The sequence below is a fragment of the Trachypithecus francoisi genome, unplaced genomic scaffold (assembly GCF_009764315.1).
Source record: "Trachypithecus francoisi isolate TF-2019V2 unplaced genomic scaffold, Tfra_2.0 Lachesis_group20, whole genome shotgun sequence".
NCBI classification, from domain to species: Eukaryota; Metazoa; Chordata; class Mammalia; order Primates; family Cercopithecidae; genus Trachypithecus; species Trachypithecus francoisi.
The window spans coordinates 16,785,484-16,927,130 of record NW_022681466.1 but is presented as its reverse complement, the minus strand read 5'-3'; the positions used below and the strand labels follow the sequence as shown (position 1 = coordinate 16,927,130).

The 141,647-nt window shown below is 46.7% G+C and overlaps 2 protein-coding genes, 1 long non-coding RNA gene, 3 other non-coding genes and 1 pseudogene across 12 annotated transcripts; 5 read left to right on the top strand and 2 right to left on the bottom strand.

The window, feature by feature from the left end:
* The first annotated feature begins 15,435 nt into the window (after positions 1–15,435).
* On the top strand, positions 15,436–15,542 carry LOC117068161. Its single transcript, XR_004431012.1, has one exon. It is a non-coding gene; the product is annotated as a U6 spliceosomal RNA (small nuclear RNA).
* Positions 15,543–41,016: 25,474 nt separating this feature from the next.
* LOC117068163 lies at positions 41,017–41,118 on the top strand. Its single transcript, XR_004431014.1, has one exon. It is a non-coding gene; the product is annotated as a U6 spliceosomal RNA (small nuclear RNA).
* Positions 41,119–44,268: 3,150 nt separating this feature from the next.
* LOC117066581 lies at positions 44,269–44,754 on the top strand (annotated as a pseudogene).
* Positions 44,755–52,543: 7,789 nt separating this feature from the next.
* Positions 52,544–96,179, top strand: DHX8 (DEAH-box helicase 8). 3 transcript variants are annotated; one of them, XM_033182841.1, is made up of 23 exons: positions 52,563–52,864; positions 58,958–59,043; positions 59,903–59,975; positions 60,674–60,759; positions 62,014–62,123; positions 62,512–62,871; positions 63,585–63,729; positions 63,823–64,026; positions 67,227–67,314; positions 69,808–69,905; positions 70,901–71,048; positions 75,946–76,127; positions 78,294–78,488; positions 78,793–78,978; positions 79,099–79,309; positions 79,995–80,176; positions 85,001–85,141; positions 88,795–88,950; positions 92,039–92,176; positions 92,662–92,790; positions 93,268–93,464; positions 93,943–94,122; positions 95,479–96,179. In XM_033182841.1, exons 1-23 carry the CDS (start codon positions 52,717–52,719, stop codon positions 95,696–95,698), a joined length of 3,663 nt encoding a protein of 1,220 aa, XP_033038732.1. In that variant the 5' UTR covers positions 52,563–52,716; the 3' UTR covers positions 95,699–96,179. The 3 variants fall into 3 exon arrangements, with proteins under 3 accessions (XP_033038734.1, XP_033038732.1, XP_033038733.1); XM_033182842.1 differs by having other exon boundaries at positions 52,747–52,878; positions 95,479–95,698; XM_033182843.1 differs by lacking the exon at positions 58,958–59,043 and having other exon boundaries at positions 52,544–52,864; positions 95,479–96,173.
* LOC117068070 lies at positions 55,084–55,144 on the bottom strand. The gene has a single exon (XR_004430939.1). It is a non-coding gene; the product is annotated as a U7 small nuclear RNA (small nuclear RNA).
* A 3,545-nt stretch (positions 96,180–99,724) lies between the features above and the next one.
* ETV4 (ETS variant transcription factor 4) lies at positions 99,725–119,452 on the bottom strand. 5 transcript variants are annotated; one of them, XM_033182844.1, is made up of 13 exons: positions 119,217–119,452; positions 118,596–118,706; positions 118,312–118,405; positions 118,028–118,075; positions 108,956–109,009; positions 106,339–106,465; positions 105,346–105,507; positions 104,836–105,098; positions 101,979–102,053; positions 101,756–101,824; positions 101,376–101,548; positions 101,008–101,109; positions 99,728–100,631 (listed from the first exon to the last, which is right to left on the bottom strand). In XM_033182844.1, exons 2-13 carry the CDS (start codon positions 118,653–118,655, stop codon positions 100,407–100,409), a joined length of 1,452 nt encoding a protein of 483 aa, XP_033038735.1. In that variant the 5' UTR covers positions 118,656–118,706; positions 119,217–119,452; the 3' UTR covers positions 99,728–100,406. The 5 variants fall into 5 exon arrangements, with proteins under 5 accessions (XP_033038736.1, XP_033038740.1, XP_033038735.1 ...); XM_033182845.1 differs by lacking the exon at positions 101,756–101,824 and having other exon boundaries at positions 99,725–100,631; XM_033182846.1 differs by lacking the exons at positions 118,028–118,075; positions 118,312–118,405; positions 118,596–118,706; positions 119,217–119,452 and adding an exon at positions 116,062–116,221 and having other exon boundaries at positions 100,387–100,631.
* On the top strand, positions 107,032–110,373 carry LOC117066915. Its single transcript, XR_004430545.1, has 2 exons — positions 107,032–107,216; positions 110,315–110,373. It is a non-coding gene; the product is annotated as an uncharacterized LOC117066915 (long non-coding RNA).
* Positions 119,453–141,647: the final 22,195 nt, after the last annotated feature.

Here is a 141,647-nt window from a genome sequence, read left to right as displayed (position 1 = left end):
CTGAGCTTTAATGTAGTTAAGCCAGTAAGTGAATCAATCCTGGACTGAACTTGCTATTCTCATTTTTAAGTTGCTATAAGTTGGGTTTTCTGCTACCTGCAACTGAAAGCATTCCCAATGGTACATGGGGAGATACTACCATCTCCCATAACTTTGACTACCAGCTCTGCACTGTTGCTGCCAAAGTTTATGAGTTTAATTCAGATCTCTTACTTGCAGCATCACAAATGTCTTCACATGAATATCCCTCACACTTAAGATCTAAACAAAACCCCATCTGTACATCCTCTTATTCTCAGGCCAAGTCAACTGGCTTTCTATCATCCTGCAGTATTTTGTTCGTACCTCTGTTAGAGCACTTGTCCCGTGAGTTTGTTTGTTTAACTGTGTCTATCTTCCCCTTTAGAATTTTTTTTTTTTTTTTTTTTTGGGGACGGAGTCTCGCTCTGTCCCCCAGGCTGGAGTGCAGTGACCAGATCTCAGCTCACTGCAAGCTCCACCTCCCGGGTTGACACCATTCTCCTGCCTCAGCCTCCCGAGTAGCTGGGACTACAGGCACCCACCACCTCGCCCGGCTAGTTTTTTGTACTTTTTAGTAGAGACAGGGTTTCACCGTGTTAGCCAGGATGGTCTCGATCTCCTGACCTCGTGATCCACCCGTCTCGGCCTCCCAAAGTGCTGGGATTACAGGCTTGAGCCACCGTGCCCGGCCCCCCTTTAGAATTTAAATTCTCCTTTAGAACCTTATCACATCTTTTTTTTTTTTTTTTTTTTTTGACAGAGTCTTACTCTTGATCTGTCTCCAGGCTGGAGTGCAGTGGCACGATCTCGGCTCACTGCAACCTCCGCCTCCCAGGTTCAAGCGATTCTCCCACCTCAGCCTCCCGAGTAGCTGGGACTACAAGCGCCGGGCACCATGCCCAGCTAATTTTTGTGTTTTTAGTAGAGATGGGGTTTCAATATGTTGGCCAGGCTGGTCTCGATCTCCTGACCTCGTGATCTGCCTGCCTCAGCCTCCCAAAGTGCTGGGATTACAAGCATAAGCCACTGTGCCCGGCCCAGAACCTTATCACATCTTTAAATCCCTAGTATTAAGTAGGAGCTATTACATTCTTGTTGAACAAATTAATTGGCAAATGTTCAGAATATTCAGAGGTCTTCAACTGCAAGTAATACAATATCTAAAGACTAGTGACTTAAATTATAAAGATGTTTAGCTCTCTCACAAAATGTGAACTTTGGAGTTACATGGTTCCAGGGTTAGTTAAGCAGCTCAGCAAAGTCAGGAAACTGAGTCAGAATATCTGAGATCCTCTTGGCTTAGAATCTCTGAGATTCTTCATTGTTGCAAAGTTAGCTGCCACAGCTCCAACATTACATCTTTGCACAACAGTCTTCCAAACAGAACAAGGGAAGCAGGTCTTGGTGGCAGGAAAAAAGGGCTTCTACTTCACATACCTCTCTCTTTTTAGGGGAGCAAATCCTTCCAGAAACACCTCTCTGCATTGTTAACTGGAACTGTGTTATGTATCCCCTTGGATCAATATCTGGCAAAAGGAACAACAATAACCAAGATCGGCTTAGAACGATTTTGAGTCATTCCTGGTGTTGGGCATGTTGCTGTCTGACCAAAGGAGGATTCTGAATCAAGGTTGGGAGTATCTACCAGATAGATGATTAATGATACTTGCCCTTGATGTAGTGTCCTGAGTCCAAGCTCTTCCAGAACGCTCACTGTTTCTTGGGCACTTCTAAGATACACATAGCTCTGTGGTCAGCCTGTTCCTTTGTAGAACAATCCCTATATTCTCCACGTTTAGTGTTCCATAGCAGAGGCTGATTATGTGCAGTTGTATAACTCTGTGAATGTGCTCTTTAGCAGGGGTAGTGCACACAGGAGTCAGTGTCAGGGCAGGTGGATGGCGGCAACTTTGCTTGCCAAGTCTTGCACTATGGCATGGGGTTGTGTCTGTTTGGAGGTAGGAGTATCTTGTTGCAATTCTCACAAAGGCACTCTAATGACTGTGGCTGCTATGTCTTCCAGAAAGGCTGTACCAGCATGGTGAGTGTATAATGGACATGAGCATGAACATGGGATGGACATGAGAATGTTCATCTTTCTATACCCTCTCCATTACTAGGTATAATCACTCTAGAAAATCTTTAATAATCTTTTATCTGGTCCCCTTGGCTCTAGCCTTTCCCTATGCACTTGATATCTACTCCCAGATTTACCTTCCCCCAAATCTCAAATCTCAAAGCAGTTGCTTCCTTGCTTAAAATCTTCTGTGACTGTCTTTTTTTTTTTTTTTTTTTGAGACAGAATCTTGCTCTGTCACCCAGGCTGGAGAGCAGTGGTGCGATCTCAGCTCACTGCAACTTCCACCTCCCAGGTTCAAGTGATTCTCCTGCCTCAGCCTCTCGAGTAGCTGAGATTACAGGCACGCACCACCATGCCTGGCTAATTTTTTGTATTTTTAGTAAAGACAGGGTTTCACCATTTTGGCTGGTCTTGAACACCTGACCTCAAGTGATCTGCCCACCTCAGCCTTCAAAAGTGCTGAGATTACAGACGTGAGCCACTGCACCAGATCTGTGTCTTATTAGGTAAACATTAAACTCCTTACTTGACATTATGGGCCCCTCAAGATCTGGCCCCACCCTATGATCCCAGCCTTATTTCTCATTATGAATCTTTCACTGAAGCCAAAAATTTTTTATGCTGTTCTCCACCCTCAAATTCCTTTCTTCTTCTTTTCTGCTTATTTTTGAAGACATGGCTCAGATCCAGTCTCCTGCGGAAACATTCCTTGGCTGCTCTAGCCTACCCTCTTATCACCTCTGAATTCCTTCATTTCAGTGGTTCTCAAGTTTGGCTGCATGTTGGGATTACCTGGCGAGCTTTAGAAAATACCATTGTCTGGGTCTGGCCATAGGCATTTTGATTTAATCAATCTTGATGCCAGATTGGACTCTGGGATATTTAAATACTCCCTAGGTGATTCTAGTGTGCAGCCAAATTTCTGGACTCATTTGGAGTTTTTGTGTTGCATTTGGGAGCTTTAAAAATCAGATTCCTGAGCTGCACCTCCAGAGATTCTGACATCTATATAAAAGCTCCCCAGGTGATTCTAAAGTGAAGCTTGATTGAGGGCCACTGTTCTGTGCTTACATATTTTTATTAATATTTTGTTTTTTTGTTGTGTTGTGTTTTTTTGAGAGTTTCCCTCCGTTGCCCAGGCTGGAGTACAATGGCTCCATCTCAGCTCACTACAACCTCCACCTCCCAATTTCAAGTGATTCTCTTGCCTCAGCCTCCCAAGTAGCTGGGATTACAGGCATGTCCCACTATGTCCAGCTAATATTTTTTATTTTTATTAGAGATGGGGTTTCACCATGTTGGTGATTTTTAGAATCTCTGACACCAGACTGGTCTCGAACTCCTGGCCTCAAGTGATCTTCCTGCCTCAGCCTCCCAAATTCCTGGGATTACAGGTGTGATCCATTGCACCTGGCCTCTTAAATATTTTTATACTTCCCACGGTATCATGCACACAGTAGGGGCTTAATTATGGCTAATTGTTTATTCACTGACTGATTAAGGAGAACTAGAATGACATAAGTGTGTAAAAGATATTTGACAACTGTAATGTGTTGTGCAAGTATAAGAGTTTATTATTGCTATTTAAATTTCCAAACTTGTCTTTGTAATTTCTGAGGTAAGGCCATGTTTTATTATTTATTTATTTATTATTTATTATTTATTTATTTATTTTTGAGATGGAATCTTGCTCTGTCACCCAGGCAGTGGCGCGATCTCGGCTCACTGCAAGCTCCGCCTCCCGGATTCACGCCATTCTCCTGCCTCAGCCTCCCCAACAGCTGGGACTACAGGCGCACGCAGCCTCGGCCGGCTAATTTTTTTGTATTTTTAGTAGAGATGGGGTTTCACCGTGTTTGCCAGGATGGTCTCCATCTCCTGACCTCGTGATCCACCTGCCTCGGCCTCCCAAAGGGCTGGGATTACAGTGAGCCACTGCACCCAGCCAGTAAGGCCATGTTTTGTACCAGTGAGTGTTTGGGAAAGTTTGTTGAGTGGGTACATAAAGGGGGTCCCATTACAATACTGTAATGCTGTACAGTACTCAGATTTCAGCCTTGGCGCACGTACTTACCAGTGCCCAGTGTCCTAGGCTGCGGCAACACTTGGGAATTCTTGGTTTGGAGAAGAGGCTAGGGCCTTGAATTCATATGCTATTAAGGCTTGTCTTTGTATCTTTTTAATTCAGAGGCAAAACCAGTAAAAATGCTTCTTTCCGAATCTCTTTTTATTCTCACCTGCACGTATCCTCAGGTGCAAATGTTGACGTGTGGCCCCTGCCCCAAAAGGGATTCATCCTCTCTTTTTTTCTTTAGAGCACATATTTTGCAAATCTGGAGCAAGACTGAGGTGGGGGTGGGAGCAAGGAGGTGCTTTGGAGGGGGAATGTGATAGGGTAAGGGGGTAGAAGGGGAGGGTTGAAAGTAGCACTGAAGCCAGACCCATGTATAAAGAGACACAGTTATTCTTTTTTTTTTTTTTTTTTTTTTTTTTGAGACGGAGTCTCGCTCTGTCGCCCAGGCTGGAGTGCAGTGGCCGGATCTCAGCTCACTGCAAGCTCCGCCTCCCAGGTTTACGCCATTCTCCTGCCTCAGCCTCCCGAGTAGCTGGGACTACAGGCGCCCGCCACCTTGCCCAGCTAGTTTTTTGTAGTTTTTAGTAGAGACGGGGTTTCACCGTGTTAGCCAGGATGGTCTCGATCTCCTGACCTCGTGATCCGCCCATCTCGGCCTCCCAAAGTGCTGGGATTACAGGCTTGAGCCACCGCGCCCGGCCCACAGTTATTCTTTATACATGGCTTTATACATATATATTCCTCCTCCCCCTGGTTAACTATAGAAATAATATATGTTCAGTGTATATGTTCAGACAATATGAAATACAAAAAGCTTGTTGTGTGCGGTGGCTCCCGCCTGTAATCCCAGCATTTTGGGAAGCTGAGGTGGGTGAATCACTTGAGGCCAGGAGTTCGAGGCCAGCTTGGCCAACATGGTGAAACCCTGTCTCTACTAAATAATACAAAAATTGTGGTGGTGGTGTAGCAGGATGAGCCGGAGACGAAACTCCTCAGACACCGAGTTAAAGAAGGAAGGGGTTTATTCGACCGGGGGCATCAGTAAGACTCCTGTCTCAAGAGCTGAGCTCTCCGAGTGAGCAATTCCTGTCCATTTTAAGAGCTCACAACTCTAAGGGGGTGCACGTGAGAGGGTCGTGATCGATTGAGCGAGCAGGGGGTACGTGACTGGGGGCTGCATGCACCAGTAGTTAGATTGGAACAAAATAGGATAGGGATTTTCACAGTGCTTTTCTATACAATGTCTGTAATCTATAGATAACATAACCGATTAGGTCAGGGGTTGATCTTTAATTACCAGGCCCAGGGTGTGGTGCCGGGCTGTCTGCTTGTGGATTTCATTTCTGCCTTTTGGTTTTCACTTTTTCTTTCTTTGGAGGCAGAAATTGGGCATAAGACAATATGAGGGGTGGTCTCCTCCCTTAGTGGGTGCCTGTAATCCCAGCTACTCAGGAGGCTGAGGCAAGAGAATCGCTTGAATCTGGGAGGTGGAGATTGCAGCAAGCCACGATTGTGCCACTGCACTCCAGCCTGGTGACACAGCGAGACTCCATCTCAAAAAAAAAAAAAAAAAACCTCTCAGAAACATACATATACATGTGACTACCCATAATATCTCACCACCCAGAAAGCACCATTGTTATTGGAATTTTTTTCACTTTTTCTTTCTTTCTTTCTTTTCTTTCTTTCTTTTTTTTTTTTTTGAGATGGAGTTTTGCTCTTGTTGCCCAGGCTGGAGTGTAATGGCGTGATCTTGGCTCACCGCAACCTCTGTCTCCTGGGTTCAAGCGATTCTCCTGCCTCAGCTTCTCGAGTAGCTGGGATTACAGGTATGTGCCACCACACCCAGCTGATTTTGTATCTTTAATAGACACAGGGCTTCTCCATGTTGGTCAGGCTGGTCTCGAATTCCTGACCTCAGATCATCCGCCCTCCTTGCCTCCGACAGTGTTGGTATTACAGGTGTTAGCCACCTTGTCCAGCCTCTTTCAGTTTTATTTCTATGCATGACAAAATGGTATTATGTCATGGCCTGATTTTTTTTTTTTTTTTTTTTTTGAGACAGGGTCTGGCTCTGTCATCCAGGCTGGAGTGCAGTGGTGCGATCTTGGCTCACTGCAACCTCCACCACCTGGGGTCAAGCCATCCTCCCACCTCAGCCTCCTAAGTAGCACAGGCCACCACACCCAGCTAATTTTTTTATTTTTTGGAGAGATGGAGTGGTCTCAAACTCCTGGGCTCAAGCAATCTTCTCTTCTCGGCCTCCCAAAGTGCTGGGATTACAGGTGTGAGCCACTGTGCCCAGCCCTGATTTTTTACCTTCACTTAGCAATATATCATGAATATTTGTCTTTGTCAGTAAATATTCTTCTGTAGCAAGAACACTGAATATTAGTTGGCAAGCTTTTTCTATGAAGGTCTAGATAGCAAATGTTTCAGGCTTTGTGGGTCATACGGTTTGTTGCAACTCTGTTGTTCTAGCATGAAAACAGCCATAGACAACACATAAACAAATGAGTGTGGCTGTGTTTCAATAAAACTTTATTCACAAAAACAGGATGGAGATTTATTTGGCTTGTGGGTGTGTTTCCTGACTCCTGTCTTATAGCACTATTTCTTTTTTAGAGCTCACTAAGATCCCGTTGCATGTGTACTCTGCAATTTTTATTCTCTTAACCTTGAATATTTAGTTCATTTCCATTTTTTAATATTACAGAGAATTGTTGCAAGTAGTATCTGTGCATCTTTGTTTCCCCCCCACAACCCCCAAGATAAATTTCTAGAAGTGTGTTGATGGGCCATGGGGTTTGCCTAATTTTTTTTTTTTTTTTGGAGACGGAGTCTCGCTCTGTCACCCAGGCTGGAATGCAGTGGCCGGATCTCAGCTCACTGCAAGCTCCGCCTCCCGGGTTTACGCCATTCTCCTGCCTCAGCCTCCCAAGTAGCTGGGACTACAGGCGCCCACCACCTTGCCCGGCTAGTTTTTTGTATTTTTTTTTTTTAATAGAGACGGGGTTTCACCGTGTTAGCCAGGATGGTCTAGATCTCCTGACCTTGTGATCCGCCGGTCTCGGCCTCCCAAAGTGCTGGGATTACAGGCTTGAGCCACCAGGCCCGGCCAGGTTTGCCTAATTTTTAGAGCTTGTGACTCAAATTGTCCAGTGGTCTTTCAGGAAGTACAGGAGAGGGTTCCCCACTTCTTGCATCCTTGCCAAAACTGGGTATTAAAATTCCTTTTAATCTTTGTCAATATACTTTTTTTTTTACACGGAATCTCACTTTGTCACCAGACTGGAGTGCAGTGGCACGATCTCGGCTCACTGCAACCTCTGTCTCCCGGGTTCAAGCAATTCTCCCGCCTCAGCCCCCCGAGCAGCTGGGACTACAGGCATGCACCACCATGCCCAGCTAATTTTTATATTTTTAGTAGAGGCAGGGTTTCACCATTTTGGCTAGGATAGTCTCGATCTCTTGACCTCGTAATTCACCTGCCTTGGCCTCCCCAAGTGCTGGAATTATAGGCACGAGCCACCCTGCCCAGCCGATATATACTTTAATATATTTTTAGCTGTAATTTTGATCCCGTGGCATCTTAATTCAATGGTTTTTGTTACCACAAAACCAGTGTTTGCAGATCATGAAGCAAAGATACATGTGTCCTTTGTCTCCAAGATGTTGGCTTTGACATGCTGTGAAACTGCCCTAAGGGACAGTTAGATAAAACAAATTACTTGCTTCAGAAGCAAACCCTGTCTGTCAAGTTATTGGATACAGGCTGAGACCCCAGAGCCCGGCTCACAGGTAAGTATGCAGTGGAGAAAGTAGGAAGATTACCGTAAGTCTGAAGTTAAATATCCTCTTTTCCCGACCTCCAATAAAGGGAAATGTATTTTGGAACTTATATAAAAATGTCTTTGTGATTTTTGCCCTAGAAAACAAACCTGACTCCTTTGTTATAAGTCCAGGGGCTGATGATCCACCCTCAGGGATGGGGGGTGTGTCCTGTCACACAGGAGGTGGCGCTTTGTGTGGCTTCCAGTCTCTGCTGGCTCTTTAGGAGTTCAATTTGGGAAAGGGAAAAATAAGGCAACTTAAGTTGCTGCCATCAGTTCCTGGGATGAATGGCTAAGGATGATGATGCTGATGAACAATTTGCATCTAAGAGGCTGTTTGGGAGTTGGAGAATAGCCCATGATTGCAGATAAACACCACCTGCCATGCTGTCCACCACAGCCCCCCTTCTACTTGGGAGGCAGAGGTTCTCCTTTTCCTTCTCTCTCCATTGTTTTTGTGCTAATGCTTTGGAACTGGTTGAGAAAACTGGATTTATAGAAAGTCTAGTTGGTTCCTCTGGAAAGAGCCATCTCCAATTGAGGCTTGTCTACATTTTAACTAAATCAGAAAAACGGTGGCTGGAGAGGCTCTTTAAAAAAAAAAATATTGGGCCGGGCGCGGTGGCTCAAGCCTGTAATCCCAGCACTTTGGGAGGCCGAGACGGGTGGATCACGAGGTCAGGAGATCGAGACCATCCTGGCTAACATGGTGAAACTCCGTCTCTACTAAAAATACAAAAACTAGCCGGGCGAGGTGGCGGGCGCCTGTAGTCCCAGCTACTCGGGAGGCTGAGGCAGGAGAATGGCGTAAACCCGGGAGGCAGAGCTTGCAGTGAGCTGAGATCCGGCCACTGCACTCCAGTCCGGGCGACAGAGCGAGACTCCGCCTCAAAAAAAAAAAAAAAAAAAAAAATATTGGCTGGGCATGGTGGCTCATGCCTGTAATCGCAGCACTTTGGGAGGCTGAGGTGGGCGGATCATGAGGTCAGGAGATCGAGACCATCCTGGCTAACAAGGTGAAACCCCGTCTCTACTAAAAATACAAAAAATTAGCCGGGAGTGGTGGCGGGCGCCTGTAGTCCCAGCTACTTGGGAGGCTGAGGCAGGAGAATGACATGAACCCAGGAGGCAGAGCTTGCAGTGAGCCAAGATTGAGCCACTGTACTCCAGCCTGGGCGACAGAGTGAGACTCCATCTCAAAAAAAAAAAAAAAAAATTATACTTACCCTACTTTCAAGCCAATTAGTTATTTTTTTGTTTATTATTATTATTTTATTTATTTATTTGCTTTTTGCAGAGGCTCTTTCCCAGTCCTCGATGGTCCCCTTTGTGTGGACTGCAGACATCATGGTTGTTGAAATGCAGATTCCATGGCCCTACACTGGATCCTTGGTAGGCTGGGAATCTGCATTTTGGCAAGCTTGCCTGGGTGATCTTATAAACCCTAAGGCAGTGGGTCCTAAACCTAGGTGAGCCTCATAATTAATTGGAGGGTGTTAAAAACTATAGATCTTCAAGCCCTGGTCCCTGGAGATCCTGATTCCACAGGCTGGAATCTGTACATGGGAAGAGTTCTCCCAAGGGACTCTGGAAGCAGCCAGGTCTAGGAATCACCACCTTAAGGAAATTACTGGAGGTGAAATACTCAGACTCTCTTATTCACTCTATAAGAGTTAGAGCAGAAGAGGCCAGGAGGGGGCCGGAGGTGCCAGGATCCTTTCTGGGGCTGCGTTTGTGTTCCTCTTTGGACCTGGGCTGATTGCTTGGAGCCAAGCAAGCATTAACTACAGAGATTAGAACACTTTGGATCAGCCTCTCATTTGCTCGTGGGAGGGAATTGCAACCCCAGAAACTGGTTTCATCACTGAGCATGTCTGAGCTGTGGGGAGGATATGGGGTGGGATGGCAAGGGTATTGGACTAAGCAGGCCTAAAATATTTTGGGTTTTTGTTTGTTGTTGTTGTTTGATATGGAGGTCTTGCTAGGTTGCCCAGGCTGGTCTCAAACTCCTGGGTTCAAATGATCTGGCCTCAGATACCTGAGTAGCTGAGACTGCAGGTGCACACCACTGTGCCCGGCTAGAAAATGTTTATTCTAAGTTTAGTCAATTCTGTCAACTTGAGCAACTTTACCTAATGTCTCTGATCTTCAGAGTTTTTATTCGTAAAATGAATATAACTCTCATTGTAAACTTATATACAGCCAGGCGTGGTGGCTCACGCCTGCAATCCCAGCACTGTGGGGGGCCGAGACGGGCGGATCACGAGGTCAGCAGATGGAGACCATCCTGGTTAACACGGTGAAACCCCATCTCTACTAAAAATACAAAAAAAATTAGCTGGGCGTGGTAGCGGGCACCTGTGGTCCCAGCTACTCAGGAGGCTGAGGCAGGAGATTGGCATGAACCCGGGAGGCGGAGCTTGCAGTGAGCCGAGATTGCGCCACTGTACTCCAGCCTAGGCAACAGAGCGAGACTCTGTCTCAAAAAAAAAAAAAAATTATATACAATTTATTAATATAAGAAGGAATGGAAATAATAAACAGCATTAGGACAATGCACTAAATCATAGAAATGCAAATTCAAACCAACCTGAAGTACAATTTCACATATATGTACAGTTTTTTGTTTTTGTTTTTGTTTTTTTTGAGATGGAGTCTCACTCTGTTGCCCAGACTGGAGTTCAGTGGCATGATCTCAGCTCACTGCAGCCTCTGCCTCCCAAGTTCCAGCAATTCTCCTGCCTCAGCCTCCCAACTAGCTAGGACTACGGGTGCCCACCACCACACCTGGCTAATTTTTGTATTTTTAGTAGAGACAGGGTTTCACCATGTTGGCCAGGCTGGTCTCTAACTCCTAACCTCAGTTGATACCCCCGCCTTGACCTTCCAAAGTGCTAGGATTACAGGCGTGAGACACCGCACAGGGCCAAAGTTTTTAATATTAAAGTAGTCTGGGTGTGGTTCATGCCACTGAATAGGTTACATTCTATACAAATGGAGGATTCTGCTCAGGACCAATCAGAGTCATCCCGCCTGTGACCTATGAGCAAATGAAGGTTTCAGAATGGACCATTTACAGAAATTCCTGTTTTTGACATAAGGGAGGGGAGGTTCAGAGAGGGAGGGGCCTACCCAGTGACTCATGCCTGAAATCCCAGCGTTTTGAGAGGCTGAGGTTGGAGGATGGCTTGAGGCCAGGAGTTTGAGGCTTCAATTGAGGTAGGAGAATAGTGTTTGGAGGCAGGAAACCTAAGGCCAACCCACGGCTGTCTTTTTTTTTTTTTTTTTTTTTTTTGAGACAGAGTCTCCTCTGTCGCCCAGGCTGGAGTGCAGTGGCCAGATCTCAGCTCACTGCAAGCTCCGCCTCCCGGGTTCATGCCATTCTCCTGCCTCAGCCTCCCGAGTAACTGGGACTACAGGTGCTGCCACCTCGCCCGGCTAGTTTTTTGTATTTTTAGTAGAGACGGGTTTCACCGTGTTAGCCAGGATGGTCTCGATCTCCTGACCTTGTGATCCGCCCGTCTCAGCCTCCCAAAGTGCTGGAATTACAGGCTTGAGCCACCTCTCCCAGCCACGGCTGTCTTCTTGGAATTGGACTGAAAGAAAAACCCCACCTTTCCATGATCAAGTAATGAGGGGCCAAAGGCCCCTCCCTCTCTGAACCTCCCCTCCCTTATGTCAAAAATGGGAATTTCTGTAAACGGTCCATTCTGAAACCTTCATTTGCTCATAGGTCACAAGTGGGATGCCTCTGATGGGTCCTGGGCAGAGTTCTGCCTCTTATTGGTCCTGAGCAGAATCCTTCATCTGTATAGGGTGTAACCTATCAGACACTGCTAAAGGCTACTTAGGGGTGTTACCATGCTCTTTTAATTTAATAAAAACCCCAAGAAACATTACAATCAGGGTTCTTGAGCCACTCTGTGGCGTGTACTTTCACTTCAATAAATGTATGCTTTCATGTTCTATTGTTTTGTCTGCGCATTTTGTTCAATTCTTTGTTCAATGTGCCAAAACTCTGGACAGCTCACAGTCAAGGCTTCCCATCCTATAACACAGTGAGCTATATTTATGCCACTGCACTCAGCCTGGGCGACAGAGTGAGACCCTGCCTCTACAAAAATAATAATAATAATAATACTAAAATAAAAGTAGATTTGTGCAATGGAACACTATGCAGACATTACAAAAAATCATTCATTATGAAGACCGTGTAGCAACAAGGAAAACATTTATAAATGTTAAGTGAAAGTAGCAGAACCCCAGATGGTACACTCTTTGACTATAACCATGCACACCAAGAGAGAGCATGTAAACAGGGCCAGGAGGTAACGTGCAAAACAGGATAATTGTGCAGAGGATAGGCTTATAGTTACTTCTTTCTTTGCCAAAATTAAAAACAATTTTACTGTTACATTCTTTTTTCGTAATAGGAATGACTAATTCCTGCCCTTCCTACCATGCTGGCTTGTTCGGGGGACCAAATGAAAAACTGAGAAAATTGCTGTATCTTCCTGTAGGATGTTGGAGTGAATCTACCATGCATGACTCATGTTTCCATCCCTATCATCCTGGGTAGGGAAGCACCAAGCTGAGGACTCTGGGTCCTTTCAGGCTCTAATGACAATGCACACCCAGGATTTGTGGAGTATGTATACAGTTGTCTGGGCCAACTACTGTGGGAGGAGAAAAAGAAGTCACATTGCTACTAACCATCAAGAGCTCACAAAATAGAGATGTAGACATCATTTGGGGCTATCTACTTATCCTAGTGATTCTCAACTGAGGTTGATACTTAAAAAAAAAATTTTGGCCGGGCGCGGTGGCTCAAGCCTGTAATCCCAGCACTGTGGGAGGCCGAGACGGGCGAATCACAAGGTCAGGAGATCGAGACCATCCTGGCTAACATGGTGAAACCCCGTCTCTACTAAAAAATACAAAAAACTAGCCGGGCGAGGTGGCAGGCGCCTATAGTCCCAGCTACTCGGGAGGCTGAGGCAGGAGAATGGCGGGAACCCGGGAGGCGGAGCTTGCAGTGAGCTGAGATCCGGCCACTGCACTCCAGCCCGGGCGACAGAGCAAGACTCCGTCTCAAAAAAAAAATAAAAAAATAAAAATAAAAAAAATAAATAAATAAAAAATTTTTTATTTTCCTTTTTTTTAAAGTTTGAAGAGATTGATACTTTTGATTGTCACAATGATTGGCTTTTGATTGTCACAATGGTTGGGAGAGTTACTACCACTCACATATAGTAAATGAAGGATGGGATAGTACTACAGAAAAAATTGTCTAGCTCCAAATGTCCTTAGTATCTCTGATGAGAAGCACTGATCTAGTCCATAGTCAGGGCTGCCAGGTATGGGTGTGCAGGTTGCCCACTGTACAACTCCTGAGGGAACCATTCCTCTGGTGGCTAAGTGTGTGAATTCTGAAACCATACTGCCTGAGTTCAAATGCCAACTGGAACTGGCCCCCATCCCCTACTTCCTCTTTTTTTTTTTTTTTTTTTTTTTTTGAGACTGAGTCTTGCTTTACTACCCAGGCTGGAGTCCAGTGGCACAATCACAGCTTACTGCAGACTCTACCTCCCGGGCTCAGTAATCCTCCTACCTCAGCTTCCTGAATAGCTGGGACCACAGTCACCACCACCACACCTGGTTACTTTTTAAGTTTTTTGTAGAGATAAAGTCTCCCTGTGTTGCCCAGGCTGGACTCAAACTCTCAGGCTCAGGCGATCCTCGTGCCTCGGCCTCCCAAAGTGCTGGGATTACAGGCGTGAGCCACCAGACCTGGCCTGGAAGCTCTTGAACATATTGCTTATCTTCTGTGGACCTCAGTTTTCTCATTTATAAAATGGGAAGAGCAATAGTAACACAACTCATAATGATAACATAAGAATATGTTATCAATAATATATGTGCCTGGCACATAGTAAACTTTCAATTCATGTTCAATGATTATTATTCTCTGAGATCTGACCTCCCCATTGACTGGGGTGGGGCCCTGGTGTCTACCACCTGATAAAGACGACGTATGTCTGGATTCCTGCTCTCCCTGAGGCTTAACTTTCCTGGTTTCACCTGTAATCTTATTGAGAACTCCCCTTGTTGCCTAAACTTGCTTGAGATGGTTTTTGTAATCTACAACCAGAAGCCTTAATAACTAAGGGCTTTCAAGTTAGTATGAGATTGCTTAGCATAGAAAGACCATAAATGCCACAGACAAAACCTAATCATAACTGAAAGAAATAAATTCGAACAACAAATTGTTAAGTGAATGGAATGCAGCTAGCTAGGATCCCATGCTCTGTTCTAAGAAAACAGACAGGTCAAACAATCAGGACCAGTCCAGACATGTGTCTGGGAAGTTAAAGGAAAGAGACCCTGTCCCTCAGTAACCCTCCTTACTAGTACCTGAAATTCCATCATTAGTGACTCATGTCTTCATTTACCAGGAGGTCTTCTTTGAAAATATGAGTGTCTCTGGGAAGGGTAATCCAGAAAACTACTGAGGCTCACCCTACTAGGAATGTATTTACTGTTTTTCTTTTCTTTCATGTCTGTTCATTGAGAACACAGAGAATGTATTTATTAAGTGACTTTCTCTCTCCTTCACTTCCCAACCTCAGCTACAAATGGGGACAGCAAGAGAGAGAAAACCTGGGGAGAACAGAAGAAGCCATGCTTTGTAGAATTGCTTCGGAATTACTGATCTCATCAACCACATGTTTATAGAGAGAGTAGTGGCCCTTAAGGAACTGGAGAGAATGTTCTGATTTGCATCTGTCCGATATGGTGAACAGCAGGAATGACTGTAGCTGTTCTCTTTGCCAAGGACAAATCTGATCTGATTGCCTTGAGGTGAAAGTGAGGTAAGGTGGGGCAGGGATTGGCTTTTGGCTCCCAAGAATGGTTGTTCATCAACCTTTTGCTAAGCCCATGGTTCTCAATTTTTGCTGCATGTTAGAATCACCTGGGAAGCTTTTAAAAAAAAATCTCAGTACCCAGGTTGTACCTCAGACCAATTAAATCAGAATGTCTGGGGGTGGTTGCCAGGCATCAGAAGTTTTCAAAGACCTCCCCCGGCCAGTGTACCCATGTCCAGGAACCACTGTCCTCAGCATTTATTGTATGAGGCAACTTAGATGACACACAACAGGTGAGAACCTGGCTCCTGCCTTTCAGACACAGGACTGAATTTTTTTTTAATTTTTAAAATTATGCAGTAAAATTTTTTCTGTTGGTGTACAGGTCTATGAATTTTTTTATAGTGAGTTTTTTATACTGCCTGAGTACAATTTTATGGTATACCATAAAATTTTATATACCATAATTTTATTTTTATAAAGTATACCCATAATTTTATGGTATACCACAAAATTAGTATAGTATACCATAAAATTTACCCTTTTAAATTATACAATTCAATGCTCACTTCAGCAGCACATATACTAAAATTGGAATGATACAGAGAAAATTAGCATGACCCCTGCTCAAAGATGACACTGTAATGTGTGAAGTGTTCCATATCAAAAATAAAAATTTTTTTAAGTGTACAACTCAGCCATATGCTGTGGTTCCCACCTGTAATCCCAGGTTTGTGCGGTGGCTCACGCTTGTAATCCCAGCACTTTGGGAGGCCGAGGTGGGTGGATCACCTGAGGTCAGGATTTCAAGACCAACCTGGCCAACATAGTTGGCCGGGCATGATGGTGTGCGCCTGTAATCCCAGCTACTGGGGAGCCTGAGGGGGGAGAATCACTTGAACCCAGGAGGCAGAGGTTGCAGTGAGCCAAGATTGTGCCACTGCACTCCAATCTGGGTGACAGAGCAAGACTCTGTCTCAAAAAAAAAAAAAAAAAAAAAAAAAGCTGGGTGTGGTGGCTTACGCCTGTAATCCCAGCACTTTGGGAGGCTGAGGCGGGCAGATCACCTGAGGTCGGGAGTTCGAGACCAGCCTGACCAACATGGTGAAACCCCATCTCTACTAAAAATACAAAATTAGCCGGGCATGGTGACGCATGCCTGTAATCCCAGCTACTCAGGAGGCTAAGGCAGGATAATTGCTTGAACCAGGGAGGTGGAGGTTGTGGTGAGCCGAGATCTTGCCATTGCACTGCAGCCTAGGCAACAAGAGTGAAGCTCTGTCTCAAAAAAAAAAAAAAAAAAAAAATCCCAGGGAGGCCTAGGCGGGAGGCTCACTTGAGGCCAGGAGTTTGAGACCAGCTTGGGCAACTCACAGAGACCCCGTCTCTACCAAAAAAAAAAAAAAAAAATTAACTGGGCATGGTGGCGAGTGCCTTTAGTCCTAGCTGCTCAGGAGGCTGAGACAGGAGGATCACTTGAGCCCAGGAGTTTGGGGTTACAGTGAGCTATGATCATGTCACTACATTGGCTAGGGTGACAGAGAGAAAGACCTTGTCTCTAAGAAAAAGAAAAAAAAAGGAAAAAAGTTATCAAAGTGTACAATTCTCTGTGCAGACCTAGATTTACAAGGAAAAAAATGTAAAATTTCATGGTTTTCAGTATATTTGCAAAGTTGTGCCACCATCACCACTAATTCCAGAACATTTTTATCTCATCTCCCCAAAATACCCCAAATCCACAGTGGCTTCTCCCCATTTCCCTCTCCCCCCACCCCTGGCAAATATGAGCCATAGAGACTCTCTCTATGACTTTGCCTATTTTTGATATGTCACATAAATGAAATCACACAATCTGTGGCCTTTTATGTCAAGCTTATATCACTTAGCATGCTGTTTTCAGGGCTTATCTGTGTTGTAACATGTATTAGTACTTCCTTCCTTTTTATTGATGAATAATATTCCATTGTATGGATACACCACATTTCATTTATCTATTCATCAGCTGATGGACATTTGGGTTGTTTGCACTTTTGGCTATTGTGAATAATGTGGCTATAAACATTCTTGTACAAGTTTTTGTGTGAATGTATATTTTCATTCTCTTGGTCTTGGATACTGTTTTTTTTTTTTTTTTTTGAGGCGGAATCTTGCTCTAGACTGGAGTACAGTGGTGTAATCTTGGCTCACTGCAACCTCTGCCTGCTGGGTTCAAGCAATTCTCCTGCCTTAGGCCCCCAAGTAGCTGGGATTACAGATGTGCTCCACCATACCTGGCTACTTTTTGTATTTTTAGTAGAAACAGGGTTTTGCCATATTGGCCAGGCTGATCTCGAACTCCTGACTTCAGGTGATCTGCCTGTCTTGGCCTCCCAAAGTGCTGGGATTACAGGCATGAGCCACCGAACCCAGACCATAAATCTTTTTATATAGGAGTGATTTTAGCTTAACATTAGTAAAAAAAAATTTCATAAATTTCTTTTCATTTGAGCTATTTTGCAATAGAATGAATGACTGGCTGCTTCACTGGGACTATTAATTCTACAAATATTTATTGAATGCCTACTATATGCCAAGCACTGTTTTTCTCTCATTTGGTGATTATTTATTTATCCTTTTATTTTTAGTTGACATGTAATAATTGTACATATTTATGGGATTCAGATTGATACTTCTTTTTTTTGTGGTTTGAGACAGTCTTGCCTTGCCTCCCAGGCTGGAGTGCAGTGGCACAATTATGGTTCCCTGCAGCCTTGACCTCCCAGGTTCATGCGATCCTCCCACCTCAGCCCCCTGAGTAGTTGGGACCACAGATGTGTGCCACCTGCCCGGCTAATTAAAAAAGTGTTTTGTAGAGACGAGGTCTCACTATGTTGCCCAGGCTGGTCTCCAACTCCCAGGGTCAAGCAATCCTCCTGCCTTGGCCTCCCAAAGTGTTGGGATTTCAGGTGTGAGTCACTGTACATGATGATTATTTCTTTTTTAAAAATTTAAAATTATTTTTTTTAATAGAGATGAGGTCTTGCATGTTGCCCAGGCTGGGCGAACTCCTGGCCTCAAGCAATCTTCTTGTCTCAGTAATTGTACTGGAAGTGACCCATTACAGGCCTGAGCCACCTCATCTGGCTGTTGAACATCTTGTCGTGTGCCTATCTGCCATCTTAATGTTCTCTTTGATTAAGTATTTGTTTACGTCTTTTGCTCATTTTTCAACTCAGTTATCTGTTTTCTTATTTAGTTATGAGAGTTCATTATAAATTCTGGTTTTTGTTTGTTTGTTTGTTTTTGTTTTGTTTTGTTTTTGAGACGGAGTTTCGCTCTTGTTGCCCAGGCTAGAGTATAATGGTGCAGCCTCGGCTCACTGCAATCTCCGCCTCCTGGATTCAAGCGATTCTTCTGCCTCAGTCTCTTGAGTAGCTGGGATTACAGGCACTTGCCACCATGCTCAGTTAATTTTGATATTTTTAGTAGAGACGGGGTTTTGCCATGTTGGCCAGGCTCGTCTCAAACTCCTGACCTCAGGTGATCCGCTCACCTCGGCCTCTCAAAGTGCTGGGATTACATGCATGAGCCACCCCGCCTGGCCCATTATAAATTCTGGATACAAATCCTGTGTTGCACATACGATTTGTAAATATTTTCTCTTAGTCTATGTTTTGGACACAATACTTTTTGTACATGTGTCTGATGAGAGAAAGGTATGGAATTAACATTTACTGAGCACCTACTATGTGCTGGACATAGTAGTGGATTGCTAGAGGAACAGGGATATAAGTAAGATAGAGTCCCTATCCTCAAGAGAGGTTTCCTGGAGGAGGGGTGAAGTTTGGACACTACTGTCCATACTACAGGCAGAAACTTTTTGTAGAGATGGGGTCTCACTATGTTATCCAGGCTGGTCTTGAGCTCTTGGGCTCAGGCGATTGTCTGAGCCACAATGAGGCAGAATAAGGAAATGTAGAGCCAAGTGGTTACAAGTAAGGACGTTGGAGTCAGTTTGTCTGGTCCCAGCTGCAGCACTTACCACCTGTATGTCCGTGGGCAAGTTACTAAATCTCTCAGTACCTCAGTTTCTTCATTAGCAAAATTAGGGCAGTAAAAATGCCCATGGAAGGGCTGGGGGTTACTAAATGAGAGGGTGTAAGTGGCAAATGGAAACTCTCCACTAATGTTAGCTACTGTATTATCATTTATTTGTGTAGCAACATTGTTCTGTGGCAATCAGGGGAAGCTACCCTCCACCTCCCGGAGGAGGTGTCATTGGAGCTGAACCTCAAGGCCTGGAAAGACTTCCAGAAGCTGAGATGGGTGCATTGAAGAGGTGAAAGCTGCTCTTTAGAACCATATATTTTGCCTGAAACCATATATTCCTCCCCAAAGAGAGAAGTTTTCTTCTTTCTTGTTCCATCCCCTCCTCTCTTCATCCTGCGCTGTCCTCTCATCAAGTATTTTTCTTTCTTCTCCCTGTCTCTCCTTCTCACCTGCCAGAGGCTTCTGTGGGCCCCTCTCGTGTCCTTGGCCTTATGAAGTCACCGACACCTGGGTTATGGGCTGCTGCTCTGAGGCTGCAGGGTCACCTTCTTCCCCTCGATGGGGACTTTACACTCCACTCTAAACAGAAGCAGGATGCTGTCTTGGAGATTTTTCTCCCCTGTGGTCTGGTGCCCTGGTGCCAGTGCTCAGGGAATGAATTTAGTGCTGGGTCACTTCCAGTATAAATTATTGAGCAATTTTTTGTGTGGACATCAGGCCTATGTTGAGACTACAGCTCTGCCAGCTCGAGCTTGTTCTGTTAATAATTTGCTGCCAGAGAAATGGGAGTTAAATGAGCCAGGAGGCGTATTTTGCATGAACTTTGGGGGTATCTCTGACAGCAGTTCATGTAAATTGTCCAGGAAGATACTAAAGCTGTCTGAATTCTGATGTTCTGCCTGCCACACTGACCCTTCGGATCCATTTTATTAACACGGTTGGCTTTGATTTATGTTTATTTTATTGCTTTGGTTCCTCCTCTGAACTCATAACCAGAGTGGTGGTGCATGTGAAAAATGGCTGTATGAGGAATTAGGTCCCAGGTGTGCTTGTGGAAGGAAACCTAGCAGCAGCTGTGGGGTTTTCTCAGCTTTTCAGGACTGGGATGTCTTGCGGCAAAACTGCCCTTTTCTGAGTGACTGGCCACTGTGTGTGTGCAAGGCCAGCACCACTGCTGTGTGAGCTGTGCAGTTAAGCAAGGCCCCATGTTTAGAAGGACCACCTGCTTGATGTAATGCTCTGCTGTCACCATTTAAACTTCTTAATAATTTAGAAACAAGGAGTCATACTTTTCTTTTTTTTTTTGATGGAGTTTTGCTCTTGTCGCCCAGGCTGGAGTGCAATGGCGCGATCTCAGCTCACTGCAACCTCTGCCTTCCGGGTTCAAGCGATTCTCCAGCCTCAGCTTCCCTAGTAGCTGGGATTACAGGCACCTGCCACCACGCCTGGCTATTTTTGTATTTTTGTATTTTTAGCAGAGCTGGGTTTCACCATATTGGCCGGGCTGTTCTCAAACTCCTGACTTCAAGTGATCCACCCACCTCGGCCTCACAAAGTGCTAGGATTACAGGTGTCAGCATCATGCCTGGCCGGAGTCACACATTTTATACTGGCCCCTGAAAATTCTGTAACCAGCCCTGAGTGTGTGCCGAGGTCCACGTTCCCAGTTCTCTGTGTTGAACCTAGGTGATCCGCCAAGTTCATTCTGTTCTTTCTGGTGCCATCCCAAAATCCTTAAAGAGGCTATGGCAACTCTGTCCAAGTGTCTTACAGGCCCACCAGCCAAGATATCTGAAAACACATACAGATAAAAAGTTTGCAGCCGGGCGCGGTGGCTCAAGCCTGTAATCCCAGCACTTTGGGAGGCCGAGACGGGCGGATCACGAGGTCAGCAGATGGAGACCATGTTGGCTAACACGGTGAAACCCCGTCTCTACTAAAAAATACAAAAACTAGCCGGGCGAGGTGGCGGGCGCCTGTAGTCCCAGCTACTCGGGAGGCTGAGGCAGGAGGATTGAATGGCGTGAACCCGGGAGGCGGAGCTTGCAGTGAGCTGAGATCCGGCCACTGCACTCCTGCCTGGGCGACAGAGCGAGACTCCGTCTCAAAAAAAAAAAAAAAAAGTTTGCTTTAAAAAAAACAATCAGTTACTGCCAGGCTCAGTGGCTCATGCCTATAATCCCAGCACTTTGGAAGGCCAAGGAGGGTATAAGGAACGTGGCTGTGATTTGGTCAAAGATAGGCCAAGGTAGGATGTTTATATCTTGCATAACTCAGCGAGTTTGTAGCACAGGAGTGAGCCAGGACACTGCTTGGCTCACTCATGCCCAGAGAGGGAAAGAGTTAAGCCGCTAACCCTGAAGGCAAAGGAGAACCATCCGTGTAGCTGCGTGTGACAGCCATTGTACTAAGCAGCCGAGACAGGGAGGACAGTGTGAGAAAGTTGTTGATGAAAGTTGATGCTGAATAAAAATCATCTTTCACCTGCCTATGGCCCCCCGAGTATTCTTTCTGCTCATCCACCCACTCTCCTTGGACCTCAGCATGATGACTGGCATAGTCATAGACCTAACAGCAGGCAGATCACTTGAGCTCAGGAGTTCGAGACCAGCCTGTCCAAGATGGTGAAACTCCATCTCTGCCAAAAAGATACAAAAATTAGCCAGGCGTGGTGGTGTGCGCCTGTAGTCCCAGCTACTTAGGAGGCTGGGGTGAGAGGATTGTTTGAACCTGGGAGGCAAAAGTTGCAGTGAACTGAGAACGTACTACTGCACTCCAGCCTGGGCAACAGAGTCCCTGTTAACAAAAAAAAAAAAAAAGGAAAGGAAAGAAAGAAAGAAGAAAAAAAATCGGTTAAGTATAGATATATTTCAAAATTCAAAAGGTACAGAAGGCCAGCCTGGGCAACACGGAAAACCCCCCTACTCTACAAAAAATACAAAAATTAGCTGGGCATGGAGGTGTGCACTGGTAGTCCCTACTTGGGAAGCTGAGGTGGGAGGATCACCTGACCCCAGAGGTGGGGGCTGCAGTGAGCCGAGATTGTGTCATTGCACTCCAGCCTGGGTGTAGGTTAATGCTTCCCTATTATTCCCTGGTTTTCTCTTTCCTTCCTTCTTTCTTTTCTTGCTTTCTTTTTTTTTTTTTTTTTTTTCTCTCCCTCTCCCTCTCTCTCTTTCTTTCTTTTTTAGATGGAGTTTCGCTCTTGTTGCAGGCTGGAGTGCAATGGCGCAATCTCGGCTCACTGCAGCCTCTACCTCCCAGGTTCAAGCGATTCTTCTGCCTCAGCCTCCTGAGTAGCTGGGATTACAGGCATGCGCCACCATGCCCAGCTGATTTTGTATTTTTAGTAGAGACAGGGTTTCTCCAGTTTGGCCAGGCTGGTCTCAAACTCCTGACCTCAGGTGATCCGCCTGACTCAGCCTTGCAAACTGCTGGGATTACAGGTGTGAGCCACCGCGCCCGGCCTCTCCCCTAGTTTTCTTGTTCCCTTTCTACAGAAGCAAGCACTGCTACCCATCTCTGAGCATCTTGCAGAGAGTCTATGCTTTGAATGAAATACATGTACATATCTCCATATTTATTGTTCTTTACCAGATGGTGGGATAAGTTGTACACTATTTTGAACCTTCCTCTTTTCCACCTAACTATGCATTTTGGAAAGAATTCCAAGTCATCATATAAATCTACTTCATTATTTCTTTGGTAACAGTTTCCTGTTGTTTGGATTTACCGTAATTCACTTCACAGGCCCCCTATTGATGGACACTTAGGTTATCCCCTAACCTTTCCTTCTATAAACAATGTTCTTAGAATAGGCTTGCCAGATTGAGCAAATTAAAATACAAGCTGCCCAGCTTTGAATCTGAGATTCGATTTTTTAATTTGAAATTTCAATTTTGAATTTGAAATGCAGATAACAAGGAACACAGTAGAACCCCCTTATCCATAGTTTCACTTTCTGGGATTTTAGTTACTCACGGTCAACTGAAGTCTGAAAGCATTAAATGGAAAATTGCAGAAATAAACAACTCAATTTTTAAATGACATGCTGTTCTGACTAGTGTGATGAAGTCTCACACCTTCCCACTGTGGCCTGCCTGGGACTTAAGTCACCCCTTTGTCCAGTGTCTCCATGCTGTATATGCTCTCTGCCTGTTCGTCACTTTGTAGCTGTCTGGCTTATCAGATTGACTATTTCAGTATTGCAGTGCTTGTGTTCAAATAACCTTTATTTTACTTAATAATGACCCCAAAGTGCAAGAGTAGTGATGCTGGCATATTGTTACAATTGTTCTATTTTATTATTGTTGTTGCTAATCTCTCTTACTGTTCCTAATTTAGAAATTAAACTTTATCATAGGCATGTATGGGAAAAAAACATAGTATATAGAGTTTGCTACTCTCTGCAGTTTCAGGCATTTACTTGGGGTCTTGGAAAGTATTCCCCTACGATAACAGGGGACTACTGTAATTCCTTAGTATAAACACTTTTCATACTTATGACTCAAGAGGGTAGGATATTTGAGGAATAGTAATACTAAACAAAATGTTGCTGTTTATCTGAAATCCAGATTTAACAGAGAGACCTGTATTTTATCTGACAACTCTATCCTAGAACAAAGTCTGGTACATAGTAGGGGCTCAGTAAAAATTTATTGAGATAGAGTGCTGTGGCTCAAAACCTTTGGGCACTTTGGGAGGCTGAAGTGGGAGAATTGCTTGAGCCTAGGAGTTTGAGACCAGCCTGGGCAACAAAGTGAGGCTCATCTCTACATAAAATTAAAAAAAAAAAAATTAGCCGTGTATGCTGGCATACGCCTGTAGTCCCAGCTACTTTGGTGGCTGAGGTGGGAGGATTGCTTGAACTCAGAAGTTTGAGACTGCAGTGAGCTGTGATTGTGCAACTGCACTCCAGCTTGGGCAACAAGACCCTGTCTCTAGAAAAAAAAAAAAAAAAAAAAATGAATGAATGAATAAATGATCCCTCTCCTGAATGAAAGCCCGTGAGGGCAGCTACTTTGTTACGTCCTCTGCGCTTTCGTCAATGCTTCTTAGGCATTTGTTCAATAACTGGACAAACGCTGTAGTGAATGTCTTCATGAACGCTTCATTTGGCCCATGAGAGAATATATTTGTAGAATAAATTCATTTGTTTGAATGCCTGATGGATTCTGCCGAATTGCCCCTCCACAGGCCTCCAACACTTCTTAGCCAAGTTGTCCAGTTGTATTCCTGCTGTCACCTAAAGTCATTTAACCTTTGGGGAACTTCCTCCCTGAGGCTGCCCTAAATGGGGTTCAGAAAGGAACTGAAAGTTCCAACCCCATTATTCCACCCCTTTATGCCTCTTCCATCAATCCACGCCAGGAAGTGAGGAATTTTAGATGCAAATGGCAGGACATAACATCTGGCTCATCAGAGCCCCAGACTGTCTCGTCCCCAGAGGTCCTGAGAAGCCCAGTGGGCTCTGCCAGCTCCTGATGATAAATGGTTCATGTGGGTTGAGCCATCCCAGAAGCTCACTCAGTTCATTGTCCACCTGCCTCCAGTCTTACAATCTGTCACCAGCACAGGACGATTTAATCATCCTAATGAGGCTGTCACTGACAGCATGCTCCACCACTTTCCAAGTGAAAGTCGGTTCTCTCTCTTCCCCCAGCCAATCTAAGCACATGTGGTCTCTGTTTGCCAACTACAGAGATGTGGGTGGAGGAGCAGCTGAGGTTACACGGAGCAGAGGGGACACAGGGTTCAGCCTTTTGGACTAGGAATTGAGAAACTTGGATCCAGGTCCCTATTTCCCCACTTCCTGTATTAGCTTGATAACCTTGGACAAGTTACTTAACCTCTCTGAGCATCAGTTTCCTCTGTACATTGTCCAGTTTACGGCATGGATACACTGGACAAAGGGGTGACTTAAGTCCCAGGCAGGACACAGCGAGAAGGTGTGAGATTTCATCACACTATTCAGAACAGATGTAATTTAAAAATTACGAGTTATTTATTTCTGGAATTTTCCATTTATTTACTACATTTATTTCTATAGTAAAATGGGGCTAATAGCGCTGAACTATTATCTCATGGGTTCATCATGAAATTAAATCAATAACTTAAAGGGGAGAAGGATGTATAAATTATGAAGCATTCTATAAATATAAAATACTTTGGGGTTGAGTATGGATGGCAGACGGTCTTAATCAGCTTCCAAGCTATTGCTATTATTATTTGTACTAGTGTGGCTTCAAAATTTCTATCCAGTAGGGCATAAAGGGTGACAACATGTAGGGTAGGAGGGGGGCTTGCCCTTTACAAAAGACTGGGGAACAGTCAGTATCAATAGCACCCATCAATGTCAGGGGGCAGGGCTGGCTTGTTACAGGATGGGGGGAAGCCTCTCTAAACCATCTTTTGGTGACCCCATTGTCTCTTCCCAGGACTAGGCATTGGGGTCCTGCTCTACTGGGGTCCTCTTTATGTAGAAGCCTCTCTCGAAGCTGTTCATGGAAACAGAAGATACTAACCCCATTAGCTTCTGAAAACCTGCTATTCTAAGGAGGCAGCTGTCCAACCTAATTTAAGATGGGGCTTCTCCTACATTCTCTTGCACTTTAAGAAGCCAGTTTCTCAGCACCCTTGGGGAAGGGAGAGCCTTCCCAGAAGTGGCTGGGAAGCAGAGGAAGTGCTGAGCCCTAGGGCGAGGGAGGGTGGGTCATTCTCAATCAGTGAATGTTGAAGAGAAGGCCCTGACCCACCCCATTCTGCCTGCCAGCTCCGGGGTGTGACTCTGAACTCTTTTTTCCCTCTAAAGTAAATGGAAAAGTGGCAATTCACAGTTATGTGTGTGTGTGTGTGTGTGTGTGTGTGTGAAAGAGAGAGAGAGAGAGAGAGACATGCAAAAGGCATCAGTGACCTGGCCTATAGCGGCCCCTTTCTGGGAGTGTACCACTGTGTTTTATCATTGTGTGAAATGCCAGCAAGCTGCAAATTAAGAATAACTTTCAACATATCCTTTCAGTGTAAATTATCCCCCAAAGCATCATGTTACACCTTTACAGGGTGGCTGCTGGCTGCCCCGTGGAGATGCCTTTGCCAGTTGTTGGCCCTCACACTCAGAGGTGGAAAATACACAAGACTGGCAATGGGTTTGTCTAGGCTGCTTAGGGGGTGGGATAAATTCCCTAAGTGGAGAAAACAAACAGACCTAATGAAAGCAGATCAAAACCCAGCTTATCATACATTGTTCCGCACCTGGGGGTAGAAAAAAAATCAGAGCTCTAACAAAGCAGGGAAGTGAGAGGCCATGTTTGGCTGCTGGAAAAATTTAGTGTACCTATTACAGCACGTGCCTGGGTGCCTCTACTCTCTCCAGAAAGGGAAAGGTAATGCACCCAGCAGAGGAAGCCTCTGTAGTTTGGAGAGGGATGACTGGCTCCCAGCATGGCAGGCAGTAGCACACCAGTGTCTCCTCACCAGCACTCTCAGTTCCCTGGGAGTTTGGGATTAGGGAACTGTTCTGTTCCTTTCAGGGCCCTGTCCCAGGCACAGAAACTAGGTAAGTTGAAGGAAGTGAGAGCTTTCCTCCTCCCCAGTGCCCCCAGATCCTCCTGTCCAGCTACAGTTTGAAAGTTTGGGGACCTGGGGCGGGAGCGATGGCTCATGCCTGTAATCCCAGCACTTTGGGAGGCCAAGGCAAGAGAATTGCTTGAGTTCAGCAGTTCAAGACCAGCCTCGGCAACATAGCAAGACCTTGTCTCTATTAAAAAATAAATATAAAAACAAATTATCCAGGCATGGTGGTGCGTGCCTGTAGTCCCAGCTACTAGGGAGGCTGAGGCAGGAAGCATCACTTGGGAGATCAAGGTGTAGTGAGCTATGATCATCCCACTGCACTCCAGCCTAGGTGACAGAGTGAGACTCTGTATCAAAATAAATAAATAAATAATAAAAGGGGGCAGGCAAGGTGGCTCATGCCTGTAACACCAGCACTTTGGGACGCCAAGGTGGGCATATCACAAGGTCAGGAGTTCAAGACCAGCCTGGCCAATATGGTGAAAAAAAAAAGTTTGGGGGACCTGTGAATTTTTTCACAAAGCATGAGTTCCACTAGCCTTTTTTTTTTTTTTTTTTTGAGATGGAGTTTCACTCTGTCACCCAGGCTGGAGTGCATTGGTGTGCTCTTGGCTTACTATAATCTCCGCCTCCTAGGTTCAAGTGATTCTCCTGCCTCAGCCTCCTGAGTAGCTGGGAAACAGGCATGCGCCACCACACCCGGCAAATTTTGTAATTTTAGTAGAGACAGGGTTTCACCTGTTGGCTAGGCTGCTTTCAAACTCCTGACCTCAAGTGATCTGCCCACCTTGGCCCCCCAAAGTGCTGGAATTATAGGAGTGAGCCACTGCACCCTGCCCACTAGTCTCCTTTCTATTCCTGGAAGCTGCCTTCTTGCCTCAGGGCCTTTGTACCTGCTTTCTCCTTACCAGGCTCTTGGAGAGGATCCCCCTTCAGCTAAAGTCCCTTTCTCTGAGAAGCATCCTGTGTCCACTGCTTCTAAAATAGGATTCCAACCTCCAACCCCACGGCTTCTGTCATCTGTAGGAGCTGGAACATAAGGTTCAGTGAGCAGGGATCTCTGTCAGGCTATGCTCATTGATGTGTCTCCAACACCTAGCACAGTGCCTGGCCCATTGTTGATGCTCACTACAGTTTATTTGAATGAATGTTGGATTAGTGAATGAATGAATGAATAGCCATAGCCATTATTGCTATTGTCAGGGCTCAGAAAGTGATACCCCCAAAATATGGCACTTTGGCATGCTGACTGTTTTGAATTAAAGGAGACTGGAAGACCTCAGAGGCAAAGTCTGTTTGACTTTCTCCTGCCTTCCTGTCTTCCACCCATTTTTCTCCCCTGAAGTGAGTCATAGGAATCAGAAGTTTCTTTCCCGACGGCAGCTCGTAGAAGCTAGAACCCCTCTCTCCCAAAGTAAGACAGAAAACTTAGAAAAGTGACTCTCTTCCTTCTCCCTGGAAAACCCTCATTCCAGAGGGGTTCTGCCTCATACGAATTGGGGAGGGAAGGGAGAAGAAATGCTACACAGAGAGGCCAGGAAGAATCTGAACAGACGGATCTTGCTGGGTTTTCTCCCTCAGTCTATCACCATTAGATCATACTCTTTCCTTTCTTTCTTTTCTTTTCTTTCCTTCCTTCCTTCCTTCCTTCCTTCCTTCCTTCCTTCCTTCTTTCCTTCCTTCTTTCCTTCCTTCTTTCCTTTCTTTCTCTCTCTCTCTGTCTCTCTCTCTCTCTTTCTCTCTTTCTTTCTTTCTTGCCCAGGTTAGAGTGCAGAGGCACAATCATGGCTCGCTGCAGCCTCAACTTCCCGTACTCAAGCAATCCTCCCACCTAAGCCCCCTGAGTAGTTGGGATTACAGGCACACACCACCATGCCCAGCCAATTAATTTTTTTTCTTTTACTTTTTCTTTTTTAGAGGTGAGAGTCTCACTATGTTGCCCAGGCTGGTTTTGAATTCCTGGGTTTAAGCAATCCCCCTGCCTCAGCCTCCCAAAATACTGGTATTACAGACATGAGCCATTACTCCTGGCTAGATCATACCCTTTTGTGCAATCACTTCTACATGGCTATCCATTCTTCCCAGAATTTAAGTGTCAAAATGGTTTTCCCTGGGTCTATGGGTCATTATTTCTGAAGGCAACTATATCATGTAAAACTTTGATTAAATTCATTTGTTATTCTTTTCTCTTGTTAATCTGTCTTTTGTTTTGAGTGTCAGCCATGACCTTTATGATAGGTGAGGAAAGGTATCACACCTTTCCGCCCCATACTATCAAACACTGTCCTGTTTACTTACTGATTTGTGGCCAGATTGGAAGCTCTGTGAGAGCAGAGATATTTCTGTCTTGTTTTCCAATGCTTATCATCAGTGCCTGCAAGAAGAGTGCCTGAAACATAAAGAGTTCTCAATGTTTGTTGAATGCATGGTCCTGTTCAGGGACCATGTTTGTCACAGACAGATGTGTCCAGATTAAAGACGATATCCTCTTTAGAAAAAAGGAAGAAAATGCTGATGCACAGATAGACTGGGGTTGTGGTAGAACTATTCCCATTAATCCAGAATCATTTTCTATACTACAGCATAGATTTAGGGTTTCTTTAGCTAAATTTTTTTAAAAATAGCTTATATATGTTTGGGAATAGACAAAGTTCCAGATAATGGATTTTTCTGGTTAAAGGAGGGCTAACAAAAATCTCTTTTTTTAGATCAGGCCTGGTGGCTCACGCCTATAATCCCAACACTTTGGGACGCTGAGGCAGGTGGATCACCTGAGGTCAGGAGTTCGAGACCAGCCTGGCCAACATGGTGAAACCCCATCTCTACTGAAAATACAAAAATTAGCTGGGTGTGGTGGCAGGCGCCTGTAATCACAGCTAGTTGGGAGGCTGAGGCAGGAGAATCTCTTTAACTCAGGAGGCAGAGGTTGCAGTGAGCTGAGATGACGCCATTGCACTCCAGCCTGGGCAACAAGAGTGAAACTCCATACCCCCCCAAAAGAAAAAAAAAAAACCTCTTTTTTTTAGGATGCTTCTTGTAAATTTTTATTTATTTTTAATTTTTTATTTTTTTGAGACAGTATCTTACTCTGTCTGTCACCCAGGCTGGAGTGCAGTGGTGCAACCAGGGCTTACTGCACATAGCTTCGACTTCCCGAGCTCAAGTGATCCTCTCAGCTCAGCCTCCTGAGTAGCTGGGACTACATATCTGGCTAATTAGAATTTTTATTTTTATTTTTTTTGTAAAGATGATGTTTAACTTTGTGACCCAAATTGTTCTCAAGCTCCTGGCCTCAAGCAATCAAAGTGCTGGGATTATAGATGTGAGCCACCTGGCCTGGCCTACTGTAAATATTTTTTCTTTTTTTTCTTTTTCTTTTTTTTTTTGAGATGGAGTTTCACTCTTGTTGCCCAGGCTGGAATACAATAGTGCGATCTCGGCTCACCACAAACTCCGCCTCCTGGGTTCAAGCGATTTTCCTGCGTCAGCCTCCCGAGTAGCTGGGATTACAGGCATGCGCCACCACGCCCAACTAATTTTTTTGTATTTTTAATAGAGACGGGGTTTCTCCATATTGGCCAGGCTGGTCTCGAACTCCTGACCTCAGGTGGTCTGCCCACCTTGGCCTCCTAAAGTGCTGGGATTACAGGCGTAAGTCACTGTGCCCAGCCTATTGTAAATCTTTCTACATTGTCCTGGCCCATGATTCTAGAAGAGTGTAGTAAAGATGATGGGATGGATACTTTTTGATTCAGGATCAAGGGGTTTGCTTTGGAGTGATTATGTTTAGCATCAGCAATGCTATACATGACAGCAAATGTACGTAAGTGATTTGGGCTAAAACCATAGCAACACCTAAGACTAAGCCTGGACTTTACATTTAGTTAGAACAAACTATTGGCTTGTTCTGCTTTTGTACTGCCAGTTAAAAGGGAAGTACTAAAATAAAAAATATATATATTTTTGGTTAAAGATACACATTAGAGGTCGGGCGCGGTGGCTTACGCCTGTAATCCCAGCACTTTGGGAGGCCGAGGCAGGCGGATCACGAGGTCAGGAGATCGAGACCATCCTGGCTAACATGGTGAAGCCCTGTCTCTACTAAAAATACAAAAAAATTAGCTGGGCGTGGTGGTGGGCACCTGTAGTTCCAGCTATTCGGGAGGCTGAGGCAGGAGAATGGCGTGAACCTGGGAGGCGGAGCTTGCGGTGAGCCAAGATCATGCCACTGCACTCCAGCCTGAGCATCAGAGAAAGACTCTGCCTTAAAAAAAAAAAAAAAAAAAAAGATACACGTTAGAATGTGTCTGGTCAACAGAGATTTTATTCTATTTTTTTTAAGAGACAGGGTCTCGGCTGGGCACGGTGGCTCACACCTGTAATCCCAACACTTTGAGAGGCCGAGGAGGGTGGATCACCTGAGGTCAGGAGTTTGAGGCCAGCCTAACCAACATGGTGAAACCCTGTCTCTACTAAAAATACAAAAATTAGCTGGGCATGGTGGTGGGTGCCTGTAATCCCAACTACTCAGGAGGCTGAGGCAGGAGAATCGCTTGAACCCAGGAGGTGGAGTTTGCAATGAGCAGAGACCACACCATTGCACTCCAGCCTGGGCAACAAAAGCGAAATTCTGTCTCCAAAAGACAGAGAGAGAGAGAGAGAGAGAGAGAGACAGGGTCTCACTCTGTAACCCAAGCTGGAGTGCAGTAGCACGATCACAACTCACCGCAGGCTTGAACTTTTGGCCTGAAGCGATCCTTCCACCTCAGCCTCCAGAGTAGCTGGGATTATTGGTGCGAGCCACTTCACCCAGCTAATAACAGGGATTTTACTGAATTTTGCTGTCTCAAAAAAATAAAAAATAAAATTCAAAGCACATTCAGATTGTGCTTTGATATTATACAACTTTGAATCAGTAATAGTGGGTGACATATGTCATGCAGATACTATGTCCCAAACAATATCCTGAGCTGTTCACATTTATTAACTCATTTAATTCTCACAACAATCCTGTGTAGGTACTTGTATTATCTCCATTTTACAGATGAGAAAACAGAGGCTCAGAGAAGTTAAGTAATTTGTCCAAGGTTGCACAGTTAGGAAACAGCAGAGTCAGAATTTGGATCCAGGAAGGCAGGACTAGGCGGGGTGGAGTGGGGGCAGAGCTCAGACACTGGGCTCCTCCACAGCTCTGACTCCTTCAGCCACCACGTTCCAAAAAAAAAAAATTTTGAATCCAGTTTCCAGAGCCTACATTATGCTCTTCTGCCTATGGTGATCAACTTGTCCCAGTTTACACAAGACTTCCCTGATTTGGGCACTGAGGATCCTGTGTCCTGGGAACCCAGTCAGTCCTAGGCAACCCAAGATAGTTGATTACTTTGGTCTTTCAAATACGGCTTTTCAACGTCAGCTGTTTTGTAAATAAAGTCAAAATTACCTCTAGCCTATGTGACATTCAGTTTGCTGATCACTAACACAAGATAAGGGGATTGTGAAAATGACCTTGTTAGGTTCTTGCTATTAAAGTAATATATGGAAATAACATATGGATAATATACAGAAAAAATATGTGCAGAGTACAAATACAGGAGCCACGGAAAATATTTCCAAATGAATAATAAATAGTGACTGAGAAAGAATAGGACTGGCAAAGAACTGACTGTGAGGGAGGCAAGGACAGTTGGAAATCCCAGAAATAATGATGGTGATGGCAGTGTCATCTCTAACACGGGCTGAGTGTCATGTGCTAAGTTCTGTCCAATCACTTCACCAGCGTTAACACATTTAATCCTCAGGCAGCATGTGAAGTAAGCACTACCTACTATTATCTTACTGTGCAGGTGACACAATTGAGGCTCAAAGAAGTTAGGTTAGGCAAATCCTTTTAGCAGCAAAGGAAGCAGCTGACCTCGGCAGGGGATTACTTGAGAAAGCACCAGGTGCTGGGGCGGGGTGCAGTCGCTCACACCTGTAATCCCAACACTTTGGCAGGCCGAGGCGGGTGGATCACCTGAGGTCAGGAGTTTGAGACCAGCCTGGTTAACATGATGAAACCCCATCTCTATTAAAAATACAAAAAATTAGCCGAGCGTGGTGGTGGGCGCCTATAATCCCAGCTACTCTGGAGGCTGAGGCAGAAGAATCACTTGAACCCGGGAGGCGGAGGTTGCAGTCAGCTGAGACCCCACCACTGTACTCCAGCCTGGGCAACAACAGTGAAACTCCATGTCAAAAAACAAAAAAGAGAGAAAAGGCATCAGAAAAAGGGATGTGGACTCAGGTTTGTTCTTGGCTCAAAAAGCTTTTCCAAAATGTTGCCTGCTTGCAGTTTTTCCCGAATTTCTGAGGACAGACACACTTTCTCTAGCCCTGTAATCTTCTCAGATTTGAACTGGAAATCAGAAGAAGGACTGAGTACCAGCCTGCCCCTTTCACTCAGCAAACAGATTACTTCCCTGCAATCAGTAAACAACTACTTCTTATTATTCTCCTTCTCCTTCTTCTTCTTCTTTTTTTTGATGGAGTCTTGCTGCGACGCCTGGGCTGGAGGGCAGTGGCACCATCTCAGTTCACTGCAATCTCTGCTTCCCCGGGGTCAAGCGATTCTCTTGCCTCACCCTCCTGAGTAGCTGGGACTACAGGCATGTGCCACCATGCCCAGCTAATTTTTGTATTTTTAGTAGAGACAGAGGTTTCACCACATTGGCCAGGCTGGTCTCGAACTCCTGACCTCAAGTGATCTGCCCACCTTGGCCTCCTAAAGTGCAGGGATTACAGGCGTGAGCCACGATGCTCAGCCCAATAAACATCTTTTGCCTGCAGAGCTTGCCACATGTTCCAGGTTTTTCTGAGTTAGTAGGAGTCAGGCATTTCCTGAGTGACTTGGCCAGACAAGTGGATGTTAATGAGTGACTGATGAGAAAACATGGGAACAATTGCCCCGTTGGATGTCCCAGTGTGCAGGAGAAGCTGTGCTGATATCTGTGTTCAGGCCTCTTTGGAATGCCATTATGATTTTATGCACCAGGATGTATTATTGTATTGTAAGGGTTTTAGTTATCCTTAAGGGCTTGCAATTAATTTTCATTTGTCCTGGTCTTTTACAAGAGGGTTACAAATGGCTCCTTTTCTAGTGTTCTACAGAAGTCTTTCCTTTTAAAATAGTACCCTATGACACAGACACGTGGTCCTAGAACCTGTGTAATATATATATATTTTTGAGATGGAGTCTCGCTCTATCGCCCAGGCTGGAGTGCAGTGGCGTGATCTCGGCTCACTGCAAGCTCCGCCTCCCAGGTTCACCCCATTCTCCTGCCTCAGCCTCCGGAGTAGCTGGGACTACAGGCGCCCGCCACCACGCCTGGCTACATTTTTTGTATTTTTAGTAGAGATGGGATTTCACCGTGTTAGCCAGGATGGTCTTGATCTCCTGACCTCGTGATCCGCCCTCCTAGGCCTCCCAAAGCGCTGGGATTACAGGGGTGAGCCACCGCACCCGGCCGAGCCTGTGTAATTTTAGGCTGGAGTCCTGCTAGCACTGGAAAGCTTTGCCCTCATTATAAATGGTCAACTTGGCCTTCTGATTTCTAAGTTCATCTCTTGATGATTTTGGCAAGTATCAATAAATTATCTGGAGACTGCTCACTAACATAGGGGGACTGACATGATTTAAAATCCAGTCTCTTCACTTGAGGTTTGAGTGATCAACCAAAGTTTAACTGTCCTAAGAAGCTCTGCTTGAAAATCGTTTCCTGCCCGCGCATGGTGGCTCAAGCCTGTAATGCGAGAACTTGAGGAGGCCAAGGCTGGAGGATTGCTTAAGCCCAGAAGTTTGAGACTAGCCTCGGCAACACAGTGAGACTGTCTCTACAAAAGATAAAAAAAATCCTTTCCAGCATGTTCTCATCTTTCCTAATACTTGTTCTTGGTGGATGTTCTAAGAATGTCTATTAAATGAATTAATTGCCATTATGTGATTTACCTCCTCTGTAGATTATAAAAAGAAGGCTTTTCCCAGCCAGGCACAGTGGTGCACCTGTAATCCCAGCACTTTGGGAGGCCAAGGCGGGCTAATAACTTGAGCCCAGGAGTTCGAGACTAGCCTGGGCAAAATAGTGAGACCCTGTCTCTACAAAAAAAAAAAAAAAAAATTAGTCAGGTGTGGTGGCACACACCTGTAGTCTGTAGTCTCAGGTACTCTAGAGGCTGAGGTGGGAGGATTGCTTGATCCCAGGAGGCAAAGGTTGCAGCGCACTCCAACCACCACTGCACTCCAACTTGGGTGGCAGCATAAGACTCTGTCTCAAAAAAAAAAAAAAAAACTTTTCTGGGAGGTTGCAGTGAGCCATGATTGTGCCACTGCCCTCCAGCCTAGGGAACAGAGCAAGACCTCTGTCTCAAAAAAAGGCTTTTTGCCACTGTTGAATCTTCCACAGCTCCTAGCACATACGGGTGCTGGCTTGCTTTTCTCATTTGCTTGCTTGCTTGTATGACCAAATGCCTCCAGCCACCCTGTGACCTGGGATACATTTGAGTTCTCATTTATCCCAAACTGAGAGGCATCCCAGGCTGGTCTTGGTTGACCCAGAAGAGTCTGTCCAAAGGAGCAAATTATCTCCCCATGAGGATTATTCTATTTATTTCCTCAGGATTGGGTCTGGTTGGAATCTAGCCAGGAACTCAGATGGTCCAAGACAGATTTGAGTTAGATATTCACACCCAGCTGATTCTGCCTGCCCAGGGAACAGGAGCATCTGTCAGGTGCCAGGAAAGTCAATGACAGATGTCTCCCTGTGGGTGCAGGGAGAGCTTCTGCAACTTCAGCCGAGGGAGATTCCCCAAGTGACAGCACTGCCGCCGCCCCCATTTACATTTTGATCTAATTTCTGCATGTGATATCGGAACTGATATTCTTCTGGTGGCAAGGGAATAAAGCAATGACAAGCCTGAATCATCTTCATGTGCTCATCAGCAGAAATCATGTTTTTCTACTGCTGGGATTGCCTACTAATAGAAGGGCAGGGTTTTCCCCTCCATGGGTTTCAGGCAATGGAATGTCCTGCTGCCTCCTCAAATTAGCTTCAAATGCCACTGGGAGCAGCAAAAGAAGCCTGGGCCGCGTGTCTGGTTCATAAATTATTTGCTAGCTCCTGTGGTATCCTTTTTTTTTTTTTTTCTTGAGCGTTTTTGTGCTTGATCCATAGGTTTCTGATGCAGCTTGCTTGAGAATCAAGATCTTTCAATGCTGGAAGATCTAATAATTTCTAGGGCCAGCAAGCATTTATTTGAAGAATTTTCTGCAGGGCTGGCAGGCATGAGAAATGCCTCTTTCATGCAGTGGGGAATTAAGGTCTCTGAACTTGCAGTGCCTGAATTCAAGAAGCAGGTAGAAATGCTCACAGTTTGGGATGTAGCTTTGTGTACTGTGGCCCAGGGCGAGCTAATCCAAGTTTAAGTGCCTCCTCTGCCCCCCCTCCTTATTAGCTGTGTCACATTGGATGAGTCACTTCATGCCACTGAGCCACATTTGTTCATGCATCATATGGTCACTGAGCATCCAAAGCGCATGAAACGGAGGAAGGAGTTTACTGAGCATCTGCTCTGCCCCTGGCACTGTGGCAACTGTTTTTTCATAGTTTTCTTTTCTGTAAAATGTAGTTGATATTATACCTCCTCTTTGTCCCCCCGGGATTTCCATAAGATTCAAAACAAGATAACGTGGGAAAGTACATTGGGAGCAGCAAAGCATATAACCATGTAGAGGCCTGTTACCTTTGCCTTAATTCAGATTTTCCACATTCTCTCACTCTTCCAAGTATGTACAAGCTTGTTTGGGTGTGGCTTTGTGGGGCTGCTTATTCACCATACCCCATCTAAGTTCAGTGTAGACACACAGCTGGGAGTGTAGTATTTCCTTCTGAACCCATGCCCCTAGGTGCACGTGTCATCTTGCAATGTACAACACCAGTGAGAACACCAGCTTCCCACATGCTGCAGAAGACTGAGGCTGAAATGGGTATGAGTCACGTGAAGTTGAAGGGCTGGGTTTGGTACCTTTGTGCTGTTCATTCCCATGTTGTCAGAGATAAGATCTGAGTGATTAGATGAAACTTGGTCTCCTGCAGCAAAAAGAGCGTGGGCTCAGGAGTCAGACTTACCCATCCAGGCCTCTTTGCTCTGCCAGTTACTAGTTGTATAAAGATGGCTTGACTCAGCTTGGGCAAAAAGGAGAATGTAGTGGTAGGATCCTAGGGAATCTAGAATAAGGGATAACTGGAATGAGGACTAAAATGTCCCCAGGATACTTTCTCCTGGTTTTGTTTGTCCCTCTCCCCACATGTTGGCTTTATTCTTTCAGCCCAGCTTTTTCCCCAGAGAGGGGATCATGGCTTTTGGTGTCTCTCGTGTCTCATGGATCTAGCTTCACTATCAAAGAAGGCCTGGCTTCTTCCCTCAATTCCAGTTTCAAAAATCCTGGGGCTGAGTGTGGTGGTTTTTGTTTGTGATCCTAGTGCTTTGGGATCCGAGGTGGGAGGATTGCTTGAACCCAGGAGTCCAAAGCTGCAGTAAGCTGTGATTGTGCCACTGCACTCCAGCCTGGGTGACAGAGTGAGTCCCTGTCTCAAAAACAAAACAAAACATAGGTTGGACACAGTGGTTCACGCCTGTAATCCCAGCACTTTGGGTGGCCAAGGTGGGTGGATCATGAGGTCAGGAGATCGAGACCACCCTGGCTAACACAGTGAAACCCATCTCTACTAAAAATACAAAAAATTAGTGGGACGTAGTTGCAGGCATCTGTAGTCCCAACTACTCGGGAGGCTGAGGCAAGAGAATGGCGTGGACCCAGGAGGCGGAGCTTGCAGTGAGCTGAGATCGCACCACTGCACTCCAGCCTGGGCAACAGAGCAAGACTCCGTCTCAAAAAACAACAACAACAGCAACAACAACAAAAAACCAAAACAACAACAACAAAAAAAGCAAACTTATCTGAATAATATTATTACAGAACTGAAAAAATAAAACAAAAATACTAGCATAAGTATATAAGAACATAATCTAATGTGAAATTTTTCTGTTTTATGTAAATTATGCTTAAAGCTAATAAAGGTGAAATGTAGAAAATTATAAAGAATTTAAGAAATAAATCAGGAATTTCAAGCTATAATAAACCAATATATTAAAATAGATATCATTATATATGCAATTTATAATATATGAGTATGTGCAATTAATCAGTTTTTCCTTTATATTTATAGAAATAGCTGAATGACACCCAAAAAGCATCTCTCTCTGTGTTCTGGAGGAAGAAAGTTATCATAAGCAGAAATTATAATAACTTTGAATGCTGTCTCCTAAATGGCCAAGGTAACAGTTTCTTGATCACAAACCAAGCCGGCATTTACAGGTACTGTGAAAGACTAGATCAGGCCTTGGCAACTGAGTGCCATATGGCTCTTAGAAAGAACTGAAGGATATAGTTCAAGGCTTAAACCAGCCCTGCTCAAATTTACCTCTGAAAAGCAACCAAAATTGAGGCCCCATCATTTGAGGTCTGGCCAAATGGCCTTGCTGCCTGTCTGTCCACCTCCCTGTATCTTCTTGTAGTTCCCATCTACTTATTAGGGTCATGGTAATAATGGTCAAATTATCTAGCCACATGCCTAAGTAGGTACTCAATAAACATTGCTTCACTTTCTTTCTCCTATGGCTCCACACATCTTTTTTAAAAAAATCATGAGCACACAAACAAAGTTGGCTGTAGACATTTCATTGTAAGAGCCAGCTACATGTCTCAAATATTGGCTGTGGTACTCTCTGATTTGTTTTAAATTTGCCCAGAGGATCCCACAGTGATTCTCGATTTGATCTGAGCAAGCACAATTTGAAATATATCTTAGTGTTCTAAATGCTTTCCTGGCCCATAAGGAATCAGGCAGGCTACAGCATGTTTAGATAGAGTCACATCTAACCCATGAACATATATAAAGTGCTTATATCGTTATCTTGTGTTACACAGACACAGGGACAAAATTATAGTGTATGGTATGCCAAAGGCTCAAAATAGCAGGACAGTTATTTAAATTGTAGTTTGGAATTCCTCAAATCACTACCTTTTCCTAAGAAGTCCATATCCTTATGACATTGTAAGCCCAATAAAGAAAGGAGGAAATATAGTGTCTCTCATCTGAATGTGCAGACTCCATCATATGGCAGAACATTTGTAACTAGCCATGTGACTTGGGGCAAATCACTTTATTTCTTCAATCTGAAAAACATTTGCATACCTACCTCATATAAGGCTTTGAGATGGACTTCTGGGGGATGACTCAGACATGCCTTTAAAGAGAAGGGCCTGCTGGGTATGGACTTTCAGTAGAGTTAAGTACAGAATCTGCAATAGTTCTAGAAGCAAAATGGTATGTTCAGGAATGGGGATAAGCAAGTGGTCTGATCTGGTTCAAGTACATGGGACATGCAGAGAGGGACTAAGGTTGTTGAGGGGCTATTTATCGGATGTAGAGGTCATAAGAGGGGAGGCATCACAGATGTGGAGCCTAGATGACTTGGAAAATGGGTTGCCCTTTTTAAATTTAATTTTTTTTTTTTTTTTGAGACAGAGTCTCTCTCTGTCACGCAGGCTGGAGTGCCATCTTGGCTCACTGCAACCTCCTCCTCCCGGATTCAAGTGATTCTCCTGCCTCAGCCTCTTGAGTAGCTAGGATTACAGGCACCCACCACCAAATTAGCCTGGCTAATTTTTGTATTTTTAGTAGAGATGGGGTTTCACCATATTGGCCAAGTTGGTCTTGAACTCCTGATCTCAGGCGATCCGCCCACCTCAGCCTCCCAAAGTGCTGAGATTACAGGCACGAGCCACTGTGCCTGGCCAGCTTTGGTTTTAAATGTACATCCTAGGTTTTAAGATTCTAGTTGGACATTCAGCTGGAGAGTCCAGAAGGTAGCTGAAATGTGGGATTGGATCTTGGGAGTGTTTCAGTGGACATATAGATCTGAGAGCTGCTGAAAGCGAAAGTTGAACCTGATTGGATCTACTTACTGGGATGTAGGTTCAGTTAATGCAATCATGATATCCAAATAATGGTAGGCTTAAACCAGACAGAGGGTATTTTTTTCTCTCTCTCTCTCTTTTTTTTTTTTTTTTTTTGAGATGACATCTCACTCTGTTGCCCAGGCTGGAGTGCAGTGGCACAATCTCGGCTCACTGCAACCTCTGCCTCCCGGGTTTAAGCAATTGTCTAATTCTCTGCCTCAGCCTCCTGAGTAGCTGGGATTACAGGTGCCCACCACCACACCTGGCTAATTTTTGTATTTGTAGTAGAGACGGGGTTTCACCATCTTGGCCAGGCTGGTCTTGAACTCCTGACCTCATGATCCACCCGCCTCAGGCTCCCAACGTGCTGGGATTACAGGCATGAGCCACTGCACCTGGCCTTTTTTTTCTCTTTCACATAATTCAAGAGTAAGCAGTTGGCCGGGCGCGGTGGCTCAAGCCTGTAATCCCAGCACTTTGGGAGGCCGAGACGGGCGGATCACGAGGTCAGGAGATCGAGACCATCCTGGCTAACACGGTGAAACCCCGTCTCTACTAAAAAAAAAATACAAAAAAAAAATTAGCCGGGCGAGATGGCGGGCGCCTGTAGTCCCAGCTACTCGGGAGGCTGAGGCGAGAGAATGGCGTAAACCCGGGAGGCGGAGCTTGCAGTGAGCTGAGATCCGGCCACTGCACTCCAGCCTGGGCGACAGAGCGAGACTCCGTCTCAAAAAAAAAAAAAAAAAAAAAAAAAAAAAAAAAAAAGAGTAAGCAGTCTAGGGTTGGTATGGTGGCTCTGGGACGTCAGAGACTCAGATTCCTCCTATCTTTTTGCCTCACCAAGCCCAGGGAAATACCTTTGCTCACATTGTCCAAGATGGCTTAACACTACTGTAACTGTACTTCCAGGCAGTGGGAAGGAGAAAACGAGTTAAAAGTATGGCCTGGGCCGGGCACGGTGGCTCAAGCCTGTAATCCCAGCACTTTGGGAGGCCGAGACGGGCGGATCACGAGGTCAGGAGATCGAGACCATCCTGGCTAACACTGTGAAACCCCGTCTCTACTAAAAAATACAAAAAACTAGCCAGGCGAGGTGGCGGGCGCCTATAGTCCCAGCTACTCGGGAGGCTGAGGCAGGAGAATGGCATGAACCCGGGAGGCGGAGCTTGCAGTGAGCTGAGATCCGGCCACTGCACTCCAGCCCGGGCGACAGAGTGAGACTCCGTCTCAAAAAAAAAAAAAAAAAAGTATGCCCTGGAAGTACTATAGGACTAGAACCCTGGTCTTCAGCTGAATTCATGCCAAACCCACAATAAGGATTACATTTCCAGCCTCCCTTACAGATAAGTGGCCAATCAGAGGTGAGCCAAATACACATGAGCAACTTCTAGATCCATTCTACAAACATCTTTTGAATATCACTATGTCCTTCCATACTGAGTCACAGAGAACAGTGCTGTGAAAGCCAAAGGAAAGAAGAGCACTTGCTTCAGCAGCACATTTACTAAAATTGGAACCATATAGGAAGATTAGCACGTCCCCTGTGCAAGGATGATGTGCAAATTCGTGAAATGTTCCATATTTTTTTAAAAAGGGCAGGTGCAGTGGCTCATGCCTGTACTCCCAGCACTTTGGGAGGCTGAGGTTCAAGAACAGCCTGGTCAACATAGCAAGACCTCATCTCTATAAAAATTTTTTTAATAACAAGAGGCTTCTGAAGGAGGGGTTTCACAATATTACAGACAGATCAAGGAGGAGGAGAACTGAAGACACGAGGGCAGTGCTTCTCAACCAGGGCCTATTTTGCCACTTCCAAGGGACATCTGGCCATGTCTGGAGATATTTTTGGTTTGTGATGACTATGAAGGGAAATGTGTGTGCTTCTAGCATCTAGAAATTAGAGGCCACGGGTGCTGCTAAACACTCTGCAATGCACAGGAAAACCCCCAATAACAAAGAATAATCCTGGCCCAAAATAGCAATTGTGCTGAGGTTGAAAAACCCTGCATTAGGAGATTAGGACAGGCCAGGCCTGGTGACTCATGCCTGTAATCCCAGCATTTTGGGAGGCCAAGACAGGCAGATCACTTGAGGTCAGGAGATCGAGACCAGCCTGGCCAACATGGTGAAAACCCATCTCTACCAAAAATACAAAAATTAGCCAGGCTTGGTGGCATGCACCTGTAATCCCAGCTACTAGGGAGGCTGAGGCCAGAGAATTGCTTGAACCCGGGAGACAGAGGTTACAGTGAGCCAAGATCACGCCACTGCACTCCAGCCTGGGCAAAAGAGCCAGACTCTGTCTAAAAAAAAAAAAAAAAAAAATCCAGGCCGGGCGCAGTGGCTCAAGCCTGTAATCCCAGCACTTTGGGAGGCTGAGACGGGCGAATCACAAGGTCAGGAGATCGAGACTATCCCGGCTAACACGGTGAAACCCCGTCTCTACTAAAGAATACAAAAAACTAGCCGGGCGAGGTGGCGGGTGCCTGTAGTCCCAGCTACTCGGGAGGCTGAGGCAGGAGAATGGCGTAAACCCAGGAGGCGGAGCTTGCAGTGAGCTGAGATCTGGCCATTGCACTCCAGCCCGGGCGACAGAGCCAGACTCCATCTCAAAAAAAAAAAAAAGAAAAAAAAAAAATCCTGAAGCCCAGGTCACATCCAGGCCAATTAACTCAGAATATCTCAGGGTGAGACCCAGGCATCAGTATTTTTAAAAGATGCTAAGTGATTCCAATGCACAGCAAAATTTCAGAACTATTGGATCAGGAGGTAACTGGTAAACCCTCTGAGAGGGAAGTTTTGACAATTACTGGCACACAGAGGGTTCTTGACAACTATCTGTTGAGTAAGCGAATACACAAATGAATAACACCACGAGGATAGAAGCAAATAGTCAGTGGTTGAGGAAATAAGTTGGAAGTGGAGGTTGGGGGAGAGCTTTAAGTACAGATTACTCTTCCCTAAATTCGGTTGTATCAGGAAAAAGAGAAGGGGTAGCACACTGAGGGAGAAGCAGATATGAAACATATTTTCTGTATTTTTATTTTATTTTATTATTTTATGAGACAGGGTCTCACTCTGTCACCCAGGCTGGAGTGCAGTGGCACAATCACAGCTCACTGCAGCCTCAACCTTCTGGGCTCAGGTGATCCTCCCAACTCAGACTCCTGAGTAGCTAGGACGACAGGTGCCCACCACCACACCACACCCAGCTAATTTTCATATTTCTTAGAGATGTGATTTCACCATGTTGCCTTGGATGGTCTCGAACTCCTGTACTCAAGCAATTCACCTGCCTCAACCTCCCAAAGTGCTAGGATTACATATGTGAGCCACTGCGCCCAACCGGGAAAAGATTTTCTATTTTTAGGTTGATGCAGACTTGAACATGTTTGTGGGAAAAGGGTAAGAAGTAAGGAGAGAGAAAAAGGGTAAGAACATGAGGGATAAGAGGAGTCATCAGTGGAGGGGATGAGATGAGGCTTGTGCTTTCTGCAGGGGAAGAGATGCTCCTAGAGACAGAAGGTTAAGATATGGACTAATCTAAGATAAAGGTGAAGGTGATCACAGGGTGGGGGTGGGGTCTTGAATGACCTCCATCTTCCCCATAAGTAGAAAATGAGGTCTTATAATAAGTGTGGCAGGGGTGGATTTTGGGCTTGAGGGAGTTGAGAAGTCTTAGGTAACACTGTACAGAAAGCCATCGTCAAAAAGAGCCCAGGCCAGGCGCGGTGGCTCATGCCTGTAATCCCAGAATTTTGGGAGGCCGAAGTGGGTGGATCACCTGAGGTCAGAAGTTCAAGACCAGCCTGGCCAACATGATAACCACCCCCCCCCACCAAAAATACAAAAAATTAACCAGGCATGGTGGCGGGTGCCTGTAATACCAGCTACTCGGGAGGCTGAGGCAGGAGAATCACTCGGGAGGCAGAGGTTGCAGTGAGCCAGTTGCAGTGAGCTGAGATCATACCATTGCACTCCAGCCTGGGCAATAAGAGGGAAACTCTGTCTAAAACAAACAAACAAACAAACAAAAGAGCCCAAGTGGAGCCCAGGTGAAGTTTGGAATTGTGAATCTATACTGGGTCAAACCAGCATGACCTTGGAACTTTCTCCAGCAATATCCTGAAGTGTAGGAGGGGAGAAACAGGGCAATAGGAGCCAGCTGGGGCTGGGAAAACATGGACAGTAGAAAACCAGCGAAGAGAAGAAATCCTTGTCATTTATGAGCAAATTTCAAAATGGCTGAACATGAAGTCTAAGCCAGGAGGAGATATGAGTGAAATGGAAGAGTGCTGATAACTGGAGAGAAGAGCATAGATGAATGACTTAGAGACACCATGAAATGTTCAGTGGTGGGCTGGGCCTGGTGGCTCACACCTATAATAATCCCAGCACTTTGAGAGGTCGAGGCGGGTAGATTACCTGAGGTCGGATTACCTGAGGTCGGGAGTTTGAGACCAGTCTGACAAACATGGAGAAGCCCCGTCTCTACTAAAAAAAAAATACAAAATTAGCCGGGCATGGTGGCACATGCCTGTAATTCCAGCTACTTGAGAGGCTGAGGCAGGAGAATCGCTTGAACCTGGGAGGCAGAGGTTGCGGTGAGCCGAGATCGTGCCATTGCACTCCAGCCTGGGCAACAAGAGCTAAAAACACTTCGTCTCAAAAAAAAGAGAGAGAGAAATGTTCAGTGGTGGAGAAAAAGAAGAATACTTCCAGTTCTAGATGCTTTGGGAGCCACAGCTTAAGGTGCCGACATGGCCAAGTCCAAGAACCACAGCACACACAACCAGTCCCAAAAAAGGCACAGAAATGGTATCAAGAAACCCCAATCACAAAGATATGAATCTCTTAAGGGGATGGACCCCAAGTTCCCGAGGAACATGTGCTTTGCCAAGAAGCAAAACAAAAGGGGCCTAAAGAAGATACAGGCCAACAGTGACAAGGTCATAAGTGCACGTGCTGAGGCGATCAAGGCCCTCGTAAAGCCCAAGGAGGTTAAGCCCAAGATCCCAAAGGGTGTCAGCTGCAAGCTCGATCGGCTTGCCTACATTGCCTACCCCTAGCTTGGGAAGCGGGCTCGTGCCCACATTGCCAAAGGGCTCAGGCTGTGCTGGCCAAAGGCCAAGGCCAAGGATCAAACCAAGGCCCAGGCTGCAGCTCCAGCTTCAGTTCAAGCTCAGGCTCCCAAAGGTGCCCAGGCCCCTACAAAGACTTAGATATTTCTGTCTGCCAATACGAGGACAGAAGGACTGGTGTGATCCCCGCTGGGCTACCATCTACATGGGGCTGGGGTCCTCCTGTGCTATTTGTGCAAATAAACCTGAGACAGGAAAAATAAAAAGAAAAGAAAAAGAAGAATAAGTTGTGTCAGAGGGAATTTCATAGAATAAGATTTAGAAGTCGAGCCACTTTAAATAATGATAGAATCTAATGTGTGGGTAGGATTATATTATCTCTTGAACCCTTTCCAACTCTAAAACTCTATGAGAAATATGAGTGAGTGAATACTGCACTTACATCCAAATTTCCAAGTGGCTGATAGTGTGACCCCAATTGATCCTTGTTACATATGAAGTCCCATCAAGTCCAAGTCCATGGGAACAGACTTGGACTATTTTAGGAATTTCTGCATGTGTTCAATGATAAGGATAATCAATCACTATTGGACCTCTACGTCTTTCAAAAAAAAATTTTTTTTTTTTGAGACAGGATCTCACTCTGTTACCTAGGCTGGAGGCAGTGGTGACATCATAGCTCTCTGCAGCCTCAAACTCCTGGCTCAACCAATTCTCCAGCCTCAGCCTCCTAAATAGCTGGAACTACAGACTTGAGCCACATGCCCAGCTAATTTTTAATTTTTTTGTAGAGATGGGGGTTCTTACTGTGTTGCCCAACCTGGTCTTGAACTCCTGGCCTCGGGGGATCCTCCTGCCTCAGCCTCCCAAAGTGCTAAGAATGGCCGGGTGTGGTGGTTCATACCTGTAATCCCACCACTTTGGGAGGCCAAGGTGGTTGGATCCCTTAAGCCCAGGAGTTTGAGACCAGCCTGGGCAACATGGACTCCATCTCTACAAAAATTACAAAAATTAGCTGGGCTTGGTGGCCCATGCCTGTAGTCCCAATTACTCAGGAGTCTGAGGGAGGAGGATTGCTTGAGCCCGGGAGGTTGAGGTTGCAGTGAGCCATGATTGTGCCACTGCACTCCAGCCTGAGACAGAGCGAGACTCTGTCTCTAAATAAATAAATAAATAAATAAATAATAAAACAAAGTGCTGGAATCACAGGCATGAGCCACCATGCCCAGCAAAACTTTTAATATAAATTCTAGTCTCACCAGTATTTGAGAGTAGACTATGGAAGTTAGGTAAGATCAGAGTCTGTGTCATGTAAAAGCAAATGTATGACAAAGAAGAAAAAAAAATCTTTGCTTCACATGTATCCATGTGATAGAGGTTTATCCTCACTTCCCCCTTTCCCCTCCCTCAGTCAATTTGCAATAATAATAATAAAAGGTAAAATGGCAATGTCGTGGAACAAATTACTTTGTTTGAAAGACGGAACTGCAGGTTGGTGTTTATGGGGGGACTCAGACTTGGCATGGTATTGTGAGGCAAAGAGGATGCTTGTTAGGAACTTGTGATCATTATTGAACCGGGCAGGGGAACCTGGGCCCCTGAACTCTGTCTCTTTATACTGCATTTTGAAAGCAGCGCTTGGCTTTCTAATTGCCCCATATGCTGGTTTTATTTGGTGGCTCAGCTGGGTGGAGTGAACTCTGGGAAGAGATGCATTCATTTTTAGTTACCTCGCCAGATTGCTAATTTTCACTCTGGAGGCATAAATCACCATAAATTACTGTAATCCCAAGACGAAGGGGCTGCTATTCTGGCACAAGGGCAGCAGCTATTGGTACCGCCAAAGCTGTTCTACCTGAGAGCTGGGGAAAGAGTTGCATATGGCTGGTTCTGCCAGGACACTCTTAGATTTGGGGTGGAGGGTGTGCTGGGAACCCATTCTCCTTTACCTGGGAGAAATGGGGATCCTGGAGGAGCAGCTTCTTCTGTGTTAGTGGCAAGCCTGTGGCTTAAGACAGAGCTTTGGCCCCGGGCTCACTGCACAGCCCACACTGCACAGCTGTTGACATGTTTGACTTGCAAACAGAACATCAATAGAACTTCAGTTCCTCTTCTCTCATCTTTTCCCATCAACTCATTACTTGGTTTGGCTTGGTTTTTGTTTTTGCATTTCTCCTGAGGAAATCCTTATTAATTTCTGAAGAAATTACCTCAGACAGAAACCAGAGGCTACAAAAATCCCTTGTCCCCTGGAGCAGAGGCTAAATATCATTAGGGAGGGAGAAAAAAAAACAAAAAAAAAACCCAGTGTAACTTGTCACTTTGTCATTCATACTCATAATATTGATTAAAATTATTTTCTTTGGCCTCCCAAAGTGCTGGGATTGCAGGTATGAGCCACCATGCCTGGCCAATGTTTTTTTTGTTTTGTTTTGTTTTGGAGACGGAGTCTTGCTCCATCACCCAGGCTGGACAGGCTGGAGGACAGTGATATGATCTTGGCTCACTGCAACCTAGGACTCATGGGTTCAAGCAATTCTCCTGCCTCAGCTTCCCAAGTAGCTGGGATTACAGGTGCACACCACCATGCCCAGCTAATTTTTGTATTTTTAGTAGAGACAAGGTTTCACCATGTTTGGCCAGGCTTATCTTGAACTCCTGACCTCAAGTGATCCACCCGCCTCAGCCTCCCAAAGTGCTGGGATTACAGGTGTGCGCTCAGCCTATTTTTTGTTTTTTTTTTTTGGAGACAGAGTCTCATTCTGTCGCCCAGGCTGGAGTGCAGTGGCATGATCTCAGCTCACTGCAAACTCCACCTCTCAGGTTCAAGGGATTCTCCTGCCTTAGCCTCCTGAGTAGCTGGGATTCCAGATGCCCACCATCACGCCTGGCTAATATTGGTATTTTAAAGTAGAGACTTGGTTTCACCAGGTTAGCTAGGTTGGTCTTGAACGCCTGACCTCAGGTGATCCGCCTGCCTTGGCCTCCTAAAGCGCTGAGATTACAGGGGTGAGCCACTGTGCCTGGCCCAATGTTTCTCTTTTTAAATAAAATAAACATAAACTAAGTATAAAAAATACCAACTAGATCTGAATCAAGGTCACTTAAAAGATGAATAACTGGCTCGGTGGCTCATGCCTGTAATCCCAGCACTTTGGGAGTCTGAGGCAGGGGGATCACAAGGTCAGGAGATCAAGACCATCCTGGCTAACATGGGAAACCCCGTCTCTACTAAAAATACAAAAAATTAGCCGAGCGTGGTGGCGGGCACCTGTAATCCCAGCTACTTGGGAGGCTGAGGCAGGAGAATAGTGTGAACCCGGGAGGCGGAGCTTGCAGTGAGCCGAGATCATGCCACTGCACTCCAGCCTGGGTGACAGAGCGAGATGCCATCTGAAAGAAAAGAAATAAAGGAAAAGAAAAGAAAGAAAGGAAAGGAAAGGAAAGGAAAGGAAGGAGGGAGGGAGGAAGGAAAGAAAGAAAGATGAATAACTAATAAATAAATATGAAAAAATTCCTTACCATTTCCACAGAAGGTGGAGCGGCCGAGATGGGGGAATAACTTTTTCTTGACAAGTTCACATCATAATGGTGTCCGGGTACCTGCCTTTGTGTTTGTGTTTGTGTTTGTGTTTGCCTGACATTTTAAAGAGTCTTAAAACGCAAAAGAAAGGGGAAACCTGACTATACCAAAAAAAAAAAAAAATCTGCTTAGGAGGAACACTTTTTTTTTCCCCCTAATAGTATAAAGCGTTGGAGAATTTAGAATCTAAAGCATCTGTTATTGCTGATGGCAGGTTGATGGCCTAAGAAGAGAGGGAATTATAGGTCAGGAATGTTTTGCGCAAAAGTGAGGCTGCGCTTGGGCATTAGAAAATAAGGCAGACAAATAACAGATTGCAACAGGATAAACTGCCCTGTGAAGTGGACTTGTCCCCCAATCCCAACCTGCCTGCCCTCAGATGACGGGAAACAGACCAGCTTTTCTTTTTTTTCTGTCTTCCAATCACCTGCCCTCATGTTTAGGCAGCAGAGATCTAAGTTATAAACACAGCTCTGCCAGGAGATCCCTTGGCTGAGAATGGCATTTAGAGTATTCTAGTTCTTCCTTGATGTTTTTCACTTTCAGACCTCCTATCCTTTTTAGAACCTGCCACAGTGCCTGGTCACAAGGTTGATGTTTAATACAAATTCAATAAGTTGGTCCAAATTTGGAGATGAATTCTGGGGAAAAGTCAAACAGTGAAAAATAAGGAATTTTACTTTCTCTGGGGCTCCCAGGCTCTCTGGTTGGGTCAGGGCCCAAGTGGAGCAGGGAAGAAGGGGCCACTCTTTCTGAAGTCTCCCTGCGTGAATGAAAATAACAGTTGAGTGGCAGTCACATACTTAGAAGCAAATCATTCTGATTTTGTCTTCTAGAGCAGAGATGTCTCCCCTAAGATCCATTTTACCCCAGCAGAAAAAGCCAGGGTTGTCTGGGTTGTAGCAACACTGTTTTGTCAGAAAGCCCTATGATTTTTCTCGCAAACTTCCCTAAGGATGCTATCTTTCAGCTACACATACTTAGATTATTTCTTTTCCCTCACCAACTCAATCTTATGTTGCTAAGGGGTTCAGTACTTTCTCTCTGCTTCTTACCTCGTCCCAACCCCCAAGTTATTTCCCAAATTCCAGCAGCTGGGACCAGTCTCTGGGACAGAGCAGAAATAATATGGAAATTGGGGGTAGGGTTAAACATATCTATCAGTCTAGGAACAGGCAGAAAAGCAACACCCCCGTGACTATAAGTTTGGTAGTGGGCAACAATTTCTTATCCATCATGTGTGGTGGTGTGAGTAGTAACTGAGTATAAGTTATTTGAAGAGGTGAATTGTTTACTGGGCTATTAAAGGGTCGCATGGAGGCTGTCCAAGGAAAGTCATACAATAATAATGGAAATTTATTATTATTTTATTTTTTTGAAACAGAGTATCACTCTGTCACCCAGGCTGGAGTGCAGTGGCGTGATCTTGGCTCACTGCAACCTCCACCTCCTGGGTTCAAGCGATTCTCCTGCCTCAGCCTCCCGAATAGTTGGGAATACAGCTGTGCGCCACCACGCCCGGCTAATTTTTTGTATTTTTAGTAGAGACGGCATTTCACCATGTTGGCCAGACTGGTCTCGAACTCCTGACCTCAGGCGATCCGCCTGCTTCAGCCTCCCAAAGTGCTGGGATTACAGGTGTGAGCCACTGCGCCCGGCCTAATAATGAAAATTAACTGTATCTGATATTATGTTGAAAACTGTTCTATCCAAAGGACAGTTAGGATACATTTACTTTTGCTCTGCGTTCGATTCAAGGTCTCTTATGGGGAGGAACAGTAGGAGGATTCCATGTGCATCTGTGTTTGGGCTGTCAAGTTATCTGTATCTACATAATTGTTTTCCTTTGGCTTCAAAGAAATTTTTGGTGTTGCAAGAAATATGTATATTGCACAAAAACTGTCACTTCTTAAAATGTGCAGTTAATGGCATATGTAAATAAAATGTAATGTTTTGCTGTTAATATTTACTATTGATATATATGTTCAATAATTCCCAATTACAACATTTATTATTAATTAATTCTAGTATTTATTGCTACTACTGCTATTACATGTTATGGTTCCATAGCCCCTTTTCTGCCAGAGCTTTAAAAACAAAACAGACTCCCTATCTGTTCCTCCTTCCGGTTAAATATTGGAGGAAAGCAGAATAGAAATATGAATTTTTAAAGGGAAGGAAGAACAGAGAATGAACACCAGATAGAATAAGCCCTTGAAATCGTAACTCCAAGCTGGCAAATTGAGCACATTGGATCAAGTGCAGAGTTTTCCATTCTATTCACAGGGAAAAAGAAGAAGCGAAATGGGGAGGAGTAGGAAGAACTCAGAGGGTATAGTAGTGATTCCTTAGGAACCTGGAAACATGGAGCTCCTGGAGGCAGTGAGAACAACTGCTGGGTTTTTCTCTGCCTGTCATTTTTCAGTCCATGATGAGATGTTCAAGAAACAGAGTCCAAAGGTACATCAGTGTAAAAATGTTGCTAAAGTGAAAAGTAGGAGACCGATTTCCTCCTTTTGATTGATTGGAGATCCATTCACTTTAGGGTGCTTCTGTTTCCTTACTCATCACACAAAGCACTGGAGTGTGGGAAAAATCTCCATCCCACTTTAAGGTTGCCACAAAGGTAAAAAGGACCTGAAGCAGAAGTTGGGAGACCTAAGCTTATGACCTTGGATTTACAGCACAGCTGATATTTGGGGGAATAAGGTTTGTTGTTGTTTTGTGTGTGTGTGTGTTTTGTTTGTTTGAGATGGAGTCTCACTCTGTCCCCCAGGCTAGAGTGCAGTGGCGAGATCTCGGCACACTGCAACATCCACCTCCCGGGTTCAAGCGATTCTCCCGCCTCAGCCTCTCTAGTAGCTGGGACTACAGGCACATACCACCACGCCCAACTAATTTTTGTATTTTCGGTACAGACGGGGTTTCACCATGTTGGCCAGGATGGTTTCTAACTCCTGACCTCAAGTGATCTGCCCATCTCGGCCTCCCAAAGTGCTGGGATTACAGGGATGAGCCACAGTGCCAGGCACCTCAGGGAATAAGTTCTGAGAGGACTCAGGAAAACTGGGGATTGAAACGCAGGTTTTCACGAGAGTGGAGGCAGCTGGCTCTGTGGGTTCCCAGACTAAGGAGATCTGTGCTTGACAGACCAGAGACCAGCTCTATTGTGACCATCCTCTCAGCCTTGACTTTTTTTTTTTTTTTTTTTTTCTTGAGACAGAGTTTCACTCTGTCACCCATGCTGGAGTGCAGTGGTGCAAACTCGGATCACATCAACCTCTGCCTCCTGAGTTCAAGCGATTCTCGTGCCTCAGCCTCCGGAGTAGCTGGGACTACAGGCGCCCGCCACCACCACGCCCGGCTAAGTTTTCTATTTTTAGTAGAGATGGAGTTTCGCCACGTTGGCCAGGCTGGTCTGGAACTCCTGACCTCAAGTGATCCACCAACCTCGGCCTCCCAAAGTGTGGCATTACAGGCGTGAGCCACTGCACCCGGCCTAGCCTTGTTATATGTACAGTAACTGCCATTTGCGGTGTGCCTACTCTGTGTCACACTCCTTGCAGTTATTCCATTTAGGGTAGAACATTATTCTAGTTTACAGATGAGAAAACTAAGGCCCCAGAAATTGATTTGCCCAAGCATCCAGCTGGCAGTGGAAGTGCCAGTTTCCTCCTGTGTAAAACGAGAGAAGTCAATCTACTGCCTACTGGCTTGTCAAGGGTCGCTTGAGATCGGACCACAGGAACCAGAAAGAAGTGAGGCCGGGAATTTGCGGATCCACAGTAAAGCAAGTTTGTCTTTTTCCAGACGTGCATTAAGATTCCTTTTTCTGGCCGGGCGCGGTGGCTCAAGCCTGTAATCCCAGCACTTTGGGAGGCCGAGACGGACGGATAACGAGGTCAGGAGATCAAGACCATCCTGGCTAACACGGTGAAACCCCGTCTCTAGTAAAAATACAAAAAACTAGCCAGGCGAGGTGGCGGCGCCTGTAGTCCCAACCAGCTACTCGGGAGGCTGAGGCAGGAGAATGGTGTGAACCCGGGAGGCGGAGCTTGCAGTGAGCTGAGATCTGGCCACTGCACTCCAGCCTGGGTGACAGAGCGAGACTCCGTCTCAAAAAAAAAAAAGATTCCTTTTTCAAGTGTTCTACAGCGCAGGCGCAGGCTGTTTTGCGGGTTCCTCCCGGCTTCTCTTGTGCAGGCCGGGGTCGCCCTCTGCCGACCCAGGGTGGGAGGGCGCTGAGTGAACGTTTCCGGGCCTGAGAGCGGGCGGGGATTTTTCTCGCCTGTAGAGGGCGCAGGTCGGCGTGCAGAGTAACCCACTCTAGCTGTCCCTTCTCTAAGCACTTCCTGTCTGTTCTCTATGATCCATCCAGTTGTGACTTGATTCGTTCCTCAAATTTTCAATTTACCGTAAACAAAGGGGAGGCGCACTGACCCGGAAGTGAAAGCTGAAACCCGGCTGGAGTAGCTCTCATCGCCGGCTGTGAGAAAGGAGGTCCTAGGCAAGCTGTAGCCATGGCTGTGGCTGTAGCCATGGCGGGAGCTATAATCGGGTCGGAGCCAGGCCCCGCGGAAGAACTTGCCAAACTCGAGTACCTGTCTTTGGTGTCAAAGGTTTGCACTGAGCTGGACAATCACTTGGGGATCAACGACAAGGACCTTGGTGAGCCCAGGGAGGTCCGTGTGGCCTAAGTTTGGGATTGAGGGAAGCGGAAGGAGAAAGGTGGATGGTGGACAGAAAGTATGTTCGTATGAGTCTGTATCTCTCTGTCGCAGACACCCGGGCCCAGGGTACCCGCTGCCGTGGCCTCGACTTGAGAGACCTCGAGAAACTTTAGAAACTTTCCCAGAGCTGTCAGTGAAGCCCGGGGCGATCATCTCTGCTTGATTGTTTTTTGTGGTTTTTTTTCCAGCCTCAATTAAACACGTTTAACAACAACAGCATCAGGTGCTGCGATGACGATGATGATGGCTGACGTTTATTGGGTGCTCACTGTGTGCTAGATGCGATGCTCAGCTCTTTATTGACATATATCTTATTTGGTCTTCACGCCACTCTGTGACTTAGCAGTCGGCATCTGTGCTTTTAACTGTGTTCTTTGACCATTAATTCTGTACTCTTTTTTGAGACAGGGCCTCGCTCTGTCGCCCAGGCTGGAGTGCAGTGTCACGATCTCGGCTCACTGCAGCCTCCACCTCCTGGGCTCAAGCAATCCTCCCACCTCAGCCTCCCGAGTAGCTGGGACTACAGGCACGGGCCACCAAGCTCACTAATTTTTAAATTTTTTGTAGAGACGGGGGTCTCACTGTATTGCCCAGGCTGGTCTCAAACTTCTGGGCTTAAGCAGTCCTCTTTCCTCGGCCTCCCAAAGTGCTGGGATTACAGGAGTGAGCCATTGCGTCCTGTACTATGTCTTAAACACCAGTCACTAGATGTTTTGGGGCAAACTACATCTGGGGAACCCAAACTGAGGAATTAGAAAAGGCTAGGGTCCTAGAGCTAAGGCCATAGACAGATGAAGCCCTTATAAAGGTAAAGAGGATGGATGGGATGAAGGGCAACCAATGGAGGGATTGACCTTTGGTAAGTACAGCAATGCTTCCTCAGTTGTAACAGGAGCGAGGACAGAGAATATAGTTGCAGATTCAGATGAGTTTAGAGATTGGTGGTAGGAAGATGAGTGAGAGAGTTTCAGCCCACTCTTCAGTTTTCTAAATGAAGATGAAATCATCAATTGGAGGGATGGAAGGGAAGGGGCCGGTGACAGGAGGGGTTAGGAAAGTTAGACGAGTGACCTTTGGTAAGATTCATAGTTTCTCTGAAGCTGTTTTTCTCATCTGTGAAGTGGGACAATGTCTTCACAGGTCACCATGTAGCACTTAGGAAGATGCCCGAAAGTATGATGCCAGTATATTTTTGTTTACTTTTTTCTCTTGCCTCCCAGGCAAGATGTGTCTGTCATATGTAATTTTTCTGTACTATTCTTCTCTTTCAGTTGATAATGAGGTGATAATTTCGTCCGTTTTGCTATCTTGTTAATATGTTTCCTTTGTTCAGCAAATATTGAGCTGGGGACTAGGCATACCACAGAGAACGAGACAGATTTCTGCTTTCAGGGAGCTTACTTTTCTCTCTATTTTTGTTTTAACTCCTAATACTTTGGCCTTTTAGAGGAAACAAAAAAGTTATTGACATCTTCTAGTGTTTAATTGTTTTGATGTTCACTTCATTTATGTGCAAAAATAGGGCAAGGTATAAACTCCGTATTCTTTTAGTTTATATATAGCTAAAGATCTCAATTAATTTGCAGAAAACCCACAAATATGGTTTTTCTGTTAAATACAGACTTATAAAACCAGTAACATTAAAAGTTCTAACATTGGCTGGGTGCGGTAGCTCATGCCTGTAATCCCAGCACTTTGGAAGAACAAGATAGGCCCATCACCTGAGGTCAGGAGTTTGAGACCAGCCTGGCCAACATGGTGAAACTCCATTTCTACTAAAAAAAAAAAAAAAAATTACAAAAATTAGCTGGCCGTGGTGGTGGGTGCCTGTAATCTCAGCTACTCAGGAGGCTGAGAAAGGAGAATCGCTTGAACTCAGGAGACGGAGGTTGCAGTGAGCCGAAATCGCGTCACTGCACTCCAGCCTGGACGACAAGAGCAAGACTTTATCTCAAAAAAAAAAAAAAAAAAGTACTAATATTGGTTTAATGTGATAGACTGTTTTTTGTTGAAACTAAATTGGCAGACTTGGGTTTAATAACAGAAAGGCATATATTTGCTTCTTTATGTTTTGTTTGCTGACTTGATTCTTTTGCTTTTGACCCTGATGAATGACTTACTAATTTATGTATTTAATTTTTGGGGGAGTTGAGATAGTAGAGTTTCCGATGAATACTGGAAAACCTGCTAGACAAATTCTGAAAGAGCTGTAATACTGGATTATCATTTAAATTAGTGTTATTTTTACTGTTTTCACCCATGAATTTTTTTTTTTTTTTTTTTTGAGACAGAGTCTCGCTCTGTCGCCCAGGCTGGAGTGCATTGGCCGGATCTCAGCTCACTGCAAGCTCCGCCTCCTGGGTTTATGCCATTCTCTCGCCTCAGCCTCCCGAGTAGCTGGGACTACAGGCGCCCGCCATCTCGCCCGGCTAATTTTTTGTTTTTTTTTTTTTTTTTTAGTAGAGACGGGGTTTCACCGTGTTAGCCAGGATGGTCTCGATCTCCTGACCTCGTGATCCGCCCATCTCGGCCTCCCAAAGTGCTGGGATTACAGGCTTGAGCCACCGCGCCCAGCCCACCAATGAATTTTTTTAAACTATGAATTAACTTTTTATAATGGATTCAGTTAATTTAATGATTCCCCTGTATAATTGGGAAAATTAAAAATACTGATTAATGGGACCAGGCACAGTGGCTCACACCTGTAATCCCAGCACTTTGGGAGGCCAAGGCAAGTGGATCACAAGGTCAGGAGTTCGAGACCAGAGACTGACCAACATGGTAAAACCCTGTCTGTACTAAAAATACAAAAATTAGCTGGGCATGGTGGTGCACACCTGTAATCCCAGCTACTCAGGAGGCTGTGGCAGGAGAATCGCTTGAACCTGGGTGGCAGAGGTTGCAGTGAGAGGATTGTGCCACTGCACTCCAGCCTGAGTGACAGAGCAAGACTCCGTCTCAAAAAAAAAAAGGCCGGGTGCGGTGGCTCAAGCCTGTAATCCCAGCACTTTGGGAGGCCGAGATGGGCGGATCACGAGGTCAGGAGATCAAGACCATCCTGGCTAACACGGTGAAACCCCGTCTCTACTAAAAAATATAAAAAACTAGCCGGGCGAGGTGGCGGGCGCCTGTAGTCCCAGCTACTTGGGAGGCTGAGGCAGGAGAATGGCATAAACCCAGGAGGCGGAGCTTGTAGTGAGCTGAGATCCGGCCACTGCACTCCAGCCTGGGCGACAGAGCGAGACTCCATCTCAAAAAAAAAAAAAAAAAAAACTAATTAATGATGGCTGGCAGTGTGAATGTGCTGCTGACTGCTTTGGGAGGGGCTCTTTTGAGCACGACACGCCTAGCACCATGGGACTTAGTTCTCCCTCCACTTTTCTTGAAAGAATGTGGGCTCCGAAGTTAGATTGCCTGGATTTTATTCCTAGCTCCCCCTGGTTATTATTGGGTAGGTCAGTGTCTCAAACTGTCAGCTTCCTCATTGTAAAACAGGACAATAATAGCACGTACTTGTGAGGGTTGTTTTGGGGATCATGAAGTAACCTATAAAAAGTACTTAGCATAGTGCCTGGCACATGGTAATGTTCAAAAAGTATTAACCATTGACAATGTTGCTAACTTATTATGCATAAGATGTGTTCATGTAGCCTGATGGCATTTGGCTTTCCCTTCATCAGAAAGATAGAGGCAGATTCCAAGATGGAAATTGTATGGTAGTACTACTTTATGAGTTAGTCATCTAGATCTTTCATGTTATTTATTCATTTACTTTTTTAGGATTAGTATTCAAATGAAAGCATTACAATTTTTTTTGTGGATCTCATAGTATGAGGCTTATTATCTCAGTCTCCTCCTGAGTAGCTAGGACTACAGATGCACACCACCACCACCAGCTGATTTTTGTATTTTTTGTAGAAATGGGGTTTTGCCATGTTGCCCAGGATAGTCTTGATCTCCTGGGCTCAGGCAATCTGCCCACCACGACCTCCCAAAGTGCTGGGATTACAGGCATGAGCCACTGTCTGAAAGTCACTTAATTAGTAAATAGCTCTAATGTTAGAAGTTTCAAGAACTAAGCCGGGCACAGTGGCTCATGCCTGTAATCCCAGCACTTTGGGAGGCTGAGGCAGGAGGATTACCTGAGGTCAGGAGTTCAAGACCAGCCTGGCCAATGTGGCGAAACCCCACCTCTATTAAAAATACAAAAATTAGCCAGGCATGGTGGAGGGCACCTGTGATCCCAGATACTCGGGAGGCTGAGACAGGAGAATTGCTAGCTGGGCATGGTGGCTGATGCCTGTAATCCCAGCACTTTGGGAGGCCGAGGCAGGCAAATCACAAGGTCAGGAATTCGAGACCAGCCTGGCCAATATGGTGAAATCCTCTCTGTACTAAAAATATAAAAATTAGCTGGGCGTGGTGGCGCACGCTCGTAGCCCCAGCTACTCAGGAGGCTGAGGCAGAAGAATCACTTGAACTCAGGAGGCAGAGGTTACAGTGAGCCAGGATCACACCACTCCACTCCATCCTGGGTGACAGAGCGCAACTCCCTCTCAAAAAAAGAAGTTTCAAGAACTAGTCAGGTATGCCGGGCGCAGTGTCTTATGCCTCTATTCCCAGCACTTTGGGAGGCTGAGGTGGGCAGATCACAAGGCCAGGAGATCAAGACCATCCTAGCTAACATGGTGAACCCCTGTCTCTACTGAAAATACAAAAAATTAGCTGAGCGTGGTGGCGGGCGCCTGTAGTCCCAGCTACTCAGGAGGCTGAGGCAGGAGAATGGCGTGAACCTGGGAGGCAGAGGTTACAGTGAGCCGAGATCGTGCCACTGCACTCCAGCCTGGGCGACAAAGCAAGACTCTTATCTCAAAAAAAAAAAAAAAAAAAAGAACTAGGCAGATTCGTGCAAAAAAATTTGGGGGAAAAGTAAGTCTTTCATCAATGTGGAGATTGCACCACCCAGCAGCTACCTGCTGTCATATACAGATTGGGTCTGTCCTTCTGTTGTGTGCCTCTTTGTGTCTGCACAGGCTCGTGCTTTTTATTGTCAGCTTTCGAGTCTAGTCTAGGTGGCAGCGTGCCCAGGTAGTAGTTTTGTGAGAAGAGGGTACCATGATGTGGGGCAAATAGGTCTTCCTAGTTTAAATGCACTCAAGGGCTACACTGAGCCATTTTGTAGTAGTGTCTTCCTTTCATTTGTGTAAATTCACTAGAACATGCATGGATAATTTCAGCAATCTAGATTTTCTCTCTTGTTTTCTTTTTTGTTTTGTTTTGCTTTTGTTTTTTGTGTTTTTGAGACGGAGTCTCACTCTGTTACCCAGGCTGGAGTGCAGTGGCACAATCCCGGCTCACTGCAACCTCTGCCTCCTAGGTTCAAGTGATTCTCCTGCCCCAGCCTCCCAAGTAGCTGGGATTACAGGCGCCTGCCACCACACCCAGCTAATTTTTTTTTTTTTTTTTTTTTGAGGCAGAGTCTCGCTCTGTCGCCCAGGCTGGAGTGCAGTGGCCGGATCTCAGCTCACTGCAAGCTCCGCCTCCCGGGTTTACGCCATTCTCCTGCCTCAGCCTCCCGAGTAGCTGGGACTATAGGCGCCCGCCACCTCGCCCGGCTAGTTTTTTGTATTTTTAGTAGAGACGGGGTTTCACCGTGTTAGCCAGGATGGTCTCGATCTCCTGACCTCGTGATCCGCCCATCTCGGCCTCCCAAAGTGCTGGGATTACAGGCTTGAGCCACCGCGCCCGGCCTAATTTTTGTATTTTTAGTAGAGACGGTGTTTCACTGTGTTAGCCAGGCTCATCTCGAACTCCTGATCTCAAGTGATCCACCTGCCTTGGCCTCCCAGAGTGTTGGGATTACAGGCATGGGCCACTGCACCTGGCCAGATTTTCTCTCTTTACCCTTATCAGATGGTGGTCTTTGTTTTTTATGACTGTTAGATAACCTAATTAGTTTTGTTTTTACCATACTTAAAACTGATTTCTTGCTCATGTCTGTTCTTTTCTGAATTCTGTTTCTTATTTGCAGCTGAATTTGTGATCAGTCTTGCTGAGAAAAATACCACCTTTGATACTTTTAAGGCTTCCCTCGTCAAAAATGGTGCAGAATTTACGGTATGTATATCTGGAGAAGACAATCTGTAGATATTAATCTTTTAATTTACAGTTGTTTTTTTTTTTTGAGACGGAGACTTGCTGTGTTGCCCAGGCTGGAGTGCAGTGGTGTGATCTCAGCTCACTGCAACCTCCGTCTCCCAGATTCATACCATTCTTTTGCCTCAGCCTCCCAAGTAGCTGGGACTGCAGGCACCCACCACTATGCCCGGCTAATTTTTTGTATTTTTAGTAGAGACGGGGTTTCACCATGTTAGCCAGGATGGTCTTGATCTCCTAACCTCGTGATCCGCCCGCCTGGACTGCCCAAAGTGCTGGGATTGCATAATTTATGTTTTAATGTCACTATTGAATTTAAATTTTGATAGGATTTAATATAGGAGTTTGATATAGGAAGGAGACAATTTTATACGTATCAATTAAATAAGCATTAAGTGTGTGATGTTTTCATGCCGTTAGGTAGTGGTGATGTAACCAGATTTTCTGTCATACCTCTCTAGGAAAACAGGGCAGGATTTTCATCATTAAGTTTTTGTAGGTATTTACATTCTTGTTCTGTAAGTCAGGAAGTTGGAAACGAGTTTTGGGGGTAGTTCTAAACCTTGTGAAATAAAATGGTTGCAGGGAGCCTAATAACTTTTCTCCCCAAAGAGTCCTAAGTATCGGCTTTCTCTGAAGCTGCTATACTAGGTTCATGCTACACCAGGTTGATACTCTATGTTTCATTTATTCCAATTAGCTAAATTCAAGTGCGTAACCACTCTTCTCTAAAGGACGTTCTTTGCCTTTTCCTTTTTCAAAGTGTATTTAAGCACTGGTACAGGAGGTGACCATTTTTGTTCTATGTTTCTTTTCAAAGGATTCTCTTATTAGTAACTTGCTGCGTCTCATACAAACCATGCGGCCTCCAGCGAAGCCTTCCACTAGCAAAGGTAAGCAGAGCTTCCAGCTAAGCTTAGCTTCTAGAATGGTGTAGATTTTGAACATCCTGTAAATTGCATTTGTTTTCCTCTCAGCAGTTGCTGAGCAAGTAAATGTTCCAGTAAGATTTTTCAAATGGGCTGGGCATAGTGGCTCACTGCTGGAATCCCAGCACTCTGGGAGGCCAAGGTGGGAGGATCTCTTGAGCCCAGGAGTTTTAGACTAGCCTGGGCAACACAGAGAGACCTCATCTCTACAAAAAAAATTTTAAAATTAGCCAGGCATGATGGCGTGCCTCTCTAGTTCCAGCTACTTGGGAGGCTAAGGAAGGAGTGTTGCTTGAGTCCAAAAGGGTGAAGCTGCAGTGAGCCATAGTTGCACCACTGTACTTCAGCCTGAATGACAGGTTTTTTCCCCCTGTTTCAAGGGGAAAAAAAGTTTCAAAGACTTAAGACAAAATCAAAAAGATAAGACATAACCAAATGAGTATTGCTGCACTCCTCTCTCTGCTACATTTTGAGATAGTTCATGATCAATGTATTTAGAAAATTAAATTACATTTGTAGTAACAGGTACGATTAATATATAGCAAAATGCCATGTTCTGTTTTGGTTTGATACAAATCTAATGTTGAAGTTATTTTGTTAATCATTAATAATATTAAATATATCTTTTTTTTTAACCCCTTCATGCTCTTTAATGAAACAAGATCCAGTTGTTAAACCTAAAACAGAAAAAGAAAAACTGAAGGAACTCTTCCCAGTCCTTTGCCAACCGGACAACCCTTCTGTTCGGGTACTGATACCATTTTGAGAATGTCTACTATAAATATATATTCCCAATCCCTTTTCTTTGTCTCATTAGTAATTTTATTAATTTTAAGTTTGCCTTTGTTGTAACTTATTTTTAAGAGTGAAAGTGTTTGATCAGCCTGGGCGCGGTGGCTCAAGCCTGTAATCCCAGCACTTTGGGAGGCCGAGGTGGGTGGATCACGAGGTCAGGAGATCGAGACCATCCTGGCTAACACGGTGAAACCCCGTGTCTACTAAAAAATACAAAAAAACTAGCCGGGCGAGGTGGCAGGCGCCTGTAGTCCCAGCTACTTGGGAGGCTGAGGCAGGAGAATGGTGTAAACCCAGGAGGCGGAGCTTGCAGTGAGCTGAGATCCGGCCACTGCACTCCAGCCTGGGCGACACAGCGAGACTCCGTCTCAAAAAAAAAAAAAGAAAAGAAAAAAAGAAAGTGTTTGATCACTCCCTAAGCATGTACTATGTATTGAACATGTTAAGGGGTTCTGAGAATGATATTCAAGGGAAATGAGATTGGGAATTTGGGGAAGTAGTGATTAGGAATATGAAATAAGGTTCTGGAACAGATGCCTAATGTGTGAAATTAGATTTTTTTTTTCTCTGTTACTTGTTAAGGGTCTAATTTTTAAAGCGTTTTGATTTTTAAATTTCATTTTAACAAATATTTATTGAGTACTTATTGTATGCCAAACACTGTTCTAAGTACCTGGGTAACCGCTGTGAACAGAGCAGACAAGAATTTCTGCCTTTGGAGATTATATCCTAATTTTGGGGTAGGGAGCAGAGCAGGAAATAAACATGTAAACATTCTGGTGGGGAGGAGATAGGCTATAAACAAACAAATAAGTATGTAACATAGCAGATAGCAGTAAGGACTATGGAAAAACATTAAGCTGGAGTGGGGGGAGGGAGGAAGAGAGTGCAGAGGGAGAGTTGCTTTTTAAAATTTTTAACACCTGTTTTTATATAATCATCACTTGCATTCTTTCATGGCAGGGATGATTAATATCTAACTGCCTTTCATAGAATTGTATTAAGGACAAAGGGGATTTGTCAAATGTAGCAGTGATTCTCAAGAGCCTTCTTTCCATTTCTTCTGCATCTATCTTGAATCAAGCTGGAAATCTCTGCCCCTCTTCCATTTCCCTCACATAGTGGTTAGTGATTTATAGATGTACCTGAGCTGATTCTTGAGTGGTTTTTTTCTTTCTCCTAACTTTGCTGGCCTCTACCTCTGCAGACCATGTTGGATGAAGATGATGTGAAAGTTGCTGTGGATGTCCTGAAAGAACTGGAAGCTTTAATGCCCAGTGCAGCAGTCCAGGAGAAGCAGAGAGATACTGAGCACCGGTTTGTCCTTAGTGTCTTGTCCTTTGGAAGTTTAGGATACTGTGACAGTTGAATTTTGTGGACCAGCCAACCAAAATTTTGGGCAAGTTGACAGAATCTGGACTGGTCATATATCATATTGTTGGATCTATTTTCATTGCTTCCTGCTAAGTGTATCTAGCAAATGCTAGGATGTTCAGAATATAGAAATCAGGGTTGAAAGAGGCTGAATATGTTTGTGGCTTGGTTCTTTATTGGCTTATAGGGATGTCATAGTTATTGAAACTTAATTCAGCTCAAAATCTAGTGGGCATCTACCATGTGCATGGCACTGTACTGGGTGCTTGGGGATGCAAAGATGAAATTGGATTGGTTTTTTTTTTAAAACAGGTGCTTATTGATTTGTTAGGGACAGGACAAAGAAGAAGAAGCGGAGTCGGAGCCGAGATCAAGACCGAGATCGAGACCGAGATAGGGAACGAAACCGAGATAGAGACCACAAGCGGAGACACCGATCCCACTCTCGATCACCTTCCAGGACCCGGGAGAGGAATAAAGCAAAGTCTAGATATCGGTCCAGGAGCAGGAGTCAGAGTCCCCTCAAAGACCGGAAGGACCGGGACAAATATGGAGAGCGGAATCTGGATAGATGGCGGGATAAGCATGTGGACCGCCCTCCTCCAGAAGAGCCCACCATTGGTGACATTTATAATGGCAAAGTTACCAGCATCATGCAGTTTGGTTGCTTTGTGCAGCTGGAAGGACTCAGGTAATGACTGGTGCTCTTCTATCCACACCAGTGATGGGCAGATTTTCTTTTATCGCTGAGGATTTTCACATTCTAAAAAGTTACTTTGATTAATGATACTTTAGTCAAATCAGCCATACACGATTCTTAGAAATTGACTCTTTTGAAATGTTACAGAGCCATTTATTCCTTTCTCTGTCTTCACGAGATCTGTCCTTTGCTTGTTGGGACAGATAGAATTTGCTTCCCCACCCCATGTCTCCCCATGGAGAGAGTGATAATACTATTTTATTGTTTGACCACCTTCATGGTGCTTTTCTCTTGAGTTTGAGGCCATTTTCTTTTGTTAGTTCCAATAAGGGTAGAAACTGGGCCGGGCGCGGTGGCTCAAGCCTGTAATCCCAGCACTTTGGGAGGCTGAGACGGGCGGATCACGAGGTCAGGAGATCGAGACCATCCTGGCTAACACGGTGAAACCCCGTCTCTATTAAAAAAATACAAAAAACTAGCCGGGCGAGGTGGCGGGCGCCTGTAGTCCCAGCTACTCGGGAGGCTGAGGCAGGAGAATGGCGTAAACCGGGAGGCGGAGCTTGCAGTGAGCTGAGATCCGGCCACTGGACTCTAGCCTGGGCGACAGAGCGAGACTCCGTCTCAAAAAAAAAAAAAAAAGGGTAGAAACTGGTTGGGGGATAGTACTTTTTAGCATATTCCAGATGTGTCTGACTCTCCCTCAGGAAGCGATGGGAAGGCCTGGTGCACATCTCTGAGCTCCGGCGGGAGGGTCGTGTGGCCAATGTAGCTGATGTGGTGAGCAAAGGCCAGAGGGTCAAAGTCAAAGTGCTGTCCTTCACTGGGACCAAGACCAGCCTGAGCATGAAGGTAAGTGAGATGGTCAGCCTGTTCTTACATCTGATGGCCAAGGGAATGGAAGAGGACAGCAAGTGAGCTGGCCCCCTTGTTTTTGTGCTTTAGGATGTGGATCAAGAGTCTGGAGAAGATCTAAACCCAAATAGACGGCGAAATCTTGTCGGGGAGACCAATGAGGAGACCTCAATGCGGAATCCTGATAGACCCACTCACCTGTCCCTTGTCAGTGCCCCTGAAGTAGAAGACGACTCACTGGAACGCAAGCGCCTCACCCGAATCTCTGACCCAGAGAAGTGGGAGATCAAACAGGTTGGGGCCATTAGTTTTCATGGCCAGATAGTCATTCAGTATGTAGCATGGTGCTTAGAGTTGTGCTCTGGAGCACAATGGCCTGGGATAATTTTTGGCCACTGTATTTGTCTGTTTTCACGTTGCTGATAAAGACATACCTGAGACTGGGCAATTTACTAAAGAAAGAGGTTTATTGGACTTAGAATTCCACATGGTTGGGGAGGTCTCACAATCATGGAGGAAGGTGAAAGGCACATCTCACATGGCAATAGGCAAGAGAAGAGAGTTTGTGCAGGGAAATGCCCCCCGCCTTTTCTTTTTTTCGAGACGGAGTCTCGCTCTGTCACCCAGGCTGGAGTGCAGTGGCTGGATCTCAGCTCACTGCAAGCTCCACCTCCCGGGTTTTATGCCATTCTCCTGCCTCAGCCTCCCAAGTAGCTGGGACTACAGGCGCCCACCACCTCGCCCGGCTAGTTTTTTGTTTTTTTTAGTAGAGACGGGGTTTCACCATGTTAGCCAGGATGGTCTCTATCTCCTGACCTCGTGATCTACCCACCTCGGCCTCCCAAAGTGCTGGGATTATAGGCTTGAGCCACCGCGCCCGGCCAGAAATGCCCCTTTTTAAAACCATCAGATCTCATGAGACTTACTATCATGACAACAGTGTGGGAAAGAGCTGCCTCCATGATACAGGTACCTTCCACTGGGTCCTTCCCACACATGTGGAAATTCAAGATGAGATTTGGGTAGGGACATAGCCAAACCACGTCAGCCACTTACTAGCCGTGTAATCCTTAGCTAAGCTACTCTACCTCGTGCCTCAGTACCCTCATCTATAAAACAGGACCAGCGTTGGTGGTGTGAGGATTAAATGAGTTAATAAAGGTGAAAGTCGCTAGGTATGGTGGCTCAACACCTGTCAGGAGTTCGAGACCAGCCTGACCAATGTGGTGAAACCCTGTCTACACTAAAACTACAAAAAATTAGGCGGGTGTCGTGGTGCGCACCTGTAATCCCAGCTACTCAGGATGCTGAGGCAGGAGAATTGCTTGAACCCGGGAGGTGGAGGTTACAGTGAGCTGAGATCATGCCACTGCACTCCAACCTGGGTGACAGAACAAGACTCCATCTCAAAAAAAAAAAAAAAAAAGTGAAACTCTTAGGTTAGTGCCTGGCATATGGTAATTACTATGTAAGTCTTCATTATTGTTTTTTGTTTGTTTGTTTGTTTGTTTTGAGACAGAGTCTTACTCTGTCACCCAGGCTGGAGAACAGTAGTACGATCTCAGCTCACTGCAACCTCCGCCTCCTGGGTTCAAGCGATTCTTGTGCCTCAGCCTCCAGGTAGCTGGGATTACAGGCAACCACCACCACGCCGGCTAATTTTTTTGAATTTTTAGTAGAGACGGGGTTTTACCATGTTGGCCAGGCTAGTCTTGAACTCCTGACCTCAGGTGATCCTCCCACCTCTGCCTCCCAAAGTGCTAGAATTACAGGCGTGAGCCACTGCGCCCAGCCTATTGTTTTCATCTTTCTTCACTAATTACCATAACTGTGGTATGTCAAACACCATGCAGAGCTAGGGCTATAAAGACGAATATGTCATGGTTCCTATGTTTAAGGAACTCAGAGTCCAGCAGAGGAGACAGATCTAAACAAATAATTGTGAGGGGTTACGTATTTTTTACTTTATTTTTGAGACAAGTTCTTGCTTGCACTGTCGCCCAGGCTGGAGTGCATTGGCGTGACCATAGCTCACTGCAGCCTCAACCTTTCAGGCTTAAACCATCCTCCCACCTCAGCCTCCCAATTAGCTGAGACCCCAGGCACATGCCACCATGCCTGGCTAATTTTTTTTTTTTTTTTTTTTTTTTTTTTTTTTTTTTTTTTGAGGCAGAGTCTCGCTCTGTTGCCCAGGCTGGAGTGCAGTGACCGGATCTCAGCTCACTGCAAGCTCCGCCTCCCGGGTTTACGCCATTCTCCTGCCTCAGCCTCCCGAGTAGCTGGGACTACAGGCGCCCGCCACGTCGCCCGGCTAGTTTTTGTATTTTTTTTTTAGTAGAGACGGGGTTTCACAGTGTTCGCCAGGATGGTCTCGATCTCCTGACCTCGTGATCCGCCCGTCTCGGCCTCCCAAAGTGCTGGGATTACAGGCTTGAGCCACCGCGCCCGGCCATGCCTGGCTAATTTTTTAATTTTTTGTAGAGACAGTCTTGCCATGTTACCAGGGCTTGTCTTAAACTCCTGGGCTCAGCCGGGCGTGGTGGCTCACGCCTGTAATCCCAGCACTTTGGGAGGCCAAGGCGGGCGGATCACGAGGTCAGGAGATAGAGATCATCCTGGCTAACACGGTGAAACCCCGTCTCTACTAAAAATACAAAAAATTAGCTGGGCATAGTGGCGGGCGCCTGTAGTCCCAGCTACTCAGGAGGTTGAGGCAGGAGAATGGCGTGAACCTGGGAGGCAGAGCCTGCAGTGAGCTGAGATCACGCCACTGCACTCCAGTCTGGGCGACAGCGAGACTCCGTCTCAAAAAACAAACAAAAAACTCCTGGGCTCCAAGTGATTCTCTTGTCTCAGCCTCCCAAAGTGTTGAGATTATAGGCATGAGCTGCCATGTCTGGCCTACATATTATATAATAAATGTACCAGAGTGCTGTGGAAACAAGGGAAGAGCAGATAACTCTTCTTGGAGATGATACTTTTGAGCTTATACTTTACAGCACCATGTTGGAGAACCACCTCCCCAACCCTGGAACAGGACATAGGACATTTGAGGTCCTGACATCGTGGGTCAGAGGAGAAAAAAACTGGGTTTCTTACGTGAAACCTCTGTAATTAACTCTCCTAGAAAAGAGTTTTGACTGGGCATGTGGCTGACACATGTAATCTCAGCACTTTGGGAGGCCAAGGCAGGAGGATTGCTTGAGGCCAGGAGTTTGAGACCAGCCTGGACAAATAGTGAGACCCTGTTTCTAGAAAAAATTTAAAAATTAGCTAGATATTATGGTGTGTGCCAGTAGTCTCACCTATTCAGGAGGCTGAGGTAGGAGGATTGGTTGAGCCCAGGAGTTTGAGGTGGCAGTGATCTTTGATCAGGTCACTGCACTTCAGCCTAGGTGACAGAGCAAGATCCTGTCTTAAAAAAACAAAACAAAAGAACAAAAAAAGTTTTGATCTTAGCAGGTTACAAATGCTACCTTCTCTTCTTTGGCTAGATGATTGCTGCCAATGTCCTTTCCAAAGAAGAGTTTCCAGACTTTGATGAAGAGACTGGCATTCTCCCTAAGGTGGATGATGAGGAAGGTAACTAGTCCAGTTGGATTGAGAAGGATAATTGGCAAGTTAAGGCATTGGATTGGGTGATTTGCTTGTAGTTTAACCCAGTGGCTATTAATCACTTGTTCTTTGGATCTCACTACTCATCTCTCAAAAAAAAAAGGATCTCACCATGATGGAAGCAAGAAGTTCATTTTTCTGACAAGTGCTTATGTATTATTATACTTGTTGCTTATAATAATCTCTCGGCCAGGCGTAGTGGCTCATGCCTGTAATCCCAGCACTTTGGGAGGCCGAGGCCAGCAGATCACCTGAGGCCAGGTCAGCCTGGCCAAGGTGGTGAAACCCTGTCTCTACTAAAAAAGTACAAAGATTAGCTGGGTGTAGTGGCGCACGCCTGTAGTCCCAGCTACTCAGGAGTCTGAGGCAGGAGAATTGCTTGAACCCAGGAGATGGAGGTTGCAGTGAGCTAAGATCATGCCACTGCACTCCAGCCTGAGTGACAGAGCGAGACTCTTATCTGAAAAAAAAAAGCTTTCAAGTTATAAAACGTTATAATTGTATTTTTGGGTGTAAATTTGATCTCATATTCTTAGTAATTATTCTGAAAATCCTGGATCCACCTAGATTACTTCTGAGTTGCCCTGGAAACAACTTTTAACTCAGCCCATAATGACTTTTTTGAAATTATGAAGTCTTATAATAGAATTCTATAATTTATATTATAATAGTAAGTGAGCGCCAACGTGCTCACCACCCAGCTTAAGAAGTAGAATTTTACAAGCACTTCTGAAGCCCTTACGTGCTCCCCTCTGCTTAGATCTTCTTTCTTCCTCCTAGGAGTAACCACCATCCCATATTTGTGTTAATTACTCCCTTGCTTTTCTTTAGTTTTACCATCTACATATCTGTTCCTAAACATTATGTTGTGTTGTCTATTTTTGAACTTAACTCATTTTTCTTTTTTTTTGACTTACATATTTTTTATATTTATGATGATATTTATAGTGGTATTTTACCCATTTTCATTGCTATAGAGTATATATAAATTATCTATAATTTATCCATTTTGCTTTTGATGGACATATGAGTTGTTTCTTGGTTTTTGGTTAATCTTTGTGAATAATAGTATTTTGAAATTGCTATATTGTCTCTTAGTGCTTATGTACAGAACATTCTTTTTTTCCTAAATACATAGAATTACTGGGTAGGCCAAGTGTAAGTGTCATGGCTCATCCCTGTAATCCCAGCACTTTGGGAGGCTGACTGAGATAGTAGGATTGCTTGAGTCTAGGAGTTTGAGACCAGCCGTGGCAACATAGCTACGCCCTATCTTTACAAAAACAAAAAAAAATTAGCCAGGTGTAGTGATATGTGCCTGTACTCCCAGCCATTGGGGAGGCTGAAGTGGGAAGATTGCTGGAGCCAGGGAGGTCAAGGGTGTAGTGAGCCGTGGTCATGCCGCTGTGCTGTAGCCTGGGCAACAGAGGAAGACCCTGTCTTAAAAATTACTGGGTAGTAAGAAATGTGGGTGTTTGACTTTACTGGGCAGTTCCAAATTGTTTTCTATTGGTTTCTGTACCATTTATACTTCTGCCGTAAGCGTAAGCAAGTTCCGCCTGGTGTTGTTCAATTGTCCAACTAATTTTTTGCAAATTTATTATGGGTTAAGAGTTATTCCATAATGAAGTTGGTTGGCAAATGCCTTAGTACCATTTAGAATGTCAGGAGAGCATTTTCTCACAGGTTTAACTTCTTTTGAAAGTAGGTTGGATCAGTTATTGGACTGGAGCACAAATGCCCTAGAAATGGCTGGTGGTAGGGGGAATAGTCACCTAGGTTAGAGTTTTACTTGCATTGCCATCCTTTGACCTGGAAGCTTTTTTTTTTTGAGACGGGATTTCGTTCTCGTTGCCCAGGCTGGAGTGCAGTAGCGCGGTCTTGGCTTACTGAAACCTCCTCCTCCTGGGTTTAAGTGATCCTCCTGCCTCAGCCTCCCAGGTAGCTGGGATTACAGGTGCGTGCCACCGTGCCCAGGTAGTTTTTTTGTATTTTTAGTGAAGGTGGGGCTTCACCATGTTGGCCAAGCTGGTCCGGAACTCCTAACCTCAGGTGATCCACCCACCTTGGCCTCCCAAAGTGCTGGGATTACAGGCTGGAGTGCAATGGCTTGATCTCAGCTCACTGCAACCTCTGCCTCCTGGGTGCAAGCTATTTTCCTGCCTTAGCCTCCCAATTAGCTGGGACTACAGGTGCCCGCCACCAAGCCGGGATAATTTTGGATTTCTAGTAGAGATGGAGTTTCACTATGTTGACCAGGCTGATATCAAACTCTTGACCTCAAGTGATCCTCCTGCCTTGGCCTCCCAAAGTGCTGAGGTTACAGGCATGACCCCCACACCCCACCAGGGGAAGCTGTTTTTGATAAAGATTGTTGGTGTCTATGGAAATTAATTGTTTTGGTGAAAATTATTATTCTCTCTTGTTTATGGCTAATTCCTCTTTTGGGGGGACTTTTAGATGAGGACCTTGAGATTGAATTGGTTGAGGAAGAGCCTCCATTCCTGAGAGGGCACACTAAGCAAAGCATGGACATGAGCCCTATTAAAATCGTCAAGGTGAGAACTTCTGAACCTTCAACCTGGAAATGTCAAGTGGATTATTTTTCTAAAGTAACGGGTCAGGTTATTAGATCTGCGTAAGTAGAACTTAGGCCACATAAAGTATTATTGGCTGTTAGCCAGGGTCTAGAATGGTTTTGTTTTAAATGGAGGTTGGGTTGGCTTTATTACTTTTGCCTGTTTAATTCTTTTGTGCTCCTTTTGTGTATTTTGAGTGGAAGCAGAGATAGATAGGAATGCTTAATCTACCATCATTGCCTTTGCATGGTTTCCTTAGGTCTTGAATCTTGCAGATTTAAAGGCAATTTTCAAGAATTTACTTGAGCAGTTAGGGCTGGCCACCATAGAAAGCTGTAGCACTGGGTGTTGGGGAGGGCAGAGCTGTGAAGGGAATCTAAACCAGAATCTATAGAATGATAAAAATTTTAGGTATAGAAAAGGGCATATTAAAGGTCTCCCAGCTCAGCACATATGTAATGCTTATAATCCACACATATGATTCTTCTGCAGTGTTCTTCTCATGTGGTCATCTCATAGCTGCATGACATTGTTAGTGACAGGGAATTCACCAGCCCTGAAGGAGGTACCTTTCATCATGAGATGGATCTGATCGCTACTTCTTCTTTAGGCAGACCTGAAACCTCGCTCACTGAAGTGTCCACATTGGTCTTAATTTTGGTTCCCGGGGTCATACAGAAAAATTCTTATCCCTTTCTTATGTCCTTCATACATTTAAAGGTAGCATATCATTCCTATCTCTTTTGGGGTTCTCATCTTCAAACTAAACATCCAATTCCTTCAATGATTTATTATTGTCCTTGTTCATTTTATCTGAATGTGCTACGGTGTATCCATTTCTTTCATATAGTCTGTTACACTGATAGGAACTTTATTCCAGATGTGTTCCCATGTTTTAGGTTACAGGGTCTTAACATCTACATTTTATTTCCTGGACATTTTAATCCGTGTCGTTTTTTCTTCTGTTGCACCAGAACCCAGATGGCTCCCTCTCCCAAGCGGCAATGATGCAGAGTGCCTTGGCCAAAGAAAGGCGGGAACTTAAGCAGGCCCAGCGGGAAGCTGAGATGGATTCTATTCCCATGGGACTCAACAAACACTGGGTTGACCCTCTGCCTGATGGTAGGACCCTTGGAGGGGTGTATGGACCTTGTTTAAAAATCTGAGCCTTCCAGAGCACAGGGAGGGGTCACTCCCAGCACACATTAAAAATTTATCCTTGGTTGGGGGCAGTGGCTCATGCCTGCAATCCCAGCACTTTGGGAGGCCAAGGCAGGTGGATCACCTGAGGTCAGGAGTTCGAGACCAACCTGGCCAACATGTCGAAACCCCGTCTCTACTAAAAAAATACAAAAATTAGCCGGGCGTGGTAGCGCACACGTGTAATCCCAGCTACTCAGGAGGCTGAGGCAGGAGAATCGCTTGAACCCAGGGGTGGAAGTTGCAGTGAGCTGAGATCAGGCCAGTGTACTCCATCCTGGGTGACAGAATGACACTCCGTCTCGAAAAAAAAATTTACCCTTGGTTTTTCACTTCAGTTAGAGCGTGTTTGGTTTTTTTCTTAAACACATGTTTAAAACCAAAAATGTTTTAATAGCCATGGTCAAATCATTAGACTGAGTTTTTCTTCTGAATAACTTTAAAAATTTTACTCTTGCTGGGCGCGGTGGCTCACACCTGTAATCCCAGCACTTTGGGAGACCAACAAGGCAGGTGGATCACGAGGTCAGGAAATCGAGACCATCCTGGCCAACAATGGTGAAACCCCGTCTCTACTAAAAATACAAAAAATTATCCGGGCATGGTGGTGTATGCCTGTAGTCCCAGCTACTCAGGAGACTGAGGCAGGAGAATCGCTTGAACCCTATAGGTGGAGGTTGTAGTGAGCTAAGATCGTGCCGCTGCACTCCAGCCTGGCGACAGAGTGAGACTCCATCTCAAAAAAAAAAATTTTTATTCTAAAGATAATACAGCTTTGAAACTTCCTTTTTCATATATTTCTTTGTGCAGTAAATATTAACTACTAGATGTAGTCATAACAAATACTTATTAATGTAATTTGTGTTTGGCATTTGGAGATACAGATGTGAATTAAACAGATACGACCCCTGCTTTCAGACACTACAGCTTAGTTGGGGAAATTGATGTTAAATAATTACCAAATAATTAAATTATGATCAGTGCCATGTGAAGAAGTATAGGCAGTGTAATTGACTGTGGTGGGTCACTTCCCTGGGGAAATTGAGACCCAAAGAATAAATGGGACTCAGTCTGTCAAGTGGGGATGGGATGGAGGTTGGGAGGTGTGTTCCAGCCTGAGGAGTAGCCCGTGTTGGGTTTGTGGGGTGGGAAAGAAACTGAAAGGAAGCCTGTGTGGATGGAATAGAGAGAGCAAGGGGCACTGGTAGGGGATGAGATAAGAGCGTTGGACCAGGGCTTCGTAGGTGGCATTAAGAATCTGGGCTCAATTCTGACAACACTGGGAGATGTTGAAAAGTTCTTTTGTTGTTGCTGTTGTTTTTGGTTGAGACAGAGTTTTGCTCTTATTGCCTAGGCTGGAGTGCCATGGCATAATCTCGGCTCACTGCAACCTCCACCTCCCAGGTTCAAGCGATTCTCCTGCCTCAGCCTCCCAAGTAGCTGGGATTACAAGCATGCACCACCACACCTAGCTAATTTTTTGTATTTTTAGTAGAGATGAGGTTTCTCCATGTTGGTCAGGCTGGTCTCGAACTCGTGACCTCAGGTGATCCACTCACCTTGACCTCCTAAAGTGCTGGGATTACAAGCGTGAGCCACCACATCTGGCCAGATGTTGAAAGTTCTCAGCTGGCACATGGTGTGACCAGAGTTGCATTTCCAAAGGATGATTCAGGCTGCCCTGCAGAATGAGTTGGATGGGGCACATATGATGATTTGGGAAGCTTTTATGATAATTCAGAAGAGAGGATGGTGGCTTGAACATGGAGGTAGCAAAGAGGAGGGATGTACTTGCGAAAAGTGATTCGTTGAATGTGGGGCAACAGGAATGGTCAAAGATAACTTCCAGGTTTCTGGTATGAGCACTAGGATGAATGATGGGAACACCGGAGGAGAAACGGGTTTGTGGGGAAAGATGGTGAATTCCGTTTTGGACTTGTATCTGAGACAACTAGAGGACATCTTAGGTTGAGGTATCCAGTGTAGAATTGAGTATGAGAGCTCAGAATAGAGGTCTGGGCTGGAGACAGAAGTTTGAGAATTGTGTTAATTTAGATATCAGTTTGGCTGCATGTAATAAAGATTTAAATATTAGATTAGGTTCGACATGATGGCTCACACCTGTAATTCCAACATTTTGGGAGGCTGAGGCAGGAAAATTGCTTGAGGCCAGGAGTTCAAGACCAGTCTGGGCAACCTAATAAGACCTTGTCTCTTTTTTATTTTATTTTAGTTTAGTTTAGTTTAGTGTAGTTTATGTTATATATTTTATGTTATTTTATTTTATTTTATTTTGAGATGGAGTCTCACTATGTTGCCCCAGCTGGAGTGCAGTGGTGCAGTCTCGGCTGACTGCAACCTCTGCCTCCCGGGTTCAAGTGATTCTCCTGCCTCAGCCTCCCAAGTAACTGGGACTACAGGCCCCCACCACCATGCCCAAGTAATTTTTTTTGTATTTTTGGTACAGACAGGGTTTCACCATGTTGGTCAGGCTGGTCTCGAACTCCTGACCTCCAGTGATCTTGCCCACCTCAGCCTCCCAAAGTACTGGGATTACTGGTGAGCCACCATGCCCAGCCCTTGTCTCCATTTTAAAATTAAATTTTTAAAAACGACAAAAATAAAAACCAAAATATTAGATTTACAGTAGAAGGTTGGAAATATGCATTCATTGTTTAACAATATCATCTTCCATTTCCTCAGAATAAACCCATTCATTCCCTTTTACCCTTTAGTGAAATGTTCTCCATGACCCTCCTTTGGCCTCTGCCAAAGCTCACTTATTTGGTTAGTAGGCACAAGTATTTTTTCATAGCCAGCTTTTGGCATCAAATTTGTAAAATATTTGCATATTCTAGAGAGCCACTAAAATTCTACTCATTTTTTTTGCTCCTTAAGCCACAATTCCAAGGTGAACCTTGAAAATATAAGCTAGGTCCGGGCAAAGTGGCTCACACCTATAATCCCAGCACTTTGGGAGGCTGAGGTGGGCAGATCGCTTGAGTCCAGGAATTTGAAACCAGGCTGGGCAATGTAGTGAAACCCTGTCTCTGCAAAAAATGCAAAAATTAGGCTGGGCCTGGTGGCTCAAGCCTGTAATCCCAGCAGTTTGGGAGGCTGAGGTGGGTGGATCACCTGAGGTCAGGAGTTTGAGACCAGCCTGGCCAACATGGTGAAACCCTATCTCTACTAAAAATAGAAAAATTAACAGACATGGTGGAGCACACCTGTAATCCCAGCTACTGGGGAGGCCAAGGCCGTGAGCCGAGATCACGCCATTGTACTCCAGCCTGGGCAACAAGAGTGAAACTCCATCTCAAAAAAAAAAAAAAAATTAGCTCGGTGTGGTGACATGCACCTGTAGTCCCAGCTACTCAGGAGGCTAACATGGGAGGATTGCTTGAGCCCAGGAGGTAGAGGTTGCTGAACTGAGATCTTGCCACTGCACTCCAACCTGCTGGGAACCAGACCCTGTCAAAAAAAAAAATTAATCTGAGAGAAGCCAGGCACAACAGACCACATATTGTATGAAATACCCAGAATAGGTAAACCCATAGATATAGAAAGTAGACTAATGGTTGCCAAGAGGAAGGAAAAGGGAGGAATGGGGAGTAACTGCTAATGGGTACAGAGTTTTTTGGGGATGATGAAAATGTTCTAAAATTAGATAGTGGGGATAGTTGCACAGCTTTATGAATATACAGTAAAACACTGAGTTAAACACTTAAAAAGACTGACATGGAGGCCAGCCTTGGTGACTCACATCTATAATCCCAGCACTTTGGGAGGCCAAGGAGAGAGGATTCCTTGAGCCCAGGAATTTGAGGCTGCAGTGAGCCGTGATTGCACCATTACACTCCAGCCTGGGCAACAGAGCAAGACCCTGTCTCAAAAAAAAAAAAAAAAGAAAGAAAAGTGTGACATGGTTTGTGAATTACATCTCAATATAGCAGTTATTTAAAAAGGGGAGAGTACTGGGCATGGTGGCTATGTCTGTAATTCCATTACTTTGGGAGGGTGAGATGGATGGATTGCTTTAGCCCAGGAGTTCAAGATCAGCCTGGCAACATAGAGTGACCTCTTCTCTTCAAAAAAAATTAAAAAATGAGGCAGGAGAATCGCTTGAGCCCTGGAGGTCGGGGCTGCAGTGAGCCAGGATTGTGCCACTGCACTCCCACCCACTTGGATGACAGAGCGAGACCCTACCTAAAAAAAAAAATAATAATTCCAGTTTCAAACAATCAGGTCTTCACTTCTCTCAGCTAACCTTTTTTCTGACATCACAGGTGTGTAGTACCACTTATTACAGTCTCTTTCCCACTCCCTGCTGCCCCTTCTATATTCTTTTTTTCCTTTTTTTTTCTTTTTTTTTTTTTGAGATGGAATCTCGCTCTGTCGCCCAGGCTGGAGTGCAGTGGCCAGATCTCAGCTCACTGCAAGCTCCGCCTCCCGGGTTTATGCCATTCTCCTGCCTCCGCCTCCTGAGTAGCTGGGATTACAGGCGCCCGCCACCTCGCCCGGCTAGTTTTTTGTATTTTTTAGTGGAGACGGGGTTTCACCGTGTTAGCCAGGATGGTCTCGATCTCCTGACCTCGTGATCCGCCCGTCTCGGCCTCCCAAAGTGCTGGGATTATAGGTTTGAGCCACCGCGCCCAGCCTATTCTTTTTTTCACATTAATTTTTTCTTTGAGTACTTTTGATCACGGGTCGCTGAATAGAGATGCTCCATGTTCAGTGCCCACCTGCCATTTTATTTTTTTCTCTGGTACATCTTGAGGTAGCTTGAGGACAGTACTAAGTTGCCTGTTTACCTTTCCAGCGGAAGGCAGACAAATTGCTGCCAACATGAGGGGTATTGGGATGATGCCCAATGATATTCCTGAGTGGAAGAAGCATGCCTTTGGGGGCAATAAAGCCTCTTATGGGAAAAAGACCCAGATGTCAATCCTTGAGCAAAGGGAGAGCCTGCCAATCTACAAACTGAAGGAGCAGTTGGTCCAGGTGAGAAGCCTTTTATGATGTATTGGTGGGCAGTAAGGTTGTTTTCTAAAAGAGGGATATTTTAAAATTGAAACTAACAGGACAAATATGTGCCTACTTGAAGTGGCTCATCCAAAAGGGTTAAGAAATAAGGAGAAAACTTTCTAAATACTTTTTCAAAAAATGGGGCCGAGCACGGTAGCACATGCCTATAATCCCAGCACATTGGAGGCCAAGGCGCAGGAGGATCACTTGAGCCTAGGAGTCTGAAACCAGCCTGGGCAACATAGGGAGACCTGTCTCTACAAAAATAAAAAATTTGGCGGGGCGCAGTGGCTGACGTCTGTAATCCAGCACTTTGGGAGGACAAGGTGGGTGGATCACGAGTTCAGGAGTTCGAGGCCATCCTGGCCAACATGGTGAAACCCCATCTCTACTAAAAATAGAAAAAATTAGCTGGGCATGGTGGTGCATGCCTGTAATCCCAGCTATTCAGGAGGCTGAGGCAGGAGAATCACTTGAATCAGGGAGTTGGAGGTTGCAGTGAGCTGAGATTGTGCTGCTGCACTCCAGCCTGGCTACAGAGTGAGACTCTGTCTAATTTAAAAAAAAAAAAAAAAAAAAATTTACCTGGGTGTGGTGGTCCATGCCTGTAGTCCCAGCCACTCGGGAGGCTGAGATAAGATGATTGCTTGAGCCTGAGAGATCGAGGCCACAATGAACTGCAATCACACCACTGCACTTCAGCCTGGGTGACCGAGTGAGACCCTGTATCACAAATGTTTGTGTGTGTGCGTGTATAGACACACATATGTATGTATATGTCTGTATATTTTCTTTTTCCTGGGGACCCTAGAAAAGTTCCATGTGGGCAGAGTATTGTGTTGCATGGACCAACAGCTCTGGTCAGTAATTAAAAACGAGGATACTCAGCCAATAAGCTCACATGGGCAAGGCCTTTGCTTTGGTACTCTATATTCTGGAATTCTGATTTTAAGACCACCGAGCCTTCCTTGAGGTAATCAGGTTTACTAGTTTCCAGTGAATCCTTTCAACAATATCTTATATGTATAAAGCAAGTACAAATATATATACACACGCACACATCTTATATGCGTACTGTGTTTATAGGTGACAGTGATATATACACTGTTCTACATCTTGCTTTTTCCACTTGATATATCTCAGAAGTTTTGTTTGTGTGTATGTGTGTGCGTGTGTGTGACAGAGTCTCGCTTTGTGCAGGCTGGAATATGGTGGCATGATCTCAGCTCACTGCAACCTCTATCTCCTGGTCTCAAGTGATCTTCCCACCTCAGCCTCCCAAGTAGCTGGGACTACAAGGCATGCATCATCATGCTTAGCCAGTTTTTGTATTTTTTGTAGAGATGTGGTCTCTCTATATTGTGCAGGCTAGTCTTGAACTCCTAGACTCAAGCAATCCTCCCTCCTCAGCCTCCCAAAGTGCTTGAGCCACTGTGCCTGGCCTTCTTAGAAAAAAAAAAAAAATGCCAGGCCAGGCATAGTGGCTCATGCCTGTAATCCCAGCGCTTTGGGAAGCCAAGGCGGGCAGATCACCTGAGGTCAGGAGTGCAAGACCAGTCTGGCCAACATGGTGAAACCCTATCTCTACTGAAAATACAAAAATTAGCCAGGCGTGCTGATGGGTGCCTGCAGTCCCATTTACTTGGGAGGCTGAGGCAGGAGAATCACTTGAATCCCAGAGGTTGAGGTTGCAATGAGCTGAGATCATGCCACTGCACTCCAGCATGGGCGACAGAGTGAGACTTCATCTCAAACAAAAAAAGAAAGAAAGAAAAAAAGCCTTTTCTATTATTTGGATAGGCTGTGGTTTATTTAACTAGTCCTATATCCATAGAACCATAGTTGATTGTAATCTTTGGGTGTTACAAACAATGTAGAAATAAGAAATAATTTTTGGGGAAAGATACTAGAAATTTGGGAGTTACAGGGGAAAGGAACACTTTTTATGTATCTTTTAAATTTATTGTTGACTTCTTTAACCATATGGGTACATCCCCCTTTTCTTTGGTGTTAGAATGTAGTGATTAATTATTTTATTCCAGAGTAATGTAGATTTTAATGACCATATTTGTATTCTGTTTAATGACCACATTTATATTCTGGCAGATTTTAATGACCATATTTATATTCTGTTGCTTTCAGGCTGTCCATGACAATCAGATCCTAATTGTTATTGGTGAGACAGGATCTGGAAAGACAACACAGATCACCCAGTACCTGGCAGAGGCAGGCTACACTTCCAGGGGCAAGATTGGGTGTACCCAGCCCAGAAGAGTGGCAGCTATGTCAGTGGCAAAAAGAGTGTCAGAGGAGTTTGGTTGTTGCTTAGGCCAAGAGGTAAGTAGATAGTGGAGTCACTCTAAAAATACCAGAAACAAAGGCCCAGATCTCTTAATCTGTCGAATGGAAATATTAATAATACTGCCTTTTTTCAGGTTTCTCCTGAGGGAGAGAGGGTTCCCACTGTCATAATCAGTCTGTTCAGAGTAGTCATAAGACATACCTTACTGTAAGGAAATTACTGTACATCTTGATCAAATTATTAAGATTGTGAGTAACAGTGACTGGGCTGAAATCTTCCCTGGTGATTGGGAAAAGGAGACATTTGTATCCTAGGTTTTCCCCTTCTCTTCTGCTTTAGGTGGGCTACACCATTCGATTTGAGGACTGCACTAGCCCTGAAACAGTCATCAAGTACATGACAGATGGGATGTTGCTTAGAGAGTGCTTGATTGACCCTGACCTCACTCAGTATGCGATCATCATGTTGGACGAGGCGCATGAGAGGACAATTCACACTGATGTGCTCTTTGGATTGTTGAAAAAGGTAACTAGATGCTCTTCAATGACCCCTCTCCCTGTTGGAAACTGAATTCTGGGAGTTAGATTTGAGTATCTGTCTTTTTGGGTGGTCCTTTTCAGTAAGCCACATAATATTTCTCTTTAGACAGTTCAGAAACGGCAGGACATGAAGTTGATTGTCACCTCAGCCACCTTGGATGCAGTGAAGTTTTCTCAGTACTTCTATGAAGCTCCCATTTTCACCATCCCAGGTCGAACATATCCAGTGGAAATACTGTACACAAAGGAACCTGAGACAGATTATCTGGATGCCAGCCTGATTACTGTTATGCAGATCCATTTAACAGAGCCACCAGGTAAAGGGAAAAAGCACTTTTTTCCCTCTTAGGCCAAAAGTCCTCATATGGTTCTTTTTTGCTAATCTTTTTAAAAACACCTTCTAAATATTCATTTCTCTGCAAGCCTCCGGCTTGTATGTTTGAAATGGTGGTGGTTATGTCATATATAAATTGTTTTTTTACTGGTTTGTCTATTGTTTACTTACTGGTCAGAATATGAATGTGTATGTTCTGTTATTTGAAGTTTTATTAATATCACCATAGCCTTTGTATAGAACACACACACACAGTTAGAAAGTAAATGAATGCTCTAGCTGCCTCCCTTTCTTCCTCTTCCTCCCTCCCTGTCTTCCTCCTTTTCTTTCTCTTCCTCCCTCCCTGTCTTCCTCCCTTTCTTCCTCCCTCCCTTTCTTCCTCTTCCTCACTCCCTGTCTTCCTCCCTTTCTTCCTCCCTCCCTTTCTTCCTCTTCCTCACTCCCTGTCTTCCTCCCTTTCTTCCTCCCTCCCTGTCTTCCTCCCTTTCTTCCTCTTCCTTCCTCCCTTCTTCCTCTTCCTCCCTCCCTGTCTGCCTCCCTTTCTTCCTCTTCCTCCCTCTCTTCCTCTTCCTCCCTCCCTGTCTTCCTCCTTTTCTTCTGCATGCATGATACCCTAAAAAAAAAAAAAAAAAGAAAGAAAGTAAATGAATGCTCTATTCTGCTCGTAGGTGATATCCTGGTCTTCCTGACTGGTCAGGAAGAAATTGATACTGCTTGCGAGATCCTGTATGAAAGAATGAAATCCCTGGGACCTGATGTTCCAGAGTTAATTATCCTCCCAGTGTACTCTGCTCTTCCCAGTGAGATGCAGACCCGAATCTTTGACCCAGCTCCACCAGGCAGCAGAAAGGTAACATGGGCAAAAATGAAGCTTCCATGTGCCCTGAAACCATGTGTTGTGTGCAACCTGCCAGCCATAGTAGGGATTGCTTAAGGTGTATGTAAGTCTTGTTTGTTAGGTTTTAGAGACTGGTCCAACCAATTTGTTTAGGAATGAGGGCCTAGTATGTGACTCTCCTCTTCTTCCTCTTCTTCTTCATTTGACAAATATTTTTTGAGCATCTACCAGGCTTTGGGCTACACATGGGAGCTGCATTGTGAGAACAGGCCTCTATCTGCTATGGGGCATCCCCAGTCAACAGACTTTCAGCATATAGTGTGAATATGCCACTCATGCTTGGATACCCAGGTGGGAGCACCCAACCCTGTCTTCTTAGGGGAAATAAGGATCTAAGGTAGTCCTGGAGAACTCATGAAAGGCAAGGGGACAAGCATTCTGAGGACACAGAACTGTCTGTGATGGCCTGGAGGCGAGCAAGAGGGGCCAGTTCAGGGAATGGCGTAGTTCCAGTGGCTGGAACCAAGTATATGACTATGTGTATGAGACAACAGGAAAGAAGACAGATAGATATAGGTGTATTTTTAATAACAGTTTTATTGAGATATAGTTTACATACCTTTCAATTAACTCCCCCACCCCACACCTTTTTTTTTTCTTTTTTTCTTTTTTTTGAGATGGGGTCTCACTCTATCACCCAAGCTAGAGTGCAGTGGTGTGATCTCGGCTCGCTGCAACCTCCGCCTCTCAGATTCAGGTAATCCTCCTGCCTCAGCCTCCTAAGCAGCTGGGACCACAGGTGTGTGCCACCATTCTTGGCTAATTTTTTTTTTTTTTTTTTGAGATGGAGTTTTGCTCTTGTTGCCTAGGCTGGAGTGCAATGGCACGATCTCAGCTCACTGCAACCTCCGCCTCCCAGGTTCAAGTGATTCCCCTGCCTCAGCCTCCCGAGTAGCTGGGACTACAGGCACCTGCTACCGCGCCCGGCTAATTTTTGTATTTTTAGTAGAGACGGGGTTTCCCCATGTTGGCTGGGCTGGTCTCAAACTCCTGACTTCATGTGATCTGCCTGCCTCAACCTCCCAAAGTGCTGGGATTACAGGCATGAACCACCGTGCCTAGCCAATTTTTGTATTTTTTTTTTGTACAGACACAGTTTTGCCATGTTGCCCAGATTGGAATTTACCATTTTTTGTTTGTTTGTTTGTTTTGAGACGGAGTTTCACTCTTGTTGCCAAGGCTGGAGTGCAATGGTTTGATCTCGGCTCACCACAATCTCCGCCTCCCGGGTTCAAGCGATTCTTCTGCCTCAGCCTCCCGAGTAACTGAGATTGGCTAATTTTGTGTTTTTAGTAGAGACAGGGTTTCTCCATGTTGGTCAGGCTGGTCTCGAACCCCTGACCTCAGATGATCCGCCTGCCTCGGCCTCCCAAAGTGCTGGGGTTACAGGTGTGAACCACCACGCCCAGCCAGAATTTACCCTTTTAAGGTGTACAATTCAAAGACTTAGTATACAGTTATCCCATGGTATGTGAGGTTTGGTTCCAGGACCCCTGAGGATACCAAAATCCAAGTATGCTCAAGTCACTTGTATAAAATGCCATAGTGTTTGCATGTAACCTGTGCACATCTTCTTGTGTGATACTTTAAACTATCTCTAGGTTACATATAATACCTCATACAGTGTAAATGCTATATAAGTAGTTGTTTTACTATATTTTTTATTTGTATTATTTTTTATTGTTGTATTTTCCCCAAATGTTTTTAATCTGCTGTTGGTTGTATCCACAGATGGGGAACCAGCAGATATAGAGGGCTAACTGTATTCACAGAATTGTGCAGCCGTCACCACAATTGTATTTAGAACAATTTTGTCTCCCTGAAAAGAAATGCTATACCCTTTAGCAGTCACCTCCTACCCCTATTACTCCTCTGCTCAGCCCCTGGAAACCACTAATCTATACCTTCCATCTCTGTGGATTTGCCTATTCTAGACATTTCATATAAATGAAATCATGTATTTGTGGCTGGCTTGTTACCAGTAATTTTTCCAGACTTAGCATGTTTTCAGAGTTCATCAACATTGTAGTATGTATCAGTACTTCATTTCTTTTTCTTGCTGAATACCGTTCTGTTATATGGGCACAACACATTTTGTTTATCCATTTATCAGTTGATGGACATTGGAGCTGAGCGCAGTGGCTCACGCCTGTAGTTTCATCACTTTGGGAGGCTGAGGCAGATGGATCACTTGAGGTCAGGAGTTTAAGACCAGCCTGGCCAAGATGGTGAAACCCTGTCTCTACTAAAAATACAAAAATTAGCCAGGCATGGTGGTGGGTGCCTGTAATCCCAGCTACCTGGGAGGCTGAGGCAGGAGAATCACCTGAACCCAGGAGGCAGAGGTTTCAGGGAGCCAAGATCGTGCCATTGCACTCCCGCCTGGGCAACGAGCAAAACTATCTCAAAAGAAAGAAAAAGATAGACATTGGGGTCATTTCCACTTTTGGGCTTTCTTGAATAATGCTGCTGTGAACATTTGTTTACAAATTTTTGTGTGAGCCAGGCACAGTGGCTTATGCCTGTGATCCCAGCATTTTTTTTTTTTTCTGAGACAGAGTCTTGCTCTGTCATCCAGGCTGGAGTGCAGTGGCATGATCTTGGTTCATTGCAACCTCTGCCTCCTAGGTTCAAGTGATCTTCTGCCTCAGCCTCCTGAGTAAGTGGGATTACAGGTATGTGCCACCACGCCCGGCTAATTTTTGTACTTTTAGTAGAGACAGGGTTTTGCCATGTTGGCCTGACTGGTCTCAAACTCCTGACCTCAGATGATCCACCCGCCTCAGCCTCCCAAATTGCTAGGATTACAGGCATGAGCCACCGCACCTGGCAGATCCCAACATTTTTGGAGGCCAAGGTGGGAGGATCCTTTGAGCCCAGAAGTTCAAGACCAGCCTGGGCAACATGGTGAGACCCCTATCTCTACAAAAAAAAAAAAAAAATCAGCCAGGCGTGGTGGCGCATGTCTGTAGTCCCAGCTACTCAAGACGTTGAGGTGGGAGGATCACGTGAGCCTGGGAGGGTGAGGCTGCTATGAGCCATGATCACACCACTGTACTCCAGCCAGGGCTACAGAGCAAACCAGAACCTGTCTCAAAAAAGAAAACCAAGTTTTTGTGTGGACATGTGTTTTCGTTTCTCTTGGACATATACCTAAGAGTAGAAGGCAGATGGACTTGGCCTGGCGTGGTGGCTCACACCTGTAATCACAGCACTTTGGGAGGCTGAGGTGGGTGGATCACGAGGTCAGGAGCTCAAGACCAGCCTGGGCAACATAGTGAAACCCAATCTCTACTAAAAATACAAAAATTAACCAGGCATGGTGGCTTGTGCCTGTAATCCCAGCTACTTGGGAGGCCCGAGGCAGGAGAATCGCTTGAACCCAGGAGGTGGAGGTTGCAGTGAGCCAAGATCGCACCACTGCATTCCAGCTTGGGCAACAGAGTGAGACTCTGTCCCAAAAAAAAAAAAAAAAAGAAGGCAGACAGACTTGAGTAATGTTAAAGAGTTAAAATGGACAAGACTTGGTGGGTACTAGCAGGTAAAGGGGAGAAGGATAAGGGAAGTCAGGCATGACTCTCAGGTTTCTGGCTTGGGCAACTGGATGGAAGATGGCACTAAGGAGGGAAACATGAAAGGAGGAGCAGGCTTGAGTGGAAAGATGGTGAATTTCTCCCCTATTCTATTACTAATAATGAGAGTTCTTTTTTTTTTTTTTTTTTGAGACGGAGTCTCGCTCTGTCGCCCAGGCTGGAGTGCAGTGGCCGGATCTCAGCTCACTGCAAGCTCCGCCTCCCGGGTTTACGCCATTCTCCCGCCTCAGCCTCCCGAGTAGCTGGGACTACAGGCGCCCGCCACCTTGCCGGCTAGTTTTTTTTGTATTTTTTTTTTTTTTAGTAGAGACGGGGTTTCACCATGTTAGCCAGGATGGTCTCGATCTCCTGACCTCGTGATCCGCCCGTCTCGGCCTCCCAAAGTGCTGGGATTACAGGCTTGAGCCACCGCGCCCGGCCGAGAGTTCTTTCTAAGCAGGGCTTCTGTAGTTCTGTAGCAGGTAGAAGCCTTTCAGGACCAGTAAGATGCTGGCATGATGTGTGATATTCTGGTGCCCCCAGTGATGATTTTTCCAAGCAATTGTGTTTTATTAGCTGAACCTCTGGGTGGAAGAACAGTGACAGTGCCAAGCTGAGACTAATAATCCTCCAGATCACATAGACTGCTACACACAAACAAACTGTGAAATTCCTGTGTCATCTCTTGGTTCATTTTATGATCAGTAAAAAAAGCAATCTCCCTCTTGTTCCACATACATATTCCACAAAATACAAGCAGCCCATATTTTAGTCCAGATATCTCGGTAGGGGAAAGAAAAATCTCATTTTGCATTGGCACATGTGATGCCAGGAAATCTCTGCTTTCCCAGGGTGCTAGAAAATTAAAATTGTAGTGATCAACATTGGATCTAGAAAATGAGATATACAGTAGCTATTTGCACCAAATGAAATTGGCTTTGATTGGCCTTAGCTTTTTCCTATTCCACTCACCTCTCAGGTACCATCCCTTTTCCAACTTTAACCCTTAAGCGGAAGGCACCTCCCTTCTGCTGTTGGAGGCTGAGCTGGGATTAAGTGTCATTTTAACCGTCTAGAGAGGGAGATAGCCACATATTCCTTTGGGAAGATATCTGGGTTCAGAAGAACCATTTCATGTCTCAGGGTATGAAGAACCATTTCATACTTGGGCACCTCTCTCCAGCTTTGTCCCTCTTGCCTGCAGGTTGTGATTGCCACCAATATTGCAGAGACATCGCTGACTATTGATGGTATCTACTATGTGGTGGACCCAGGATTTGTGAAGCAGAAAGTTTACAATTCCAAGACAGGGATTGACCAGCTCGTGGTAACGCCTATTTCTCAGGTATGACGGCTTGTATCAACAGTTTTCCTGATAATCCTGGTTAGGGCCTTTCTGAAATTTTTTATGGTTATATATTTCAAACTTGATTGTTTTCAAAGATGAACTTTTATGATACTGGGTACTATAATGACATGAGATAAAAGGGTTTTTTGTTATTTGTTTTTAATCTTTTTTTATCCCCCAAGTCTGATTGATCCTTGAAGTTTTTAATCTTTTTTTTTTTTTTTTTTTTTTTTTTGAGACGGAGTCTCGCTCTGTCGCCCAAGCTGGAGTGCAGTGGCCGGATCTCAGCTCACTGCAAGCTTCGCCTCCCGGGTTCACGCCATTCTCCTGCCTCAGCCTCCCGAGTAGCTGGGACTACAGGCACCTGCCACCTCGCCCAGCTAGTTTTTTGTACTTTTTAGTAGAGACGGGGTTTCACCGTGTTAGCCAGAATGGTGTCGATCTCCTGACCTTGTGATCCACCCGCCTCGGCCTCCCAAAGTGCTGGGATTACAGGCTTGAGCCACCGCGCCCGGCCGTTTTTAATCTTTAGAATAGTATTTCACCATTAAAATGCCCCCATAAGGCCAGACCCTGTAACTCACACATGTAATCCCAGCACTTTGGAATGCTGAAGTGGGAGGATTGCTTGAGGCCAGGAGTTCTCAACTAGCCTGGGCAACATAGCAAGACCCTGTCAATATAAAAAAAAAAAAAAAAATTAGTCTGGCATGGTGGCATGTGCCGCTGGTCCCAGCTGCTTAAGAGTCTGAGGTGGGAGGATCACTTGAGCCCAGGAATCTGAGGCTGCAGTGAGCTAGGATAGTGCCACTGCACTCTAGCAGGGGCAACAGAGCAAGGCCCTGTCTCTAAAATAATAATAATAATTTTTTTAAATACCCCATAAAACTAGAACATAAAAATGTTTGGATCCTAGTACCCTATATTACCTACTTTAGATGGAAAAATCAGTACTTTATTTTCTAAAATACTTTGCTTAGCTACGAGATATCTAAGATAATAACAAATTACATGATTTTCTGGTTTTTTGATAATTTGGTAAAATGTAATTTCCTGCCTAAATTACATTTAAAAATGAGTTACCAATCACTTTTTTGAGAGAAGTTTGGCAACAGTATATCCAAAACTTAAAGGTTCATCTCTTTAACCTAACTATTCTGCTTCTAGGAGTGTATCTGAAAGTTAGAAATGATTAAATACATGTCCAAAGGTAATGGAAAAGGATGTTCATTGAAGCGTTGTTTATATCGGGGAAACCTGGAAAAAATTCTAAATGTATTCCAAAAGGGAAGTAGTTTAATAAATTATGGTATATTCATGCCATAGAATGTTGGTGGCATTAACATGGTGGTGTGTATCTATATTTAATGACATAAGCATGTAACTATAATATTTTATTTGAAAAAGTGAGCCTACAAAACAACATGAATGATGTAATCCAATTTTTATTTAAAAATAGATGGTGAACAGTTCTACAGAGTGTGTGTGAGTGAGGTATACCAAAGATTGAAAGCATGTAGTCTAAATGTTAGCCAAGATTATTTATGGGTGGTGCTAGTAGGTGATGTGCATTTTCTTTTATACTTTTATATGTTGTCTTAATCTTTTACAGTGGGTATGTATTACTTTCATAATTTGTGAAAGCCATAAGGCTATTTTTATTTTGAAACTTAAGTAATAATAATAGCTAACACTTTTTTTTTTTTGAGATGGAGCCTCGCTCTGTAGCCCAGACTGGAGTGCAATGGTGCGATCTCGGCTCACTGCAACCTCTGCCTCCTGGGTTCAAGTGATTCTCCTGCCTCAGCCTCCCAAGTAGCTGGGACTACAGACGCATGCCACCATGCCCAGCTAATTTTTGTATTTTTGGTAGAGTTTCACTGTTATCCAGGATGGTCTCGATCTCCTGACCTCATGATCCACCTGCCTTGGCCTGCCAAAGTGCTGGGATTACAGGGTGAGCCACCATGCCCGGCCCAATAATAGCAAACACTTTTAGTACTTAACGTCCTAGATGCATGCATTGACTCAGTGCATTCTTGCATTGATCCTATGTGGTAGATATTATTTTCACAGATGAGGAGCCTGAGGCACAGGGATTACACGGTGACTTGCCTAACATCACAGAGCTAGTGGAGCCAAGATTTAAACCTGGGTAGCCAGCTCCAGCTTGTATGCTCTATACTACTTGTCAGGGTGATGGTGATCAAAAGATTAGTTACACATGCCGTCCTGATTTGGAGAGAGACATCTGTAGAATGCTGTAGAATCCAGCCACTATGTGATTGCTGCCTGGATTTGTGTGGTTAGTTGTCCTTTCATAACCTATCTTTTGGTTTGGAACTGGCATAGTAATTTGTAAATCCTGGTACTGTTTGTAACAACAGATGGTTTTGTCAGAAAACGACCCTCTTCAGATTGCTATTCATGGTTTCCTAGCAACCTATGGCTAGACTACATTTTTTTTTAATAAAATAATTGGTGTTTTTGAAGTAGTGTTATACTATTTTTGAAAAATAGAAGAAAAAAATTTACCCATCATCCTACTACCTCCACTGTCATCATTTTGCTGTTTTTCGTTCCTGTCTTTTTTCATGTTTATTTCTTTCATGGTTCCAATTTTAGTAGTCAAGTAAATATGCAGTTTTGTATATTTTTTTGAGTATTTAATTTTCCCGTTAGAATAATACATGTTCAATATTTGGTAAAGTCTAAAGAAAATAGACCTGATCTGCAAGCCTACTTTCAGAGTTAGCCACTGTTAACATTTTAGGGTTTTTTTCCCCTAGTCATTTCCTTCTAGTAGTTGATATAGAAAGACTTTTTATAAAATTATTTTATGTTGTTTTGTAACTTGCATTTTGCATTTAATGTGAGTGAACATTTTCTTCTGTCATTTAACATTGCAAACATGATTTTTATTTTTATTTTTTATTTTATTTTGAGTCAGGGTCAGTCTCTGTTGTTGCCCAGGCTGTAGTGCAGTGATGTGATCACGGCTCACTGCAGCCAGCCTCAACCTCCCCAGGCTGAGGTGGTCCTCCCATCTGAGCCTCCTGAATCCTGGGACTACAGGTGTGAGCCACCACACCAAGTTAATTTTTGTATTTTTTGTAGAGATGGAGTTTCAACATACTGCCCTGGCTGGTCTTGAACTCCTGGGCTCAGGCGATCTGCCCACTTTGGCCTCCCAAAGTGCTGGGGTTATAGGCGTGAGCCATGATGCCTAGCCTGCAAACATGATTTTTAAAATGACTGCAGAGTCATCATTGGTATGATTGACATTATTTATTTATTTCACTTACATTTTTGGTCATAACTGTGGGGATGGTGCTCTGTCATCTTGTTTTATGCTTTCTCTTTTATATTGTGCCACACTATTTTGAAGATATATGTCTGAGATCTGTATAATATTTCTTCCATTAACCCTGCTTGTATTGCCTCCCTTGAACAAACTTCCCCAAAGTGCTGCGTATGGAGAGGGGAAGATAAGAGCATTGGTAGTTTTGGAAATGGTCCCAAAGGAAGTGAAATCAACCCCATTCCTGATTTTGCCAGTTGCTAATTGTCCCTCTTTTAACAGATATCCTGGATAAAGCTGTTAAGCAGTGTTTAACAGATAGTTTGCTTTTATATTCCCACCCTTCTAGGCTCAGGCAAAGCAACGAGCTGGGAGAGCTGGGAGAACAGGCCCAGGAAAGTGTTACAGGCTGTACACAGAACGTGCCTACCGAGATGAAATGCTGACCACAAACGTGCCAGAAATCCAGAGAACCAACTTAGCAAGCACAGTGCTGTCACTCAAGGTAGAAATCACTGTCTTGTTAGAATGGGTTAGTGGAACAGTCCAATCCTGGCCTTCATAAATGAATCTCAGTTTTATGAACCTTGTTAAATACTTTAGTAACCTCATGAAACCAGTCCCTTTGAGTGAAATGCAAATGGCTGTGATAACAGCCTCTCACGGCAGGTCTGGGGCTAAGTTGGCATGTCTGCTGTGAACACACATTTTTTTCTTACCATAACAGCCAGCAGGATATTAGGTTGTAAAAGGTTCTAGTTAGGAGCATTTTCTAAAAGGAAATTAGAAAAATATAATCAATGCCAAACTGTGGACAAACACACCTAACCTCAACCACTTTAGCGCTCAGATCCAATTCTGTTCTTTTAGAACGAGAGAAAAAAATCCTGTTCAAAAACTTTGCAAGGGAACTGTCAATACAGATTTCAGACTGGACTTGGTTTTCATTCTGAATCATTGTTCTTCCTCTCTCAGTCCCCAGTGAGGACTTCATTCTCTTTTGGCAGGAGGAGCCGTATGAGTAATTTCCCAGCTGATGGCATTTCCCCCGACACTGATGCTACCCTGGAGCCCTAGCACAGTCTGGTGCAGAGTGCTCTGTTGTCATTTATTATTTATTCCCTGTAAAAGAGGCTAAAACAGAGCTTTGGAAAGAGAAAAGAAACGTGCTCCAGTCTCTGGAGTGCCAACAGAGAGGCATCTGTGGCTCGGACTTCAGCTCCAAACTGTGTGACTTTGGGCAAGTTATTTACTTTGCCCTCTGCTCTGTGTTCTCCTCTGAAAAGGGGGCTGTTAATAGTATTTGTTGGAAAGATAAGTGAGATAATGTAGGTAAAGGCACTTGGCACAGTGCTTGATGATTACTAACATAATTCCTGATAGTTATTATTCACACAATAAACATTTATTGAACACCTGCTGTGTTTATGGTCACGATCACTTTATGAGAAAGAAATACAAAGCTTAGGTCCTACCACATCACACTTTATACACACTTGAATCATGCATCATTCAGTCGTTTCTTTTGTTCATCAAATTAACTAATGTATTGAACACCTGCTACGTGCCAGGCGTGTAGATTGCACTGTGGTGGTGTTGTGAACATAGTTCTCACCCAGTATGAACTCTCTGAAAGCAGGGGTCATATCTTGGCCATCTTTATATCCCTCCCACCTAACATGGTACGAGGTCCCTCGTAGATGTGTAGTAGAAATGATGTATGCAAGAGACAGGACAAGCTGGTAGACTGTATTATTATTATTATTGTAAAATACATAGCGACATTTACTATTGTAACCTTTTTAAACTATACAATTCAGTGGCATTAAATACATTCACGATGTTGTACAACCATCACCAACATCCATTTCTAGAACCTTTCATTGTCCCAAACAGAAACTCTGTACCCTTTAAACTGTAACTCCCCTTTCCCCCTCCCTCTATCCTTTGGTAAGAGTCTACTTTCTGCCTCTCTGAATTTGTCTATTCTAGATAACCTCATTTAAGTGGAATCATACAATACTCTTTTGTATCTGACCTGTTTCTCTTAGAATAATGTTTTCAAGATTTATTCATGTTATTTTAAAGGTTTATCCATTTATTTCATTCCTTTTTAAGGGTGAATAGTATTCTGTTGTATGTATATACCACATTTTGTTTATCCATTCATCAGCAGATGGACGTTTGGATTGTTTCTACCTTTTGGCTATTATCAATAATGCTGCTGTGAACATTAGTGTGCAGGTATCTGTTTGAGTCTGCTTTCAGTTCTTTTGGATATATACCTAGAAGTGTAATTGCTGGGCCATGTGCTAATTCTATATTTAGCCTGTTAAGGAACCACCAAACTTTTCTACAGTGGCTACCTCATCTTACATTCCCACCAGCAATGCATGAGGTTTCCCATGTCTCCTATCCTCACTGACATTTGTTAGTTTCTGTTTTTTAAAAAAGTTATAGCCATCCTAGTGGGTATGAAGTGATATCTCATTGTGGTTTTGATTTGCATTTCCCTAATTACTACTGATGTTGTACATCTTTTTATATGCTTGTTGGTCATTTGTATATCTTCTTTGAAGAAATATCTATTCAAGCTCTTTTTTTTTTTTTTTTTTTTTTTTTTTTTGAGACGGAGTCTCGCTCTGTCACCCAGGCTGGAGTGCAGTGGCGGATCTCAGCTCACTGCAAGCTCCACCTCCCGGGTTTATGCCATTCTCCTGCCTCAGCCTCCCGAGTAGCTGGGACTACAGGCGCCTGCCTCGTCGCTCGGCTAGTTTTTTTTTGTATTTTTAAGTAGAGACAGGGTTCACCGTATTAGCCAGGATGGTCTCGATCTCCTGACCTCGTGATCCGCCCGTCTCGGCCTCCCAAAGTGCTGGGATTACAGGCTTGAGCCACCGCGCCCGGCCATATTCAAGCTCTTTGCCTATTTTTTAAATCGAGTTGTTTGTCCTTTTGTTGTTGAGTTGTATGTATTGTCATTTTGAGAGAGTGTTAGGCTTGTTGTTTTTTTTTTTTGAAGACGTTTTGTCATGTTGCCCAGGCTGGTCTCAACTTCTGGGCTTAAGCAATTCTGCCTCCTTGGCTCACAGGTGTGAGCCACCATGCCCAGCTGAGAGAGTATTTTCAAAAAGTTTCCTGAGAAAGTATGTGCTTTCCTTTGGGAGGCTGAGGCAGGCGGATCACTTGAGGTCAGGAGTTCAAGACCAGCCCAGCCAATATGATAAAACCCCATCTCTACTGAAAATACAAAAATTAGCTGGGCATGATGGCGGGTGCCTGTAATCCCAGCTACTTGGGATGCTGAGGCAGGAGAATCGCTTGAACACAGGAGATAGAGGTTGCAGTGAGCTGAGATTGGGCCACTGCACTCCAGCCTGGGCGACAGAGTGAGACTCTATCTCAAGTATGTGCTTTCTTTTATAGTGGTCTGAGTTTTATGTGGCCCAGCCCTGGAAATTAGCACCAGTCTCACCAGTGGCTTCCTAATTGCAATTGAAGAAATGGGAAATAAAGTAACAAGTAGCTTCCCCACATGCTGACACTGGCTAGACTGACCCTCTTATCACATGCCTTCTTCCTTTCTGTTCTAGGCCATGGGTATCAATGATCTGCTGTCCTTTGATTTCATGGATGCCCCACCAATGGAAACTTTGATCACAGCCATGGAGCAGCTGTACACACTGGGAGCCCTGGATGACGAGGGCCTGCTCACTCGCTTGGGCCGCCGGGTAAGGGACAGACTTAACTTCCTGTGCTTTTGGGCAGATTCCCTGGTCAGCCTTTCACATCCTTCGGTCTGTACAAAATCAGGCTGAGGCCATGATAAGCTTTGAGTAGAATTCTAAATGTTTGTTTTTAACCTGAATTTCTTCACTATCACTTTAAACTGTTTCTTCTTTATAGAAAAAGATGTTGTGTTCACAGTTAATTTTGCCTCAGGATGTATTACTGAATGTGGCCTTAATTAGAAATGGCATCTGCAAAATTCTCACCTACCCCAGCAGTAGTTATGTGCTTGGTCACATACATCCCGTTGGAGTTTATTTGGGAAAATAATAAACAACAGCATTCTTCTGATAGAGAAAGGCATCCCAAGGCATCATTATGCTTTGGGAAAATCTGTGTTGTTACCCACTCTGACCAAGGTCTTGCTATGGTGAATCCAAATGTGTCTTCCACAGGGAAGCAGTTGTAGTTCTTTTTCTCCCTCTAGATGGCAGAGTTCCCTCTGGAGCCAATGCTATGCAAAATGCTCATCATGTCTGTGCATCTGGGCTGCAGTGAGGAAATGCTGACCATTGTATCCATGTTGTCTGTGCAGAACGTCTTCTATAGGCCCAAGGTAGGAAGTTCAGATCCAAGTTTAGATGGGGGTGCTGTGAAGTTGGGGTAGTTGGCCTGTTGCCATTCCAGTGCTTGATGTGGACTTTTTTTTTTTTCGATGGAGTCTCACTGTGTTGCCCAGGCTGGCATGCAGTGGAATGATCTTGCAATCTCTACCTCCCGGGTTCAAGCGATTCTCCTGCCTCAGCCTCCAGAGCAGCTGGGATTACAGGCGTGTGCCACCATGCCCTGCTAATTTTTGTATTTTTAGTAAGAGACAGGATTGTACCGTGTTGGCCAGGCTGGTCTCAAATTCCCGGCCTCAAGTGATTCTCTTGCCCCAGCCTCCCAAAGTGCTGGGATTACAGGCCTGAGCCATCATGCCTAGCCTGATGTGGACACTTTTGATAGGGTCTTGTAGGGCTCCCTAGAATTGCTCCATGTTCAGTTAGTAGCTGTTGAGTCAGAAATGTTCCTCTGTCCCACTGCTTGGCAGGATAAACAAGCCCTTGCGGATCAGAAGAAGGCTAAATTCCACCAGACTGAAGGGGACCACCTCACACTGCTAGCTGTGTACAACTCCTGGAAGAACAACAAGTTCTCCAACCCATGGTGCTATGAGAATTTTATCCAGGCTCGTTCCCTGCGCCGGGCCCAGGACATTCGCAAGCAGATGTTAGGCATAATGGACAGGTAAGCCAGAATCTGATGACACTCCATGTTTGAGTTGAACCGCTTTGAGTATCATGTCCATTCATCTCTGTGTGTACCTATAAAGCTATAGGCACCTTTTCTCTTGGTCCTCACATAACCGTTTTCCTCCAGCTTTTCCATCTTTGTTATATTCCTTCTCCCCAAGCAAGGGTATGGCTGAGAATTACCTCAGAAAGTTCCTAAGAGAAAGATTATTTGTTAGTTGTTGAAAAAATGCTCTTTGTTTGCAACCCTCTGGAACATTATTACTGTATATACCTGTATAAACAAAGTACCCGTCTCTGAGTGCCTCCGTCTGCCCACTGTGTAGAACTGCCTCTGTAGTACACTTAGAGTTGGAAGAAAGATCCTGGTAACTTCTCTGGGCACCCCAAGATGGGCGTATTGGGCCCTGTCATTGTGGAAAATAGACCTGTGAAAGCCGAGTGGGCTCACATCTTTTGTCCTATCTTGATAGACACAAGCTGGATGTTGTTTCCTGTGGCAAGTCCACAGTCCGAGTGCAGAAGGCCATCTGCAGTGGGTTCTTCCGTAATGCTGCCAAGAAAGACCCGCAGGAGGGTTACCGGACACTGATCGACCAGCAGGTGGTCTATATCCATCCTTCCAGTGCTCTCTTCAACAGACAGCCAGAATGGTAGGTGGACATGTCCCAGGGTCTAGGGGCTTTTCTGGGCAGAGAAAAACCTGTAAATCTCCTGGTATTTTGTGATTGTGTCTTCACTGCTCCCAGTATGTCCTAGTATATATAACATTGCTTGCCTTTCTAGAGCAGCAGAAACCTGAATTAGTCACAATGTATCAAACCCTATGAGTGAATTAAAATCATAGGGGTGAGACCTAGTTGAAAAAAAAATTGTGGTTTAAAAAAAATACCTAGTGGCCGGGCACAGTGGCTCACACCTGTAATCCCAGCACTTTGGGAGGCTGAGGTGGGCCGATCAGCTGAGGTCGGGAGTTCAAGACCAGCCTGACCAACATGGAGAAACCATGTCTCTACTAAAAATACAAAATTAGCTAGGTGTGGTGGGCATGCCTATAATCCTAGCTACTCGGGAGACTGAGACAGGACAATCCCTTGAACCCGGGAGGCGGAGGCTGCAGTGAGCCATTGCACTCCAGCCTGGGCAACGAGAGCAGAATTCCATCTCAAAAAAAACAAAAACACAAAAAACTACCTAGTGGCCGGACGCAGTGGCTCACGTCTGTAATCCCAACACTTTGGGAGGCCAAGGCGGGTGGATCACCAGAGGTCAGGAGTTCCAGGCCAACCTGACCAATATAGTGAAACGCTGTCTCTACTAAAAATACAAAAATTAGCCGGGCGTGGTGTCGTGCGCCTGTAATCCCAGCTACTTGGGAGGCTGAGACATGAGAATAGCTTGAACCCAGGAGGCAGAGGTTGCAGTGAGCCAAGATCGTGCCATTGCACTCCAGCCTGGGAGACAGAGCAAGATTCCATCTCAAAAAAAAAAAAGAAACAACTACCTAGTGATGTAGTTTTAAAAAAAATTGTTTTAAAGTAGCATTTTTTAAAAATTGGACTCTATCTAGAACCCTAATATAAAACTGATTTAAAACCACCATGTTATCACAGTAGAAGGGTTAGAAATGTGGCTCCTTGCATGTTTGGCCTTCTCCATCCCTTGTGGCAGTGTGAGGCCCCTCTTCAGAGCCCTAGAATTCTGTGGAAACATTCTAATAAACCACCCTCACATTTTATAGAGCAAGAAACAGATTAGAGAAGGGATGTGATTGGCTCCATGTCACTTAACTAGTTAAGAGCCAGAGCCAGGACTAGAACACATTCGCCTGAGACCTTTCTTGTGGTCAGAGGTGTGCAGGTGCTTCAGTATTGGGGTGTGACTGTCATAAACAGACAGGAGAAGTAAGAGGACAAAATTAAGCGCTGCTGAGGCCTACTAGGGACCAGGTCGACTATAGAGTGGGGCCTATATCCAGAGGCTTGAGTCCTATCTCTGTCCCCCTTCAGGGTGGTGTACCATGAGCTGGTGCTGACCACCAAGGAATACATGCGTGAAGTTACTACCATTGACCCTCGGTGGCTTGTGGAGTTTGCCCCAGCCTTCTTCAAGGTCTCAGACCCAACTAAGCTAAGCAAACAGAAGAAGCAACAGCGTCTTGAACCCTTGTACAACCGCTATGAGGAACCCAACGCCTGGAGAATATCCCGGGCCTTCCGACGGCGCTGAAAGGCGAGCTTGTTCATTTGCCTCTCCAGCAGCAGTAACCCGGAGCTTGGACTTATTCTCACTGATGACAGGCTGGTCCTGAGGATACAACTGTCCTGTAACTGACTGTCTTAACTGAGCATTTTCTCAACTTGACTCATTTCTTCCCTGCTGGTAAAATAGAAACAGGGATTTAAGCCTGGCTTTCGCAAGAGCCTCCAGCCCCCATCACCCCAAGTCCTTGGGGCCAGTTGGGAGCTCATATCTAACACAGAGACACATTGCATCAACTTCAAGAAAGGGACAATTTGTGTAGCCCCAGGATGGGAAAGGGGAGTGGGTGAGCATCTTGTGCAGGGACATATAGTAAGGGCCCTAATGCCCCAGCTAGCAGGAGCTACTGTGCTCATCTAAAGTGTTTGCCCCACTTCCCACCCCCTCTCCAGCCCCTGTACTTTGGCTTGAACTCCTGGAAATATTTATTTTCTTAAGGAAACAAAAATGGTTTTCTGTGACTGTTCCTTTTAGCTGAAAGGTTAGGATACTGGCCTGGGCTCAGAGTGAGGGAGATTTAGTATCTGTGCTCTGGTGCACATGATGAGAATCCCCTGAATCCCCTAAAACCAGAGCGCAGGGTCTCTTTGCACTCAGAACGTACAGCCCAGACCTCCAGCCTTGTCTTTCAGCATCAGCACTAGCCAGGCCATGCTGGGAGATCGCCCCATGATTAACCATGTCCTCTCCACAGAGCACTTCAGTCTGGAGTCCTGAGTGGTTACAGATGGCACATATTAAATGCAGAAGGTTTCCCCTTGCTCCCTCCATCTCCTACCATTCACAATGTGCAGCGTGTCCCATTTGCTTTTGAAACATACTAAGTAACAACACAGCTTTTATTTTATTTTGTTTTTATTTTTCTCCCCTGAGGTCCTGGATGGATTTTAACAAAGGGATTTTATGGTCAACCCCTCCCTTTCCCCACCCCAAACAGAAAACAAACATAACACCTCTCTTCTCAGCTGGTTTGTGCTGCCCAGTATGTGTGCTTCAGGGTTTGTTCTTAGTGGTTTTTTCCTAGCACTTGGTTGGGGAATGGCCACCTCCTTGTACCCCCCCTCACAGCTCCTGAGGAGGCTCTTTTTTTTTTTTTTTTTTTTTTTTTTGCTTGCCATAGAGATGGGTTCCCACTATGCTGCCCAGGCTGCTGTCCAATTCCTGGCCTCAAGCAATCCTCCTGCCTCTGCCTCCCAAAGCGCTGGGGTTACAGCCGAGAGCCACTGTCCTCAGCACTGAGGAGGCTCCTTACCTGGCAGAACATCAGGCAGGTCTTGCCAGGCCAGGTTGCGGAACTTGTGGAAAGCTGGTCTGGATGTAGTGCTTGTAGAGAAGGCTCTGGGAGATTGGGCACATCCGTTATGGTGCTGCTTCTCCCATCCTTATGTTATTAGTAAGTTCTGAAGTGATATAAATGCTAGAACTACTATAGAACTGTATGCCAGACACTAAAAGAGACTATACAACATTCCAGGATATAAAGGAATGTATGTTGTCACTGGGCAGCAAACCACACCCTAAAGACACAATTCAGAAAAAGTCCAGGGAGAGGAATATAGGCCAGGCAATCTGCTGACTGCAGATCCCCGCCCCTTCATTAAGCTGAGTGAGTGCCTCCTAATTCTGTCTGAGTATGCGCCTTCGTAAGCCCAGGCCAGTAATCAAGGGGCAGGGCATTGTTGTTTGTTAACCTTGAAGGCCTTCTGGGGAGAGACAGTACAGGGAACTTCAAATGAAACCAAAGGGGAAACGGGGACTGGGCACCCACCTCCCCAATCTTGTTTTGTTTTTTGTTTTGTTGAGACAGGGTCTTGCCATGTTGCCCTGGCTGGCATCAAACTCCTGGGCTCAAGTGATCTTCCTGCCTCAGCCTCCTGAGTAGCTGGGACTACAGGTGCATGCCACCACACTTATCTCCCAGTCCTAATTCCAGCCTAAATTTTCCCCATTCAGAAACACTCCTGGATATGGTGGCCCAGCCTGTCCTGACTGAGTGCCCAGCACCGACAATGTTGGCACCTGGGGAGGGAGGTTTGGGTTTTAAGCTGAGGTAGAAAAGGGACGTTGAATGGGCCAAGGATAAGGGACAGCAGAGTTGGTTATCTTTCTGGCTCAGGTGAGGAAAAAGGATCCCCATTCTGTGGGTGTTCCTTGACCATCTCTACCCTAGAGCTGAGGTCACTTCTCTGCTATGACAACATAGCTGGGTTCTGACCTTTTGACCATCAGGAGAGCAATGGCGGCAGCTGAGCTGAGCCTGCTCTGAGGGAGAAGTAGGGGGGTGGGGGGTCCTGTCCAGATGCAGAAGGAGAGCTTGCCTGCTGCTCTCTCACAATGGAGCCCTTGTTTCTCTTCCTTGAACCAGTATTTCCCAAGATTGAGTGACAGCCCAGGAGAGGATATGGGTCTCATGCAGAGACCTGGGGTCTTCTTTGCCATTAAAGTGTATTATTCACCCCGACCCAGCGGGAACCAAGCTCAGGAGTTGCCTGCCTCTGCACATGTGCTGAGCGCGCTGTTGTGTATATGGGAGGACCGTCCCTATGGGGCATGTGTGAGCTCTGCTGCTGGGTCAGGCTTCTCGGTCCAGGTTTACTTCATCCCGCCTGGACGTGATTTGGCTTTGACTGTCTCTCCTGCAGCCCAAAGCACTTCCTGTGGTTGCTGTAGCTGTCTCATTGAAGCAGTGTCTCTTCCAAGTTTGAGGATTTGAACAAAGAACTGGGACTGGTGACTTGTTAATGAACAGTTCAGAGGGCAGAGAGCAATCATCTCAGCTTGTGGAGGCCTTTCTTTCCTTGGATGCTGCTTCTCAGCTAAATCTCTCTCTTCATGTGTGTACTCGGCCCTCTGGGTTTCCACCTGACTTTTATACCTTCTTCCCACCAAGATAGCTTGGCTTTAATGTGGAATTAAATTATATATTTTTAAAACTTGATTTAAAAATTTTCTGTTTCTTGCACTAAATTGTGTCAGTACATTGATGTTTTGTGTTTCTAGGAAGAAGTAATGTTGCCTTTTATTTGTGGGTAGTGGTCAAGGGGCATCTCTTCCTGCAAGGGATTCTCAGGTTGGTGCTGGGCCAAGGCTGCTGGCAGTTCAGGCATGAACAGAGTTGGGCTGGCCCAACCTCAGCACAGCTCCAGTTTTTGTTTAACAGAAGAGCACCTGTTTTTACCTGAGCATGTCTCCTGGGCAGCGGTTTACATAGGAGCGGGCTCTAGAACCACCCATTCTGCCCCTCCCACCTCTTGTCACATCTGCTCAGTCATACTTCCTCCATAGGTGTCACCCATGTTGTCTGCTTTGCCATTTCTACCTACCCCCAAAAAAGCCTCAGGACTCTGATCTCTCCCAAATTTGGGCAAGGAGAATCTAGGTGTTTCCCACTCCCCCTAAGATCTAATCTCCACTGGCCAGAATCCAGGGCCTGCTCTAGCCTCTCTCTGTACCATCTGGCCTGGGAGCCTTTCTCCTTTGCCCTATTCTCCAGACAAACACTTGTCCCCAACCCCAGCAAAAGTAGCAACCTAGAGCTGAAGTAGGATGGCAGACATGCAATTGGGGTCTATGTGGGGCAGCAGGGTCATGGGAACAATTAGGATCACAGAAACCAAAGACCAAAACCCTGTCTGAGGAAGTCCCAGGAGGGAGAGCCTTGCAACTCAGTAGCCCACCTGCCCCACCCGCAGGGGCAGGGAGACTGCTGCCGGAAGCAGGCCCAAAGTGCACAAGGGGATACCTATCCAGGTTATCAAGTACCCCCTGTCCATTATTTCTGGATCCTCACACAGTAATGCTGGGAGAGGGGAAGGGCAGGTATCATTAAGCCCATTTTTCAGAAGAGAAATAGGTGAACTGCCTTTTTTCAAATCCACATGGGGATTTAAGTGTCAGGGCCTGGCCCCAAACCAGCCAGCTCTGCTTCAAGGCCAGAGCTCTTTCTACCCCCAGGTCTGTTCCCACATGGCAGCAAAGAGGACACAGGAGAACTAATGGGAGAAGTGGGGGTCTTTATTAAGGTCTGGCAGATGTGGTGGAGGTGGAAGTGGAAACCCAGGCCTGAGCCTAGGAAAGGGCAGAAGAAAGGCAAAGGGTCCCTTGGAGCAGGAACCTATCCCTCTCTGCTTCTACCCAGCACCCCCTATCTCAGGTTCCTTTCTTCAACCTCCCCCTGCTTCTGGGAACACAGAGCACCAAGAACTGACAAGCCGGGACACTCCAGGGCCATAGCGTGGGGCAGAGTCCAGGCTTCTGTCTCCCCACAGTGGGAGATCTGGGGAGCTCAGTGAACCTCCTCACCCTCCTGCCAGTGTAAAGTTGGGAAGCGCCTTCTCTGCCCCCCAGAACATAACAAACTCTTGTTCTCTGTGGTTGGGGAAAAGGTGTGGGGAGCTTGGACCTAGGAAGAAGCTGAGCTGAACTCCTCCAGGGCCCAGGTGAAACCCCCAGGGGTGTTTCTGAGACTCTACCTTTAGACTTGCCATTTCTCCACTTTTCCTTCCCAATGACTCTGGTGAGCAGCTCAGAGTCTGGGCTAGGGCAACTGGTAGGACAGTGGAGATCTGACCCAGAGACATCTGTGGGTTTCAGATGAAGGTTTCCCCAACACCAAATTCATCTATATGTACACAGGGCAGCACCCACCTGCGGCAGGGGGAACAGCCGCTGGGGGCTAGTAAGAGTAGCCACCCTTGGGGCCAAACGGCTGGGCGGGGCCAGCCAGCTCTGGGAGGTAGGCGGGGGTCTCGTCCAAGTGAGACAAAGGGACTGTGTCCTCCTCACTGACAGGCCGGTCAAACTCGGCCTTGAGAGCTGGACGCTGATTGTCCGGGAAGGCCAAAGAGAAGAGGGCCTCGGGCTCACACACAAACTTGTACACGTAACGCTCACCAGCCACCTATAGGGAGAGAGAAGGGCTGGTCAGCCTGGCTAGCCCCCCAGCCTATGTATGGGGTAAGGTAGGGGAGTAGGGAATGCGGCCCTTCTACCAGTCCAGGCAGATGCTCGGGGCATTTCTCTCCTATGCTGGTTCTCCTGAGAATCTGACTCTTCCTTCACAGTTCTTATCCCTTTTTCATCTCAACTTCTCCATGCTTGGGCTTCTGAGTTGCACTTTTTTGGGAGAGGAGAACCTTGACAATTTCTTGTCCCTCTGACTGATTCATTATCTGATCCTACAAAGTTGCTGAGAACTGCTCCGCTGACCTTCTCCCCCATCAGCTTCTCATGGCCACTGCCCCCCACCACCTTGTCCCTAGACCCACAGCCCCCACCTTCTGCATGATGCCTTTCTCGTAATAGTATCGGAGAGAGCGGCTCAACTTGTCATAATTCATGGCTGGCCGGTTCTTCTGGATGCCCCAGAGCCTGGCGACCTGGGGACAAAACAGTTTTGGGGTAGAGATGCTACCTCAGCAGAGGAAAAAATGGGGTAAGGTCAGAAAGAGCACTTGAGATTCTAGGTGCAAAGTGCTAAGCTAGCCCTGCAACAAAGCATCAGCCCACAAACTTACGCTTGGCAAGAATTCCGGTTAGGTAAAGCAAGGATCATGGTGGAGGCACGTGCCACCATTTCCCAGGTTCTCCCACCTCCAGGCCCTAAACTTTGGAAAGGAGGGCTGGGGACATCCAAGAGGCCCACCTCCTCAGGCTCAATGAGCTTGAACTCCATTCCCCGGCCTGTCCAGGCAATGAAATGGGCATTTGTTGGGTCATCCAGCAGAGCCACCAGAAACTGCCACAGCTGTAGGGCACCCCGGCGCTGGTAGGGTGGCCCCTCTCGAAATGCATTGACCCCTTCCTGCTTGATGTCTCCTGGGGAGCACGAAAATAGGAGGTGTGGGGTTTGTATCTTTTGGTCCCCCAAGCAACCGCCTCCCACCCCGGGGATTTCTTCAAGGGGTCTTCCCAGGTACTTTTCTATGGGTCCCACCCTCTTGCAACAATGAAATGTGATGTGACTCCTGCAGGGATACAGCATGATAAGACCTTGACCCTCCCATGAACAGTCACTTCTCTGACCTTCAAACTTCTCAGGGACAACGCAGACATCATCTGGGAATGGTCGCAGAGGTTTCTCATAGCCATAGCCTTGTAGAGGAAGTTGGGGGTTGCTCAGATCTAGGGGCTCACCGACGAGACCCCAGAGAGTCCAGAGGGACTCCTGGCCAGGGAGACCCTCCCCAATGGCAGTGCTCCCTCCCCCAACATGGAGGACTTGGCAGGGGAAGGGGGGCTGCCTTACCCATGGCCCCGTCACCTGGAGAGGGCCCAGAGAAGCCCTCTGTGTGGAGGTACATTGATGCGCACCCGGTGACATCTGTGGGGGAAGAAAAAGGGTGATGTGAGAGGTGGCTTGGGGTGGAGCTAGAGAGCAGGAGAGGAGGAAGTCCTATCCACATTCATGAAGTTCTTCCTTCCAGCCTGCTTCCTGTTCTTTGCCCAAGTTGCCTGCCAACCACAAAATCCCAGGGAAAGTTCACCTAGAGGGAGTGTGACACTGGAACCCCTCCTCAACTTGAGGGCTGGGGCAGAGGCCATGGAAGGCAGCAGCGGGGGCCGGGCAAGCTGTTCAGCAGGGCCCAAGCTGCCAGGGAGCAGCTGTTTCCTGCGAGTTCAGGGGGAGGGAGGGTGAGATGAACGTCCGGGGAAAGGGTTCGGTGTCCACGCCTAAGACTCTCTCAGAATGGACAAATGTCCGGTCAGCAGGTCAGGTTCCCAGCCCGGGGGGGTTGGGGGGAGGTGCAGGACGGTGTGTGTGTGTGTCTATGTGACAGAAACTGAGAGCATGTGCCTGCATGAGCCTGGCGAAGAGGCAGTGGGCACTGGGCCTTGTTTTTTCAGGTCTAACAGAGCACATTCCACTTCATTTCATTCCATTCCATAGGATAGGAACCTCCCCACTCCACATCAGGGAGGTGGCTGTGTGAAGCCACCCGTTCAAGTTCCAACCCCTTCCCGCCCTCCCCCTACTCCACTCCCACCTATGAATGAGAAGATGGTGAAACCTGACACCTCCGGGAGGAGGCGGGAGGGTGGGCTCATTCATGCCTCCATTTTGTGAATGGAATTCCTGACTCCATTCAGGAGTAGCTGGGGGGAGGGGCAGGAGTTCAAGGGCATGTAACACAATCCCCTCCGGTCTACAGCCTTTGAAGGTCAGCGGCAAAGAGTGCCTCCCTCTTCCTCTCCCCAGCTCACTGCCAAGCCTGGCTCAGGCTTATGCCCTGGATTTGAGGACAGGAGCACCATCCGGTTCTCAGTTGGACAGCCTGGGGGTTTGTGGTTCATCCCCCTGCCCCTGAACGGTTGTGGGCACCACAAAAAGGGAAATTCTAACGTTCTAGCTAGCTCTGGGCCTACTCTAATAAACTCAGATCTGGGGCTAGTAATGTAACAAAAGCCAGGAGGAAAGGAAAAAAGGCAAGGTTTTCTGGACCCTTCCTGGGACTGGCCCTCCTTCAGCCCTTGGGGCTTTGAACTATAGCTATTTATGAACATAGCTGAGTGCATCTCACTCCAGTCAACAGCCAGGTGGAACTAGAATTTAAAGAAGTTCCTACTTCCAGTGCCCAGCCTCTGGCCAGGGCAAACATCAACTGGGAGGCTCAAACAGGATGTGTAAACCACGTTTTAACCTGTGCTCCTACCAGCCTGACCAACATGGTGAAACCCCATCTCTACTAAAAATACAAAAATTAGCTGGGCATGGTGGTGGGTGCCTGTAACCCCAGCTACTCGGGAGGCTGAGGCATGAGAATCACTTGAATCCAGTGGCACTCCAGCCTGGGCGACAGAGCAGGACTCAAAACAAACAAAACAACACAACAAAAAAACCCTGTGCTCCTATTGAGAACTAGCAAGAACCATGAGCCTGGCTAGTTTCAAATTCATGTTTCTCTTCATTCAAATCCCTTTGTATTTTTAAGCCTCTATGGAGATAGGGACCAGACACATCTTATTCATCTTTGTATTTCCCAATTCTGCACACTCATGTTCCTGTCACAGTAGTTTGGTCTTAATAGGTAATTAAAACCTCAAACACCCGTTAAATAGAAATAAATGCCTTAACTTTCCTATTAAGTCACAAGCTACCTGAGGGAAGGGTCTACATCCCCCTTTATTTTAGTTTTATTTTACTTTTTTATAAATAGACACGGGGTCTCACTTTGTTGCCCAGGCTGGCCTTGAACTAATTCCTGGGCTCAAGTGATCCTCCCACCATGGCCTCCTAAAGTACTGGAATTACAGATGACTCACCATGTCTCGGGGTGGGGGCGGGGGCCTTATCTTTTAATCTGAATATAGGTTTGCTCATTGAAAAGTAACAATTTGTCCCGGTGAGGTGGCTCATGCCTATAATTACAGCACTTTGGGAGGCTGAGGCCGATGGATCACATGAAGTCGGGAGTTCGAGACCATCCTGGCCAACATGGCGAAACCCCATCTCTACTAAAAATACAAAAACTAGCTGGGCATGGTGGCTGGTGCCTGTAATCCCAGGTACTTGGGAGGCTGAGGCACGAGAATCGCTTGAACCCGGGAGGTGGAGGTTGCAGTGAGCAGAGATCGTGCCACTGCACTCTAGCCTGGGCCACAGAGCAGGACCCCGTCTAAAAAAAAAAAGAAAGAAAGAAAAATAACAATTCTTTTGAAATTGTGAAGAAAAAAGTGGGTGGGTAGGTTGGATATATGAAATGGTAAACAGCAATATAAAAAACTCAGGAAGCCGGGCACAGTGGCTCAAGCCTGTAATCCCAGCACTTTGGGAGGCCGAGACGGGCGGATCACGAGGTCAGGAGATCGAGACCATCCTGGCTAACACAGTGAAACCCCGTCTCTACTAAAAAAATACAAAAAACTAGCCAGGCGTGGTGGCGGGTGCCTGTAGTCCCAGCTACTTGGGAGGCTGAGGCAGGAGAATGGCGTAAACCCGGGAGGCGGAGCTTGCAGTGAGCTGAGATCCGGCCACTGCACTCCAGCCTGGGCGACAGAGCGAGACTCCATCTCAAAAAAAAAAAAAAAAAACTCTGGAGACATTCTGGGCTTAACTGAATTCTTCACTTGATCACATGCCACCCTGCCCCACCCTAGTCTCTTACCTGAGTCGTAGGCGAAGTCCGTCTGTTCCTGTTTGATCACCACCCCCGCCCCTGGGTACCTGTGCCCGTTGACCCCACCCTGGTCCACAGCGGGCTGGCCCGCCTGTTCATACAGGGGGTCATGGTATTCTTGCTTAAAGCTCTGCTGGGGGTAGGGTGGGCAGGGCTCCGACAGCTGGTGTTGGTAGGGGGCTGGAAGGGGTTCCCGGCCCCCTCCCTGAGATGTGAAGGAGTGGCAAATGTCCAGGGGCTGGAAGACGGAGCTGGATGTGGTTGGAGAAGAGAAGAGAAGAGAACTTTAAATTAATCCCTCCTCGAGCCTGTTACTCCTAGGCTTTTAGAGTGGGCTCTGGAATTGGGGGTAGGGGGTTGGGGTGTCAGTGTCTCTCCCTCTCTATTCCGCCACCCCCCGCCTGCACCACCCCACAGCTCAAGTCTTTAAGGAGAACGCTCAGGAATTAAAGAAAAAACACCTGGGCCCATGAGCAGTGCGTTTCCCTGTCTCCTTACCTACGTTCCCCGAGGTACCCATGGCCAGGGTGGGGTTGGGAGGTGCCAGAGGATCTCAGGAAATTCCGTTGCTCTGCCCGGGGAAAGGGCTGCAGGGGCGACTGTCCAAGGGCACCAGGGGCAGGGGACTTGATGGCGAGTTGTCTGGGGGGGTCATAGGCACTGGAGTTGAGAAGGAGACAGGGGTGAGGGGGCAGAGAAGCTGGCAAGCATCTTTGAACCCTTCATTCCAAGGAAAGTGAGGTCACAGGGATTACGAGAGAAGGAAGGATAGAGGGGGCTGAGAAGGGAACGGCAGGAGCCACAGACTCAGCCCTAGCCAATTCTTTTGGTTTTTCAGAGACAGTCTCCCTCTGTTGCCCAGGCTGGTCTTGAACCCCTGGGATTCATACAGGGGGGATTCGTTGCTCAGAGCAATGGTTTAGGTGGGACAGTGGGCCTCTTGATGGAAAGAGAATCTGCTCTGGCCTCAGTATGTATTCCTGAGGCCCTCTGCTGCGTTTTCCGTCTATTTAGAGGAAATCCTTAGCTGTATTGCTTCCTTACAGGAGCTAGAAAATCCTTTCTGTTGGCCGGGCACGGTGGCTCACGCCTGTAATCCCAGCACTTTGGGAGGCCGAGGCAGGCGGATCACGAGGTCAGGAGATCGAGACCATCCTGGCTAACACGGTGAAACCCCGTCTCTACTAAAAAAAAAATACAAAAAATTAGCCGGGCGAGGTGGTGGGCGCCTGTAGTCCCAGCTACTTGGAGGCTGAGGCAGGAGAATGGCGTGAACCTGGGAGGCGGAGCTTGCAGTGAGCCGAGATCTCGCCACTGCACTCCAGCCTGGGCAACAAAGCGAGACTCCGTCTCAAAAAAAAAAGAAAAAAGAAAATCCTTTCTGTTGTCTAACTTGCATCTCAGCTGCTACCCCTCTGCTGATGGGTGCCCCCTGCCTCCCTCCTCAGGAAACCTTCCCCTACCCTTCACCAGGTCCGGGCTGGGGCTCACCTGGAGTAAAGGCACTGCTCGCCATGGTGGTAGGGGAGTGGCGGCTTCCTGCTGCAGGACAGGGCCGGGTCTGTGCGGGGACTCTGGGGCTCCTTCTTGATCCTGGTGGTGGGGCTGTGGAAAGCTACTGCGGGGATGGAGGGGGCAGAGCAAGGCCAGAGCCTGTCACAAAAGCAGCAGGCAGGGCTTCTGATACCTTCTGCACTTTGAAGACCAGCTGGGTGACTGGTACAGCCTCCTTCCCTCTCTGGGTATCACTTTTCTGAGATCCGCAGTGAGACAAGAACATTTTGGCTATTTACATTATGTCTAGTTTATACATCAGACTAGTGTCTGATTATTAACCAAAGAAACCATCTAAAGTTCAACTTTTAGGCTGGGCACGGTGGCTCACGCCTGTAATCCCAGCACTTTGGGAAGCAGGAGTCCAAGACCAGCCTGGCCAACGTGGTGAAATCCTGTCTCTACTAAAAATACAAAAAAAAAAAAAAAATTAGCCGGGTATGGTGGTGGGTGCCTGTAGTCCTAGCTACTCCAGAGGCTGAGGCAAGAGAATGGCTTGAACCCGGGAGGCGGAGATTGCAGCAAGCCAAGATCATGTCACTGCACTCCAGCCTGGGTGACAGAGCGAGACTCTGTCTCAAAAACAAAAAACAAAAAACAAAAACATTTAATGCAACCCCAGACCCCAGAAAACACTTTCAAGGAGTGAGCACCTCCACCCTAGGGCCTGTAGTTTTCCTGAGTGCCCTGGAAAATTCCAAGGGAGCGACATGTTTTCTTATTTGAGGATATAAAGAATCTTTCTTGGCCGGGTGCGGTGGCTCACGCCTGTAATCCCAGCACTTTGGGAGGCCAAGGCGGATTGATCATCTGATGTCAGAAGTTCCCGACCAGCCTGACCAACATAGAAAAACTATGTTGGTTTTTCCCTCTACTAAAATACAAAAAAATTAGCCGAGCATGGTGGTGCATCCCTATAATTCCAGCTACTCGGGAGGCTGAGGCAGGAGAATTGCTTCAACCTAGGAGGCGGAGGTTGCAGTGAGCCGAGATCGCGCCATTGCACTCCAGCCTAGGCAACAAGAGCGAAACTTCGTCTCAAAAAAAAATTAATTAATTTTAAAAAATCTTTCTTTTTCTCGTTGAGGTTGGATATTGGCCCACTTGAATGTCAGCTGACTAACATTATACACATGCTCCTACTTATCTGTGAAGAACATTGGCCTTTCCTGTGGCCCCTGTGGGTTCCCAAACTCCGGCCACGCGGCTGAGCAGCAAAGAGTTGGTTCCAAGTCAGTGTGAGTGAGATTCAGTTTTACCTGCAGTCCACTTAAATGCCCTGTTTATAACCAACTATTCTCAGGTGTTTTTGATTATTTGTGCCCGTTCTGTTTCACAGGTGAAGACTGTTGACAACAAAGTATCTGACATTAAAGCAGGGTTTCTTTGTTTTTTGATTTTTGTTTTTTTGAGATGGAGCCTCGCTCTGTCGCCCAGGCTGCAGTGCAGTGGCTCAATCTTGCCTCACTGCAACCTCCGCCTCCCAGGTTCAAGCGATTCTTGTGCCTCAGCCTCCTGAGTAGCTGGGATTACAGGTACACGTCACGATGCCCGGCTAACTTTTGTATTTTAGTAAAGACGGAATTTCATCATGTTGGCCAGGTTGGTCTCAAACTCCTGACCTCATGTGATCCACCTGCCTCAGCCTCCCAAAGTGCTGGGATTATAGGTGTAAGCCACCCACACCCAGCCTAAAGCAGGGTTTCTCAACAGTGGCACTACTGACATGTGGGCCAGATAGTGTTTTATTAATATATTGTAAGGAGCTGTCCTGAGCATCATAGGATGCTTTTAGCAGTATCCCTGACCTCTCTATCCACTAGACACCAGTAGCACCCCACCCTCAATCGTGACAACCAAAAATGTCTACAGATATTACTAAATGTCTCTTGGGGGGCAAAATTGTCCACAGTTTATGAAAGTGACTTAGAACACTAGAACTGGGGCCGGGCATGGTGGCTCATGCCTGTAATCCCAGCAGTTTGGGAGGCCGAGGTGGGAGGATGACAAGGTCAGGAGTTCGAGACCAGCCTGGCCAACATGGTGAAACCCTATCTCTTCTAAAAATACAAAAATTAGCTGGGTGTGGTGGTGGGTGCCTATAATCCCAGCTACTCCAGAGGCTGAGGCAGGAGAATCACTTAAACCTGGGAGGCAGAGGTTGCAGTGAGCCGAGATCATGCCACTACACTCCAGCCTGGGCGACAGAGCAAGACTCTGTCTCGGGGAAAAAAAAAAAAACAACACTAGAACTGGACTCTGCTGAACTGGCCCAGGCCCCTCACTTCAGATATAAAGCAATGGAGAACCAGAGGGATAGTGTCTGCTCTAAGGTCACACAGCAAGAACATGGCAAGCCCCAGATTTCAACCAAGGTTTTCATTCTAGTTATTGCCTTCGTCTTTAAGATCAAATCCCAGAATGGGGAGCCCTGACCTTCACCCCCACTGTTTTTTAGGAGAGAACAAGCTGATCTCCTGTGATTCTCTATCCTATGAGTCACTTCCTGCCATACTCCACGCCATATACCCTCTCCCCAGGGACCTCTACTCACAGTTTTCTGAATGGAAATCAGGAACAAACTGCTCATCACTGTCTGGTACCTGAGCTGCAGAGAGAGGTGAGAGGTGAGTTTGGGGCGGGGCCCAAGTTGTCCCCTGGGAGGCTCCATTATTGCAGCCCTGTAGATTAGCAACAGCCAAGAAAGGACCAACAGCCTTTAGACCAGGGGTGTCCACATTGTAAGAATAGTCTTGGGCCACACATAAAATACACAAATACACTAACAATAGCTGATGAACTTAAAAAAAAAAAAATCACAAATCTCAAACAAATCTCATAATGTTTTAAGAAATTTTATGAGGAATTTGTGTTGGGCCTGGGCCACATTCAAAGCTACCCTGGGCTGCAAGTGGCCCGCAGGCCCCCAGGTTGGACAAGCTTGCTTGAGACTAAAGGCTGCTCCACCCTAGGTCCTAGTGCCCTCCACCTCTGGGCTCCACTAAGATCCAGAAGTGAAGACTGTTCCCAGAACCTGTCTGAGCAAATTCCAGTCTTTCTTTTTCTAGATGCTTTGTCTTTATTTCCTCCATTTTTCTGAAGTGAAACAGCCTCGCCCCTCAGAGTTTACAAAACTCCCTTAAAGCTCAACGGCAGGCATATCTAGGATGGGCAGACATTACAAGCAGTGGGATCCTGTGGATTTAAAAGCACATAGGAGGCAGCGGGGCGTGGTGGCTCATGCCTGTAATCCCAGCATTTTGGGAGGTCGAGGCAGGTGGATCACCTGAGGTTAGGAGTTCGAGACCAGCCTGGCCAAAATGGCGAAACCCCTCTTTACTAAAAAGACAAAAATTAGCTGGGCGTGGTGGCGGGTGCCTATTAATCCCAGCTACTCAGGTAGCTGAGACAGAAGAATCGCTTGAACCTGGGAAGCAGAGGTTGCAGTGAGCTGAGATTGCGCCACTGCAGCTGGGCAACAAGAGTGAAACTCCATCTCAAAAGAAAAATAAAATTAAATAATAAATAAAATCACATGGGGGGTGGCTGGGTGCAGTGGCTCATGCCTGTAATCCCAGCACTTTGGGAGGCTGAGGCGGGAGGATCACTTGAGGTCAGGAGTTTGAGACCAGCCTGGCCAACAAGGTGAAACTCCAGTCTCTACTAAAAAAATAAAAAAATTAGCCAGGCGTGGTGGTGGGCGCCTGTAATCTCAGCTACTCGGAAGGCTGAGGCAGGAGAATTGCTTGAACCCAGGAGGCGGAGGTTGCAGTGAGCTGAGATCATGACACTGCACTCCAGCCTGGGCGACAAAGTGAGACTCTGTCCAAAAAAATGAAAAATAAAGGCCGGGCGTGGTGGCTCATGCCTGTAATCCCAGCACTTTGGGAGGCCGAGATGGGCGGATCACAAGGTCAGGAGTTTGAGACCAGCCTGACCAGCATGGTGAAATCCCGTCTCTACTAAAAATACGAAAATTAGGCCGGGCGCGGTGGCTCACACCTGTAATTCCAGCACTCTGGGAGGCCAAGATGGGCAGATCACGGGTTCAGGAGATGGAGACCATCCTGGCTAACACGGTAAAACCCCGTCTCTACTAAAAATACCAAAAAAATTAGCTAGGCATTGTGGCGGGCGCCTGTAGTCCCAGCTACTCCTGAGGCAGCAGTATGCCTGAGGCAGGAGAATGGCGTGAACTCGGGAGGTGGAGCTTGCAGTGAGCTAAGATCGTGCCGCTGCACCCCAGCCTGGGTGACAGTGCAAGACTCCATCTCAAAAAAAAAAAAAAAACATTAGCTGGACGTGGTGGCACGCCTGTAATCCCAGCTACTCCGGAGACTAAGGCAGGAGAATAACTTGAACCTGGGCGGTGGAGGTTGCAGTGAGCTGAGATCGCACCACTGCACTCCAGCCTGGCAACAGAGCAAGACTCCATCTCAAAAATAAATAAATAAAATAAAGGCCGGGCGCGGTGGCTCAAGCCTGTAATCCCAGCACTTTGGGAGGCCGAGACGGGCGGATCACGAGGTCAGGAGATCGAGACCATCCTGGCTAACACGGTGAAACCCTGTCTCTACTAAAAATACGAAAAACTAGCCGGGCGAGGTGGCGGGCGCCTGTGGTCCCAGCTACTCGGGAGGCTGAGGCAGGAGAATGGCGTACACCCGGGAGGCGGAGCTTGCAGTGAGCTGAGATCCGGCCACTGCACTCCAGACCGGGCGACAGAGCAAGACTCCGTCTCAAAAAAATAAATAAATAAATAAAATAAAAAAGAAGGATGACAGTGGGAGAGCAGGAGGCTGCTGACTGGGACTGTTGCAGAAAGCAAAGGACACTGGCTGAGTAATAGGTGCCTCATCCCTTTAATGTGCAACTAAGGAGGGGAGGGATTCCCAAGGCTGGAGATCTGAAGAGCTGTCCCAGGATGCCAGGATGGGTGGAGCTGGGTTTGGGAATAGGCAGGAAAACTGAAATACAGCAGCAGCTCATCCATGGCTTCTAACCTGAACATCAAACTCTGATTTCTAGTTCCTATTCTGGCCTCCCCAGAGGGGGCCTTCTCAGGTGGTTATACACCTAAGTATCTCCCTTGATCCCAGAGTCTTTGCCCACTTTTGCCCCTCTCTCAAAAATAAATGGATCACAGCAGGAAGTGTAGACACCAGGAAGAACTTCCTGATATTATTCCAGGAAGACAGTGGTTCTCCGGTGATGCAGTGGAACCTGTAGCCCAAGGAGGCTGGACTCTCCTTCCCTGGAGACTGCTCTCAGATTGGACAATGGGGAAACGGATTGATAAAATGCCCGGAGAGGTCAAAATGGCTGGTGAGAGGTATGAGATGGCTAGAGAAAACCTCCACACCCTTGGCCTATACAAATACACATCCCATCTCTTTTGCTTCTCTCTAGGCTTCGGCTCCATCATTTCTTGTTCGGATTTCACCCACAGCCTCTTACCAGGATACCCTACTTTCACTCTTAACCTCTGTAGTCCCTTGCTCTCCACCTAGCTGTCACAGTGATCTTTTTACAACAGAAATCAAATCATTTCTCTCTGTTATTTAAAGCATGAAATCCAAACACTTGCCCTTGGCCTCCAAGACTCTGCATGACTTGGCCTTGCCTACCTCTCTGACCTGCCTCTCCTTGCCTGTGAGTCTGCGGCACTCTGGTCTCCTTTCTAGCCCTCAAACCTGCTGAGCTTGTTTCTTCTTCACCAGATGCTTTCCTGCCTTTTTCTTTTTTTCCTGGCCATCAGAGTCTCAGCTCACTTTGACATCTCTGGAGAGGCCTTCTCTGACCACCCCTAAACCAAAGTGGTTCCTCCTGGCTCTCTATTGCATCTCTGTTTTGTTTTCTCCCTAGCACATATTTCCACCTGAACATATTATGTTTACCTGTTTATTATCTATCTATCTCCTCCACCAGGAAGTTAAGCTCTGTGAGGGCAAGAGCTTTATCTTTCTTGTCATCTGATGCCCCAGCACCCAGCACAGGGTCAGAGTAGACAGAGTGTTAGAGTAGACGCTCAGTGCATTATTTCTTGACTACATGAATAAACATGCAATAATCGTTTGCCCTCAGGCTGGCAGGAGTCAGCACTGTGGGCCTGGGGGCATGCACTGAAGAGATCCTGACCATCCTAGCCCTTCCCTGCAGGCTTCCCCTCTCCACACACAAGGCAACACTAGAGGCAGGTCCTCTTCAGGAAAGCACATCTCACAGGGGATACTTTAGGTTGTGATATGTTGCTTGGCAAGAATACTCTTCAACAATTTGCTTTAAATATCAGAGCTGCCAAGTGTTTATAAACATAGGCTTATATTAATAGATAGTTGATTTCTTGACAGAAGCATTATGGAGAGGGAGTTTAAGAATCAGGAGCCACCAGCAGCTAAACGAGAACTTAAGAGGAGTCAACATAATAATACTTTGGTCTGAAGTGACCAAAGATATCAATGAGACGTGAAATCCGATGGCAAGAACAAACAGAAACACACAGCCAGCACACATCTTTTCAGGAACACAAACACGGCAAAAAGACAACCATTCCCAAACTGGCCTGATTCAAGAGTCATCAGGGCATTGTTAAAAACACGATTACAACCGGGTGTGGTGGCTCACACCTGTAATCCCAACCCTTTGGGAGGCTGAGGCGGGCAGATGATCTGAGGTCTGGAGTTCTACATCAGCCTGGCCAACATGGCGAAACCCCGTCTCTACTAAAAATATAAAAATTAGCCCAGCAAGGTAGCAGGTGCCTGTAATCCCAGCTACTCGGGAGGCTGAGACAGGAGAATCGCTTGAACCCGGGAGGTGGAGGTTACAGTGAGCTGAGATCGCACCAATGCACTCCAGCCTGGGCAACAGAGTGAGACCCTGTCTCAATAATAATAATGAAAACACGATTCCCAGTCTCCTCCCCTGGAGATTCCCATTCCATAGGACTGAGGTGGGGCCCAGGCATCTGCATTTAAAAATCTATCTATTATAAGGAAGTCTCCTCTGTCACTCAGGCTTGAGTGCAGTGGCATAATCGGAGCTCACTGCAGCCTCAAACTCCTGGGCTCAGGTAATCCTCCCACTTCAGCCACCACAACCTTAAAAATAGGCACATTTGGGCCGGGCGCGGTGGCTCACGCCACAGTACTTTGGGAGGCCGAGACGGGCGAATCACGAGGTCAGGAGATCGAGACCATCCTGGCTAACACGGTGAAACCCCGTCTCTACTAAAAACACAAAAAATTAGCCTGGTACAGTGGCGAGCGCCTGTAGTCCCAGCTACACAGGAGGCTGAGGCAGGAGAATGGTGTGAACCCGGGAGGCGGAGCTTGCAGTGAGCTGAGATTGCGCCACTGCACTCCAGCCTGGGTGACAGAGCCAGACTCTGTCTCAAAAAAAAAAAAAAAAAAGCACATTTGGATAGAGGGTAAGAGGCTAAATCTGTCCACCTGCCCAGGGATGCAAAGCCAGGCTTGTCTCTGCTGTGCCCTCTGGTCCATTCTGAGGCAACATCCCCCAAGGTGGCAGGAAGCAAGGGTGATGGGAGCAGAGTGACCAACATTTCCCTCCCTCCTACTAGACAAGAGTCCCACTCAGGGGTGGTTGACGCACTCCAGCCCCACCGCTGGGGCCTCATTAACTGCTACTTTCCATTGAGGTAATGGGCTGGGGGTATCTCCTGCTGGCGTCAATGGTGCTGGAGAGCAGAGAGCCCTCAGCATCATCTTGCCTTTCTTCTTGCCTCGGGCCTGACAGTTTAACCAGGGACCCCTCCGGCCCAGCAGTCCAGGAGGAGGCTTCCTTCAGCCCACAGACCACACCCCAAAAGAGGTGGTGCCATCCTCTTCCCAGAGCCAGGAGAAATCTGTCCTAGCTCAGCCCCTCCCCCAAACACTGGCCTTCTCCCAAAGGGGTAGGCCAGGGCCCTCAGTCATCCAGAGACTGTCAACAGGATAGAAATAGGAACACTGAGCCTCGCGTTCCTGGAGAGCAGGAGAATTTTTAATTACCATGTTTGGTCTTGAGTGTACACCACTCTATTTATTTGTTAACTTGGCTGAGTCTTGGCTGCCAAGCCAGTGTGCCAGGGTCTGTCCCCAGCTCCATCCTGGTACTAAGATGGAGTTTATCTGTCTGGGGATGAGGCAGATGATTAAGGAGGGGGTGGGAAAAGTGCCAAGACAGCATAATGCTCAGAGAGAGAGAGAGAATTTTAGGGACTCTCCTTTCAAAATGGGGGTCAGTAAAAAAAGAGGAGGGGGTTGGGGGCCTCCCAAGCTGGATTCTGGAAGAATTGAGAGGTTAAAACAGAGACACACTGAAGCCCACCATAGGTTAGCCACCCACACTATATATACTCTGTCACCCTCTTCCCAGGATCCAGTCATAGGGTGAAGGGGGTAGAGGCATTCTTCAGAGCTTCTGCTCCATTGTGTCACCGCTGTCCCTTACCCTGCCCCCACCCTGGCAGCCTCTGTACTGGAAGAAACCAGTTCTCTAGTTGTGGAGGGGACATATTTGTCCCCAGGAGTCTTCTGGAAAGGGAAGAGACAGAGAGATGGAGAAGGAGGCATTGTAGCTGGGAAAGATTAGGGAGGGGATTAACCTCATCCCTCCCCACAGACATGCCGAAGCACCAGTGTACATGCACTGGAACACATATTCAGGGACGCACACACCCTAATTCCCTTTACTTCACTCTTGCGGCAGCACAACAGCACAGGGTGAAATGTGCCCTTCATGCACGCCCTCCATACATGGGGTCTTTTTTTGGACCTACAAATATGATTGGGAAAGCCAAAGGGCAAAGGGACTGGAGCCCTTAGAGGAGGGTTGGGGAGCAGTAATTCCTGTGAAAAGGGCTGCGCAGATCGATCCCTTCCAGTATCTGATAAAAGCTATGGGTCATTTTCTTCCTAAACAAATCCATACACCTTTATGTATGGTGCACTTCCAGCAATTTTACACACAGTATCAGAGGGATCATGATCCCAGCAACCTGTCCACAGAGCTTCTGGGAATCCACAGACCCCAGCCTCACACAAAGGAGTCATGGCCTAGAGTCAATGGCCCTTACTACCAAATAGACAACAAAGTCTTTATCCCCAAAGGTTCAGGGCTCCTGACAAGCCTGGAAAGGAACCTTCAACAAGAAACCAGCACATCTTTTACCATAGCCAGACACATTTTGGGTTCAGCCTGCCTGAGCCTGGGTCTCCTTGTAGCAGCCTGATTCTTTCCCCAACATCTCAACAGATTCCAGGCACCCCCAAATCAGACACGCCCTCCTAGCCTCACATCATTCCCTGCTATCTACAAAAACCCAGCCCCAAGGGTATGTGAACTGCCTCCATAAAGCCGCACTCACACTCACCCTTCAACGCACGGACACAGGACACTGAACCTGCAACCACATGGGAATCTCCCTATACCTGCCTGACTCCAACCTGTGCCTCCTCCAAATGCTAAGTCTTCACAGCCCCACCCACACTAGCTGCTTCTCTCCACACTGGGGGTTTGGAAAAAACCAAACTGAGAGAGGGAGGTTGGGCTCTGGTCCCCATTGCTCCTAATGCATTCCACCACTGGCAAGTTTCCAAAGAAGCTAGTCCCTCCCTGCCACCCCAAAGCTCCCCATGGGTTGCCGGGGTCACTGACCTGGTGGGAAGAGACAGGAGAGGAGACTGGGGTGGTGCTGGGATGGTGCAGGGGGACAGGGCCCCGGCAGCTGCATCTGTCTCCGCAGAGAAAGTGAGAAGGAGCAATCGGCCTCAGCATCCCCCTCTCAGGCCTGGCCATCCATTGCCAGCTGGGAACCTGAGCTGCTCCCTCAGAAGGAAGGAGAGGGAACCAAGGAGATCCCAGCGCGCCCCCCCACCTCCGCCTTGCAATCCCCACCCCCACCTCCCCACCCACTGAATTTAAATGTACAGGGCAGCAGCATATAACTGACACACACACGCACACACACTCTCTGTCTCTCTCGCACACACACACACTTGCTGTCACACTGACACTGACACAGGCATGCCTACCCTCTCCAGACCCCTGGCCAAAGGGTGGGACTTCCAAAATAGAGAGATGAGAGCATTTTCCTCCCCCTCCCATCTCAAACCCAGGCACAGATGGACCAGCTGCTGCCAAAATGCCAACCTCAGCCCACCCCTAGCTCACAGCCCCAGGAGCTGCCCACTGTGGGGACTCTCAGCTGACAGGCAAGGAATGAAGCCCGGTGAGCCAGAGGGAAATCAGGCGCTGGGAAAGGAAGTCTTTAAGAGCCCATGGAAACTGACACCTCTGCGTTCTTCAGCCCAGCTCTGGAACCTCAGGAGGAGGATGGGGAGACGGGGCAAAGCTCTGCCTGTAAATTGGAGCTGGGCATACAGGACTTGCAGGGTCGGGGAAGATGCACACAATACCCTCAGAACCCCCAGATCCCTCTAGCACTCACACAGCCATTCAGCCATTAATTCCACAAAATGTCTTGACTGCTTGCTCTATGCTAAATAGTCATTCTGTCAACATATATATTTTTAAAATATCATAGTGGGCAAGACAGACCTAGTCTCACTCCAAGGATCTAGTCAGGGGTCATTTTCTTTTTACTCCAAGCTTCTATGGAGAGTTCCAGGGCAGATGGATTTGAGCTTTAAAAAAATTATATACCCAGGGTGGAGGGATGAGGAGATCCTAAGGAAAAGACCTTAAAAGGACCTCAAAAAAGAAGTTCCTAGTGTTTTGGCTTCTTCACTTTCATAGCGTTAAAATAAACCCTAAGATGGGGGTAGTTAACCCTTCCCTCTCAGAGACTGTCTAAACCACCATTTTGCCTCCCACCTGCAGCCCCACCAGCGACATCCTCAGGCCCCACAAAAACGCACCGAAGAATCCAACCAGGAAACCTCTCGAACACACCAACTCCCCATCAGGCCCAGCCACGGTCCCCATCCCGGCCAGCACACAGGAAGGGGGGAATTTGCCTGGGGGCGGAGGTATTCAAGCGGGATGGAAGAGGGAGGAACACTTGCTATTAGAATTACAATCAAGGCTATCTGGGGAGGGAGCCCTGGGCTCTCCGTGCCAAAGGACTGCCGAAAAGAATTATTTAAACTTTTGTTGTTTTTTTGGCTTGGACAGTAAATTGTTTGGTGTTGGGGGTTGGGAAGAAGAGAAACCCAGGGGATAAGAATCAATGCTTGGGCAACTCCAGAGGATAGGTGACAAATTAATTGCTGCCCCCCGCCCCCACCAACAACACCGCAACACGCACCTTGCCCTGGCGGCTTCTGCAAAACAAACTTTGCAAATGAAAATTTCAACCAGGAAAATGGGCCTGAGGCCAAGTTCCATTCAAATAAGCAAATACCCCACACAATGGTCTGATTCATCCTCAAGCCTAGTTACACAAGCCTGGCTCAGGGTAGAGAAAATAAATATCAATATAAGTGTCCACGCTGGGTGCTGGGGTGAGTAGAGTGGCAAGGGACCTGGGGAAAGGGCCTTGGAGAACTCCTTGAGGCAGGGAAGGGTGAGGAGAAGTGTAGGGCTAGGGTGGAATACCAGGGGCTACGGAGTGTTCCCCTGTCAAGCCTCCCAAAATAGAAAAGGTCACAAAACTACTCACCTTCAGCGAGCCACGTCTCCTGGAAGTGACTTAGATCCTGGAAGAGATCTGAGGGGTAAATAGTGGGATTGGAGGTGAGGTGGAGGGGACGGTAAGAGAGAAGGAGCCCTAGTAAGCCCCGGTGACTCCCCTGCCTTGGGAGTAGGGACCAAGAAGAATGACCAGAATCCCTTGGAGGGCGAGCTTTTTGGGGAAACAGGCGGGGGTTCCAGGATCGGCCGTGTGTGTGTGGTGTGTGTGTGTGTGGCGGAGGAGGGTCGCGGTTTGTCTCTCTTGCTCTTTACCTTCAGAGTCGAGGGGCGGCAGGGAGCCCGGGTCCATGAGCTTCCCCTGCGGGACCATCAGCGCTTCGCGCAAGCTCCCATTTCCGGGCGATTTCTGCGAGAAGCGGGGAGAATACCCCCGAGTCACCCTGAGGCGCTTAGTCTGGGGGACGAGGTTGGGGTCCTCGGGTGACTCAGGGGCGGGGCAGCCCAGGACTCCGCTGGGACCGCAGGGAGGGGGACTGTGGTGAGAGTAGGGGCTGGGTGCGGGGCGGGGCGGGATTGGAGGCCGGCGCGGCGCTCACGCTGCTGAAGGTGTAGGGCACTTGCTGGTCCAAGTATCCGGCTTTCATCCTCCGCTCCATCCGGCCGCTCCCTCCGGCCGCACGGCCGGGTCCCCAAGCGGGGGCCGAGACCTGGGGGGGAGGGGTCTGCGTTCGCACACCGTCCAGGGAGGGCTGCGATGGGGGCGGGGAGGGGTGGCGGCAGGGGGCAGTCCCAAGGCTCTGGGTCCGACGGCGAAACTTCTCCGACTCACTGGGGCGATGGGGAGGTTTCCGCCTGCCAGGCCGAGCGCCACCACCACTCCCCTCCCGCCAAAGGCTAAAAGAGGTCCCACCTGCTCCCAGGAGCCGGGCTCGCGGTTTCTGCTTTCTGCAGCCCTGCGCTACCCGGGCTCGGTTACATAAGACGTGTGTGTGTGTTTGTGTGTGTGTGTGTGTGCGCGCGCGCGCGCGGAGAAGCAAGCGAGGCGCACACCATCGCATGCCCACAACTCCCGCGCCCCCTCCAACCCCGAATCCCAGAGCCTCCCACCCCCGCCCTGGAATCTGCGGAGGCGGATGGTGAGAGTGAGTGTGGTGTGCGTTGGGGGCGAGGCGGGGAATCACAGACACTCTCCCTCCCTTTCCCTCCTGCAGCCTCACCTGAGGCCGGGGCTTCTGGGCTGGAGCCGCGGGGGGTCCCGAGCATGCCCTGGGGCCCGCACCGAGGGCCGCAGGGCTAGGCCGGAGCAAGGCGGCCCCGGCCCCGGGTCCCCAGCGCACCGACTTGTTTTTCGGGCGCCGCAGACAGTTGTGAGCCCGGGGGAGCAGCTGATTGGTGCATTTCCTTCGCTCGGCCTTGTCTCTTCCCCCCCACCCCACTGCCCCCCGGTTCCCTTTGTTTCATTGACTTTTGTGAATGGAACCCCAGGGCTGGGCACGCCCGCCAATCCAGAGAGTCGTCCGGCCTGGCCGGGGGGCGGAGTTTCCCAGCCGCGGGGGCCAATCAGAATGTAGGGGTTGGCTCCCGGCTTCATTCACTGCTCCGGCTCCCATTCATAAAAAAATAAAACTCGCGGCCGGAGTTCATTCATAAAGAACCGAGAGAAAAAGAGAAGCCGAGGACCCCGCGGCTTCTCCCCCGTCTCCGCCACGGTCTTGGGTCTGATGCGCCGCGAGCTCCTCCGGCTGGCGTCTGCACATGTCTCTGCATCTGCGTGTACGTGGGAGTATGAACATGTCTGTGTGCGCCCAGGAGGGAGGCGACCAGGCTTGTGTGCCCAGAGGAACAATAATAACTAGCATTTATGAAGCTCTCCACTTCCACGTGCTCATTTCGTTCCCATAACCCGGCGGAATGGATCGTTTTTATCTTACAGATATTAAAAATGAAAGCTCAGAGAGGGATGGTAACTCGCCTGAGGTCACTCAGCTAGTCAGCACCTCTGGGGTTTAGAACCTCAAATCCCTCACACACTCCTGTACACCCCTCTGAAGCCATGATTAAATGAGTTAAGCTATGTAACAACTGATACACAGTAGGTGATCAATAAATGTAAACTGGCACAGAAACCAGGCTTTTCCTCAAGGGTCTGTTCTCTGCAGAGCTGTTTTGTGACCCACTTTCTATTGATTGCAGCAGAAACCAGAAGCCCCAGGGTAGATGATTTCTGAAAGTGTAGCTCCCTTTCTGCCATCTTCCCTTTTATCTGAGATCCAGCAAAAGGAGCAAAAGTCCCAAAGGATCTGATGATCTGGAGGCAGGATGGGTTTCAGTTTTAGCTAAGAAGCTGGTCATAGTCTCTGTCATCTCATCCATTCATCACTTCTTTCAATAAGCATTTATCATTTCAGATACAGTGCTGGGTTCCAGGCAAGCAGCTATGACCAAGACAGACATCTGAGGGGAGCTGGGGTGCTTGGGCTGTGGCCATGGGGGCACAAAGGACATGAATCCTCAAAGGCCTTTTTTCTGAGATAATTCTCTGTGTCTCCAGCCTACGCACTCCTTTGAGGACAGCCTGATTTTGCGTCCTGCCTGTTTGTGATAAACACAAAAGAATGTTCAAATGCCAGGCCAGCAGGAGTGGCTACCCAAATTCATCTAACCTAACACCCGCCACTTTACAGATGAGGCAGTGGAGTTTCAGAGAAGGAAATGACACATGTAAGTTCTTTGGGCCTGTCTGGCTAGAACTGGGGCTAAAACATAAAATTGCTGTTTAGCGTTCATAAGGGCTCATTCCATGAGATCAGCTTGGGCAAATGAAAATAAACTTCCCTTTCTATAGGTGCTATAATATTCTATAAGACTCATGTCTATTGTCCCTCTCCTCCAGGAAGCCTTCCATGATAACCTGAATCAGTTCCTTTTATCCCCATACAACATTCTTAACTCTATCTCTGGTGTGGATGTTTTTCATTCTTCCTCATGGTATAGACATCCTTATCTATGGAGAGCTCTCCAGAGCTCATTTGCCTCTGTAAGTCCTCCTCAGCCTGTCTGCATGCTTATGAGGGTGGCATGAAATGCTTGTGTAGTGAATAGGTACCATAAAGACCAAACTAATTGATCTTAGCAGGAACCCTGCCCAAGGAAGGAGAAACAAGCCCAAGCAAATCCCAGCTTTGGGTTGGATGGAACCAGTTTAGAGACAAGTGTGAGTTCTGGCCAAGAGAAGTGGAGAGGAGGACAAGGTTCTTCCTGGAAGGCAGTTCTGGTGTGATCTCCATGACAACGAAGAAGAGTCCAGTGGGTCTTTAAGTTGGTACTGGGCACTTCAGTAGGATGGGGTCTCTCTAGGGGTGCCAGTGCCCCTCTGGTTCTGAGTTTTTTTGTTTTTGTTTTTGAGACAGAGTTTCACTCTTGTTGCCCAGGCTGGAGTGCAAAGGCGCAATCTCAGCTCACTGAAACCTCCACCTCCCAGGTTCAAGCAATTCTCCTGCCTCAGCCTCCCATGTAGCTGGGATTATAGGTGCCCACCACCATGCGTGGCTAATTTTTTGTATCTTTAGTAGAGACGGGGTTTCACCATGTTGGTCAGGCTGGTTTCGAACTCCTGACCTCAGGTGATCCACCGCCTTGGCCTCCTAAAGTTCTGGGATTAAAGGCACGAGCCACCAAGCCCAGCCTTTTTTTTTTTTTTTTTAAGAGAGAAACAGGAGGGTCTCCGTTTGTCACCCAGGTTGGAGTACAGTGGTGCCATCATAGCTTACTGTAACCTCAAACTCCTGGCTTCAAGTGATCCTCCCATCTCAGCCTCCCAAGCAGCTGGGACTACAGGCATGCACTATCATGCCTGGCTAATGTGTTTGTTTGTTTGTTTGTTTTTGTAGAGACAGGGTCTCACTGTGTTGCCCAGGCTGCTGGTTCTGAGTTCTTACATTCTTCTGGAGGACCCCTGGCTCCCTGGTGAGTAAGTGCCCCCTCCACATTCCCAATCCTCCCCAGCCCTGGCAGAGGCTAAGGGGCCTTCCTCCCTCAGGGTAAGAGAAGATACTGCTGCTGTCGCTGACCTCTGATTGAATGTCCAGGCTCAGAACGGTGATATTTCCAAGGGGAACACTCGCCTCTTACACCACTGGAAGTAGTTGGGGAGGAAGGAATAGAGGAGCTGGAATTTCTATTGGGAATTGAGTCACAATAACTGACATGTACTGAGCCATGCCCTGCTATAAGTGCATGACCTGCATTAACTAAGGCAACCTCATAACGATCCTGTGAGGTAAGTATTAGGATTTTCATTCCCATTTTACAAATGAGGAAACAGAGCCCTCACAAACACACATCTACCCCAAGGGCTCCCACAACAGACTGAGGACACCCCAAACAGACTCACAGGCATGCAAACACTTTGAAGGACCACATAACAGGCCAGATGGAGCCCACACCTGAGCCAGAGATACACAGGAACACCCTTGGATGCAGGACGCTCACAGTCCCCTCCTGGACACACAGCTTCATGGACACATACAGCGTACTCCCTGACACCCTCCAACACATCTTTGGTGGGGGTTGCACAGGTAAATGCTTCTTTCCCAGCTATGCTAGTAGATTGGGGGCTGAACTCTGACCTGACTCCCAGAAGCCTAAGTTATAAAATGTAAATGTGAGGCTTTGATATGCAAATGTTCATATAAAGGCAGGCTGTGACTTGCTCAGGAGGCTGGAAGATCAGAGCACTGTGATGAGTAGGGAGAGGAAGCTATTGGATTCACCTGGATCCGATATCAAGGTGGCTCAGGAGCCATCAGAGAAGCAGGCTTTCCCCAGGGCAGGTTTCAAAGAATGAGCGGCATAGGGCTGGATTTGGTTCTCTGGGTTGGGTTAGCTGGGGACATCCTGTGGGTGACCTATGCCATGTGACTGTGAGAGGAGGATGGAAGTATCCTCAAGGCCTGGCTTCCTCATGGTCTGGAAGAGCTGAGTTCCAGAGCCTTAAAAGGTGGAACCCAGTGGGGTAACCTTGGCTCCTCAAGGTCAGATGGACGAGATAAATAGGGTCAAGTAATGTCCTATGTCGCCTTAGCCAGGCCGGGGGGAGTGTTACCTTTTGGGGTGCTGTAATTGGAACTTGTCAGGATCCCAGTGAGAAACATCTTTATTTATTTATTTTTTTTTGAGACGGAGTCTTGCTCTGTTGCCCAGGCTGGAGTGCAGTGGCACAATCTCGGCTCACTGCAAGCGCCACCTTCCGGGTTTATGCCATTCTCCTGCCTCAACCTCCCAAGTAGCTGGTACTACAGGCGCCCGCCACCACTCCCGGCTAATTTTTTGTATTTTTAGTAGAGACGGGGTTTCACCGTGTTAGCCAGGGTGGTCTCAATCTCCTGAACTCGTGATCTGCCTGCCTCAACCTCCCAAAGTGCTGGGATTACAGGCATGAGCCACCGCACCTGGCCACATCTTAATATTTTTAAACAAGGCTAAATAAATGCATCGTCCTTTCTTCTGGAATATTGTCCCAGGAGGAAATGTTGGAGCCCAGTGCCGGAGGCCAGCAATCAAGGATGCCCCAAGGAGACCAAGTTTTATTTTTAGAAGGTGCTGGTGACTTTAGCTTTTCATACTTGCTATTTGCAGTAGCTCAGGGCTCTCTCCAAAATGCAAAGCATTCCTTGTCCTGTTCTGTCTCCTCCTGTTAGATTTCAACCCTCTCTGCTTCTAGATGAAGCGCTCCAGCTCAAGGACGGGACCTCTCAGAAAGCTGCAGGATATAACATTTTCTTTTCCTTTTGATTTTTTTCTCTTTCTGTTGAAGAGAGACAAACAGACAAATGTCAGCAGGCTGAAGGATGAGAATGGAATTGGTGCCAGTTGGGGAGAGTCCAGGATGCTCCCCTTTTTAATTAAGTACGGACTTGAATTATGAGGGGCCACAGCGCCTGCTGGGTGGGGCTCTGCTAAGGCAAGGCAATTTCTCTCGTTAAAGATTAAACACCGCTTATTCCACTTTGCCTCTCCTCAGCCCTCTGAGAGTGTCTATATTTGCTCTTGTCGTCAGGAATAATGTGCAACCGAGTGGACGCCCGAGCTCGATAAGGCAGGGACAGGGACAGCTCTGTCAGCACTGGCAGAAGCCTGGGGACTTGACTCTTACCTGAATCCTTTTGGGAGAAAGGTGGTAATGGGTGGTGGGGAGAATTCCTGGATTTATTTCTGAGATTTTTTAAAAATTATTTTTAATTATCCTTCTTCTTGTTCTTTTTTTTTTTTTTGGCAGAGTCAGAGTCTTGCTCTGTTGCCCAGGTTGGTCTTGAACTCCTGGCCTCAAGGGATCCTCCTGTCTTGGCCTTCCAAAGTGTTGGGATTACAGGTGTGAGCTACCACACTGGCCTTGATTTTTTTTTTTTTTTTTTCTAAGAGACAGGGTCTCACTCTGTCGCTCAGGCTGGAGTGCAGTGGTGCAATCTCAGTAGGCAGGTGCCACCACTCCCAGCTAATTTTTGTATTTTTTGTTTTTGTTTTTCTGAGACGGAGTCTTGCTCTGTTGCCCAAGTTGTAGTACAGTGGCGCAATCTCGGCTAACAGCAACCTCCACGGGTTCAACTAATTCCCCTGCCTCAGCCTCCCGTGTAGCTGGGATTACAGGTGCACACCACCACGCCCGGCTAATTTTTTTGTATTTTTAGTAGAGACGGGGTTTCATCATGTTGGCCAGACTGGTCTTGAACTCCTGACCTCAGGTAATCTGCCCACCTCAGCCTCCCAAAGTGCTGGGATTACAGGTGTGAGCCACCGCGCCCGGCCGTACATTTTGTATTTTCTGTAGAGTCAAAGTTTTGCCATGTTGCCCAGGCTGGTCTCGAACTCGTGAACTCAGGCAATCAAGCCCTGAGTCACCATGCCCAGCCTTGTTTTTGTTTTTATCTAAAACAGAAACTCCTCTCTCACTAGTCCCTGACTGCCCCCAGGCTATAGGGCTTTCCTGAAACTCAGGGAGCTGCTGCTGTAGATTTATTTCTCCTGTTGATTCTCATCTATCCTACTGGTGACCCCAGCCCAGATTTATCCGGTAATTTATAACCCCGGTTGTTAGTTAATGATCTGGAGCCACAGAGCCCAGAGCCCAGGAAATGATGCTCCTTCTGGGTAGGGGCGCTGCTTTCCTCTTGCTTTGTGGGGACCACGTGCCTGGGTGGAGAAGAGGATGGCAGAAAGAAAGGATGTTAGGGAACGCATGCTGAGAGGACATGATACCTAACCAGATGGGGACCAGGCATTCTGGACCCCAACTTGAGTTTTCAAACTACAGTGTTTGGGCCGGGCGCAGTGGCTCATGCCTGTAATCTCAGCACTTTGGGAGGCAGAGGCAGGTGGATCATTTGAGGTCAGGAGTTTGAGACCAGCCTGACCAGCATGACAAAACACTCTCTCTACTAAAAATACAAAATTAGCTGGGCATGGTGGTGCATACCTATAATCCCAGCTACTTGAGAGGGTGAGGCAAAAGAACCGCTTGAACCCAGGAGGCGGAGGTTGCAGTGAGCTAAGATCGCATCATTGCACTTCTGCCTGGGCAACAAGAGCAAAACTCCATCTCAAAAAAATAAAATAAAATAAAATAAAATAAAATAAATACAGTGTTGGCATGTGTGCTTTACCCTTTACTGTTTTCCTAAGCCTTTTCAGATATCTTATTACATTTTCCCAGCGTTCCTCAAAGTAGGTATATTTAGTTCCATTTTATAGTTGAGCACTCTAAAGTCCAGAGACCAATTTGCCTTATGTCACCCAGGGAGAGGGAACCAAACCACACGCTTCAGACTCCCCAGCTCCACAGAGTTCCAGAGATAGTGACTTCTGAGGGCTGAGTAAAAACAATAGCACGTTGTTCTTACCAGCCTGATACCCAGTTCCCTGGGCTCCTGATCCCACCTGACCCTCCCCTACTTGACATTTCCTTTTTATGTTCTTCCCCCGCCCCACTTTCCTGTTAAGAAATGCCTGTTAGGGTCTTGTAATTGTGTATCTTACAATGTGGTTTGGTATTTTCTTAAATTGCATGTCAGACATGAATGTCTCCCACAAAGAGAAAACTGATGGAGGGGGGAGCATTTTGCTCCCTAGAAATTGAAAATGTAAAGTATATTTAATTAAAATGATAAATCTGATTTTCAGTTTTGTTTTTACTACTGCTAAAACTAATCTATTTTATGCACGTTTGCCGAAGGCTGCAGCCATCAAATCAGAGAATATTAGAGCCATGAGGCACCTTGGAGATCTGTCTGGGCCAAATCCTTCATTGTAGAGACAAAGAAACTAAGTCTCAGATTGGGGAAGTGCTGGGGATGCATGAGTGGCTGAGGTGGAGGCAGGCACCGCGGCTTGTTTTCCTGCGCACCACCTTCTCTCTCCTACTTCAACTTATGTGCATCACAGGGTGGGAGTCACCAGGCTCCGACTCCTCTCTCTTTAAATGTCTTTGCCCTCCCCATGCAAACTCATGCTGGGAGGGTGATGGGCCTCTGGAGCTCCCTTTCCTCACCTCCACGGTGAGTACTGTTAATTCTCTGTCAATTCTCTCCACCTGGCTTCTCTGACCCCCGTCTTTTCCCAGGCAGGATCCTTATTTGCATGATCATTTGGTGAGATTTTATTTTATTTTATGTGTTTATTTTTGAGATGGAGTTTCGCTTTTGTGGCCCAGGCTGAAGTGCAGTGCTGCAGTCTCGGCTCACTGCAGCCTCTGCCTCCCAGGTTCAAGTGATTCTCCTGCCTCAGCCTCCCGAGTAGCTGGGATTACAGGCATGAGCCACCACACCTGGCTAATTTTTGTATTTTTAGTAGACATAGGGTTTCACCATGTTGGTCAGACTGGTCTTGAACTCCTGACCTCAGGTGATCCACCCACCTCAGCCTCCCAAAGTGCTGGGATTACAGGCGTGAGCCACCACGCCCAGCCTGGTGAGATTTTAAATGGCACTGGGTTCTCTGTGTTTTCCCCTCTGTCTTTCTACAGGGTAGTAAGTAACCAGATACCTGCTTTTATTGTTTCAGCTGTGCCTGCAGAGTTGAAAACAAGCTATTGAATCCACATTTTATGTTGCATTTGCTTAAAACAACATTGTGTATGTTGTAAAACATTTATTTATTTGAATAGGTAAGATACCCATATGGCAGCTGGGTGCGGTGGCTCAAGCCTGTAATCCCAGCACTTTGGGAGGCCAAGACGGGCGGATCACGAGGTCAGGAGATCGAGACCATCCTGGCTAACACGGTGAAACCCCATCTCTACTAAAAATAAATACAAAAAACTAGCCGGGCGAGGTGGCGGGCGCCTGTAGTCCCAGCTACTCAGGAGGCTGAGGCAGGAGAATGGCGTGAACCCGGGAGGCGGAGCTTGCAGTGAGCTGAGATCCGGCCACCGCGCTCCAGCCTGGGCAACAGAGCGAGACTCCGTCTCAAAAAAAAAAAAAAAAAAAGATATCCTCATGGCACAAAATTCAAAACTCATGTAGCACTCGCCAGTGAAATTTTTAAATCTCTCCCCTCTCTGTCCGCTAGCAGCTCAGTTTGCCTTCCTGGAGGCAGCCACTATGTTCAGTTTCTGGTGTATCCTTGGTAAGACAATCAATACATATATACCCAAGCCAATTCAGACCTCACATACATTAATTAATTCCTTCCTCTTTGGTTACAACTTCTCCTGCATAATGTTGTCTTGGGGAAGCATCAACAACTGCTTAGTCATGGTTTGGGGCGTGCCAGGTTAGAGGCAATGACCTCTCTGATATACAAGGTGGTGCTGACTGAGGTGGTGCTGGCTGCACTCGTTTGGGTTCTGTGGGGAGGTGGCTTTGAGTTCCTCGGGGCCCAGTCTGCAGTTACTATTGGTACAAAAGGCCCCACCTTACTGGGCAGAGAAGAGGAGCCTCCGCTTAAAGAGGCAGAGGGGGGCTGTCAGAAGAGGGAAGGGTGTCTGTGTGTGTGTGTGTGTGCATGTGCACACACGCGCGTGCAGGTTATAGTAATCACTGTTTCACATCTTTTTTTTTTTTTTTTTTTTTGAGATGGAGTCTCGCTCTGTCACCCAGGCTGGAGTGCAGTGGCGCGATCTCATCTCACTGCAACCTCCGCCTCCCTGGTTCAAGTGATTCTCCTGCCCCAGCCTCCCGAGTAGCTGGGGCTACAGGCACACGCTCGGCTAATTTTTTGTATTGTTTTTAGTGGAGACGGGGTTTCACTGTGTTGCCCAGGCTAGTCTCGATCTCCTGAGCTCAGGCAATCCACCCGCCTCCGCCTCCCAAAGTGCTGGGATTACAGGCATGAGCCACCGCGCCCGGCCTCACATCTCATTTTTAAGAAGTCAGAAGGTTGTGGTAAGAAGTCAGAATGAGGAGTCCCCTTTAAGGTGGTCTAAGGTTGTGCCCAAGACAGTTGACTCATTCCTTGGGAAATGTCTTTCTGGGCCTGAGGAGCTGGATAAAATGGAAGGAATGACCTAATCCATTTGGTCCAATTGCTTTTTTTTTCCTTTTTTTTTTTTTTTTTATGAGACAGAATCTCACTCTGTTGCCCAGGCTGGAGTTCAGTGACGGGATCTCAGCTCACTACAACCTCTGCCTCCTGGGTTCAAGTGATTCTCTTGCCTCAGCCTCCCAAGTGGCTGGGATTACAGGGACACACCACCAGGCCCAGTTAATTTTGGTATTTTTAGTAGAGAAGAGATTTCACCATGTTGGCCAGGTTGGTCTCAAACTCCTGACCTCAAGTGATCCGCCCGCCTCGGCCTCCCAAAGTGCTGGGATTACAGGCGTGAGCCACCACACCCGACCTCATTTGGTCCAATTTCTATCAGGAATCTACTTTGTCATCATCTCCCCTAACTCCAACTTCAATTCAGTCTCAACAAGCATTTACAGAAATACACTCTGCAAAAAAACATGTGCTAGGCTCAGAAACATGTCCAGAGGCTCAGAAATGAGGAAGGCCCTTGCCCTCGCCCAAGGAGCCTGCCTTCTGGTGATAGCATTATAGGTGTGTGGGGCTGGAGTATAGCTATAAGTCTTCAATGTTTTTATGCAAAAGCCAGGGGGCTGCCTTTCAGGAGGAAACAGTGAAGGGTGACAGCTTCAGTTCTGCAATTCCTATTCTTTTGTTTTGTTTTGTTTTGTTTTGTTTTGTTTTGTTTTTTGAGACGGAGTCTCACTCTGTCTCCAGGCTGGAGTGCAGTGGTGCAATCTTGGCACACTGCAACCTCCATCTCCCAGGTTCAAGTGATTCTCCTGCCTCAGTCTCCCAAGTAACTGGGACTACAGGCGCCTGCCACCATGCCCAGCTAATTTTTGTATTTTTAGTAAAGACTGGGTTTCACCATGTTGGCCAGGATGGTCTCCATCTCTTGACCTCGTGATATACCCACCTTGGCCTCCCAAAGTGTTGGGATTACAGGCATGAGCCACTGCACCCAGCCAGAATTCCTATTCTTTTAAGTCCATGTCTAATGCCATTTCCTCCATGAAGTCTCTCCTGGTGCATTTCTTCTCCCAGGGAGCCAGCGTTCTCCTTCAGCTTTGTCAATGTAAGTTGTAAAGAAAGTATTTGTTGGCCGGGTGCCAACAAATTATGGATCACGAGGTCAGGAGATCGAGACCATTCTGGCTAACATGGTGAAACACCGTCTCTACTAAAAAAATACAAAAAATTAGCCAGGTGTGGTGGCAGGCACCTGTAGTCCCAGCTACTTGGGAGGCTAAGGCAGGAGAATGGTGTGAACCTGGGAGGCAGAGCTTGCAGTGAGCCGAGATCATGCCACTGCACTCCAGCCTGGGCAACAGAGTGAGACTCCATCTCAAAAAAAAAAAAAACAAACAAAAAAAGAAAGTATTTGTTCATTGGAAAAGATAAGGTCTCTTTCATGATGCTCATCTTCCCCAACCTTGTGTTACCATTAAATCCTCTGTGGATCTGTCTTGGGTCCCCACATTGGATTAGAAGTTCCTAGAGAGCAGGCTGGGTGCCTCACTTGTGTACTTCCTGTGGCACCCAAGCCTGCCCCTGGAACAGTCAGGGCTTTGCAGACTCCCTGCTGAAGCTGAATCAGAGGGAGCAGCTTTGTGCAGCCTCTGGAACTGAGTTCGCAGCCAAGGAGTGCTCTCAGGAGAGACATGGAAGGACGTGTATGGCCTGTAAGCCACAAAGTGCTTTTTTTCAATGATTGAAAAAAAATTGTTAAACACAGTATTTTTTGACATGTGAAAATATGAGAAATTCATTTTCTTTTTCTTTTTGGAGTTCCACTCTGTCACCCAGGCTGGAGTGCATTGGCATGATCTCAGCTCACTGCAACCTCTGCCTCCCGGGTTCAAGCGATTCTTGTGCCTCAGCCTCCTGAGTAGCTGGGACTACAGGTGCATGCTACCATGCCTGGCTAAGTTTTTGTATTTTTAGTAGAGATGAGGTTTCGCCACATTACCCAGGCTGGTCTCCAACTCATGTGCTCAGGCTCCGCCTGCCTTGGCTTCCCAAAGTGCTAGGATCACAGGAATGAGCCACTGCTCCTGGCCAAGAAATACAAGTTTTAGTGTGCAGAAATAGTTTTATTAGGACACAGCCATGCTTATTTACTATTTTAGGTTGCTTTGTGTTACAACAGGACAGTTTAGTAGTTGCAAGAGAGACAGTATGGCTTGAAAAGCCTAAAATATTTACTCTCTGGCCCTGAACAGAAAAAGTTTGCAGGCAGAGAACCTAATTCACAAATACTAGGAATCCACATTGAAGGTTGGGCAGCCCAAGAGAGGTGGTCAAGTGTCTCTGGGCAAGGCAGAGGCAAGGGCAGCCCAGCAGGAAGCAGGAAGGGAACTTGCCTAAGGTTACCCTGCTGGGAAGGGGTAGAGCTAGCCTGTGAACCCAGGCTTGTTTGCTTTCAGAAGCCAAATACCTATCCACAGCCACAGAAGAGGCCTGGACTTTGGTATTTAAAGGAGGGAGAGAGACCTTCCTCACTGAGAGGATCAGAGAAGACTTCTTGGAGGAGGTGGCATTGGTGCTAGCATTGAGGTGGGTAGGATTTGGGTGTGGGACTAGAGGCAGGATATTCTGGGCTTAGGGGATATCAGCACCAAGGGCAGGAGTCTGGGAAGCACAAGGTTAAATTACGGGAGGGGAAAGACTCTGGGATGCTGTGGAAGGGAGTTTTGGGAAGTGGGGAGACAGTCCTTCGAAACCCTTGAGATATTTGCCTTGGAATTTTCTCTTTGGAATCTTGGCTCTGTGGCCCCAGGCCTGATGTCTTTGCCGGCTGGTCATGAAGCTGAGAGTAATTCCAGGCCAGTGTGAGAGGCCCTGGTTGGTCGGAATCTCTGGTTGCCTAAGCCTTTGTACATCGATGGCCTTGGACACGTTTCCCTGGACGCAGGCCTGGTCTCGGTGGCAGGGCTTTCCCTGAATGGAGCCTGGGCTAACTCCCTGGTAGAGATTCCAAGACCTGCCTGTGAATTTTCCATGGGGCCATCACACCCCTGGAACTGAGGAAAGAGAAAGGGGGAAGTGGTTTTCCTTTGCAAGCATGAAGCTGGTGGCTTCTCTACAGGCCCTAGCTGGATCCCATCCTCCCTTCTGGGATGGAGTGGAGGAAATTTTACCTTTGGGAGGTAAAGTCTGGGAGGCCAAGGTTCTGGAGATTTAGCGGCTGACACCCCTAAAGGATAAGCTTCAGGCCTCCTGGCAACTACATCAGTGCTTAATAAATATTTGTGAGTGAAGGAATGAGTGAGTGGGTGCTGGGGGAGGGGTTTGTCCATAGGGGTGCAAAACAGGCCTCTACCTGCCAGACACTTCCTGTTTAGTCGGGGAGGTGGGTGGGAGGTGGTACTGTGCTGTTATAATAATAACATTTTTCATAACTAAGGTTTGAGCACCAAAGACAACCCAGGATAAGTACATATCAACAGGAGGGCAGAGGAAGCCACTCTTGGAGGCGTTCCCGTTCTAGCCCACAGAGGCTCTGAGTTCCCTCCCTGTTTAGCGCTGGCTTGTTCTGCAAGTTCCATCGTTCTAGGTGCTAGACCCTCACTTGGTCTCTGCTGCTCTCTGTTGAGGATGGAGAGTTCAGAACCATGGCCTCGTGCAGAGGGGTCACTGGTATATGTGGGTCTCCTGGGGGTAGAGAAAGGGGGCATTTGTGACTTTGGGTCCTGCTGGCCCCTCCTCTGGGAGTTACAAAGCTTACTTTCTCTGCTCAGACAGGGCGGGGGGAGTGAGTTGTTCTTTTTGCCCAACCCAATTTCAGCAGCTGCATATGAGGGGGAACCACGGCAACTTCGAGCCACACTCCTGGTGCCCTGCTTGTCCCATGGTAGAAGGGTGTCTGCTCATGCCTCCAAGTCACTCATTTTTCTATGGCTCTGCAGCCCACCCCTCTTCCCTGGTGCCCTCAGGATCTCAAACTATGGAGACCTCAAGGCATTTGAGCTTTGACCCTGCTCTATTCCGTCTCCCAGGGCAGGCTGCTGCTACAGGGAAGGGAGCCCAAGAGAATTGTCTCTGTGTGGCTTTGCACCATGGAGTCTCACCCAGCTCTCTATATTATTGTACTAAAACCTGGAGGCTCAGAAAGGTTAAGTGACTTGCCTGACTCACACATCAAGAATGGCAGTTGATGCTGGACGTGGTGGCTCAAGTCTGTAATCCCAGCACGTTGGGAGGCCGAGACGGGCGGATCACGAGGTTAGGAGATCAAGACCATCCTGGCTAACACGGTGAAACCCCGTCTCTACTAAAAAATACAAAAAAACCAGCCGGGCGAGGTGGCGGGTGCCTGTAGTCCCAGCTACTCAGGAGGCTGAGGCGGGAGAATGGTGTGAACCCGGGAGGCAGAGCTTGCAGTGAGCTGAGATTAGGCCACTGCACTCCAGCCTGGGTGACAGAGCGAGACTCCGTCTCAAAAAAAAAAAAAAAAAGAATGGCAGTTGGAGCCTGAATGCCTCTGAACTTCTGTCTAGTGTGTCAGCAGATTCAATGGACTGGGAACAGGAGACCTGAGGTCTGTCCCAGACACCCATGTTCAAAGGCGCAGGACAAGGAGGCAGAGGCCCAGTTGAGGAATCCTAGTTCCTGGTAACAGAGATGACAGCTAGAGCCAGAGAAAGGAAGGTAAGAAACAAAGGGATTGCTGATGGTGAAGCTCTGGCTTCTCTATGCTTAGTGGTTGCTGATTCAAGATGCCCTCTCTTGCGGAGTCTTTGGGGTGAGGTGAGGAGGCGGATAGGGACTTAATTTAGACAGAACCCTTGGGTCCCTGCTTTCCAGAGGAAATACCAGGGTAATGGAAACTGCAAATAGGTGTTATACCTGGGGTTTCAACTAGGGTTCCAAACAGGAATATTCCTGGGGCTGGGGTGGAGAGAGGAGGTAGTTAGTAATTGTTTCCATTTTATTCATTTATTGAGCAACTGCTACATGCCAGGCACTGTGTTAGGAGATGAGAATACATGGTCAACGACAGCCAAGAACAACAGCAAACCTTTTAGCATTCATCATGTGCCAGGCTAAATGTTTTGCATGTGCTACTCATTTATTCCACATCATATATGTGTACAGCATAGAGAAGTTTTTTTCTAACTTCCCTATTAGAAAGTTTCTAAGTGGCCAGGCCCGGTGGCTCACACCTGTAATCCCAGCACTTTGGGAGGCCGAGGTGGGTGGATTACCTGAGGTCAGGAGTTCGAGACCAGCCTGACCAACATGGAGAAACCCTGTCTCTACTAAAAATACAAAATTAGTCGAGTGTGGTGGCGCATGCCTGTAATCTCAGCTACTCGGGAGGCTGAGGCAGGAGAATCGCTTGAACCCAGGAGGCGGAGGTTGTGGTGAGCTGAGATCGCACCATTGCACTCCAGCCTGAGCAACAAGAGTGAAACTCCTTCTCAAAAAAAAAAGAAAGAAAGAAAAGAAAGTTTCTAAGTAACTTTCCCAAAGTCACAGAGCTAGTGAGTAGCAAGGGGAGCAACTGAGTAAGCTCAGGCCAGCAACCCTGCAGATCAGATCTCCCTCCAGCTGAGGTGTGCTCTGGAGTGTCCTGGAGACTTGAGAGAGGGGCTGTGCTTGGGGAACTCGGGAGGCAGCATTTGAGCCAGTCCTCATGGGATGAATGAAATTTCATCCTAGGAAAGGGGAGTAGGTTCCAGGTTTAAAGAAGCAGCATTTGCCAAGGTGCAGGAGCCAGAAAGGAAATCCTAGGGGAGAAACAAATTTGGGGGAAGTCCTCAAAATATCTACCCTCAGGCTAGGGAGTGAGCATTTCGAAGACCATGTTTAGGAGCTTGGGTTATATACTAAAGATCATGGGAGTCACTGGGGTCGGGGACAGGGTGGCTGAGCGTGGGTAGGTTAAAGCAATTCTGGCTGAATCAGACCCTAGGCAAGAAGAAGGAAATCACTGCCTTGGAATTTTCAAGAGTCGCTCATCCCTGATCCTGTCCCCCTTTTGCCACATAAGATGTGATGCCATCATTCAACTCTTTTTTTTTTTTTTTTTTTTTTTGAGACGGAGTCTTGCTCTGTCTCCTGGGCTGGGGTGCAGTGGCCGGATCTCAGCTCACTGCAAGCTCCGCCTCCCGGGTTTATGCCATTCTCCTGCCTCAGCCTCCGGAGTAGCTGGGACTACAGGCGCCCGCCACCTCGCCCGGCTAGTTTTTTGCATTTTTAGTAGAGACGAGGTTTCACCGTGTTAGCCAGGATGGTCTCGATCTCCTGACCTCGTGATCCGCCCATCTCGGCCTCCCAAAGTGCTGGGATTACAGGCTTGAGCCACCGCGCCCGGCCGCCATCATTCAACTCATCATCATTCACCAACAAGCTATGGGGCCTGGAACTTTCTTTTTTTTTTTTTTTTTTTTTTTTTTTTTGAGACAGAGTCTGGCTCTGTCACCCAGGCTGGAGTGCAGTGGCCGGATCTCAGCTCACTGCAAGCTCCGCCTCCCGGGTTTACACCATTCTCCTGCCTCAGCCTCCCGAGTAGCTGGGACTACAGGCGCCCGCCACCTCGCCCGGCTAGTTTTTTTTGTATTTTTTAGTAGAGACGGGGTTTCACCGTGTTAGCCAGGATGGTCTCGATCTCCTGACCTCGTGATCCGCCCGTCTCGGCCTCCCAAAGTGCTGGGATTACAGGCTTGAGCCACCGCGCCGGGCCCGGGGCCTGGAACTTTCTATGCCTCAGTTTCCTCATCTGTAAAACAGCAATACTAGTAGTACCTGCCTTAGAGACCTGGGTGTGCAGCTAAATTGAGATGCTCTAGGGAAGCTCAGGCTTTCAGTAAGGGCTCAATAAAGGCTAGTTCCTGTTATCAGATGTCACCTCCCCACCCTGTCCCGGGTCCAGTCAGCACCTCGAAGTCCTGACTGTCAGGAATGCCCCCACCCCACCTACAAGTCTGATCTAAATCCCTCCTGCTGCAGATGGAGCCCAGCTTCCCTGACAGTCTTTCAGGATGGGAAGCTCCATGTTCAATGCTCCCCACCCTCGTCCAGCCTCTCTAATCTCAGCTCTTCCCTTTCCCCTCCCCTGTGATTATCATAAACCCTCTCGAGTTAGGCAGGCTTGGCTGGGCCCCATGCCCCTTTGAAGTCCCAAGCCAGGTTCCCAGTCCCACATACTGACTTCTGAGAAAGCTGCTTCCCATCAAATCCTGCCGCCAAAAAGGCTCTCCTCTTAGGTGTTCCTGCCAACTCCGTTTTATAATCTCCGTGCCGGGGAGGGAGGACAGTTCAGGCACTTTGTCTGCAGGAAGGAAGCAATTAAATTATTAGCACTTTGAGAAATTAAACGACATAACTTACGGCGGAATAAGTTTAGAAAAAAAAAAACCTTGTAATGTGAGAAAACAATTAAAAAGAATTATATAAGGTTGGGCTCGCTCCTTTATTGCAATAGAGTTAGCAGTTCATTGATTATCGTCCTGTTATAATGCAGCAGGATGGTGCGGGCTGCTGCGGAGGCAGCGACATTCAGGAAGCTAAGCGCTTAGTTGGGGCCTGCAAGAAGAAGGTGAAGGGGCTGAAAGGTTTTCCTGGAGGGCAAGGGGGAGGGGAGAGTGGGGTCAGAGGAGGATCACCAAAGCAGCTCTTCTTCCCTTCTCCCTGCTGCTGCCTTAGTAGATGTGGAAAAGAGCTGGTCAATTCCAGCAGTTTGTCAGTTGCTAGGGCACAGTCAATTCCCTGTGCCCAAGAGTTTCTGTTCCTAGGTATTCATCCAGTGAAATATTCACACAACTCAGTAAGGAGATGTGGATGAGGATGATCAGAGCAGCCTCACAGGAGGCACCCTGGGTGTCCCTTACTGGGAGAGTGGAAAGGTCAAATGGGTGGAAGCACCAAGGGGTGCCAGGTAGCAGCAAGAAGCACTGATGCCTGTACACAGAGCTTCGCGATTGATCTCAAAAACGCAGTGCTCCACAACAGCAAAAAATACAAATTCTCTCTACTCACAACGACATAGGGGAGTCTCCCAGACAAGTTGAGCAAAAGAAGCAAGACATGAAAGACAGGTACGATTCCATGCAGAGGATGTTCAAGAAAAAATTCATTGAATGGGTAGAGACAGAAGCTGGAAGAGTGGGTACCTCAGGCAGGGAAGGGCAGTTTACTGACTGAAGGGACACGAGGGAGACTTGCTGGGGTACTAGAAATGTTCTATATTTTGATCTTGGTGATGATTACACAGATGTATATATAGGCTAAAAATCGAGTTTCATATTTCAGATCAGTGCTCATTACTCATTTACTGTATATGTGTTATATCTCAACAGGAAAGGAAAGAGCAAATAAATGCTGTAGAGGAAAAAAATTGTAGGAAACAAGGAGATATATAACACAATGCTATTTATGTAAATAAACCCCATGCCTACGAAATAACTACCTATCTTGAAAGAACTCAGCAAACAGACTGGGTGCAGTGGCTCATGCGTATAATCCCAAGCACTTTGGGATGCTTAGGTGGGGTGATCGCTTGAGCCCAGGAGTTCGAGACCAGCCTGAGCAACACAGTGAGACCCCATCTCTACCAAAAAATGAAAAAAATTACAGTGGCATGCCCTTGTAGTCCCAGTAATTTAGGAGGCTGAGGTGAGAGGATTGCTTGAGCCCATGAGGTCAAGGCTGCAGTGAACTCTGATCTCACCACTTCACTCCACCTTGGGTGACAGAGCAAGACCCCGTCTCAAAAAAAAAAAAAAAAGGGAATGTATGAATGAAACCAAGAGCAGGGCACTACGCAGACCAGTTAGGATAACTGGCCATGAATGGAGAGTATGGTAGACTCAACCCTCTCCTTCTGAAGTAGAATTTTGTAGAAAAAGTGCTAATTAATCATATGAGGAGGTCTTTGGGCTGGGTGTGGTATGTGTAGGGTGTTGGGGCATTTTGATCTGGGGAGTCAGTATAGATTCAGTCACTGATGCCTACCAGGAGGTAAGGGAGGTACAGATCTCACATTTGTAAACTTCTCTGCAGTTTGCAAAGCAATGCCATGTCCACCACCTCAGAGAGCCTCACTTAAGGTGCTTCCTGGAGGGAGTGAACTGGAGCCAGTCCACCTGCTACCACCTCAAGATGGGTTCCCCTGGCAGGTGATCTAACCTCTCTGCATCTGGGCCATGAAGATGATAAAAAGAATGTCTAGAGTGAGAGGGGAGTTAGAACACAGTTTAGAGAAGGGGTCAGCCCCCTTTTTCTTTTCTTTTTTGAGATGGAGTTTCGTTCCTGTCACCCAGGCTGGAGTGCAATGGCACGATCTTGGCTCACTGCAACCTCCGCATCCTGGGTTCAAGTGATCCTCCTGCCTCAGCCTCTGGCGTAGCTGGAATTACAGGCGCCCACCGCTGTGCCCAGCTAATTTTTGTACTTTTAGTAGAGACGGGGTTTCACCATGTTGGCCAGGCTGAGCTCCTAACCTCAGGTGATCCACCTGCCTTGGCCTCTTAAAGTGCTGGAGTTACAGGCAAAACCCACTGTGCCTGGCCCAGCCACCATTTTCTACAGATGGTCAGGTGGTAAATATTTTAGTGGTTGAGGGCCATAAGGTCTCTGTCATACCTACTCTGGAAGCAGCCATAGATGTAAATGAATGAGCATGATTGCGTTCCAAAAAAACTTTATGGACACTGACATTTGAATTTCATGTAATTTTCATATGTCACAAAGTGTTATTCCTTTTTTTAACTTTTAGGTTCAGGGGCACATGTGCAGGTTTGTTATATAGGGAAACTCGTGTCATGGGGTTTTGTTGTACAGATTAGTTCATCACCCAGGTACTAAGCCTAGTACCCAATAGTTATTTATTTATTTACTTATTTATTTATTTGGAGATAGAGTTGGCCAGGTATGGTGGCTCACACCTATAATCCCAACACTTTGGGAGACCAAGGTGAGCAGATCACTTGAGGTAAGGAGTTTGAGACCAACCTGGCCAACATGGTGAAAATCCATCTCTACTAAAAATACAAAAGTTAGCTGGGTGTGGTGGCACATGCCTATAGTGTCAGCTACATGGGAGGCTGAGGGAGGAGAATAGCTTGAACCCGGGAGGCAGAGGTTATGGTGAGCTGAGATCGCACCACTGCACTCCAACCTGGGTAACAGGGCAAGACTGTATCTCAAAGGAAAAAAAAAAGAGAGGGAGGACCTCACTCTGTTGCCCATACTAGAGCACAGTGGCACCATCATAGCCCACTGCTGGCTGGAACTATTGGGCTCAAGTAATCCTCCTGCCTCAGCCTCCCAAGTAGCTAGTGCTACAGGCACATGCCACCACACCTGGATGATTTTTTAATTTTTTGTTGAGACAGGAGTCTTGCTACATTGCCCAGGCTGGTCTCGACTCCTAGCCTCAACGGATTCTCCCACCTAGGTTTCCCAAAGTGCCGGGATTACAGGTTGAGCCACCACGCCCGGCTGTGAAGTATTATTCTTTTGATTTTTTTTCAAACCTTTTATTTTTATTATTTATTTATTTATTTATTTATTTAATTAATTTTGAGATGGAGTCTTGCTCTGCCACCCAGGCTGGAGTGCAGTGGCGTGATCTCGGCTCACTGCAAGCTCCGCCTCCCGGGTTCACGCCATTCTGCCTCAGCCTCCCAAGCAGCTGGGATTACAGGTGTCCGCCACCACGCCCAGCCAATTTTATTTTTTTGTATTTTTAGTAGAGACAGGGTTTCACCATGTTAGCCAGGATGGTCTCAATCTCCTGACCTCGTGATCCGCCCGCCTCACCCTCCCAAAGTGCTGGGATTACAGGCTTGAGCCACCACGACTGGCCTCAAACCTTTTGAAAATGTAAGAATGATTCTCAGCTTGCAGGCTGTACACAAACAGGTAGGAGGCCATAACTACTGACCCCTGGTCTAGAGGATAAGTGAGTTGGAACAGTCTTTGGCACATAGCAAGTGCTCAAGAGACCTCAGTTATTATCATTCTCACCCCTACTGTACAGATGAGGGGCAAAGTGACTTATCCAGGGTTACCAGAGAGTTCGCGGCAGAACTGGGCCTCTCATCTGGATCTCCCGAGTCTCAAGTCACTTTGCACAAATGCTCAAGAAAGAGTCTAAGTTATACATGGCATCCCTTTTTCCAGGGCCCACATCTTGCAGCACGAAGTCTGGCTTCTAGACAGACTGGAGCTCCTCTCTGCTCTTGTTTCCTGCAGCAGCAGTGTGCTGAATTTCCTGATGTGGATGTCATTATGGGTCATCCAAGTGCACCTCTAGTTACAATTACATGAAGTTCAAAACCAGGCAAAGCTAATCTGTGCTATAATTATTAGAAGCCAGGAGAATGGCCGGGCGCGGTGGCTCAAGCCTGTAATCCCAGCACTTTGGGAGGCCGAGACGGGTGGATCACGAGGTCAGGAGATCGAGACCATCCTGGCTAACACGGTGAAACCTCGTCTCTACTAAAAATACAAAAAAAACTAGCCGGGTGAGGTGGCGGGCGCCTGTAGTCCCAGCTACTGGGGAGGCTGAGGCAGGAGAATGGTGTAAACCCGGGAGGCGGAGCTTGTAGTGAGCTGAGATCTGGCCACTGCACTCCAGCCCCGGCGACAGAGCGAGACTCCACCTCAAAAAAAAAAAAAAAAAAGAAGCCAGGAGAGTGGGCCGTGCATGGTGGCTCATGCCTGTAATCCCAACACTTTGGGAGGCCAAGGCAGGCAGATCACCTGAGGTCAGGAGTTCAAGACTAGCCTGGCCTGCATGGTGAGACCACTGTCTCTATAAAAGTACAAAAATTGGCCAGGCACGGTGGCTCACGCCTGTAATCCCAGCACTTTGGGAGGCCAAGGCGGGCGGATCACAAGATCAGGAGATCGAGACCACCCTGGCTAATACAGTGAAACCCCATCTCTAGTAAAAATACAAAAAATTAGTTGGGCGTGGTGGTGGGCGCCTGTAGTCCCAGTTGCTGGGGAGGCTGAGGCACGAGAATGGCGTGAACCCGGGAGGCAGAGCTTGCAGTCAGCTGAGATCGTGCCACTGCGCTCCAGGCTGGGTGACAGAGGGAGACTCTGTCTCAAAAAAAAAAAAAAAAAAAAAAAAATCAGCTGGGTGCTAGTCGGGAGGCTGAGGCAGGAGAATTGCTTGAATCCGGAAGGTGGAGGTTACAGCCAGCTGAGATTGCGCCATTGCACTCAACCCTGGGCAACAGAGGGAGACTCCGTCTCAAAAAAAAAAAACAAAAAAAAACGGGAAAGTTATCTCTGGAAAGAGGCACATGGGGACTTCTGGGTTTGAGGAAATGTTCTGCCTCTTGATCTGGGGATGGTCTTTGTGAAAAGGCATCAGACCTACACTAGGTACATTTCTGGGCAGAAATTTCTGGGAGCAACCGCGCCCGGCCACAGATGTTCTATTCCAATAAAATGTACTTAGAAATAGCCCCAGCTGGGCGCGGTGGCTCATGCCTGTAATCCCAGCACTTTGGAAGGCCAAGGCAGGCAGATCACAAGGTCAGGAGATCAAGACCATTCTGGCTAACACGGTGAAAACCCGTCTCTACTAAAAATACAAAAAAAAAAAAAATTAGCCGGGCGTGGTGGCGGGCGCCTGTAGTCCCAGCTACTCGGGAGGCTGAGGAACGAGAATGGCGTGAATCCGGGAGATGGAGCTTGCAGTGAGCCGAGATTGCGCCACTGCACTCCAGCCTGGGCGACAGTGCGAGACTCTATCTCAAAAAAAAAAAAAAAAAGAAATAGTCCCAAAGGCATCTTGGTGAAGCAGTACACTTTTAGTGTTCACTTTTAGTTTTAGGGACAGGAAGCAGAACTGATGTCATCCAAGCGCTATTGCTGTGCTGATCAGCAAAGGACGTCACCCACAAGCCTTGCAGGTGGAACAGAAGGTCCCTCTCATCCAAACACATCTGGCACCTTGACATGGAAAGTGTCGGTTTTGTTTGGCCAGGCACAGTGGCTCATGCTTGTAATCCCAGCACTTTGGGAGGCCGAGACGGCCAGATCACTTGAGGTCAGGAGTTAAAGACTAACCTGTCCAACATGTTGAAACTCTGTCTCTACTAAAAATATTTTAAAATTAGCTGGACATAGTAGTGCACACCTGTAGTCTCAGCTACTTGGGAGGCTGAGGCAGGAAAATC

Excerpts from the sequence above, each read along its gene's own strand:
- DHX8 (XM_033182841.1), top strand. The coding sequence starts at position 52,717 with ATGGCTGTGGCTGTAGCCATGGCGGGAGCTATAATCGGGTCGGAGCCA. Across the intron at positions 52,865-58,957 it reads GATCAACGACAAGGACCTTG|CTGAATTTGTGATCAGTCTT; the intron begins GTGAGCCCAGGG and ends TCTTATTTGCAG. Across the intron at positions 85,142-88,794 it reads TGGTAACGCCTATTTCTCAG|GCTCAGGCAAAGCAACGAGC; the intron begins GTATGACGGCTT and ends CCACCCTTCTAG.
- ETV4 (XM_033182844.1), bottom strand. The coding sequence starts at position 118,655 with ATGGAGCGGAGGATGAAAGCCGGATACTTGGACCAGCAAGTGCCCTAC. Across the intron at positions 118,406-118,595 it reads TGCCCTACACCTTCAGCAGC|AAATCGCCCGGAAATGGGAG; the intron begins GTGAGCGCCGCG and ends CGCTTCTCGCAG. Across the intron at positions 101,825-101,978 it reads TCCAGGTGACGGGGCCATGG|GCTATGGCTATGAGAAACCT; the intron begins GTAAGGCAGCCC and ends TTCCTCTACAAG.